Consider the following 107,798-nt stretch of genomic DNA (forward strand, 5'->3'; position numbering starts at 1 on the left):
ACATTGATGAACAGTGTGTATGTGTGTGCGTGCATGTGTGTGTGTATAACACCCTAATTTGTTTATTTCACCTGCTTTCTACCAACCAAGGAACCTGTGTGTTTTGCCTAAGGACAGAGATACTATCTGAGTCTGCAACATCTGGGTTCTATATCCTCAGAAATGAGGAATCAGCCGCTATGTTTCCCCTTCCCAGAAAATGAAAGTTGTGGTTGAGCTGAGGTGTGTACGTTCCAGGCAGCCATTGCACATGCTCAGATGACCGCTTCAGTGAACTGGAGTTTGCAGAGGTAAATGAATCAGATAATGGGCATCAGGCAAAGACATCCCGACCGACTCCATCTCTGGTTTGAATGGCAACATTAAAGAGCAACTTGAAACGCAAAGTGGTGTGTGTGTGTACAAGATCAAAACTTTTAAGTGATTCAAGCTGTAATGTGTTCATTGCCACAGACTCCATCAATGGTTCCAATATCAACCATTTCCCCCTCTCCCTCTCACCTGTCTTTCCCCCTGCACCTAGCTTGATTAAGAGTTCTAGAGTAGAGAACACAGAAGCTTGCATATTAGTTTGTAACAGAACAGAAGGATTTATTGCCACTGAGTTGACCCACAACCTTACACTCAGTGGCTGTGTTCACACGATCAGTTTTTGGCTTAATACGTATGTGCAAGTTTTATTGCATGTTAAGAGTATGTGTGGGTGCTGCACACTGGAGTCCAGCTCCTTTGCTGCTCATGCTTCACTTCTGCCTTGCCACAAGCAGGGAAACTTAACCAGGAAGATGCAGCTAACCATCATTTCCTGTTACATCCATAGACTAGATGACTCTTGGGGTTCCTTCTAACTCTATAATTCTCATTCTATTTTATTGTTCTGTGATCAACTAAGACCCTGCTTGTGCAAAGGGAGGAGTAAAAGAGCTTTGGATGGGTGCAGAAAGCACTTGCATGGCTTACAAAACCAGGCAGACACCGCCAATGTGGATGTTCATGGGATGCCCCCTTGTGGCTCTCCTTCTCTACTGCACCACTGTGCTAGGCATTTGGCAACATTGGGGAGAGAGGGATGGAGCAAGCGCTTTGTGGAAGGATGGGACATAATGGCTCATAGTAGCAAGATCTTTGCAATGAATATACTGTTGCACACCACTCCAATCTCTGAGCAGTGTGAGATTTCAGGGGTTCCAGGAGCTTACCCAGGGTTCCTGTTTCCTTTTAGAATGAGGCACAGTAGTGACTGCGGTGTCTTTATGATATATGTTGTTGTTTAGTCGTTTAGTCGTGTATTCATGACCCCATGGACCAGAGCACGCCAGGCACTCCTGTCTTGCACTGCCTCCCGCAGTTTGGTCAAACTCATGTTCGTAGCTTCGAGAACACTGTCCAACCATCTCGTCCTCTGTCGTCCCCTTCTCCTTGTGCCCTCAATCTTTCCCAACATCAGGGTCTTTCCCAAGGATTCTTCTCTTCTCATGAGGTGGCCAAAGTATTGGAGCCTCAGCTTCACGATCTGTCCTTCCAGGGAGCACTCAGGGCTGATTTCCTTAAGAATGGATAGGTTTGATCTTCTTGCAGTCCATGGGACTCTCAAGAGTCTCCTCCAGCACCATAATTCAAAAGCATCAATTCTTCGGCGATCAGCCTTCTTTATGGTCCAGCTCTCACTTCCATACATCACTACTGGGAAAACCATAGCTTTAACTATACGGACCTTTGTCGGCAAGGTGATGTCTCTGCTTTTTAAGATGCTGTCTAGGTTTGTCATTGCTTTTCCCCCAAGAAGCAGGCGTCTTTTAATTTCGTGACTGCTGTCACCATCTGCAGTGATCAAGGAGCCCAAGAAAGTAAAATCTCTCACTGCCTCCATTTCTTCCCCTTCTATTTGCCAGGAGGTGATGGGACCAGTGGCTATGATCTTGGTTTTTTTGATGTTGAGCTCCAGACCATATTTTGCGCTCTCCTCTTTCACCCTTGTTAAAAGGTTCTTTAATTCCTCCTCGCTTTCTGCCATCAAGGTTGTGTCATCTGCATATCTGAGGTTGTTGATATTTCTTCCGGCAATCTTAATTCCGGCTTGGGATTCATCTAGTCCAGCCTTTTGCATGATGAATTCTGCATATAAGTTAAATATATGCAGAACTCTCTGCCAACTCTCAATTCTAAACTCAGGCTTTGTCCTTCTAACTATCTCTCAGTTGAGGGAGATATTTGCCTTGTCGCTCAGAGCCCCCTTTCCTTTGTTTCTTAATGGCCCAACACCAGTGCTATTTTTCTAGAAAAAGAGGTGCCAGAACTCACCACGAACTCCTCCCTTGTGCTCTTATAATGGTCATGGCACCCACATGAGACATGCCGGAATTGAGTTCCACTGAGTTCTGGCTGGAAAAAGCCCTGCCTGTCACCCAGGTGATCACCTAAACACAGGAAGCTAGCCTGGCTTATATTTTAACCCTTGCTGGACCCAGGGGTTAGAAGGGTTTCACATAAGCCTACTTCCTCCCTGTAAACTCATAACAATACTTGGTTAATTTTTAATTCAGAAAAGTTGCTGGGCTTAGATGTTTTTTTATACCAGAAGGAACAAGTAAAATCTATAGGGAGACCACCCTCCACCAACTCTGAAAGGGTCCATTTGAAATGGCATTACATGCTGGAGATGGGAAATGCCACCCTCTCTGAAATTTGCTGTCTGACGGATTTGCCCGATGTTAATTCAACAGATGTCACACAGGTGCCAGTAGTGCACACCTGTTCAAGTGCTCCTCTGCCGTGCTTCAAACTGCATAGAAGCCACTTGGACAGTTATGCAGTGTAAATTAAATTAGGAACAACAGCAACTTTGTGCTCTCTTACAGGCTTGGCAGAGAGAGAACACTGTCTAGGGAGAAAGACAAGAGGGAGTAAAGGAGACAAGTCGCCAGGGGTGCGTGGAAGGAGGGGCCTGCAACAATCCTTTGAAGGGGAGGAAAGGAGGGAAGACTCTTTGCTCAAGACAAGAGTAGAATAGCACTTGCACATCTAACATCTCCGCTCACAAATCAGAAGGAATGCTTATTAAATAGCCAACATGGTCTGTTCTTCTGAAAACAGGTCAGGATGAATGCTCAGAAAACAGGTTGTCTAGAAGTGCACCCCACTCTTCATGGGATTTTATAACAAACAAACCAAACCCAAACTTTATTTTGAAACAAGCCCCCCCCCCAAATTCTGCAGCTGTTCTGTTCCAAGAGGCACAGGCTGGTAAACATCAAGCTTAAAAATGTAACACTGAATTCTCCCACTTTTTGTCTTGGCCTCAGCGCTTTAGCTGTCAGGAGAGTTGCTGGCTTCCAGGACTTTGAAAAATGGTGTTGCTCACCTGCTTGATCTGCATTTCAAACAGAGTTTGTGGGATGCAATCCTGGCTTGTGGCGCCTTCCCACAACTGGCCAGCAGTGGGCACTGGGAGGCAACGGAAAATGTTGCAATCTCTTGATGCAGGCCACGAAGCCCAGCAGACTTTCAGTGTTTGACTAGCCAAGCCCTTGCTAGCCTACCATTCAAATGCAGCCCTTTCTCCTTTTGAATCTTTCCAGCCCTGAGGGGGCAGAGCACACAGGTGGTCTGATAGCATGCTAGGAAACTTTAGGGGCCAGCAGGAATGAAGTCGGCAGAAAGAGCACAACCATATTTTCTAGAACTCCCAGACTGGGAATCTGATCAAGACTCAGTTTTTCTGGCTCCCTGAGACTCCATGAATGTTGGGGTTAGGGCAGCAAAAAAAGTCATTTAAACACATTGCTGTGGTGTGTGTGTGTGTGTGTGTGTGTGTGTGTGTGTGTGTGTAAGATTAGACCTGTTCACCCACGTGGGAGCCCCTCTAGATTGGTGATTAATTGCAGGTGATATTCTGCACCATGATCTTGACACAATAACAGTGGTTCTGATTTGTTACGCTTTATGAATTGTTCATTGCTGTCTGATGGGGGCCAAAGCACAAGAAAAGTAAGTGTGTGTGTGTGTGTGTGTGTGTGTGTGTGTAAATCTCAGAGTGTTTGTGTTATGAAAAGTTATGGGATTTCAGCATGAAGCTACAGGCTGGGGGCGGGGATGTCCAAGAGAGCCTTTCGCACCCCTCTCCTTGTTCTGCTGCAACACAACAGCCCTGGAGTGTTGCTACTGGGTCTTATTATCGGTTAGTTGCTGCAGCCCAGATGGGAGGGGATCTGGGATGCACCAAAGCAGTTGCTAAAAGAAAGAAAGAAAGAAAGAAAGAAAGAAAGAAAGAAAGGAAGGAAGGAAGGAAGGAAGGCTCTGAGGCAGTGCACCCAGCACTCCTTGGTTCAACCTGCACTCAACTTGCACCCAAGTGTTGCCTTATCCTACCTAGTCCAAGAACAAAGTCGCTTGCTAGTTTACCTGGCAGACCCTACTAAACTTCCTAAAACCCAGGAACTCTGAGACCAAAGCACCCTGCATTTCCCAGACAGCTTCTTTATAAGTTATTCAGAGTGTAAAGGCAGCCCACATCCCCCAAGGTATGAAGGTGCCAAGGTTGCAGGTTTGATCCCCATATGCGACAGCTGCATATTTTTGCACCACAGGAGATTGGACTAGATGATCCTCAGGGTCCCTTCCAACTCTACAATTATATGATTCTATGATTCTTACAACTTTTTGACCCTAAACTGCTACTAGCATGAACTCCAAGCATCTAGGCGTGTGGGGATTATAGGTCTTCATCGCATGAACTTCCCTCCCCCTTTGTGGGCAAGCAGTACGGAAAGTGGAATTGCATATTACCAGCCCAGTAACACCATAAACACAACTCAATCACGAATGTGCAATAAAAAGGGACATCTGGAGGAGCCCCAAACACCCTGAAGGGCGTGGAGGTCCCTCCTCCCTGGTCCTCAGACTGATCAGGTGATGAACCAGACACTATTTCTCAGCTGATCTGCATGGATCAGGGAGGAGAAGGGGCTGTGTGAGTGTCTCTGAGTGTAGGAGAATGCTGTCATAGTTTAAAAAGAGAGAGATTTTTTTTTTGGAAATATTAAGCAGTGTATAAAGGCTTTCAAATAAATAATAAAGAGTTACCATGGCTCTAACCAAAAAGGGCCCTGCTGTGAGGGGCAGACAATCTTGCCCCACTCCCCCGGTAATGGAAGCCAGAGCAAAACTCTCTTGGAAAGCCTGCTGTTTCAGTTTCCGAACAAGGCAGGACTTCTGAACGCCAGACTTCAAAACACTTTTTAGATCTAGCTGTGAAAGAATTCAATTTATTTCATTACTAAATGCTTTATTTATAGTATTTGACCGCACATAAACAGCAGCAGATGTATAATTTGTCAGGGGCAATTTGGTGGCGATGCGGACAAGACGTTTCAAAAATTAATTGTGCTTGGTGGGAATGTAAATATATGGTTTTTTCCCCTCTTCCTCCCAGCCCATGTATATTATAAAAAAGGAAAAGAAAACCTGCTTCAAAATGAAGTGTCATTCTGTACCAAGGGCCGTTCCTGTCTTCAAAGGCAGCCCCACATAGAGTGAATTACAGTAGTCTAACCTAAAAAAAGCCATGCAAGTCTGAATGATAGGGGTCAGGCCTCTCCAGTATCTTGCCTCTATTATCAGTATCAAATCTACCCAGATGGCTTATTTGGGATCTTGGCCCTTCCAAACCGTGTAGCCCGTGGCTCCCTACATTTGGCTTCCCTTTTTGTTATGTATTTATAGTGCTAAAGGTAAAGGGTAAAGGGACTCCTGACCATTAGGTCCAGTCGTGACCGACTCTGGGGTTGCGCGCTCATCTCGCATTATTGGCCGAGGGAGCCGGCGTATAGCTTCCAGGTCATGTGGCCAGCATGACAAAGCTGCTTCTGGCAAACCAGAGCAGCACATGGAAACGCTGTTTACCTTCCCGCTGTAGCGGTTCCTATTTATCTACTTGCATTTTGACGTGCTTTCGAACTGCTAGGTTGGCAGGAGCTGGGACCAAGCAACAGGAACTCACCCCATCACAGGGATTCGAACCGCCGACCTTCTGATCAGCAAGCCCTAGGCTCAGTGGTTTAACCACAGCGCCACCTGGGTCCCCCCCAGCACGTGGCTTTTCAAGCCAGGCCTCTCAAAGCATTTAACATAACACCTGTAGCTTCTCAAAGCAGCTGACAGACACATTTATATATGTATATATATATATATATATATATATATATATATATATATATATATATGTATGTATATATGTATATATATATATATGTATATATATATATATGTATATATATATATATGTATGTATATATATATATATATATATATATATATATATATATATATATATATATATTAAAAGACCACCGCCAAGAATCAATCTGCAAAAGTGCAGCACGAAAAAAGTAGGCTGGCAAAGTATTTATTGAATTTATATATCATCCCCTTCCTCTTGAAGGAGCCCAGGGTACCGAGTAGGAAGGGAGGAACAGCTGATCCTTGGTGGTCAAAGAATCATAGAAAACAGTTCACAGTGTTAGGAGAGAAGTAGGAGCAACTGGGGGGGCACATTGCAAGAATAGCCATTTCCCTTGAAGACATGTCTTTATATGGATGGGGTTGCACTCTCTCTGAAGAAGCAGGTATGTAGGGCAGATCCACACTGCATATTGAAAGCGCATGGCTGTCCCAGGGAACTGTAGTTTCCCCACAGAGCTACAATTCTCAGCACCCTTCAACTACAGTTCCCAGAGTTCCGGGAGGATGGGGGGGGGGACGGGACAGGATGCCATGTGCTTTAAATGTGCGTTGGATGAGCTTTAAAAGTATGGTGCAGTTTTGCCCATCGTTTTGGAGTGCTCCTAGAGCCACCATGCCCATTGCCAGAGTGATCTCTCTGGCTTAGAACATTACCACCAAGTTAATGAATATAAGAAATAGCCTGTTGGATCAGGCCAATGGCCCATCTAGTTCAGTCTCCTGTCTTCTCACAGTAGCCAAGCAGATGGGAACCCCGCAAAGCAAGGCCTGAGCACAACAGCAGCGACTCTCCCCTCCTGTGGTTTCCAATCGCTTGGATTCAGAAGCATTGCTGCCTCTGACTGTGGGGGCAGAGCAGAGCCATCATGGCTAGTAGCCATCGATAGTATTACAATTGCAGACTTTCTGCTTTGACCTTCTGAGAAGTCGGGTTAATGTATGTGTCTCTGTAAGGACACAAATCTTTGCATTGCCAGCAGTGGAAATGCAGTGTCTACACACAGAATTTTGATTGCCTCACTGTATAGCTAATTTCCAGGGCCGTCTTAAGCATATCTGGCACCGTGGTGCAAAGATCCCTCTGGCGCCCCCCTGGCAACTCCAAAACAAGGGAGGGGGGTGGAAAATGTACTCTGTCTCCCCCACCGCCCCGCTCCCCCATGTGATGGTGGCGATCAAGCAGGAAAACGTGCTGGTGGACATGCTCTCTGGCGTTGGGGTGCCCGAGAAGGCAGCCCAGGAAGGCTGTGTGCCGCCTTTTGCCAGGAAGCAGGAGGAGGATAACGGCCGGGAGCAGGGCCATCTTTAGCAGCTGCAGAGGCTTGGGAGGGAAGCTGCACACAGCTTCCTTCCTAAGCCTCTGCAGGGATCGCTCTCCTCCTGCGGAGTCTTGGGAAAGAAGCTGCATGCCCGCCAGCCATATAGTTGGCAGGGCGCAGCTGGCAGGTGTGCAGGGAAAGGGGAGGCTGCTGGCAAAGCCACACAGCTCCCCCACTTGCTAGGGTGCCCCTGAGAGGCCGGCGCCCTGGCACAACGAACCACTAAGACCAATGGGAAAGACGGCTCTGCTACTTTCCCTACTTCCTCTGATCTCCATTTCAAGACCCGCTTCTAAAAAGAGAAGGGAACTTCTTTAATCATGCCTGGGGGTGGGGTGGGGTGGGGTGGGGAGGCACTCTAAGAGCAACCCTTATGGTTGTTGGGTTGGAGGAAATGTCCCTCTGTGCTCAAGAAAAGGTGGTGGGTGATTATCAGATGGCAGGAAGGTGCTGCGGGCTGTTGATTTATTCCAAAACACTGCCTGCCTGCCTCCCCCAACCACCTTCCAAGCCGAGCCATTGCCTGCACCTGTTTAATCTCCTTGTACTGTAAGTCTTATGCCAAATTACAGGTAATTCTTATTCCCAGAAAGGGATGTAAGGTCTGCACTTTTGTCAAAGGTCAGCTCCCTTTGCCCCAATTTGCCTCACTGCGCATTGTGTAAAGGTCTTGCAGGTGCAGGCGGGAGAAGAAAATAACCCACCAGTAGGGCGTGTCATTTAAGGACGAAATCCCCCACCCCGAATTTGCTCAATGAGGGGTTCTAAAAAGATGTTATTGCACATGAAGAATCCAAATCTGCAATTATTTTTATGATTGGTTGATGTTTAGCTTGGTAGATTGAGATCTCTTTGAAATACACTAAAAAAACCCCGAAAACTCGCATTTTGAAGTGAAGTTAAAGTTTTTAATCATTTTATACAAGTGAAAATATAAAGAAATTTTGTTTTCAGCTGTAACAACATATCATTACTTTATCTTATAACGTCCTATTATAGTAAAAAAAGAAAAAAGAAAAATAAATGAACAACTTCAAGGGCTGGTGTCACATGATCATGTATCTGCTAAGGGCCCACATCTGAGCAGGAGAGCCACTGGCAGAAGCCCCCTGGACCATGCTCTTCAAAAGAAGTGTACACTGTTAAAATTTGATTCCTGTAGAATCTAAAGGCCTGCTCTTGATCCTCACAAAGATGGTGTCAGACTTAGAGAAACCATATTCCATGCAGGTCAAGACTTCTGTTCATTTAATGGTTCTGAAGCAGGAGAATATATAGTATTTCCATCCTTCCATCACTGTGATAGAAGGGTTACCATAATGCTTATTATCCATGCTACTATTGAAGAACTAAAATCTTGTCTTTCTTAAAATGTGGCAATCCTTCTCTTAAGATTGGGTGCCTGTCCAACAGCCTGAATCCTACACTATCAGAATGCTGTTTTTGCACCCCCAATTTATCCAATAAGGAAAGACCGTCACTTGACTGAACTTTGGTAGCTCTACTTTACAGTGTATTTTTAACACCTCCAAGTAGTTTATCCAGTCCTCTGCATAGACTTCATTATCGTGTTTATCATCATAGCTATTCTTCAAAGAAAACATGCTTTTCTCCTTCATGGGAATAAAATTCTGTTTGCAAAGGGTGGGAGTGAGCAACAAAGGGACATAATTCTCTGCTGAATATAGTGTGTATGTATGTGTGTGTGTATATATATATATATATATATATATATATATATATATATATATATATATATATATTATATAAAATATAGTATAATAAAATGATGTTGGTGGGTGAGGATCCCAGCTCCTTTGATGAACACACAATTGTTCTGGTACCAGAGATGCTCTGTAACATATTCAAGCAAGACCGCAGCCCCCAGTCTCCAATGCAACACAGAAGACAATTGCTAGGGCTGGTTAGATGTCCTCATGCCACCCCATTCTCTCTATCTCGGACAGACGATAAATCTACTGGTCAGAGCATTTCGGCTTTGAAACCCCAACGACCTCAGTGGGTGGACTGGTGGTAGAAAGCAAAAAAGATATCACATACTGTTGTATAATATTAATATTAATAGTATAGATAACTACAATACATATATAAGAGAACTACAATACAGTGGTACCCCACAAGGCAAATGCCTCATGCAACGCAAAACTCACAAGATGAAAGCATTTTGCGTTGTGCGAGGCGTCTCGCAAGACCAAGTTTCCTATGACCGCGCTTCACAAGATGAATAGGAACGCATTAAGTAAATGGGTAGACCGGGTAAACCAGGAAAATTTTAAACCATGCTTCGCAAGATGAATTTTTTGCTGTACAAAGCAACTCGCAGAACGAATTATTTTCATCTTGCAAGGTACCACTGTATCTTGTAATCAATTTTAGGCACTTATCAACATCTGTTTTCATGAAAATTGGGAAATAACCTAGACATTTAAATGACAGAAAGTTTTTTAAAAATGTTAAAAAGTAGGAACTTTTCACATAGATATTTACCAAGCAAGACCTAAATATTTACAAGTAACCAAAATATATTCCAAATTACCTTATCACACCACAACTTTTTAACACCCCTCAAATCAGGATTTTTAAAGATGGAAAATTCAACACGCCCTAACCCACCAGCCATGTGGCTGCTTCTTAAAAGTACCCCAAAATGGCAGCTCGGACAGCACAGCACAGAACTTCCCTCTCATGTAGTGATGGACACAGCTGTCAATTCCTGCTCCTCTCACTTTCTTATTTGCCTCATTCTTATTTGCCACATTTCTGCATCAGTTTGCAATTTGTTTTAAAAGGTCCGCATGAAAATTCACCTGCATCTTAGTGTGCACTTCTGCTCTTGTATGCAATTTTTGCAAATAATTTCCCTGGACATTCTGCATTTTCCACTAATATATACATTAATAAAGACTCTCCCCAACTTGATAATGTGACAGTGGTGAAACTCTGTACTTGGACTTTGCTGTTTTAATCCACGTGCAACTGCATTCATTTTATGTGCCTGTTTTTCATCCTTTTATTTTCATCTGTTGTTACAATTGTTCTCTCTGTTTTATATAAGTTATAAACTGAAAGTTAACTTCCCCCCACTCATATATGCCTTTTTGTACACATTTTTTGAGTTGAAGAATTCTGATGCAAAATTCAGAAAAGTGTCAATTTCAAAGGATGGTTCCATTTCAGTTCATCTGCTGTTTCAGAAAGTTCAGATTAGGTGGGTTTGCATTAAAATGTGAATTTAACCAAATCTACCCCACACTGCTGTCTCCATTCATTAATATGTGCTCCACTTCCAGAGGCCAACTCCACTCTGAAACTGTCAATCTTGTGGTAGTCTAATGAGAGCTACTGAGCTCCCAGCCACAGGCAAGCAGGAAACCCACCTAGTTTTCATGTCTAGCTGCAGTTAAGCCTAAACATGGGCAATGAAAACAAGTGCATATTCCACACCCAGTGGAGGAGCTTCATGCTGGCGCGCATCCCGGGGGCATGGCGCGCCGCCCACAGGGGCGTGACGGGTGTCCTGGGGGCGCGGCACCCAGTGTGGGCGGGGACGCAGCTGCGATGGCACACCACCGGGATCGCGCTGTCAGGGGCGGTGCTCCCCCCCCTGCACTCCTCTTTTTCCACCACTGTCCCCACCCCCAACCTCTTAGGCTGCCTCAATCCCCTCCCCTCTTTATTTTCTTGTTTATTAGCCCCCTTGAATCAGGAACTTGACCTTTAATCCTTTCTAAAGCATCATCATTGTCATCGTCATCATCATTTTATTTGCATGCCGCTTTTCCATAGTTGAAACTATGCTCAAGGCGGCTTACAACATGACAAGATTTACATAATTGCCAACATAACAAAAGTCATAAACAATAAATAAAGCACATCAAAAGGTACAGAACCAAATGGAAAACAATTTCCACATAAATCATAAAATCTAAAACTAAAAAAATACAACATTAATATCAATATCAATTTAAAATGACATAGATAAAAAATAAAAAACCTTTTTTTTAAAAAAAGGAGCCATCTCTTTGTATGAATGGTGCTAAGTAAATAATGTAAGAAAAAAGCAAGTTTCTAGTCCTCATGGCTACAGGAAATAAGCTTGAAAATTAGCAAGTGAAACCACAGAACCCAGTGATGAGACTGAGCAGGTGTTTCCACTGCTCAGGAGAGGAAAGTTCAAACCTTCTTTCTCACCATGGCTTGCAGAAACAGAATGCAATATGACAGGGGGGTTTTGTTTTTAAAATTGCCTATTTGCTTAATTTACATCTTGTTTTTAGTACACTGGCTTTCGGTTGCCTTGGCACAGAAATGGGGGAGAGTTCTTGTTGTTGCGCATAATGAAGACTTGGCCATGAGCCGGAATAGCAAACTTTCCCTCCTGGCTCTTCCTGTCAATTCAAGTTTCCTAATAGGGCTTTAAAAAGTTATTGACAGATTCGCTCCTGCAGAGCAAAGCACAATGTGACCATCCCTGCTGGAGCATCACTGATGATATGAGAGCTTTCTGAACCTCAAAGATGCTGATCAGATGGAAACAAATATATATTCATTATTTGTGCATTTAATGCAGCGTGCAGTGCATTGATGTCAGGCTGCCGGAGATTGCAGCTCATTAAAATAATTGTCAAAGGAAGAGAGCTCTGGCTGTTTTACCCCATCCCAACCCCTCAACTACCAAACCTAGTGGCTGCAACAACCCTCTTCTTCACCTGTTATGTGACATCCTGCAGTGGAGATTCTGCTGGACAGAGAGCCTGGTGTTTTTTACAGGAGTGGAATGTGTCCTTTTATTTAAAACGCATCTCTGGTTTATTTGTGGGCCAGGAGTCACTTCCTCAGGGGTAGCTGAAATTTGTACTGTTGGCTACATTCCAGCCATGGAAAATCTGGACATTCCTATACACTGGAAGGAGATGTTGTGCCCCTCCACCCATGTGACGGATTCCTTTCTCTCTTTCACATGAAGAATTTCACACCTGGACTGTAGAGGTGTCTTGCTTCCATTACACACTCGAAACACTTTCTCCTCTGTTGTTTTTTCTGGTTGAAAAAGATGAAATGCACCAGTGTCTCTCACTGGGGACAGACATGGTTTTCTATGCTGTTTTTCTGCAGAGCCTCCAGAGGGTCAATCCTGCGTTCCTGAGACTTTTGTTCCTCCCCCACCCCGTTTAGAGCTCACAGCTTCAGTTTGCAGACACTTCACAGAGAGCTCCTGCTCCCCTTGCAGAGGATGCACAAGGAGGTCAAGCTCAGTGGAAAACCACCTGCTTTGCACGTAGAATCATAGAATCATAGAATCATAGAGTTGGAAGAGACCACAAGGGCCATCCAGTCCAACCCCCTGCCAAGCAGGAAACACCATCAAAGCATTCTTGACATATGCCTGTCAAGCCTCTGCTTAAAGACCTCCAAAGAAGGAGACTCCACCACACTCCTTGGTAGCAAATTCCACTGCCGAACAGCTCTTACTGTCAGGAAGTTCTTCATAGTGTTTAGGTGGAATCTTCTTTCTTGAAGTTTGAATCCATTGCTCCGTGTCCGCTTCTCTGGAGCAGCAGAAAACAATCTTTCTCCCTCCTCCATATGACATCCTTTCATATATTTGAACATGGCTATCATATCACCCCTTAACCTTCTCTTCTCCAGGCTAAACATACCCAGCTCCCTAAGCCGTTCCTCATAAGGCATCGTTTCCAGGCCTTTGACCATTTTGGTTGCCCTCCTCTGGACACGTTCCAGTTTGTCAGTATCCTTCTTGAACTGTGGTGCCCAGAACTGGACACAGTACTCCAGGTGAGGTCTGACCAGAGCAGAATACAGTGGTACTATTACTTCCCTAGATCTAGATGCTATACTCCTATTGATGCAGCCCAGCATTGCATTGGCTTTTTTAGCTGCTGCATCACACTGCTGACTCATGTCAAGTTTGTGGTCTACCAAGACTCCTAGATCCTTTTCACATGTACTGCTCTCAAGCCAGGTGTCACCCATCCTGTATTTGTGCCTTTCATTTTTTCTGCCCAAGTGTAGTACCTTACATTTCTCCTTGTTAAAATTCATCTTGTTTGCTTTGGCCCAGTTGTCTAATCTGTTAAGGTCATTTTGAAGTGTGATCCTGTCCTCTGGGGTATTAGCCACTGCTCCCAATTTGGTGTCGTCTGCAAACTTGCTCAGGATGCCTTCAAGCCCATCATCCAAGATGGTTGCAGGTTCAATTCCTGATGGTATCTGCTGGCAGGGCTGTGAAAGAGTCCCTGTCTGAAATCTTGAGAAGCCGCTGCCTGGAAAGGAAGACAAACTTCAGCTACATGGACCAGGAGCCTGGCGGAGAACATAGGAACATCAGAAGCTGCCTTATACCAAGTCAGGCCAATGGTCCACCTAGCTCAGAATTGCCTACATTGACTGGTAGTGGCTCTCCAGGGCTTTAAGGAAGGGGGAGAGACCACAATCTGGAGGAGGACCACCCCCTTTGCATGTAGAAGGCCCTAGGTTTAATCCCCGGCATCTCTAGGTAGGGCTGGGAGAGAGAATAGAATAATAGAATTGTAGAGTTTTGAAGGGACCCAAGGGTCATCTAGTCCAACCCCCTGCTATGTAGGAATCTCAGCAAAGCATCCATGACAGAAGGCCATCTAACCTCTGCTTAAAAACCTCCAAGGTAGGAGAGTCAACAACCTCCTGAGGGAGACCATTCCTCTGTCAAACAGCTCCTAGCGTCAGAAAGTTTTTCCTGATCTCCTTTCTTGTAACTTGAAGCCATTGGTTTGAGTCATACCCTCCAGAGCAGGAGAAAACAAGCTTGTTCCCTCTTCCATGGGACAGCCCTCGAAATATTTGAAGATGGCTATCATATCTCCTTTCAGTCTCCTCTTTTCTAGGCTAAACTTACCCAGCTCCTTCAACCATTCCTCATAAGGCTTGATTTCCAGACCCTTGATCATCTTGGTTGCCCCCCTCTACACATATTCCAGCTTCTCAATATCCTTCTTAAACCAAGGCAGAATAGAATGGTACTACTGTATTAACTTCCCTTGATCTGGACGCTATACTTCTGTTGATGCAGCCTAGAATAGCAGTAGCTTTTTTTGCTGCAGCATCGCACTGTTGACTCATGTTAAGCTTGTGGTCCACTAAGACCCCAGATCTCTGTTGGAAACCCTGCAGAGCCTCTCTGCCATTCACTGTTGACAACACTGAGTGAGATGCACTAAGGGTCTGAACTCAATATAAGTCACCTTCTTCCATTCTTATTTCACAGGTCCTTGACGCTTCAGAGGTAACACCGAAGGGACTTGCAAAAGAAAGAAAGAAAGAAAGAAAGAAAGAAAGAAAGAAAGAAAGAAAGAAAGAAAGAAAGAAAGAAAGAGAGAGTAATTTATTCACTTCTCAGCTAGCTCAGTCCAGGCTTGCCTCAGCTGATCTCAGATTCTTCACCTCTCATTTTTGCTAATCCCATGAATACTTAACACTTACTTAAGCAACGTATGAGCTAACCGAACTGAGTGTGCCTTATAGAACTCAATATCAGCTCTGATATTTTGTTGTTTAGTCGTTTAGTCGTGTCCGACTCTTCGTGACCCCATGGACCATAGCACGCCAGGCACTCCTGTCTTGCGCTGCCTCCCGCAGTTTGGTCAAACTCATGTTCGTAGCTTCGAGAACACTGTCCAACCATCTCATCCTCTGTTGTCCCCTTCTCCTAGTGCCCTCAATCTTTCCCAACATCAGGGTCTTTTCCAAGGATTCTTCTCTTCTCATGAGGTGGCCAAAGTATTGGAGCCTCAGCTTCACGATCTGTCCTTCCAGGGAGCACTCAGGGCTGATTTCCTTAAGAATGGATAGGTTTGATCTTCTTGCAGTCCATGGGACTCTCAAGAGTCTCCTCCAGCACCATAATTCAAAAGCATCAATTCTTCGGCGATCAGCCTTCTTTATGGTCCAGCTCTCACTTCCATACATCACTACTGGGAAAACCATAGCTTTAACTATACGGACCTTTGTCGGCAAGGTGATGTCTCTGCTTTTTAAGATGCTGTCTAGGTTTGTCATTGCTTTTCTCCCAAGAAGCAGGCGTCTTTTAATTTCGTGACTGCTGTCACCATCTGCAGTGATCAAGGAGCCCAAGAAGGTAAAATCTCTCACTGCCTCCATTTCTTCCCCTTCTATTTGCCAGGAGGTGATGGGACCAGTGGCCATGATCTTGGTTTTTTTGATGTTGAGCTTCAGACCATATTTTGCGCTCTCCTCTTTCACCCTCATTAAAAGGTTCTTTAATTCCTCCTTGCTTTCTGCCATCAAGGTTGTGTCATCTGCATATCTGAGGTTGTTGATATTTCTTCCGGCAATCTTAATTCCGGCTTGGGATTCATCTAGTCCAGCCTTTCGCATGATGAATTCTGCATATAAGTTAAATAAGCAGGGAGACAATATACAACCTTGTCGTACTCCTTTCCCAATTTTGAACCACTCAGTTGTTCCATATCCAGTTCTAACTGTAGCTTCTTGTCCCACATAGAGATTTCTCAGGAGACAGATGAGGTGATCAGGCACTCCCATTTCTTTAAGAACTTGCCATAGTTTGCTGTGGTCGACACAGTCAAAGGCTTTTGCATAGTCAATGAAGCAGAAGTAGACGTTTTTCTGGAACTCTCTAGCTTTCTCCATAATCCAGCGCATGTTTGCTATTTGGTCTCTGGTTCCTCTGCCCTTTCGAAATCCAGCTTGCACTTCTGGGAGTTCTTGGTCCACATACTGCCTAAGCCTGCCTTGTAGAATTTTAAGCATAACCTTGCTAGCGTGTGAAATGAGCGCAATTGTGCGGTAGTTGGAGCATTCTTTGGCACTGCCCTTCTTTGGAATTGGGATGTAGACTGATCTTCTCCAATCCTCTGGCCATTGCTGAGTTTTCCAAACTTGCTGGCATATTGGGTGTAGCACCTTAACAGCATCATCTTTTAAAATTTTAAATAGTTCAGCTGGAATATCATCACTTCCACTGGCCTTGTTATTAGCAGTGCTTTCTAAGGCCCATTTGACTTCACTCTCCAAGATGTCTGGCTCAAGGTCAGCAACCACACTACCTGGGGTGTACGAAACCTCCATGTCTTTCTGGTATAATTCCTCTGTGTATTCTTGCCACCTCTTCTTGATGTCTTCTGCTTCTGTTAGGTCCTTACCACTTTTGTCCTTGATTATGGTAATCTTTGTACGAAATGTTCCTTTCATATCTCCAATTTTCTTGAACAGATCTCTGGTTTTCCCCATTCTATTGTTTTCCTCTATTTCTTTGCATTGCTCATTTAAGAAGACCCTCTTGTCTCTCCTTGCTGTTTTTTGGAAATCTGCATTCAGTTTCCTGTATCTTTCCCTATCTCCCTTGCATTTTGCTTGCCTCCTCTCCTCCGCTATTTGTAAGGCCTCGTTGGACAGCCATTTTGCTTTCTTGCATTTCCTTTTCCTTGGGATGGTTTTCGTTGCTGCCTCCTGTATAATGTTACGAGCCTCCATCCATAGTTCTTCAGGCACCCTGTCCACCAAATCTAAATCCTTAAACCTGTTCCTCACTTCCACTGTGTATTCATTCTGTGTAGCTCTGATATTACAACTGCACAAAACTTTGAGGCTGCAACTTTGTCCCACAGTTGTGGGTGGAATCAGGAAGCTGCTGCATCACCCACTGGAGAATTGGACCAGGGTCCTGATGCTGGTGCTTTGGAGCCCAGAAAACCTGAGGCTGGCGGCCTGGGCCCTGCATAGCCCATGTTGGGATCCTTCCTGCGCCTGACTTACCCGAGCAACCGAGTGCTTGCTGCACTACCACACCTGCCCAACAGCTCAGGGGATATGCCAGGTCTTCAGGCTAAGAAGGTGGAGTTTGGGAAAGGTGACCTTGGGGGGGGGGGGAAGAGGCTCCCAAGGCCTCAGTTCACCTCCAGCTTCTGCCAGAGCAACTTGTGAGTCACTTAGAGCTCTCCATTGTGCTGCCTGGATGTCATGGGTGCATGGCATTTTCTGAAAATCTGGCGGCAGATCCACACATTCAACGCACACTTAAAGCACGTGACTCTGCAGATGAATCCTGGGATCTGTAGCGTCGCCCTCAAAGAGCTACCATTCTCAGTGCCTTTTACTACAGTTGCCAAAATTCCTCAGGGGAGGCATTGGGTGTGCTTTTTAATGTATGGTGTAGATCTGCCCTTAACGTTGAGCTTATCCACACAGATTTTCCCCCAATTCCAATCTTGCTCCTTTAGCTCAAGAAGCAGCAGGTATCCCCCCTCCTTCCCACTGATTCCACTTAAAATGTGAACAATGATTGCATATTATATGCATTATGTATTACATTATAATAACATGTGCACGTTATATGCTTATACGGTCCAGGTTTCCTAAGGTAACCAGCACATACACAGATACATACAACAACAATGTATATAACTCTATAAAAATACTTACACATTAATACTTAATACAGAGTTATCAAAGCAGCTGTTGTCCCTAAACCAGGCCAGAAAAATAGATTGATATTTTGCTGGCTTATAGTGCACTACATTTATTTATTTACAATGTTTACATACCACCCTTCTGCCTATAGGATTTTAAGGTGTCTTACAGCAGCATAAAAACCATGGCAGCACAATTGCTTTCAACTATTTGCAAAGCTCAACAGTCTTTGTGCTGGGTTTTGTGTGTGTTAGTTTACGTTGCAAATGGTCAGAAGCATTTACATTTCAGATAGCGGTCACTCTTCAAAACATTTGGCAAGCTTCTGGTGTCAACAGTGTAAATGACTTCGCTCTAAGCAACAAAGAGCTCTGTGGAACTTAATAGCACAAATATTCTTCAGCTGCCACCTTCAGGTAGCCCAGCAGAAAAACCAAAGTCTTTGTCTTCCTTGCTCATTGAGCAGATGTCATCTATTGAACCATTCCTATAAGTTTGATAAAGCACCTCACAGATTCGAACTCTGGTCTCTGTGTTCAGCGTATATGCAGTTTTATTGGCTGAGTTAGGACATAGGAATCTGTGTTAGTTCACAGGGTACCCTCCAAATCCAGTTAGTGCAGGCACCCCCAAACTTCGGCCCTCCAGATGTTTTGGACTACAATTCCCATCATCCCTGACCACTGGTCCTGTTAGCTAGGGATCATGGGAGTTGTAGGCCAAAACATCTGGAGGGCTGCAGTTTGGGGATGCCTGAGTTAATGCAATGCTGTTACTCCCTTTTCAACCTTCAATAAATGATTTAAGGAGCTGGAGCAACTCCTCTATGAAGAAAGGTAGCTGCATCTGGGGCCTTTTAGATTTGAAAAAGGTGAGAAAGAGGCAACCCAATAGAAGTTTATAGAATTATGTACGGCATGGAGGAAGTGAATAAAGTTTTTCTCCCTCTCCCGTAACACTAGAACTTGTGGACATCTGATGAAGATGAATGATGGAATTTCATGACAGATACAAAACAATCCTTTACATTCAGTGGGTTGTTAAACTGTGGGGAACCTCCCCCACCCCCCATGAGGCAGTGATACCCACCAACTCAGATGGCTTTAAAAGAGGATTAGGCAAATTCATGGAAGAGAGGGTCACCCACGGCTACTAGCCAGGATGGCTGGGCTCAGCCGCCACACCTGGAGGGGCAGCCGTGCTTCTGAATACCAGTTGCTGGAAGCCACAGGAGGGGAGAGGGCTCTTGTGCTTGAATCCTGCTTGTGCATTTCCCAAAGGCCACTGTAACAAGAGGATGCTGGACCAGATGGGCCACTGTCCTGATACCACAGGCTCATCTTACGTTCTTCCATTCTTATGACTGTAGTTGTAGTTCCTGATATCTTGAGGGCACCAGGTTGGAGAAGTCTGTTCTAGGGCATGAGGTCAGTCAAGGGGCAAGGAGGCCAGATGGGTGTTTTTGGAGCAATCTCCAAGTGCTGTGTATTGTTTTTTGAAGTGGGGGGGGGGAAGAGAGAAATCCCTTCCTAAAAATACAGCTGAAATGACAAATTAATTTTCCTCTTGATGGGAGCAAGGAGCGACTGCTAAGGGTGGCGAGGACAAAGCCGGTGATTAAACGATAATAAGTGCTTTCGTGTTTATAAGTTATGTGCTCGGTCCTGGTGGAAAGGAATATTTTTAGGTTTCAAAGAACACAGTAGCAGCCGTGGGGCCAATGGAACTTGTGATGCAATGCAGCAAATGCTTAAAGCTGCCGTCGCTCGCCAGAGGCTCAAAACCCCAACCCCTTGTTTTTGCAGCCCACTTTATCAGATGCATTTTTGAGGGCTGCTGTCCATGTCATCAGATGCATGAAGGGAGACCCTGAGCTGATGGATAGAGAAAGGTTTTCCTCCTTTTCCCATAACACTGGAACTCGGGGATATCCAAGGAAGTTGAATGCTGGAAGAGTCAGGCAGATAAAACAAACTCCCTCTTCACGCAGCACATAATTAAACTGTGGAACTCACCTCTCCAGGAAGCTGAATGTGGCCCTCCAGCCCCTCAACCTGCCCCCCATTGTATTCTTTCCAGGCCACACACATCGCAGGCCCTGCTTTGCACCCTTCTTGAGTATTTTTGACTGGATGTCCTTGAGCGTTGATGACGCCTCTTCCTTGATTGGATGGAGCAGAGGTTTTCAACCTTTCTGAGTCCACAGCTTCCTTGACCAACTGCACTCTTTCTGGGGCACCCCTGTGGCCCTGAAGAGCCCAGTTATGTCACCCCTTACTTGCAGAACTGGCAGCCTCTCCCCCTTTCCCACACACCATTCCTTGTGGAGTGCTCCATCAGCCTCTCCTCTCCTTGGGAGTCCTCTGGGCAGCCGCAGCTGCTACCTCTGGTCTCTGAGCTGCCCCCCTCCCTGCCCCAAAGAGAGGTGCCTGCTCATCACTGCCCCATAGGGGACTGAGAAGCATCCCCTGGCCAGCCCCAGAGGCACCATTCACTTGGGGAGCTTGTAGAGACCAGCTTACTAAACATCTGCTTCAACAGCTAGGAAAACAAGGTTGCAAATATTTGGATAAGATTTTTTTACTCACGCCTTCATTGCTCTCAACAGAAACAGGAATTTAGCTACAGTTTCTTTATTTGTATTAGAGAGAAGAAAAAATATATATAGTGGGTGATATCCAACTAAGCCAAACTCAGAATTGGACTAACATTGGATATTGCCCAATATCAAGAAGATCTTCCAGGAATCTTCCAATCCAAGGTGTTTGTTGGATTAATCAACTCTTTCTGGAGTGGATGGTGAATTAATGCTAGAGAATATAAAATGCTCCTTCCCTGTGTTTCAATTTCTTCTGAACATGGACACAACCTTCAAAAGAAGAAGCAAAAAACAGGACAGATGGAGTTCTGAATGAATGCAAATGAAACTGACTGCAGACTGGAAATAGACTAATCCATCCATCTCTAACAATTATGGAATTGCAGAGTTGGCTGTTGAGATGGTACTAGATAGCTCAGTGGTCTACAGGCCAGTGTAGTGAAGGGCTGTAGTAGCTCAGTGGTAGAGCATCTGCTTTGCTTGCAAAAGGTCCCAGTTTCAATCACTAAGGGCATCTTTAGGATGGGCTGGGACCATCCCGTGGCCGGATACCCTGGAGCACCACTGCCAGTCAGTGTGGACATTACTGAGATAGGTGGACCCCAATGAGGCAGTTTCCTGTGTTCCTATTCTATCAGCTCTTTCTTCACAACCATGAGGACTAGAATCTTACTTGTTATCTTTAGGGGGAAGGGCCATACTGTAGCAGGTTCAATCCACAGTATCTCTGCGTAGGGCTGGGGAAAGTCTTCCCTGCCTAAAACCCTGGAGAGCCACTGTTAGTCAGTATGGACAGTTCTGACCTAGATAGACCAGTGGCCTGTATATGGCAGCTTCCTACAGTCCAATGCATTAAAGGTACATATATCCACTTCTTCATTTTTAGCACTATTGTGGGACAGCACCATGGGTGCACCATGAGAGGCTGTTAATGTGTGCCTATTAAATTTGTGATGGGTGAAGTGGCACCTAAAATTGCAAACAAGAACACATGGCAATTTGCCTTTCAAAACATCCTCCTGAACACTCAGAACAGCCGATTTTCTTTTTCTTTTATTCTTTTAAAAAATGGAGATCAGTTTGGTAAACTTCTGGCTTTTTAACTTGCATTTTTTATTGCTCTTAAAATCCTTCTTTTGAAACAGAAACTTCCTGTCATTGAAATGGACAATCAGTCCCTGCGAAGCAGCTGCAGCATGAAGTGAGGTATCTTTTGGCAGCCACATCAAAAATTAAGAGACTCTCTCTTTGAGACAAAATTGTGCATTCATCTCCCTGCTTTTGTGCAGGGGAGGAAAAAAAATGATTTGCAATTTAACTTTTCTGTAATGAGCTGCTGCTATTATACGGATTCCATAATGGCTGGTTTGGCTGGAACAGATTGTTGGTGCAACTGGTTTGCAAAACATTTTTCAATGCGAGCCCTGCTTTTTTTTTTGCTTGTTTTAAATAGCAACAGCTGCTAAGCCTGATAATTATTGTATTTCATCAAAATAAACTTACCAACTTGCTCTTCTTCATGCCTTTCCCCATTGCAGTCTCCCAATGGATCGGGCTGGCTTTTATTTTATTTTATTTTTTTGGGGAAACAACAACTTTAATTGTGCCCTGGAGGAAAAGACACCCTAAGAGAGGTGGGCTGGAGGGAGAGACTTAACAGGCCTCTGTTCACCCCTAGTCCTTGTCCAAGCCAGTTGCCCATTTTAAGTGCTTTGTGGTGCTACAGCACTGACTTGCTTTGCTACCTTGGAACTGTCCATGGTGCTGCCTTGGAGCAAGTGGATCCCTCTGAGCTCTCCATGGTGCTGAGACATCCAACCTGCTTTGCTACTTGCACTTATGGGCTCACCCACGGAACCGGGACAGAGTAAATATAAATAGACCACAAAAATACCCTTGCTCTGTGTCATTCAAAAGGAAACTAGGCCCAACACCTCCACCTCATGAAATATCCCTTCACTTGGAGACTTGGGAAACCGCGGAGGAGGTGCACATTTTATTTGTAGCTATGCTCCTCTCTGACACACATGGACACTAAAATGCTCATGAACAAATGAATGAATATTCCTCTCTAGACAATGAGGGAAGGTGTGTGTGATTTAACTATCTACATTTAAAATGGACTGAAAATAAGAGCCAAGAGATTCCGATATAGGGTTTAAGATCAGAGGGGCTGGTCTGCCATCTCCAAAACATTTGGGTTCCATCTGTGTTTTATCAATACAATCAAACCTCGGTTTATGACCACCTCGGTGAGCGACTGCTTCGGCGAGCAACCGCCGCGGACCTGGAAGTGTTTACATCCGGGTTCCGCGGCATCGGATGCGCAGACATTATCTGTACAGTGTGTGCGTGCACAGAAACACTCTATCGGCACTGCGCGTGCCTGAATAAGCGTGCCTTCAGCGAGTGACCGCTTCGGCGAGCAACCGCCTCCGCGGAATGGATTGCGGTCGCAAACCGAGGTACCACTGTAGTTGAAAGGGTTGGACTGAAACCAGGCTCAGATCACACCATACTCTAATCTATTAATAAAAGCTCCAATGCTGAGTATTACCATTAAGCAATTAATCTATCTCAAAAACCAGTCAGTTACTGAAAGGAAGGAGGGGAATCAAATACAGTAACCACACTGACCTTCACTGTTGAAACTAAGTATTATTGTGGAAACTGGGGAGGCAAGCCAGAAGTGTGTCACTGGCTGGATGCTTAGGGGATGCTTTAACCCCAAGCTGATTGATCAGCTGCAGGCCATACAACCGTTGAGTTCATCTGCCCAGCTGTTTGGCCACAGCTGGAGCTCAGCTCCTAGCGCTGGATGCTTTTGATGCAATGAGATGCACACCAATGGGGTGTAATGAAGGCAACAGCAGTCCTCCCTCACCCAGTTGATGAGGAGAAATCTGATGCCAAGGGGAAGAGCGAGTGTGTGAGAGAGAGGATTTCAGCCAGCACTGCCTGAAATTCAAAGCATCATGTCTAGGAAGAGCAGTAAAAATGAATACTTTATATTAAAGGCTGCTCAGGAAATAAGTGATGCTCACTATGCAATGGCCTCCTTCTCTTCTGCATGGATTCAACTTATTTCTGGTAATGCTCTTCACATAATAACCACGTCCTGTGGCACCTCAAAAAGACATAAATTTCCATGACCAACAGTCCACTTCACCAAATGCATGGGAGTGAGATCTTTGGCCGCCAGGTATACATTCACATGTGGGGTTTTTTTTTTTTTGGAGGGGAGGGATTGTCAACTGTGAGGTCGGTGGGAAATGAAATGCATAAAAATACAGGGATAATTATGTAAGCAGTGGACAATCACTCAAACAGTTCTTGATGAGACAAACACCTTGGCATTGGTGAGTCAATTAATATGTATAATGTGCTAAACATCATTTGTCTCCAGTCAACCTGCAAACCATGGCACTGAAATGCTTTACATAAGGAAACAACCGTTTTATGCTTGTCCAATATTTGTGTGTCTGTGACATGTGCATATTGCTGCAACCTAGAAGTGGCTGAAAAACGGGGTGGAGGCAGAACAGGGGTGTGGGGCATAACAGGGTGGGGCCAATCAGGCTTATGTGCACTCTGTCAATGTGCATGTGGGGTGGGGGTGGTCGGTAACGTAACCCCCATGCAAAATGGTCATTGCCTGTATTGTAATCCACCAATTTCATAGGGCAGGTCTCCCTTCGACATGTCCTTGCAACTGTGAAACAGAGACTGTGCACACACCTGGGAATCTGCAGAAACATGTTATTGCAGGTCCTGCCACCTTGTCAACACCCAAGACTGGTTTTGCCTCGCCATTCTCAATGGACAGCAGCCACTGCTGCCAAGAACCTTTCAAGGCAGTTGACTTTGAATGCCATGTATTGCATTTTCATTCCCAGGGAGAATGGCCAGTTAGATTTCCTCTCTCAAGTGCTAAAATAACTTGACCAGCCTTGGGCACTTTTACATGGGCTGTTTTGCTTCAGGCTGCAAAATGTCTTTGTCCAGCCCTGGCAATGCCCGCATGGAGCCTGAATCAAAGCTGACCCCGCCTTGCGACTGGGCAAGGTTACCTGCTGAGAAACCACCTGTGTGTGTTTGGGAGAGATGAAGGCAGGAACTGGAGCCTCAGTGGTGGAACAACACTTTTCAAATGTGTTCTCCCTCCACCCCAGCAGAAATTTGAGCCCCACATCAGACAGCAAACCTCTGTAGCCATGGTACAAGAGACCAAACCCTATGCAATGAAGTCCATGTAGACCAGTGAAAGAATGTACCTCTCTTGGATTTTGAAACGGGGAACCTTGCTGAGAATGAGACTTGACTGAAGAAACTGATAGAGCTCAGTTTTGCATGAACAGGATCAGGGAGGAACATACCAGATCAGATCATTGGTCTGCCTAGTTCACTCTTGTCCACACACTGAATGTCAGCAGTGGCTCTCGTCTCGAGGGTTTCAGGCAGGGGGCATTCCCAGTCCTACCTGGATATGCCAGGGGGACTCAACCCAGACCTTCTGCATGCAAAGCAGATGCTCTGCCACTGAGCTGTGACCCTTCACCACTGAGCCAAAAGGAAGTAGTCTTGCAGCTAAGGATGGATGGAATGGTCTTAATTCAGTCCATGTCTATTTCATATGTGACCGACTGAAGATCCATTTTCAGGTGCAGGAGCTGATTTTTAAAACCCCACACAAATCTCTCTCTCTCTCTCTCTCTCTCTCTCTTCAAAAACTACTTACAATTTTACAATGCAGTCCAAGGGCTGCCTTTTATTTTTCCTTTTTTGTAAAAGCACCTATACTATAGCCACTTGGAGCAGCTACAGCTCACCACACCAGTGTGAAAAGCATCTGAAAAGGTCCCTGGATTCTGTGGCACATGAAGACACACTGTTCCCATGTATTGATGGGGGCTGTCATCATTTCTCATCTTCATCCTTACAGTACCCACTGGGAGGGACAGCATATCATGAAGCATCACCACATCTTCAAATATCTGAAGGGCTGTCACACAGAAGATGGAGCAAGTTTGTTTTCTGTTGCTCCAGAGCGGAGGACCCGAAGCAATGAATACATATGGCAAGAAATGAGATTTTGCATAAACATTAGGAAGAGCTTTCTGATGGTAAGAGCTGTTCAACAATGGAATGGACCCCCTTGGAAGGTGGTGGACTCCCTTTCCTTGAAGGTTTTTAAACAGAGGTTGGATGACCATCTGTCAGGGGTTCTTCAGCTGTGGTTTTTTGCATTGCAGGAGGTTGGACTAGATGACCCTTGGGGTACCCTCCAACTTTCATTTCTGTGATTCTAATGCAATTTTCAGACCATCTTCTTCCAGTCTGGCAAGATTGGTGATTCTGGAGTATGCCATGTTCTGACAAGCACAATACTTCCAGAGTTGTAGAATGACAAGTTCATTATGCAGTGTGGACCCCAAATTGCTTCCCTGCTGTTCTTCTCTGCAGTCTTCAACTCTTCAAAGAGAGGGATTTAAAAAAAAAACACATTTTTGGGGGTGAAGTGTGGGTCTCTGGTGAAAATATTATAGGAGCAGGCAGGACTGATTGCATTATTTGGGTCTGCCTACAGCTTTCATACGGAGAAAACTTTTCTAGGGAATAGACCGAGGCCCTGCCTGCAGAGTCAGTTGATGAGTCAATAAACCAGCTGTGATTCTTAATCCAGGATTGTGCTTTTGCAGGTAGGGCTGATGAGATCTGCTAATGGCAGTGGGAGCAGAACCATCAACAGCAAAGTATTGCCCTTTCCCTCTTCTTGCAAAGGAGATTGCATTCCAGCAGAATGAGATGTCTGGACTGCACGTGTGTGCTAAGAAACCTGCCTGGAATCTTTATATAACTCAATTAAATGCAGCTGTTTAGTTTCCAGAACCTGTGTCGAGCTCAATGAATAGGATGATTTAGGTTCAAGCAGGCAACCTGCTGGTCACAGTTAAAGAGACAGTGAGTTTATGCACTGATCTTGGTCACACAACCTGGTCCTATCTTGGCCAATACCCTAATCTTGGGCAAGAACTATGGCAGAAAAAGAGGCACAGAGGTTTGCCTTTCAGCCCCCCTTTCCCCCATTGCTCTCTCAATTGAGCTCTAGTTGCTCAGTCCTTATGAGGTTTGACTCCACTTCTGTCGAGAGGTGAATATGCTGGAGAGGCGCTGCCAGTCAGAGCAGACAATACTAAGCTAGAGGGACTGATGTTCCAACTTGGTATAGGGCAGGCATAGGCAACCTTGGCTCTCCAGATGTTTTGGAACTACAACTCCCATGATCCCTGACCACTGGGCCCTGTTAGCTAGGGATCATGGGAGTTGTAGTTCCAAAGCAGCTGGAGAGCCAAGGTTGCCTATGCCTGGTATAGGGCATCTTCCTATGCTCTCCAATCAACTGTATTTACAGCACAAGGCCTGGCCAATCCAGAGGCTTCAACGTGCCTGCCAATCAGAGGGCACAATGCTGCACAGTCACCTGCTGTCAGGGACTGGGCAGAGGAGGAATGGTAGAGACCGCCTCCCCATCCCGACCCTTCCAGGGAGAAGGAAGAGGAAGACAGTGTAGATTTACAACAGTGTTTTGAGGGAGGTTACTGCTCAGGGACACATGTTGGGAAAAAGTTGGGAGAGGAGGAGCCAGAGCAGCAGCTGGCTGACACGTCATTAGAAAGCATTCCAGACCCTCCATCTCCCAGAACCCACTGAACCTTAAAAGTAGGAGAGCAAAGAACTCAAAGACAGGGGGTATGTAGCAGCACCCATAGAAGTGACGAATGAGGAAATGGAAGAGATGTGTGTGTGTGTGTGTGTGTGTGTGTGTGTGTGTGTGTGTAGATTCACTTGGGACAACACCATTATCCAAGAGGTTGGGTTCTATAGCCTCTCTCTATAACGATTGAAATAAAAAAGGATGGTGAGAAACTTTCCCTTGTCTTTATACTTTCCTGGGCAACCAGCTGGGAGCCGCTGACAGCATCCTGACACCTGCATGGCTTGGGGAACTTCATACAGACAGACTCATAAGAACATAGTTTAAGAAGAGCCTGCTGGATCAGGCCAGTGGCTCATCTAGTCCAGCAGCCTGTCATTACAGTGGCCAAACAGATGCCCAAGTGGAAAAACTTCCAGCAGGATTAGAGGACAAGAGACCGTTCCCCTCCTGGGGTTTCCAGCAACTGGGATTCAGAAGCACTGCTGCTTCTAGCTGTGGAGGTAGAGCTTAGCCACTGTGGCTAATAACCATCGCTAGCCCTCTCCTCTATGAATTTGCACCAGCCTAAGGATCCAGGTTGGTGGCCATCACTGCAGGAGGGAGTTCCATAGTTGAACCGTGAGCTGCATGGTTCTTCTTCCCACACTTTGCTTTCCAACAGAAGCACTAGAGCAGGCATCCCCAAACTCGGCCCTCCAGATGTTTTGGGACTACAATTCCCATCATCCCTGACCACTGGTCCTGTTAGCTAAGGATGATGGGAGTTGTAGTCCCAAAACATCTGGAGGGCTGAGTTTGGGGATGCTTGCACTAGAGCTTTCCAGGAGAGTCTCTGTAATGGATGGTATAACTCTTGCTTTAAAAAGGATGAGATTTTTTTCCAAGCAAACCTGAGTTAAAAGAATCTGCTTGGGCCCCCCCCCCCACCAATGATGTATTTCATGGATCACCAGCTTGCGTACCTCCACTGCCGGTGGGCTTGAAGGCCACCTTCTTGCTGTTGGCATTTTGTACCTTCCTTTCAGAGCGGCCCCCTCCCACTCAGCACGGCGAATGCCCCACTCGGCTCCATGTGTTACGCTCAGGAGAGAAATACCTCCAGAGGGTTCCGCTATGAGCTGGCACCAGGATCCACCCCCTCTGCTGATCCACAGCCACATCTCTCCTCCACAAAGCAGCTGGTCCGCGCTTGGCACTGCGAGTCAGCATCCTACAGTTGGCCACGTCACCCATCGCTGCCACAAATATCTCATTCTTGGATCTAACTCAATGGAATCGAGTTCTTTCTCAAAATATCTTCTTCCAGGGGTAGGACGAGACTCTCTCTCTCTCTCTCTCTCTCTCTCTCTCTCTCTCTCTCTCTCTCTCTCTCTCTCTCTCTCTCAACCCCCCACCCCTCAACAACTTTGATTCTCCTCTTTACAGTTGCAGGTTTAAGCTGCAATTTCCAAAATGCGGACTGGGGCTGGTGCGAGTTGTAGGTTGAAACATTTGGAAGTCACCATGTATTTAAGATGGTGCTCAAGCGACATATTGGAACACATTGTATACGGAGTCAGACCAATGCTGCATCTAGCTCAGTACTGTCTACACTGACTGCTAGCTGCTCTCCAGGGTTTCAGACAGAAATGCCGAGGATTGATCCTGGGACTTTCTGCATGCAAACCAGATGCTCCACCACTGAGGATGTGTGTCTCAAAGTCTCCCACTGCAAGGAGCCCCCCTCCCATTACACCCCAGCCTAGCAAAAGTCTTCTCCACCTCCACCCACAACCCTTCCTACAGACCATACAGGAAGTCTATGCCTGTTTTATGGTTCACCGTCAGGAGCACTGCCTCTAGCAAAAAAGCTGCATTTAATATTGATAAGTTTTGCATTTTAAATATTTCTCAAGGACACAGAGGTCCTAGGATGGGTGCTCTCGAAATATGTTTGCAAGCAGAAGGAATATGCTTGCAGTTTTCTCTCCTTCAGAGAGGTTAAAAAAGAAGATACAGCCATTTGTGTATTTCCAATTTTTTTGTCCCCCTCACCTCAACATCATGCTTCCTCTAAGCCCACCAAAGATCTACAGATGAAGGGTTGCTTACTATTTTTAATAATAATAATAATAATAGTCGTAGTGGGAACTTGGGGATAAAAGAAAACATTTGGATGCTGCTTAGCTTTGCTCTCCTGCTATGTTGCTCTTTATTTTAAATACTGCTTAGCAGTTTTTCTTCCAAAAGAGATTGGCCACAGTGAGTTTCAGGACACCAAGGCAAACATAATAGGTGTTCTTGCCATTATACAAATCTATGGTGTCACCACATTTGGAATACTGTGTACAGTTCTGGTTGCCTCACCTCAAAAAGGATATTGTAGAGTTGGAAAAGGTTCAGAAAAGGAGAACCAGAATGATCAAGGGGAGGAAGCGACTTCCCTATGATGAAAACTTACATTGTTTGGGACTTTTTAGTTTAGAAAAAAGGCAAGTAAGACGGCACATGATAGACGTTTATAAAATAATGTGTGACGCGGAGAAAGTGGAAATGGAAAAGTTTTTCTCCTTCTCTCATGACACTAGAATTCGTGGACATCCGATGAAACTGAATGTTGGAAGATTTGGGAAGGATAAAAAGAAAGTTCTTCTTCATGCAGCACAGAATTAATCTATGGAACTCACTCCCATGGTAGGTAGGGATGACCACCAGCTTGGATGGCTTCCAAAGAGGATTGGACAGATTCAAGGAGGGTATCAATGACTGCTAGCCACAACCAGAGGAGGAGAGAGAGGGCTCTTGTGTTCAATTCTTGCTTGTGGGTTTCACACAGGCATCTCTTTGGCCTCTGTGAGAAAAGAATGCTGGACTGACCCAGCTCTTAAAATGTTCTTATATTTCAGACACCTTTGCTGAACAGTTTCCAATGCTTAAGGCTTGTTTGTACAGACCAGTCTACCCAGATACAAAATTCTGATAGGTGTATTTGTTTAAAAACTGTTGTTTCCCCCCTGTTTTTTTAATTTAATTTTGTACATCTACAAAAGGTGTATTTGTTTAAAAACTGTTGTTTCCCCCCTGTTTTTTAATTTAATTTTGTACATCTACTTGTCTTTAAAGTTTGATTTTACCAGTGTTTTCCTTTTGACTATTTTTTACTGTTTTTACCTAAACCGCTTGGAGATTTTTTTTTTTTTTGCTGATTAAGCACTATGTAAAGCTTTCCAGATAAGGGGGGGGGGGAGAGAAACACAGCCTGTATTCAGGGAAAAGAGCTCTCCCTGAGAGGCCACTTCCCACCAAAATTTACCTGATTCAGCACTCCCCCCACCCCATACAAAGACTCTTGCATTAAAGGGCACTTAGCTGGTACCTTTTGGAGAAGCCATTGGGTGGGCATAGAGAGAAATGCCAACCAGCTTAAACAAACAGAGACAGAATGCCTCAGGCATTCTGGAATCACAAGTAGGATGAAAATTGGGGTGGGCTCAACATCAGCCAGTTAGGTCACCATTTAAAGGTAAAGGTAAAGGTAAAGGTAAAGGTAAAGGACCCCTAGATGGTTAAGCCCAGTCGAAGACAACTATGGGGTTGTGGCGCTCATCTCGCTTTCAGGCTGAAGGAACCAGTGTTTGTCCACAGACAGCTTTCCGGGTCATGTGGCCAGCATGACTTAACCACTTCTGGTGCAACGGAACACTGTGACAGAACCCAGAGCACATGGAAATGCCATTTACCTTCCTGCCACAGCAGTACCTATTGATCTACTTGCACTGGCATGCTTTCGAACTGCTAGGTTGGCAGGAGCTGGGACAGAGCAACGGGAGCTCACCCCGTCACGGAGATTTGTAACGCTGACTTTCTGATTGGCAAGCCCAAGAGCCACAGCGCCACCCGCATTCCTACATCACCATGTGCAAGAGGAAGGCTAAGGAAAACCAACAGACTGCTTGCCCCTTTTCTTCCCCAGGTCTTCAAAGCTGACTGCCTTTCCATGCTCCACCTGCGTGGAGAGATATATTTGGGGCAGAACACAGCAGATGCTCTTGGCAGCTCCAGGAAAATATATTGCATGTAAATTGCAATTCACAGGCGGGGCCTCCTTGAAGTTGACAGTGGTAGCATTTGTGCTGATTCCTCAAGAAAGCTGCTGATTGATCTTCACTATTTTGCAATATGGACAAAAAAACCCTGCCATGTTCACCCTCCATATATTGCTCCCTGCCCAATGCCTTCCTGTACCAACAAAAGGCCTCTGAACCACAAATGCTGATCCGAATGTGTTTTATTGGTATATATTTGCTTTCCTTGGACCTTTCAAACATTCCAGATATCGACTGCCCATCTGTACAGGACATAGACTGGTGCTGCAGCTGGAAAAGCAGATTGCAAACTCAACCACACATAATCTTCATGGTGCCCAGAGATCTACCTCTGGGCATGAGAGAGTGAGCTCATCCTACCTGCAATGTCAAAAGCTGACCCACAGATGGCAGATGAAGACCAGCACCTTGGGAGAGATGGAGGAGGGGGAGCATTTGCCTCACCCCACCTGACCCGGAGTCCTTGATGTGAGCGTTGAAGATGCGAGAAAAACACAGAGCCCTCCCTAAACCCACAGAAATGGCTCCGGGCCATCTCTTCCAACCACATGGCAGGAAATGGGATCCCAAGCTATTTAATGCATGCACACAAAAACAGACAGCCCCCACCCCAACCCTCCCCAGCATCACTCAATACAATCTGGATGGAAGAAGGGACGATGGTCACAGTCTTCTCAAACACACTCAGGTTCGCCATTTCGTGCTTGGAGATTTCCCACAGAGGTGATTTCGGGATGACCACAGCGCACAAGTGGGATTTCCGTGGGGGGACCAATAGCCATGGGGTACTCCCTACATTCCTGACGGGGCCTCCTGGCAGTCCACTGGGAACCCCTTTTGCTGTGCATGTGGCAAAGCTACAATGTCTGTTCTTGCTCAAAGAATGAGAGGTTTGGGATTTGGGGAGGCTCAGCGGCAGTCAAACCAAAGCCACAACCGCTCGGGCTTAGCAAGTGGAGATTCGAGGATTTCAAAAACGAAACGGAAAAAAACGAAGTCCTCAACCCAGGTTGCCCATGAGGGGCAGGACCCCCGCCGAGGGTTTCTTCTGAAAAACAAAGTTTCACTGGTTACACCATCACAGGGGGCGGGTCATGTCATGCAGTCTCAACGATACACCTCTATACATGGCAGCCAGCAGGGCAGCTCTGACTGCCAGGACTCTCAGCCAACCAGGGGCGCGGCTGGCCTCAGACCGGCGTGGTTCGTCTGTTGCCTGGATTGTTGTGTAAGGACTCCTTGAACTCTTTGGGGAGGGAGTTGTGAATCTGTAAAAACCCGTGATCTCTCTCTGAGTTGAGCAGTGTCCCAATAGTCAGCTTGGAAGGATCCCTGGAGAGGGTGAACATGGAGATGTCGGTGGATGGGATGGTGTTGAAGCCTTTGCCGATGGGGGACAGGTCCCTGGACCTGGGCTCTGTGGAGCGGGAGCTGGATCTCCTCCGGAACCGGTACCGGTAGGTAGGCAAGCGGGCAAAGGTGGACTTCTTCAGCAGCGCCACGGAATGGGTCTTGGCTCGGATCTGGCGGTGCTTCTCGATGTACATATGGACGGCAATCACCCCCACCATCTCAGCAATGATGAAGGATAAGGCCCCGAAGTAGAAGGACCAGCCGTAGGAGTAACTCTTCTTGGAGTCGCTCTGCCCAGGGTCCCCGGCGTTGGCAGAGATGTAAACTATAATCCCGATGATGTTGCTTAGCCCTGAAGGGAAGAATCAGAGGAGGACTAAAGTGACTTTGTGTCCGGGAGCCAACAGGGAGAACAGGTCATTTGCAGAACAGAGAAAGACAGTGGCACGCTGGTTAACATACAGTTAGTTTCATTATTAAGGAAGCAGAGCAGAGAACACACAGGGGCTTCTAAGGGTTGTTCCTGTCTAGATGAAGCAGTTGCCTGGACTGAATTGTAACTCCCCACCTTCACTCTTTAACCAAAAGAACTCTCTCTGTTTCTGCCTGGCTCTCTGCTCTGTGACATGCAGTAGATTCCTTGTTCTAGGAGGGTGGGGGGAGGAAGAGGCTTGCAAACTGTCAGCAGAGAAGTTGTCAGGATGGCTCTGGTGGAGCTGTTAAATCTGATTCCTGTGAACCAGGGCACCTGCCTGTTTCCTCCTCTTCATCCTCCTTCAAGCTCCCAGCCTCCAGCACTTCCCAGCTTTCCCCCCTCCTCTGGGGTGTTGCCGGTTTCCCACCACCAGGAGCCAGGATCCAAACCCTCTCCCTCTGCGCTTTCCCTGGGGGGCTCTTGGTCAGGTGGCTTCCGCCACTCTTCCTCATCCAGCCAGTTCTTGACACTCATCCGGTCAGGGGAGATGAATGGGACTCTGCAGTATGCAAGGGATGAGCCGGTGGTACACAAACACCAACATATTTTGGCAAGTCATGCTATTTTCAATTCAGCTCCCATAAGGAAACACTTTTGCTCCCACCCTTCTGGCTCCATTTGGTCTCTTCCAACTTTGCATGCCTATGAATGGAATATCTGGGTAAAGGTAAAAGGTACCGTAAAGGGACGCCTGACCATTAGGTCCAGTCGCGGATGACTCTGGGGTTGTGGCGCTCATCTCACTTTACTGGCCAAGGGAGCCAGCGTACAGCTTCCGGGTCATGTGGCCAGCATGACTAAGCCACTTCTGGTGAACCAGAGCAGTGCACGGAAATGCCGTTTACCTTTCTGCTGGAGTGGTACCTATTTACCTACTTGCACTTTGATGTGCTTTCGAACTGCTAGGTTGGCAGCAGCAGGGACCAAACAATGGGAAGTCACCCCGTCATGGGGATTCGAACCGCCGACCTTCTGATCGGCAAGCCCTAGGCTCTGTGGTTTAACCCACAGTGCCACCTGCATCCCGATGTATCTGGGTATCTGTCCCAAAAGGGCCATAGAGCAGAAGATCTGCCCTGAAAGCAGAGGGTTCCAGGTTCATCCCCCGACATCTCCAGGTAGGACTGGGAGTGTCCACTGCTTGACAGCTATCAAAGAGCTTCCAGCATTCCTGCCTGACACCAGCACCAGTCAACACCCCAGGGGCTGGTCTCTGTGTGAAACCGGAGGGGGGGCACCCTTTCAGCTAACATGCATGAGGCAGGCCCCCCCTTGCCTCCTTGCCACAGAGGAGCTTTGTGTTGCATTAAAGAGCCAAGAGCATTTTGTTTGCTGTTTTGCTACTCTACTCCTCTCAGCCGAAGAAGTGAGAACAATGCTCTCTGTCTTTTTTTTTTTAGGGTGGAACATTTGCGGAGCAAGCCCAAGACAAAAGATTTCCTGGAGACAAAGATACTGTCACGAAATAGCCCATGACAGCAGTCAGGAAGGAAGCCATTTGCCACTCGCTCACATTCCTCTCCAGATGGCTGCTCCTCTCCAGATGTTGAATTGGCCAGGGCAGTGCAAAGGCACAGCAACCTCCTGGGAATGGGAGAGGCCTGGTTTCAGCAGGTTCTTCCAAACCAGTGTTTCTTTCCAAACCAGTGGGTGGTACTGCCCCCTGGGGGGTCACTAGGATTCTTGGGGAGGGGTTGCTAAGAGTCGGGGGTGGGGCAGGGGGCACCAGAAGTGTAAATGAATATCAGCCTTCGAAAAGCTGGTATCACTGGATCATGTTAATCAGAGTCATTGAATTAATTAAACCACATAGTTTTAATTGGATTTTGAATAAACGTGCAATTAATTGTTACTGTTTCAAATTTTATTGTGTGACTATCTTTCTTAGTGGGTCGTGGAAACCACTCTTCTGAATAATGCTTTTTATAGGGCAGGCCTGTGCAGGGGGTGGGGCAGCTGGGTACACTTGCCCTGGGCCTCAGAGGGCTAAGCTGGCTGGGCTACCTTGCCAGAGGCTGCCTGGTTTGTGTGTGTGTGTGTTTATAACTTCATTCTAACAAGACTCCCACCTTGGACCTCAGATAAGCTCTGTACAGCCTGTTATAGGGCAGGGCAGGGCAGGGCAGGGCAGGGCAGGGCAGGGCAGGGCAGGGCAGGGCAGGGCAGGGCAGGGCAGGGCAGGGCAGGGCAGGGTTTACCCAAGTATCCCGGAAACATGGGCCACCCCATTTTCTTGTGTGAGAGCACAGTGGCCATTTGGGGTGCTGTGATCTCAAGTGATAACATACCAAGACCTCACCCAGAAAAAAGCACCCCCCCCAGTTTTTCCCCAGGGCTGCAATCTCATGGTGCATTTTTTGTGTGTTTTGTGTCGCCCTGAAAAAAGCATGCTTTTTGCGCTAAGTTATCTCACACTGGTCACATGACTTTTAGAAGACATCTGAAGGCAGCCCTGTTTAGGGAAGCTTTTAATGTTTAATAGATTATTGCATTTTAATGTTCTGTTCTGTTAGAAGCCGCTCAGAGTGGCTGGGGAGGCTCAGCCAGATGGGCGGGGTATAAATAATAAATTATTATTATTATTATTATTATTATTATTATTATTATTATTATTGACGGGAGCATGGGAGGGAACACATGGACCCTGGTTCGGGGACTCAAGGTGTTGGAGGGTATAGTAGGTTAGGGGGCACTAGAATGAGTCTATGGAATCAAGGGGGCTGTGGCCTCCCAAAGCTGACTGCTTTGATTGGTGGAATTTGCAGTACTACAGGTACCACAACATACCTATTCTGCATTTGCAAGAACTTGATCATTTAACGTGGCACAGAAAGGCAGCAGAATGAGACTGTCGAGAAAAGGCAGCCTGGAACAGGTGCATTTTGAAAGCTTGCTTGCAAGCCTGAGCAGAATCCGTCCTGCTGGGAGTTCTAGAACTGTGGAGCCACCAGAGAGGAAGTGCTTGTACTACCAACTTCATTTATTTTCCTGGTGGCCATACAAGGGGGATCTCAGAACCTGGCCTTAAATATCTGGGCAGGATTGTATGGCTGGAGGGAGTCCTTCAGCTACCTTGGTCCCAAGACATTTCTGTTTTCCAGTGGTTACCCTTTTACAGTACTGTGCTGCCCTGAATTATCTTATTTACTCCTCTGGTGGTTTCCCTAAAGGCAATTGCATCCTGCCAAGAAACAAAGGTTGACTTAGCTTTCCAGAAAATGCAGAGCATCCTCAGAAAAGCACAGCATTTTCCAACACACACACACACACACACACACAGAGAGAGAGAGAGAGAGAGAGAGAGAGAGAGAGAGAGAGAGAGAGAGAGAGAGAGAGAGACAGCTTAGCTAAGACATCACACAGGGCTTATCAGCTCAACCTTTAACTTCAGAATTAAGATGCTGCTGTTGAGCGCCAATTCTGAGTTTTGTAAAATACATCAAAGTACACAGAAACTGCTCTGAGAGGGATTCTGGGGCTTCAAATCCCTTTGAAGCTGCTGTTCCTGCAGCAGCAGCTCAGAGACATAAGAAGTTGCCTTATACTGAGTCAGACCTTTGACACTTCCAGCTCAGCATTGCCGACATTGATGGGCAGCAGCTCTCCGGGGTGTCAGGTAGGGAACATTCCAGACCTACCTGGAGACGCAGAGAATTGGACCTGGGACCTTCTGCATGCCAAGCAGGGGCTGTGCCTACTAAGCTTTGGCCCTTCGTGACCTAAGCAGTAGTTCTTGGCAAGGGTTAATGGGCAAGGAGGAGGAGGAGGGCTCAACCTACACACAGAATCACTGCATCCCATATCCAAATTGGGAGATGTTGGGGGACGAACCTGGAACCCTCTGCTTTCAGGGCAGATGTTCTGCTCTATGGCCCTTTTGGGACAGGTACCCAGATATCCCATTCAAAGGCATGCAAAGTTGTAAGAGACCATATGGAGCCAGAAGGGTGGAAAGCAAAAGTGTTTCCTTCCGGGAGTACGGTATCCAAATCTGTTTGGCCCCCCATTGCTGGGAATCAGCCTTGGCAGCAAAGGCCAGAGCTTTAATCTTATGCCAGGCGGCATATACAGTGGAGAAGTGACTTGGGACTCACCTGCCGATACAAAAAAAATCCCTGCACTCAAGATGACGTTGAGTTGGCTCTTGTAGAACTCACTGGCTGCCACACAGAGACCTCCGAAGAACAGCAGACCCACACTCAAGATGGGGAAGATACTGGATGCTCTCACTGCACCTGGACGAGGAGGAGCAAGCAGAAGGGGAAGAGGCAAATCCTGCTCAGTCTACACTCACAGAATCATGGAATCATAGAACTGTAGAGTTGGAAGCCACCACAAGGACCATCTAGTCCAACCTCCTGCAATGAAGGAATCTTTTGCCCAACACGGGGCTCAAACCCACGACCCTGAGATTAAGAGCCTCATACTCTATCGACTAAGCTATCCCTCACATCATTACCGTAGCATGTTAGTTAAAGCACTAGTGGAGGCTGGTCCATTCAGGCGACTGGTAATATGACATATTTATTACATTAGTACCCCACCTTTTCCTCCAAGGGGCTCAAGGTGGCGTGTGTGGTTCTCCTCCTGCTCATTCTATCCTCATAACAACCATGAGAGGTTGAGGCCGAGAGGGACAGTGATTGGGTCAAGGGAGCTTCATGGCCGAGCGGGGAGTCTCAGTCTATGTTAGTGCTGGTTTAGTTGCAGGTCAGCACGGAGACTCAGAGACGAGCGGTAAAGTTTTAAAAGAAACAGAATACAAACAGAGAAACCTATGGACAAGACTGGCCCCAGTAAAGCAGTCTTAAACTCTGTAGGGGAGGGCCCTCCCCCTCCCCTTGTGCTCTCTCTGCTTTTTGCTCTGCAAAGCTCTTGGAGACAAGACAGGAGGGGAGCTGAATACAGTAGAACTGGCTGGCTCCAGTTATAATCTCCATTATAACTGCTTTTAATTAACTTGTGCATGGATTACCCTGAGAGGGTGGTTTAGAAGGCAATGAAAACGGGAGGACCCTCCCCCCACTTACAAAGGGTTATGTTCTGGGACCCCGCATGCAGAAGTGAAATAGTGGGAAGCACCCTCTAAGCACCCTTAAATTTCCCTCTCTGCCACGCTCTCTCCAATCCAGACCAAATATACCGTATCCAAAAATATCCACAACTTGAACTGAAGCTCTGGGGTTGGCTGCAGGCTGCAGGATGAGCTGAAAAGTGGCTGCTTCTGCTACTGTACCACACACATCAGCTGTTAGTCAGGGAGGCTGAGCAGCCTAAATAAAGTCCTGCTGCGCCTCCAGTCTCTTCAGGGCTTCCTCCGCCCTCACTGATGTCCATTTCAGGCTCTGGGGAGGACTCTCCAGCTCTCGCCAGCCACTTCCAGGTTTGGATTGAATTAGTTATTTATTTCCTGGCGCCATGCGTATATGTGGTCGTGTGCAAGTCGTTCGCATGGAAGTGGAGGGATGCCTGCACATTCATGATGATGAGGATGAAGGAGGAGGAGGAGCAGGAGGAGACAAAACGAGAGTTACCGTAGTTGGCTCTGCCTGTCACTGGCTCTGGCGCCACCTACTGTTGGACTCCCTTCCTTCTGCCCCACCAGTCACTACTGCTCTATGGAGACACATTGTGATAGTGAGTCTGCGAAGGGCGCTGTTCCCACATCGGTTCCGCTGCACACAAGCCAAATAATACCGTATCTCAACGTGGGAATCGGTTCTCCAGACCGACAGAATAATTTCTTGCATTTTTGCTATTTCCTACATCTTGCCAGCCCGGGCAGCTGCCTAGATTTCTCCTCCTGAAGATCAGGTAAGCCCTGGAGCTTTCAATTTACTGAGAACATTTTTTTTTTATAGAAAGGACTATATCCTCCGCTATGTGATAAGGGATGAATTTGTTTGGTCTGCTTGTCACCGAGGACTGACTCGAATTGACGTTTCCAAATTCTATTGTGGATCAGAATGCAACTATCAGCTGGGCTATGCACAGAGGCACCAGCTTCCAAGGGTGATATGGGAGACAGGCAATGTCACGTGTGTGACATTGTGTGCGATGTCAGGGCATCAGAACAAGCCGGGGGCAGAACCGAATGTGGCGGCAGTATGGCTTCAATGACTGGTGGCTCCTCCTCCTCCTGCCATCACTACTGGCGGGGGGCTGATTCAACCGTCTTTCTCCTCCATGGCAAGAGGAGAAGGAGAAAGACCCAGTCACTGAAGCCATGCCATGCTTGGCTTCATGTTCAGCCTCCTCTGCCCTCTGATTTTTTGTGACATTAGGGGGTATAATATTGGAGGGTGCTCACAAGGGCTCAGCCCCCGTGAGTTGGCGCCCGTGACTATGCAGTTTGGTCCAAAAATGTCTGCATTAAGATATGCATCTTTACAATACAAATGCAAACAAAATACATATTTTGGGAAGGAAATGCACTGGAAAATGCGTATTTTCCAGGAAACATTGGGTACAAAACACACATCATTTACATGTGGATTTTTCATGGGTTCTTTAGGAAAGTCTGCAAAAATAGGGGGCAGAACAGAGCTATGACTGAGGGAAGCGGATAAGGGTGGGGCTTAAGCCGATCTGTCCATCCCTTCACTCATCTCATTCTGTCCAGGTGACTGGATTTTGAAAGTAGTATAAAAACTTGTGATGAGGGACGGGTAGAAATTCAACTTTGTTTGCATTTGGATGAGAAACTGCCTAACTCACCCTTGAAGAACTGAAACACAGGGATCCGTTGAAATTTGGACTTAATTAGCAACGCAGCTCTCTAGCCAAAAATAAAATGTAGAGAAATGCATATACTTGGGGAAAACATGCTTAAAATTGATGAGAATGACATTCAGCGATGCATTGTATTAGGAAAACACAAGATGAGCCTGCTGGATCAGACCAAGGGCCCATCTAGTCCAGCATCCTGTTCTTACAACGGCCTGTCAGATGCCCCAAGAGGAAACCCTCAAGTAAGACCTGAGCACAAAAACAGCTCTCCCTGCTTGTGATTCCCAGCACCTGGCATTCAGAGGCATGATTTCCCAGTGCAAAAAATATGAAATATGCCTGCCATAGAGAAATGTGTTTATCTGGAGAAATTCACACAGAAAGGTGACCAAGTTTCATGAGGATTAAAAAAAGCAAAAGCAAAAGAACCCTCAAACTGCTGCAGAAATATGAATTGTATTCAATATTGGGAGAACGAGAGAATCAAAATGGACAGATTTGCCTATCCCTTTCAGAGATACGATCTTTCGATGATGTCAGCCCAAGGGAGAAAAGGACATTGCCATAAATGAATGAAATAAGGAAAGTGATTAGTTAATGCACTGCATTGAGAAACCCACCCTTGATGCTCAGGGGAAATTCAAAAAGCTCCATCAGAAGTGGGATTCACACATACTATGACAAGGAAATCTCCAGCTGGATTTTGCTGGCTACTTAGTTCTCTACAGAGCCCCACCCCTTCTGTGTGTAGGCACGCCCACCCCACCCCCCAGCACAGAATTGTAGTTTCCCGGGAGGTTTAAAACCTTACGCAGGAGGTATTCAGCCGCATCCTGGTCATAGTCAGCATCTTCTGGGAAATGATTGATTTGCTTACAGATTCCTCTGAACGTCCCTAAGGAATAAAGAAGAGAAAATATGCTTAAGAACAACATAAGAGCTCTACTGGATCAGACCCCTGGCCCATTCAGTTCAGCACCTTTGTCTCCCCCAGCACACTCTCTCATTCCAGCACACTCACACAGGCATCCTAGAAACAAAGAATTGTAGATTCGGAAAGGATCTCAAGGGTCGACTAGTCCAGCGTTTCTCAACCGCTGTTCCGCGGCACACTAGTGTGCTGTGAGACGCTGGCTGGTGTGCCGCGACGTGCGGCGACGAGAAGGGCGATTTGCATTGTCACGTGCCTGACGGCCGCCAATACGCAGCACTGACCCGCCAGAAAGCAATATTTCTCCTCCTCTTTCCCAAAGCTCAGTGCAAATGAGCCTGGTGGCCGCCAATACACAGCGCTGACCCGCCGGAAAGCAATATTTGGCAAGTGTTTCTTACAGTCATAATTATAATATAGGGCGGCACAGAGTTTAATTTTTTAACTTTTTTAATGGTGGTGTGCCTCGTGATTTTTTTCACGGAACAAGTGTGCCGTGGCCCAAAAAAGGTTGAGAAACACTGGACTAGTCTAACCCTTTGCAATGCTGACAAAAAAAAACAACCCACCCACTTGCCCTCTGTTAAATTCTCACAGTCCGTCTTAAAACTGTCCAACATGGTGGCCAGCACCAGATCCCAAGTGGATTTCATAGTTTTACTATGATAGGGTTGGAAGGCAGCCTCAAAGGTTTACCCACCCCCATTGATGCAGAAAATACCCACAGCATCCCCGATAGGTTGCCACCTGGAATCTAAAAACCTCTAGTGAACAACAGCCCACCATTCTCCAAGCCGTTCAGTTTCCCTGCCAGACAATTTTGATTGTTCAGGTTCATAAGTTTGCTGTTCTAGCCAACGACGGCCATGGCAAATGTGTATTGGTCAACAGTATTGATAATATAGCACAGGATATACATCCATAAAATAAAAATTCATATTATAAAAAAGATTTTTCCAAGTTCCTGAGCATTGTGTACCTCTGACAGCTCCAATTCTAATATTATTTTGCCTTTTTAAAATCAAATTTGCCAGCATCCACGCTGTAAGAGACAGAATTTACCAGAGACACCAACACAATCAAATCAAATCAAGCCAAAACAATTTATAGCGATTTTATCTAACTCCTTTCCCTTGATTTATTTATTTTTTGGCAGCCAGTGCATAGAGGGCCACTCTCTGTGTTACGCAGCTATTATTGCCACTCCAAAGAAACCGAACCATTTCTGCCAGGGTGTTGCTACTTGCTTATGTAAAGAAAGGTTTCTGAAAGTGATCTCTTGTATCTCTATAATAAGGGGCAGGCTAGCAGAGAATGAGAGGTGTCTTCCACCTGAGATGGACCATAAAGACCAAGTCTGCCTGTGTATAGGAGCTTGTTTTAACAACATTCAAGATGGGCGGTAGGTTTCACATGGAGATGCTGCTCAATAAAGGCATTTCTTAAGGAAACTGGTGAGAGTTTGGTCAGAGAACCAGCTCTAAAATGCCCTGTCCTCAAGAGTGGGTATCAAGGGGGAAATCTGGTGTTTCTAATTAGCTGTAGGTCCCTTCTGGATTCTATCCAGAAGAGCCAATCCCTTAGTTGACACGTATTCAAGGTCAAAGCAGAGCTCAGATCTGGAAAATAATGATAGTCTAGAACATCTGGACAAGCTGCTTCCCAGAATTGGTTATCACCCAGTTCCATATAGCACAGGAAAATGCTCAATAGGCATATGGTAGTAGCAATTTAAAATAAATATACTTTAACTGAGCACAGTCTGCTCTTGCCGTAATTGTTGGCCAGTCGGATTCTGTATGAAGAAGAGCTGCAGATATTCCTGATGGTAGAGAGTATAGCTTCTGAAAAAAATATTATTCTGCAGTTTCCAAAATTTTAATGGAGTTCAAATCAGAGCAAGCGCTTTGCTACAAAATATCTTTAGGTTCAATCAGCTGCCCTTCCTTATTGCAATAGAACAGTGTTTCTCAACCTTTTTTGGGCCACGGCACACTTGTTCCGTGAAAAAAATCACGAGGCACACCACCATTAAAAAAGTTAAAAAAATTAACTCTGTGCCGCCCTATATTATAATTATGACTGTAAGAAACACTTGCCAAATATTGCTTTCCGGTGGGTTAGTGTTGTGTATTGGCAGCCGCCAGGCTTGTTTACACTGAGCTTTGGGAAAAAGAGGAGGAGAAATATTGCTTTCCGGCGGGTCAGCTTTATGTATTGGCGGCCGCCAGGCTCGTTTGCATTGAGCTTTGGGAAAGAGGAGGAGAAATATTGCTTTCCGGCGGGCCAGTGGTGTTTATTGGCGGCCGCCAGGCACGTGACAATGCAAATCGCCCTTCTCGTCACCGCACGTCGCGGCACACCAGCCAGCGTCTCGCGGCACACTAGTGTGCCGCGGAACAGTGGTTGAGAAACGCAGCAATAGAAGTCCATCAATGTCCTTATGGATTTCTGTGCTTTCACTTTCACTGTCTTCATATGACACTTCTAGGAGAGGGGTTCACTAAAGGGTACACCCAAGTATCTAAATGAGTGAATTTGTTCTATAACGTGCTGATCTAAGCACCATTTATAACTAGGACTGTGCCAAAAATCTTGGTCTTAATTTTTCTGTTAACAGTATGTGCTGAACGCTTTCAATAGATTTTTTTGGGGGGGGCAATTGGGAAAGAGAGAGGAGCACTAAATCATCTGCATACATCAACATTAAGATATTTCTGTGCCTAATTACTGGAGAGGGGGAGTTTGAATTGGCTAAATATGGCACCAAATCGTTAATATAAACGTTAAAAAGAGCGGGAGCCAGAGTGCAACCTTGTTTCACTCCTTATGACATTTTAAAAGCATCAGTCATACCACCATTTAAACCTACTCTGACCCTCTTTTCTGTATTACTGTATAGTTCTTGGATCAATAGCAGAAGTCTGCAGTCAATGTTAGCAATTTGAAATTTCTCCCACAGTTTGTTTTGATTAATAGAGCTGGATGCAGCAGCAAGATCAATAAAGGCCACATAAAGACTATCCTTAATGTTCTTAGTATATTTCCTTACAATACGGTTCAGAGTAAAACTTTAATCAATGGTTCTGTATCCTGTTCTGAATCCTGTTTGTTCTTCATGAAAAATGTTATCTTGCAAACCGGTCTGATGATTTTTGAAGGATGCATATAGCTCTGAGATGTCTAACAAGCTAATCGGCTGATAGTTTTGTGGATCCTTCCTATCACCTGTCTTATAAATCAGGAAAATGATACTCATTTTCCATCCAGAGGGCATTTGGCTAATATTGTTGATGGTGGTAAATACCGTAAGCCAGATGAGATAGACATCTGCCATTCTAAATATCCCTTAGAGAGCTCAGGTAGAAGAATATCTTCTCCAGGAGCTTTATTTGATTTCAGGCAGGAAATGAGGGCCTTTATCTCAGTAAGTAGAGCACAAAACTCTTAATCTCAGGGTCGTGGGTTTGAGACCCACGTTGCATGAAAGATTCCTGCATTGCAGGGGGTTGGACTAAATGACCCTCATGGTCTCTTCCAACTCTACAAGAGCCAGTGTGGTGTAGTGGTTAAGAGCGGTAGACTCGTAATCTGGGGAACCGGGTTCGCGTCTCCGCTCCTCCACATGCAGCTGCTGGGTGACCTTGGGCTAGTCACACTTCTCTGAAGTCTCTCAGTCCCACCCACCTCACAGGGTGTCTGTTGTGGGGGAGGAGGGGAAAGGAGATTGTTAGCCACTTTGAGACTCCTTCGGGTAGTGGTAAAGCGGGATATCAAATCCAAACCCCTCCTCCTCCTCCTCCTCCTCCTCCTCCTCCTCCTCCTCCTCCTCCTCCTCCTCCTCCTCCTCCTCCTCCTCCTCCTCCTCCTCTTCTTCTTCTTCTTCTTCTTCTTCTTCTTCTTCTTCTTCTTCTTCTTCTTCTTCTTCTTCTTCTTCTTCTTCTTCTTCTTCTTCTTCTTCTACAATTCTATGATTATAGGAGACTGACTGCCATTCAGGAAGGTTTGAGAAATTCTTATACACTGCTGGTACATGTGATTGCCCAGACTGACCACCAAATATGTTGGAGAAATATGTCACCCAGTCAGAGGCAGGAATTGAAATTTCCTGTGATGATCTTACTTCATTTAAACCCTGGGCCACCAGTTCCTAGAAATTGTCTTCCCTCTGTTCCATCACTGCTAGTCCCAATCCCTGCCACTGGGTTTTCGTATATTCAACTTTCTTGCTTTTGAGCAGATTCGTGTATTCCAATCTATGTTTGACCAAATTTTTCATGGATTCTCACGCAAATCCTTAATTGCCTTAGCCAAAACTTTCCTAGCCATTTTGCGTCGACCATCAAACCAGCCAAAGTGTGTTGATTGTGTGTAGTTATTAATTGTAGAAGTTATCTAATAGGGCCTGAGTTCTGTGAAAATTTGCTTGAAGGCACACTGGTGGAGGAACGGGCAGCGGGGGCAGGGGGGCGGGGCAGTGCATTGACCCTGGCACCATCGGGGAGGGGGGTACCATCGCGGCCGCCCCTGGACACATGATGCGCACCCCCACTACACCGGGCACCACGCCCCCATGGGGGGGTGCACCATGCCCCCAGGATGCATGCCACGCCCCCGTGGGCGATGTGCCATGCCCCCAGGACGCGCGCCACACCCTGCAGGGTGATGTGCCATGTCCCCGGGACGTGTGCCATGCCCCCAGGATGCATGCCAGCCATCCCCCCACCTGCTCTCTGCCCCCGGTGCCGGAGCAGGCATCAACATGATTTGGAGATTTGCTCATAAAAAGTTGGTGCAAACTCACCAGATAGTTGCTATATAGCAGGGGTTCCCAAACTACGGCCCGGGGGCCGGATGCGGCCCAATCGCCTTCTCAATCCAACCCGTGGATGGTCTGGGAATCAGCATGTTTTTACATGAGTAGAATGTGTCCTTTTATTTAAAATGCATCTCTGGGTTATTTGTGGGGCATTGGAATTCGTTCATATTTTTTTTCAAAATATAGTCCAGCCCCCCCACAAGGTCTGAGGGACAGTGGACTGACCCCTGCTATATAGTGCCTCTTGAATATCTCTGTTCAATCTGTGAGAGCATTTCAGTCTTTTCACACCCTGTATTTCCCCACACACCCCTGCAGATTTGGTGGTTGGTATGTGTTCTATGAAAGGACACGGGGTCACTGATATTTGAAAGCGATTGCTTTCTGTTTGTTCTATAATACTTCAAAGGTGTTCTTGGCAGTGAGTAATGAGGCAGAGACTATAATTTGATCGATAGCACTTCCACCATGTCTGCTCAGATAAATATATTGACCCTTAGATATGTTTACGGGACTCCCGTGAGGAATATAGGAATTATGTTGGAATACAAATTCCAATATTTTCAGGCCTGTGTATTATATTTCTTCTACAAATAACAATATTAGGTTAGGAAGATATCTCCCAAGCCTAAAGGTAGCAAAAGATCCCCTGTAGTTGCTCCAATTTGAACATTAACATCTCCACAAAAATGTATAAATGCTGAGGGGAATTTATGACTGATCTGTTCTGGTTCGGGATCTTACATCTGCCCAAATTTTTTTTTTCATGATAAATTTTTATTGATTTTCCAACAAAATTGATATATCAAAACAGAAAACAATATATACATCAAGATCAGCAGCGCGACTTCCTTCCTTCCAGCAAATGGTAAGTTATTTCAATCTCACATCTGCCCAAATTTTGGTGGTCAGTGCCAGACAATTAGTAGGGAGATATTTATACAGAAAAGAAAGATTCCTAATTCAGTTCTGCTTTGTATTGACAACAGATAATTATTTTGAATTCCAAAATCTGCTACCAAAACTTTCCCCTGCCAATGATATTGTGGCACGCCACCCCAAACTCTGAGCGGTGTGAGATTCCAAGGGTTTCTGGCACTTTCCCAAGGTTCATTTTTCCTTTGGAATGAGGTGCAGTGGTAGGGCTTCCATATTTCAAAAAGTAAAAACCAGGACACCATGAAAGTTGTTGAGCTATTTTTTAGGAAGACCTCAAAATTGTTGAGTTGAGCTTTCTTTCTTTATTTGGAGACTGTAGTGTCTTTAGGATAACTGGTTTATTTACATATATACAGTGGAACCTCGGTTTATGAACACCTCAGTTTATGAATTTTCGGTTTACGAACGCCACAGACCCATCTGGAATGGATTAATTCACTTTCCATTAGTTTCAATGGGAAAGTTCGCTTCAGTTTATGAACGCTTCAGTTTATGAACAGACTTCTGGAACCAATTACACCCATGCTTTGTGTTAAGTACACTTCAGGTTGAGTACTCCGCGGTCCCGTCTGGAACGAATTAATCCACTTTCCATTACTTTTAATGGGAAAGTTCGCTTCAGTTTATGAACGCTTCAGTTTAAGTACTCCGCGGACCGTCTGGAACAGATTAATCCACTTTCCATTACTTTCAATGGGAAAGTTCGCTTCAGTTTATGAATGCTTCAGTTTATGAACAGACTTCCGGAACCAATTGTGTTCATAAACCGAGGTACCACTGTATATACAACCTGAGCCTATGCTCGGAAGCAGCACCCGCCCTGTGGAATGCCCTTCCATCAGATGTCAAGGAAATAAACAGCTATCCTAATTTTAAAAGACATCTGAAGGCAGCCCTGTTAAGGGAAGCTTTTAATATTTAATGCTGTATTGTTTTAATATTCAACTGGGATCCGCCCAGAGTGGCTGGGGAGACTCAGCCAGATTGGCGCGGTATAAATAATAAATAAATAAATAAATAAATAAATAAATAATAATAATAATAATAATCTCTCTCTCTTTGCCTTCCTAGCCTGCAACCTTTGCAACCAACGTAGCTCACATAAACCAAATCTCCACTCTGGCCTTTTGTCTTTCTAACAAGCAGTTAAGGGAGTGAGGCGCAAGCATTTGCCCTCTGGCACAGAGCCACTTTCTTTGTTACCTTAAGGACACCTACTTAGCGGACCATTACCAGGGTGGCCTGGCTAGTCCAGCAATTGAATCTGTGCTGGATCCAGGACTTAGAAAAAGGACTGAAGCATACAGCCTATTCCTCCCAAATCATAATAATATAAAGGTAGTCAGCTCCCCACTTCCTTGGCCCCTTTTAAATTTCTCAACAGCTGACTGGTTAAAAGAGTTATGACCCTGTAAGTGGGGAGGAGGGTTGAATTCGTGTGACCAAATCTCTTGCAAACATATTATATCAAATTGCTGGAGCATACAAATAAAATCCTTATCCGCCTTCTTATTATCCCAACCCATCAGGTTCCATGAAAGAATATTAAGACATTTCTGGATGTTTTCTAATCAGTTATGGTATCTTAGAGGAGAGCTGAAGGTATCATAATATGTTTTTCTGTAATTACCCCTAGGCCTGGACTTATCACGAGCATTTGTTAATGGATAATCCCTTTGAGGTTCCGGTTTCCGCCTGCAGGAATGGCGGACCTGTTTTCCATCTCTCTGACCTTTGTAAGGAATTTGGCGGTTGCTAGGGGAGTAAATGGCAACCCCCTACCCTCTCCGGGGGTTACGGAGAGGGGCCGCTGGCCCGCGATGCCCCCAGACCCACTCCGACTGTTTTTGGAGTGGGGGGAGCTTGGGCTGAGCACTTACAAGGGCCAGGACTCCCGGACGCTAATCTGCATGGCGGGGATTTCCATGGTTAAAGAAGATAATTAGGCTTAAATCTATGGACATACTTCAGAAGGAGGGAAAGAAGCGCTGTTTACTGCTGAGAAATTTATGCTGCCGAGTGAGAGGAGTCAAAGATTGTACTGCATCTGGAAGAAGGATTGATGGGGACGGAGCGATAAGGGGAGTGAGTTTTTATTTTATTTTTTTTCTTCATATTGTTGCCTCGTACCTTCCCGGACGCGATGTCCTGGCTTGTTTGGAGTGAAAGAGAAGCAAAAGACTGTGTGAGTTGAACCTTATAACTGTTGTTACTGAGCATATTTTTTTAAAGATGTGGAGTTGCCGATGAGAAAAGCCCCCCCCTAGTCGGACGGAAGGAGTTCTGAATGCGTTCGGAGGATTTATGAGCTGTGACGCACTTTAAATTGGAGCAGCGACCTGAAGCTAAGTTCAGCTATAGGGCAAGGAGATCCATTAATTTACCAAGAGTCTATGGTTTGATGTTTGGGTCTCCTGCCTGGAAAAGCTGTAAATTCTATAATGATCGTAAATTTTCATGGCCATGAGAGGAAAGCGAAAGTGATTTGAGCTTTTTAAGATGGCGCTACTTCGAATTGCTTCAACGCAACAGGAGCTCCATTAAGAAGATTTATGGGGAGGCTGGACTGATTAACTCACACAGGAGAAAGAACATCTGTGAGACTTTGTTTGATATTTATATCAGCAGCTGGGAAACAATCGTGAAAGTGGAAAACATCTATGTGACTGTAAGGGGAAGATCTGGATTATTATGAACTTGAAGGACGATTTGAACTTTAGAAAAAAGACGGCAGTGGACAGTTGCGAGGAATTCCCAATTTCTTGAAGCATGGGAACCCAAATAAAAAATTCTTTAGATGATTTGGCATAACATTCGGTCTGATTGATATATATATGTGTATAATTTGAAATATTGAATGTGATATAATTGGTTTTAATTGGAAAATTAATAAAAATATTTTTTTTTTAAAAAAAAAAAACCTCCAAGGAAGGAGAGTCCATAACCTTAAAAAAAAAAAAAAAAAAGGATAATCCCTTTGATATCTGGAAAATGGATTGCTAGCAGGGTAGTTTGGAGGCATATTTCTATCTTGGGCATATTTCCCCCCCAAAACCTGCTTTTGGGCCAATATAATGAATCTTCTCTTCTTGTCTATTGGAGCATATCTGGATATTATTAGGCTAGGTGACAAGTGCAGGGCACTTGTGACTTAAGAACTTCTTGTTCCTTCCTTCAAATGGCCTTTTGCAGACTGGGGTGCGGGGACTTATTTGGACAACCTTTTAATTTGAATAACAGCTCTCTGTCAGCAAACATATAGAGACCAAAATTTATCCCATAAACCACTTCCCAAATCCAGGGAAGTCCCTACAATGGCTTGAATTCCGTCTTGCGGTTCAGAATATGTTTTCATTATTCTACTGGGTTTCTTCACTGGCCAGTTATGAACGACCATCTGTAGAAGATGTGGGGACCTCTTTCTTTTCACTGGAAACTGGACTTCCCTCCTCATTCGCTATCTTTCCAAGTACAGTGATACCTTGGTTTAAGAACAGCTTAGTTTATGAACAACTTGGATAAAGAACGCTGCAAACCTGGAAGTAGGTGTTTTGGTTTGTGAACTTTGGCTTGGAATAAGAACATGTTTCGCTTCCTGTTGAGTGTGTTCCAGGGCCGTCTTAAGCATATATGGCGCCCTGGCGTCGTGGTGCGACGGATCCCTGCGGCACCCCCCGCCCTGTTTTCCAGCGCAGTGGGCGGGCGGACGCAGCGTGGCTGCCGTGGCGTGCAGCTGCACGGTGCCCCCTGGCAGCCTGGCGCCCTGGCACCCTGCGCCACCCAGCCTGGCCGTAGGGGTGGCCCTGGTGTGTTCCATTTGTAAATTGAGTTCCCCGCTGCTATGGGAAAGCATGTCTTGGTTTAAGAACACTTTGGTTTAAGAACGGACTTCCGGAATGGATTAAGTTTGTAAACCAAGGTACCACTGTATGTTTATTAATCCAGTGTTCACTGCCTCTTCCTCCCGTCTTAAGCTGTAGAACAGGAAACGTGGAGTGCTGACCTGAAGCCTTCAGACTTCCTCTGAAAGATCCCAGATTGGGTTTTGAACAAATTAGATTGGGTGATGGACCAAGATCATTTCCATGGATGGTAGCAAGTGGGTTATCAGCATCAGTAGCCTTGGATCTGAAGGAATTAAGAATGGGAAACCGCTCTTCCAAGTCCATCTGGAGCACTCATATTGGTGTAAAAGCGGATTTCTGAGCTCAAGCTCCAACCTTGATCAATGCCATTTAATTGTTTGGTTACTGAATCTGATAGGGACTTAGAGAACTCACACCTATCCCCATATTGGTCTGCCTTCAAACCATCACTAACTTCAGTTTCTTTGCTGGTAGGTCTTACCTGCAGGGCTACATTCAGAATTCCTGACCAGTGTACCAATTATGGCGTTCAGGCCCAAAACTTCATTTTTCCAACGCATCAGGAGACGTAGGTCACATAAAAGTTCCCCCAATGAAGGAGATTCATTCTCTGTTGTGCCAAGATTGTTATTATGCCTAGCAGAGGTGTCATTATATGGATGAAGCTGAGGTTGCCTGGGAGCATATAAACCAACTTCTAACAAGTCCGGATCAATAGACCAGCTTGCTAAGCTTTCGTTAGAGGAATATGCAGCAAACCCCCTGACTTCGGCCTCTCCAGGCCCATGACTTGCACACTCAAAATGTAAAAGACCAGGCTTGTCCGTGTAAGACATATCAATTTCATCTTGCCACAATCACTTAACTTTGATTGTAAGGAAATTCTTCCCAACATTTCACCTAAATTGCAGCCTACAAAATTACAGTAAGAGAAATTAAAATATTAATAGGAACACCAGTAAATGTGCTGTATCGCTTGTAACTCCTGCAGCTGGGCTGGTTCTCGCATCCTGCCTTTCAGTGTTGCTTCTTGGGGGGGAGGAAGGGTGGGGGGGGCAAGTAAGACGGTTCTGGAAGTCACAAGAGGTGCATAAATAGGAGATGATGCTTTTTAGGAGCAAACCTTAGTGGATTAGCTTGTGCTTTTGGGTGTGTGGCCATATATCGGCTGCCTCGCTCAGCACCACTGATGGAAGCGGCCTCTCCTCTGCACATAGCATCTCCCTTTCCCCCAAGGGCCAGGCTGGCTCAGCATCCTGCGGTTTGAATCCAGCTCAGTTCCCTCGAATTCACATTGCTCACTCATTTCCAGAAACGGTCTCCTGGCCTGGATTCCTCGGCAGCTGCTTTAACTCTTTCTCGCCCTGCCCTACCAACCTCAGGAAGCAAGCCAGTCCTATGGAACACCCCCCAGATGGCCCTTCCCCACCCAAGACAATTTCCCTAAACTAGATCCAGAGCCTGGAATCAGAATAGACAGTGCAGCTCATCAACTAAAGCACGCCCTGGAGATTAACACCAACCCCCCCCCTACAAGCCCAGCTCTTTCAGACCCTCAGTCTGCTTCCACAGCAGTCCCCAGTTGAAGGTTGAGGATCTCCCATTCCTAGCTGGGAGTAGGGAAGGAGAGGGAGATTCAACCCAGTTCGTATTTAAAGGCGGACATGACTTAATTCACACTTTTTGAAACTATACACAAACCAAAACCCACACAGCCTTCAAAATCACAACGCAATTCTCTAATATGCATAAAAATGTACATATAAGGTAGAATGTGCATAGGAATGACATATTTTAGTAAACACAACATTTTAAAATGCATTCAGGGAAATTGCTTCGCAAAAATGTGAATATAACACAAAACTCCATTCGGATGTAAATGTTATTTGGAAAAAAGTCATACTAAAATGCTGGTGAATTTTCGTGGGGACTTTAACAACAACAGCAGCAGCAGCAGCAGCAGCTAACTGATGTGAAAATGTGGAGATCTGGACTTAAGAATGGAGAAATGAAAAAGTGAGACAAACTGAAATGGGCATATTTGGCTCTTCCTAGCTGGGACTTCCTTCAGATATCCCCTTTCATCGCACCCCTCCCACTGCTGCAACACTAATTTCTTTATTTGGATTTATATCTTTTTGTTCCAGAATGGCAGCAGCAGATCAGTCATTTCTAACGTGTCGCCTCCCAGATGCTTTGGAATGCAGCGCCCCTCAGGTCGCATTTGTTGCTTGAAAAGTGTTTGCTGCCATCCAGCTAAACAGATACACTTCCTCTGTAGAGAAACCTTTTGCCTGGTCCCTAAGCAGGGCCAGTTCTGCCATAAGGCAAAGAGAAAGGTGAGGTGCAGGCAGATGTTGGAGGTTAGGGCTGCGTCTCATTTGGCTGCACTTGCTACTTCTCAGAAGGAAGAACCACCTTGTGGGAAGAATTAATGTTTAGTCAGCTTCTGTGTATGAATGGGGAAGGACTGAGGCGCCCTCTTCTTAAGGGGGTTGAGGGGGCCTGTGTGTGATGCCGCATGTCATGATGTCATGATGCGTGTGACACTGCTCAACACCAAGGGGTGGAGCCAAATGCCCCCTGAATATTAAGGGAGCCGGCCCTCTCAAAAATACTTTTTTTTGGGGGGGGAGGACTGCTTCTGCCCCTAGGAGTTGGCATGCCTTTGGAAAGGGCACCATCATGTTTCTGAGCCAGTACGTTTCCGAGCACAATTCAAAATGTTGGTGCTGACCTTTAAAGTCCTAAACGGCCTCGGTCCTATATACCTGAAGGAGCGTCTCCACCCCCATTGTTCAGCCCGGACACTGAGATCCAGCGCCGAGGGCCTTCTGGCGGTTCCCTCACTGCGAGAAGCAAAGCTACAGGGAACCAGGCAGAAGGCCTTCTCGGTAGTGGCACCCGCCCTGTGGAACACCCTCCCATCGGAGGTCAAGGAGATAAACAACTACCTGACATTTAGAAAACACCTAAAGGCAGCCTTGTTTAGGGAAGTTTTTAATCTGTGATATTTTAATGTATTTTGGTATTTTTTGGAAGCCGCCCAGAGTGGCCGGGGAAGCCCAGCCAGATGGGCGGGGTATAAATAATAAATAAATAAATAAATAAATAATAAAAATAATAATAATAATAATAATGTCAGGTAGCAAAATGCATTGAGTCTGCCCCTGCCTAAGCAGCTTCGTAGGAAGACTTTGAACAGGAGTCCTCCCTTCTTGGCTCTGGAAGTGGATCCAGATCAGACCACACCTTCAGAGTCCTCGCTAGACATGGCCCGTAGTTTCTTGCATTCTTTGTCCCCAGTCCAGCTTCACTTCCACAATAGAGGTGTCCCCACCCCCAGTCTGGATGGTGTCTCCATCCCCATCCAAAGCCCTGCTATTTGAACGGGTCCCAAATGAATGACTACAGCACAGATGATCCCTTCTCGTCTGATGTGCTCTTCTCCTTGGTTTTGGGTGTGTGAGTCTGTGGCTGATCCTGATCCACCAATGACTCTTGCAGGGGTGTACCCAGGATCAAAACTGGGGGGGGGGAGCCATGGTCATTCAGGTTGTGACATTTCAGCACGGAAAAGGCGAATGAAACCAAAATTTTAAGAAAATTATATATAATTATAGCAGTGCTTTATTATGGTAGTTATTACAATTTTTTGCTTGAATTTTTAAATTTTTTTATTCTATTTACATGTCTTATACTGATATCATTTTTCTTGGGTTTGAAGAAAACTTGTTCAAAACTTTTGTTTCAATCCAGTCCTGATTTCCCTTGAAGAATTTCCGATGGACGCTCATCAAATACACCCAGTCAGCCTGTCCTCTCCCATTGTACTTCTAAATACTCTAAATACTTCTCGGTTTTTACACCATTTCAGTGTGGTAAACAACTGATTCTTCACCATGGCCCTACCTAATTTTGTTTCGTTTCATCACTTTATAACCATTTAATTTTTTTATGCTTTTGGGTTGGCAGCTGCCCCCCCTGCCCCTCACTGGGTACACCCATGGACTCTTGCGAAAACCACATTTCAGGAGGATTGAAATTAACTGGAATGGAGCCTTGTTGGAATACTGATACACTGACCACCTTACAGAGTTTGTCCCTAGTGGTTCCATGGCGTTGTTGGGTGGGACTTGCATCAAGGCCTCCTTGAACTGAGCTGAGCTCTCTGGTCATCGCGCTTGGTGTGCTTCTTCTCCTCGCAAGACTGATGTGGCGAGAGCAAGCGGATCAGGCAGCACGATGATGCACTCTGACACGCACCCCTGGCAAACGGGATGAGGCCTTCCATTTGTGGGCTCCCTGCTGGGGTGCTTTGCAAGCAAAGACTGCTGCCAGCTGTCAGAGGATGGCATGTTGCAAGAGCAGGGCATTGTCTAAGCAGAGGAGGATCATTGCAATAATGAACAGACATTGTTGCCTTCCTTGGAGATTGATGGCAGCCAGCAAAGAACCAAGAGCAGGAAAGGGGAGGGGGGAATAAGATTCAGTTCACATTTAAAGGCTAACTCATCTGATTCACACTTTTTGGAACAAGATGCAAACTGAAACACAGTGCTGTCCTTTGAAATTCACACTTCTCCGAATTTTGCAATGCAGTTCTCCAGCCAAGCAACGTTTACAAGACTGCATACAGTGGGTTTAAATGCGCATAAAAAGGCACTTATTAAAGTGGAAAAAAGCATTATATGAGAGGAAATGGCTTTCTATAAAAATGTATATAGGTATGCAAAATTGTGACCATTAGGATAAATTCATACTGAAATTTTCACGAGAAAATAATAATAATAATAATAATAATAATAATAATAATAATAATAATAATATCAATAGCCACAAACTGAGGTGGAGTTGTGAAGAACTGAATTCAAGATTGGAAAAATGAGAGAAGCTGGCGTGGAGAGCTCTGGCTAACTGCAGCGTGCCTCCTTCCTAGGGAGGGAGGAGCAATCAAAGAAGCCAGCAAATTCCGTCCACCAAAGCAACCCAGATTCACTGCCAGACGCCAGGAAAAATGGAATTCAGCCCATGGAATAAGTCATGCGAGCTAAGCAAATTAGCTGCTGGTTGCTTAGCTGTTGCATGGTTTGGCCTGATTTCTGCTTGCCACTGGGAAGGGAAACAAAGTCCTGCTCAGCCCTCCCGCCTGCCTCCCTACCCTAAGTTGCCAGTCTGGTTATGTTGCAAGGCTGGTTGTGTTTTTAGAGTTTGCCCCTTCTCAAGGTCCCATCACCCTCACAATCCACACCCTCATTTGTTTGATTCTGCATTGTAAACTGGAATGGAACCCGAACCTTCCACCATGATAAATACGGTCAGGTCTGTGCTGGAAAAGCACAAGGAGGCATGGCTCAATTGCTGGGCTATTCAGATGCCAGGGATCAGGAATTTGGAAGGGTTGTAGTGGCAGATGCAGACGAGTTGACGCCCCTGGAAAAAGGTATTTTACCAGGACACTGGGTGGTAATTCCTGGTGTTTCCTTGTAACTGTTTTATACTGAGCTGAAATGTATCCTTTGCATGTATCCTCCACTTAATAACTGGGCCTGCACTGTGCTTTCAACTGAGAATTTCCTTCTCTCAACAAATAAGGCTTGTGCCAAGGAGTTGTAAACTTGAAAGGGAGCCAAAGGGTCCAACAACCCCTGCAATGCAAGAATCACAGCTAAACTATATACTATAAACTATATAAATATCCTGTATGCTTTAAATTTATTTATTCGCACAGCTATTTCTGGACCATTAAAATTGTATTGGCAAGCACTACCTTTTACAGTGAATATTGTACTACAGAAGAAGAAGAAGAAGAAGAAGAAGAAGAAGAAGAAGAAGAAGAAGAAGAAGAAGAAGAAGAAGAAGAAGAAGAAGAATTTGGACTTGATATCCCGCCTTTCACTCCCCTTAAGGAGTCTCAAAGCGGCTAACAAACTCCTTTTCCCCTTCCTCCCCCACAACAAACACTCTGTGAGGTGAGTGAGGCTGAGAGACTTCAGAGAAGTGTGACTAGCCCAAGGTCACCCAGCAGCTGCATGTGAAGGAGCGGGGAAGCGAACCCGGTTCACCAGATTACGAATCCACCGCTCTTTACCACTACACCACGCTGGGATATATTGTGTTGTTATGGATTTCTGTGTTAGTGTTTTAGGCTGTTTTAACTGCTTCACGGTATATTTTTAATTGTCCCTGCCCACCACTATGGATTTTTTTTAAAAAAAGATAAAAGAAAATGGGTGTGTATGAAGACCTTGCGCTCAGAGTGTTTCCAGAAAAATTCTCTTACTGGGGCCCACAAAACATTGTCATTCATGTACTTGTATCCTACATTGGTACAGAACACCTGTGTGTTTCTCTTTTGTGGGCAGATGCTTTGTTGCTGAGAGTCACATTTAGAAACCCACACAGGGTGGTAAAAACCATTAGGACTTGGAAGAAGATGGGCCCAAGGCAGAGGAGTATTTGATTCAAGCTCCACACTTGTTCACGATCAACGTGAAGGTCAGATTTTGCATTCCACTTTTTGGGGGATGAAAGAATACCTCTTCCCTTAGTAACTTGTAAGGTGTTGCTCCCTCTCCTCCTTGCTGACTTCTGCTTATCTTCTTCCCATGCCCACATTGTTGTAGTGGGAAATTTGGATGAGCAATGCATATAAAATCTCCCTCCCCCCACCCTCTCTGTCTTCCAGTGATTAAAACCACACAAACAGAGAAAAGGTGTCTTTGGTCTTCCTCCTTTAAATATATTCTGCAAGGGTAGCAAGAAAACCTGGCACTGGAACCGGAGTGTCTCGTGATCCCATACAGTCGTGGCTGGTGCTCATTGGATCTGATGGTGTGGAAGGCAGGAAATCCATCAGTAGGTGGTGCTAGAGCCAATGGGAGGCAGAGCCAGCTAATTCTGGCTTTGCCCCCCGTCCTTCTCCAGGGTTTCCCTGGACTGATTATAAGTAAGAAGGCAGGCAGACATGGGATGGGAGGTGAGGGTAGGCTGGGGTGGGTGGGGCCTTAGCTGCCAAGTATCCCGTTTTTCATGGGAAACCCCCGGATTTTAATCCGATTCCTGCTGTTCTCCCGAATGGAAAAAAATCCTGGAAATCCCCCGGATTTCCTACCTGCCACGGAGCCTCCATTTTGGATGCTGCTCTGACCCTGTGTGGGCACCGGAAATAGGGCAGAGTGGCACCGGAAGTCACTTCTACGTATGCCTGGTGGCCATCTTGGTGGTGGCTGCGGCGGCCATCTTGGTGGTGGCCGCCACCATGCGGCCACCACCAAGATGGCCACCGGGCATGCGTAGAAGCAACTTCCGGTGCTGCTCTGCCCTATTTCTGGTGCCCACACAGGTCAGAGCGGCCCGGAAGTTGCTTCTACGCAACTTCCGGTGCCGCGCCGCTGGTTTGGGGTGGGGCAGTGCCCCACTAGCCCCTGTGGACCAGCCTCCGCCGCCATTGCGGCTTTGGACTGTGCAGCAAAATGGGTTTTGTACTACTCCAGTGATCTATGAAGCACACTGTGTGAGCACAAAGTAATTGCATTCAAAAGAGAGTAATCACAGGCACCATGTCAGGGTCAGGCATTACAAGACCCCAGTGCTCTAGGAAAATGACTAGGCAGTGGCAAAAAAAACCCACCTTCCAACACCATCAGAACCAAGCCCAAAAGCGGCCTGTGTAGCTGGCATAACAAATAATTGTCAAGAATAATTAGAAGTTGAAAAAATAAGATGACTGCAGAAGAGTCCAGCAATCCCAAAGAACAATCACAGTTTTTGTGTGTGCCCTCCTGCTGCTCCAGCCTGAGCCTTTGTCCCCCTTTCACCAGCCTAACCGGGCCAGTTCAGGATGCATGTTCATGTGTGTGTGTGTGTGTGTGTGTGTGTGTGTGTGTGTGTGTATCAGCCACTATTAGGAAGTGGCCCCCAGCAGGTTTCCACTGGGGTGATGTGGCCTCCACTCCTGATATTGGGCCTTGGGACAGAAGGGTCCTGCAGAGGTGCCCGAGGCTGACAAGTCCTTGGGACAGTGAACCCCCAAAGGCAGGAAGTTTGTGGAGGTGGTTCTTTCCAATTAATCAGAGCTGGGAAGCCTGATCTTTAGTGGCAGGTTTTCTGTGGAGTTGGAAATGACAATGTGAGCTCCTTAGCACAGCCTCTCAGCTCACACTCTCCCACAAGGGCATTAAATTAGAAAGAAACATTTCTTCTTTTTTGCTAATTTGAAATGCTTTCTTAAAGGGTAGCGCTGGCTGCTGTACCAAGTAAGAGAGGACTCTTTGTTAGAGCTTTTCCTTTCTCACAGACAGGATTCTTCATATTGTCTCCTGAAACTCAGACTTTAGGAACCCAACCCAGACTTTAGTCCTGCCCAGTGCCCAGTGGAATAGGACATCCTGGGGATGGTTTGAGAGTGTCTCTGAGGGGTGGGGCTTGCCTCTTTTTCAATGCAAACCCCCTTCCTCCCACTTTGCCCTCCTACACTCAGAAGAGAAGACAGTGAAATTAGGCAAGTCACTCCCACCCACAGCAGAGTTGCTTAGAAACCTGGGTGGTGGGTGCTCTTTAAGATGAGAAAGTAGCAGGAGGGAGAGAGGGAAATTTAGAGATTCCCTGCAAAATGAGACCTTGTGCCTAACTTATAATTTATAACGGCATCTGTTCCATTTTCACAGAGTTTGCATTTGAAAAGTCGGCAGAGAACTCCTGCAGTTTCTTCACCAGGACTCGAGTCCTCCTCCCCCAGCAGAGAATTCCTTACTCCAAGGAGCAGGCAGCAATGGTTCCAGGTCCCAGGACAAAGCCTCCTCCAGCCTTGCAACCCAAGAGACCTGGAGCAGGAGATGCAACTGATCACAAGAACCTAAGAATCTAGAACAGGCTGCTGGAGCCAGCCAATGACCCATCTTGTCCAACATCCTGTTCTCACAGGTGTCAACCAGGTACCTGTGGAAGCCAGCGAGGAGGACCCAAGCATAAGAGCATTCTCTCCTCCTGTGGCTTCCAGTAACTGGCATTTAGAAGCATTGCTGGTTCCAACTGCAAGTAGCCATTGGTAGCTCTCTCTTCTACAAATTTGCCCAATTCTCTTTTAAAGCCATCCAGGTTGGTGGCCCTCACTGCCACCTGTGGGAGCAGTAGATCAGAAGAGAGAGATTCTGCATGCCCAGCCAATGCTCTTCCTCTGGGCTATGGTCTCTGAGCCGGGTGGAGAAACTGCAAGCCTAGAGGGAGCCCAAGACATTCATTGACCATGGACATGCCACCTCCCAGGACAATGCTATTGCAAGTGTCCAACCCAGAGCTCCTTACGGTGAACTGCTACTGAGTATTGGGCGAGAGTGGGTCTTAGGATTCGCAGGAACATAGGAAATGGCCTTATGTCAAGTCAGACTTAGGCCAGTATTGTCTACCACTGACTGGCAGCAGTGCTCTAGGGATTTAGACAAAGGAGGAATGACTGCTGGAAGGAGCGCTGAGAAAAGAAACGCCATGGTGCACCTGCCCCAGCTGCAACTAAACATGTCTCTCCCATATCAGTCTCTACAGCCACAGCAGACGCTGTAACTCTGCAATGGTTTGACTTTAGCACTGATGGCTCACTTTTCCGTTGTCTGAGACAGTCGGATGTCAATATGAATATAAATAAATGACTCTCCCAGCCTACTTGGAGATGCTGTTGGGGGATTGAACTTGGAAGCTTCTGCAGGCACAGCAGATGCTCTTCCAGGCATCCAGCTGCTTTTCTAGGGCTGGGCTTTTAATCCATGTTCAGATGACATTATCCAAAATACAGATGTATCCCTGTAGTTTGTTATAAGAGCCGGTGTGGTGTAGTGGTTAGACTGTCGGACTAGGACCTGGGAGACCTTAGTTCAAATCCGCACTCGGCCGTGAAGCTCACTGGGTGACTTTGGGCCAGTCGCTGCCTCTCAGCCTAACCTACCTCACAGGGTTGTTGTGAGGATAAAACGAGGCAGGGGAAAACTACTTTGAGCTCCTTGGAGAAAAAGGAGGGATAGAAATGCAAAAAATGAATAAAACAGTTCAAATTCAAACAGTGGAAGAAGAAAGGTAAAAGCAGGGGGGCTGTCACTGAACTTGTAGTGTTGCAGGATGTGGGGGCTGAACCATAGCTGCCAAGTTTTCGCTTTTCTCGCGAGGAAGCCTATTCAGCATAAGGGAAAATCCCTGTAAAAAAGGGATAACTTGGCAGCTATGGGCTGAACTCAACTGATCTCCTGCGACTCCTTCCATTCTTGTGATTGTAAATGTGGGTCAAGGAAGGTTGGCCAAGTTTAGCCAGGCAGATCCCCTTTGTTAGGGAAATTATAGGCTGGTGGCTCAGACTAGCTGGCTTTGACAATGGCAGAGGAAATGGCCAGAGAGAAGCAGGTAACAAAAGGACAGACTTGGCAGGTGTTTTTCTTTTTTGGAGGCAGACACAGAAGGGAGTCTGAAAAAAAGTTACAGGTACTTTTGGGTGGGTGCAGCTGCCTGTTCCTCGGCAAGACCCGATATGGGTGCAATGAACTTAGTCTGCCTGCTGGAGGGGTTGAACGGCTGCAACGTGTATATTTGCAAATGAACACAAATGTTACAAAAAATGCCAAAAGCCTCCCGTGGCCTCATTCCAAAAAGAGACCAAACCTGGTGCACATAATAATACTTTGGAAAGAGAAGCTATGTTGTTGCAAGGAGTCTTTCATTTTGGGGAAGGGGGAACAAAGCGCCGATTCTCCCTTGGATACCTGATCCTCAAAGGCGAGAGAGGGGATGGAGGAAGGGGTGTGTGATTGTGGGCAGAAGGGATGTGGGGAGAAAGTTTCACAAGCTCCTGCGTGGTGCTGGAATCTAATCCTCTACATGTGGGCATGGGGCTCCTAGCCGTGCCCATCGCTGGGTTCCGTGCCAGCACCAGTCTATTTTATCCTCTGACATTTATCTTGGATTTTTTTTAAAAAAATACAAAACCTCCCCTCTATTCATTAAAACCCTAAGATAGTTCCCATGGCAACCACCTAGTCATGTGGCATCCAGAAATATTCTCAGACGTCGGAGGAAACACCGTAAAAAATAATATTTAAGCAAAGAGAAAAGGATCCTGGATTGCTTGGAAAGTGGCGCCCACACTCTGCCACCCTCCCACGGGGCTCTGCCAGTGGAGAACGGGGCCTTTTCTGGGCATCGTGGAGGAAAAATGGGCTTGCCTGCTTCTGGCTGACCTGTGAGGTGGAAGCTGAGACGCTTTTGGGGCAGGTAGGTTGGAAGGCAGGGAGATCAAGAGCAGGTGGAGTCAGAACCAACGACAGGCAAAGCCAGCCCTGATTGGTTGTTAGGGAGAAGACAGCACCCCATTCATAAGAACGTCAGAAGAGCCTGCTGGATCAGGCCAATGACCCACCTAGTCCAGCATCCTGTTCTCACAGCTGCCAAGTAGATCTGCATGCAGGACCTGAGCACCAGAGCACTCTCTCCCCTCTTATGGTTTCCAGCAACCGGCATTCAGAAGCATTACTCTGGCTAGTAGGCTTTGATAGCCTTTTCCTCCACGACCGAAGTGGTGGAGGACTGAAGATGGATTACTAACTCCTGAGTCCCACTGGTTTGTCCCAACAGAAAGTACACCGGACAGTTTGAATGCAGAAACCCAGCCACTTAAGAACATAGGAAGAGATGCACACTGCTGGATCAGGCCAAAAGTGCCCCACCAAGTCCAGCACCCTGTTATCACAGTAGCCAACAAGATGCCTGCCTCTTCTGGGAAATCTGCAAGAAGGACCTGCAAGCCCAGGAACAATCTCCCGTCCCACAGTTTCAAGCAACAGGTGGTGTTCGGAAGCATTGCTGCCTCTGACGGTGGAGACAGAGCATAGCCATTGTGGCTAGTAGCCATTGATGTCCTTGCTCATGCCATGGATTTGTCTAATCCTCTTTTAAAGCCATTTAGGTTGGTGGACATCAATGCCGCCTGTGGAAGCGAGTTCCACAGTTCCTTTAGGGAGGGGAATGTGTTTGAACTATGTGGTGTGTGCACATCCACAGGCAAATGTTTTCTTGGCAGGACAAAACAGCGAGAGGAAAAACTTCCCAAGGGTCTTTTCTGTCTGGCGTCTGCTCTTAAAGGCTCAGTAAAGTGAGTGTTGTAACTCCAAGGGATGCTCAGTGGCGACCTCTAATTTGGGGGAGAGAATCTTATTTCTGGGGAGAGGGTTGAGCCCAAGGAGCAAGGGTCCCCAGTCTCTCTAATGAACATAAAGGTAAAGGTAAAGGGACCCCTGACCATTAGGTCCAGTCGTGACTAACTCTGGGGTTGCGGCGCTTATCTTGGTTTATTGGCCAAGGGAGCCGGCGTACAGCTTCCAGGTCATGTGGCCAGCATAACAAAGCCGTTTCTGGCGAACCAGAGCAGCACACGGAAATGCCATTTACCTTCCCACCAGAGCAGTACCTATTTATCTACTTGCACTTTGATGTGATTTCGAACTGCTAGGTTGGCAGGAGCTGGGAGCGACCAACGGGAGCTCACCCCATCGCGGGGATTCGAACCGCCGACCTTCTGATTGGCAGGGCCTAGGCTCTGTGGTTTAACCCACAGCGTCACCCGCATGAGAGGGACAAATTGGCCACTTTTTATTACTCTGCTCAGCTTTTTATTTTAACAACCTTAAGTTCAGTTCCCACCCCCCTTTCTGACCAGTTTGCAATTTTTCACCATCATGATTTTAGTTTGCTTTCCTTATAATATGCACATTTCAATGGGTAATGCTGCCTAATAGACAATATAATGTTATTTTCACAAATATATGCATTTTTATGCACCCCCCCTCATTTACACATAGGTTCTTGGTATGCATTTTTCGGGGTTGGAAAATTGCCCCACAAAATTCGAGAGAGCGAGGATCACAAAACAGAGCTCAACTTGGCTTCATGTATTGCTTCAAGACCTGTGAATTGGATAGCCAAGCCAGATTCCTCCCTCTCCCACATTTGCACTGGTCTCTGCATTACCACACTAAAAGTGGGTGGAGTTCCCCCCCTCTCTGCTAGGAGTTGGCTTGAGCAATAATGCTGGGAGTTTCTGCAAAGCTCTCGCTTGTTCCTGGATCCCTGACAGTCTCCTGTTAAGGGGCCCTGAGCTGCCTCTCATCTCCCTCCACCCTTTGACAGCTTCCTTCCACTCCAGCCTTTACCATCCACTTCCTTTGCGCGCAGGCAGACTTAATAAGCAGTTTGAAAGGTGACTGAGCTCCGCCGGAATGCGAGAAGCAGGGAAACAGGAAGGCCTGTTGAATTCTGACACAGATATTGTCATTCCTCTGGTGCATGCAATTATCCCAAATCTTCCTTATGTCCGATCCAATTTTCATAGTGGGCGGGTGGGGGGGGGAGGGCTGTGCATGAAGAACTGGTAGTTGCACATAGCAGCACAGACTCTTGAGCGAGCTGCGGAGGGAAACAGAGGCTGAATAGACACTCGAGTGCAGCTCTCAGTCAACGCTGCATGGCGCCCAAGGGGACAAGCATTTTGATGTGCATTCACACACTTCATGCCCTAACTGGAAGGCCCCACAGCAAAGTCTTGCATGACGCAAGGTGCCAAAGGGTTCCAGTCCCACTAGGAAACCTCGATCCAATAGAGAGAGGTCATTTCTAGCTAATTAAAGGTAAGAACTTAAGTATATCAGTGTCCAATAGGAAGCCCACAAGCATGACCTGAACACAAAAGCAGGGCTCTCTGCACATGTGATTTCCAGCAACTGGCATTCCGAGCTAGACTGCCCCTGGTCATGGAGGTTCTTCTCTCACAGTAGACCTCCATATGGAGAGCCCTGCTGCATTGGATCAAAGGCCCATCTAGGCCAGCATCCTGTAAGCCCATAAGCAGGACCTCAGCATAAGACCAGAACCCATAAGCAAAGACATTCGTTCACACCTTTCTTAGCATCCCGCCCAGAAAGGTTGATAGGCAGGAGGCAAGAAAATTAGGTTCGGTTCAGATTTTAATGCACATTCACCTAATTTGCACTTTCTGAAGTTGCACGTGAACTGAAACACACAGCAGTCTCTTGAAATGGACGCTTCCCTGAATTTTGCAATGCAGTTCACCCCCCCCCCCACGAGCATGGACATGCAATGCATAAAATACATACATTAAGGGAATTTCCTTGCAAAAGTGTTGCTGTTAGGCAAAACTGCAAACGAAAATGTGTACATTGGGACACTAAAATGCTGATGAATTTTCTTAGGCACTTGGGGGGGGGGAGAAATTTGGGATGCAGGAGTGCAGCAAGCAGAACCCAAGAAAATGAGAAGCTGAGCAAAATGGAAATGGACTACTAATCTGTCTCACCCTAGCCTTGAACACCTGGTGGTGGTAGTGATGGGGCTGTTCAGAGCCAATCCTCTAGGGCAGGCACCCTCAAACTTGGCCCTCCAGATGTTTTGGGACTACAACTCCCATCATCCCTAACTAACAGGACCAGTGGTCAGGGATGATGGGAGTTGTAGTCCCAAAACATCTGGAGGGCCAAGTTTGAGGGTGCCTGCTCTAGGGCGCGGCTAAGGGGGCATTAACCCTTTGCCCCTATTGTGGTCCTAAACCAGATTGGGGACTCTGGGCTTGCAAAAGAAAAGGAAAAAAATCCCAATTTGCCTCTCATCCTTGCAGCTGACTTGTGAACTTTGTCCCACTTCAAGGTCCTACTTCAGGGACCCACCTCCTTGCCTCCTTGCTTCTCGCACCAGAGAGAGGATGTTTTTGGTTGTGGTGCCCAGAATTTGGATTTGCCCCCCCCCCCCAAAGTCAGCCCTGGCCCCACTCGCTCCTCTCTTTCAGGCAGGCAGCAAATTGCTGTTATTTTGTTGGGCCTTCTCCAGCTCTTGCTGCATTTCCTGCATTTGCTGCTTTTCACTGTTGCTATCGTGTGGTTTTGCTTTTAGGTTTTTCTTACTGGATATATTGCTTTATTACCGGTTTCAGCTGCTTCATTTGCATTTTTAGAAAGGCTGGAAAGGAATCCCACTAACAAATCACTAAATGCATAAATAGTGAGCAACATGAACCTGAAGTATAGAGGAAGGTTCCCAAGATAAGCCAGCCTGGATGCCCTCCAAATCTTTTGGACTACAATCCCTATCACCCCCAGTCACTGGAGACTCCCGTCAGCTGTAGCTGGCTGGCTGGGGATGATGGGAGTTGTAGTCTGGAGGCCACCATGTTGGGGAAGGCTGCATTAAAGCAGGCACCCCCAAACTGCGGCCCGCCAGATGTTTTGGCCTACAACTCCCATGATCCCTAGCTAACAGGACCAGTGGTTGGGGAAGATGGGAATTGTAGTCCAAAACATCTGGATGTTTGGGGATGCCTGCATTAAAGGATGAGTGTCCATACTGGAATATATATATTTTTTAATGCATCCTTTTAAACATCCCCCAAATGACAAACTACATACAACGCTTTCTCAAAAACCAGGGCTGTTGAAACATATGGGCTCATTTGCTGGTTTCTGAGTATTGGCCTTATCACCTCCATGCAGGTGGTTTCTATGGATCATTTCCTCTAAATTACAGGTGATCATCTAGCACAGGGCAAACTGTGTGACACTGCTTTCGGCTTATCTGTTTAATTTTATTTAACAAAAGGTGTAAGAACATTAGAACATCCTGCTGGATCAGGTCAAAGGGGGCCCATCTACCGTGTTTCCCCGAAAATAAGACATACCCATAAAATAAACCGTAGCTTATTTCGCCCAATTGCTCCAATTGCCTTAAGGTCAACCCTGATCAGACTGTGCAGGGGTTGGACTGACAACTGGTATTCAGAAGCATTCTGAAGACAGAGCATGGTCAACACAGCTAGTAGCCACTGATACCCTTATTCTCTCACATGAATTTTAATCCTCTTTTAAAGCCATCCAAGTTGGTAGCCAAAAACACCTCTGCTTGATTGCAATAAAACCTCTAAGCAGTTTAACACAAAAATATTAAAATTACGAATAAAAACAGTTAAAAACAAGTAATCAAAGGATAATTAAAATTGACTGAAGTCTAAAGACAAATTAAAACATACTAACATCTATGCATCTGGATAGCCTTGCCAAGCAAAAGTTTTTTAAGCAGGTACGGAAAAGCGTCCACTGAAGGCATCTCCCTGGTGGCAATTGTCAAGGCGTTCTAGAGTGTATGCTTTGCTACCCTAAAAGGCAGATTTCTTAAAAGTGGGGTTGTAGCCAATGCTAAGCCTATTCAGGGTAGACCCACTGAAATAAAAGATTTAGGTCCATTTATTAGGGACCCAGGTGGCACTGTGGTTAAACCACTGAGCCTAGGGCTTGCTGATCAGAAGGTCGGCGGTTCGAATCCCTGTGACGGGGTGAGCTCCCGTTGCTCGCTCCCAGCTCCTGCCAACCTAGCAGTTCGAAAGCACGTCAAAATGCAAGTAGATAAATAAGAACCGCTACAGCGGGAAGGTAAACAGCGTTTCCATGTGCTGCTCTGGTTTGCCAGAAGTGGCTTTGTCATGCTGGCCACATGACCTGGAAGCTATACGCCGGCTCCCTCGGCCAATAATGCGAGATGAGCGCGCAACCCCAGAGTCGGTCACGACTGGACCTAATGGTCAGGGGTCCCTTTACCTTTTTATTTCAGTGGGTCTGTGCTGCTGGCATCCGTCTGTCTCGAGAGACAATGGAGTGCTCCTCCGGGGGGCAAAGGCAAACCGCTGTGTTAGCAACACTGAAGTGACCTCTCTGAGGTGCAAAGCCTGGGCAGTGTGGCTGGGCTGCTCAGGGACATCTTCAGAAACATAAAACTGGGTGGCACAACCAGACCACTAAGAGGGTCAACCAGATGGGCGGGTGGGCCTGGGGTGCTCATGCCCCCTCCACACGAGACAGGCACATCCATGGCCACTTGCCTCTCCCTGGTTCTCCCTCTCCTCCCCTGCCATGATGAAGGGGACCACTGCCATCCATGGAACACCCCACATTTTGCTGCCCTCTGCCATGTCTCTTCTTGGCCCCCAAGGCTCTGGGGAATTGCACCCCAGAAGGCAGCCGTGCTTTTTTTGGAGCAATTTTGTAAAGAGAGAGGGAAAAAAAACCCCAATGAAAAATGAGCATGCATGGAAAAAAAACCCAATGAAAAAACCCCAATGAAAAATGAGCATGCATGGAAGGGATGCTGTAATCACTGCAGAGCGACTGACAGGCAGATCCAAGGGAAATGTGCTCTTTTTTTTTTACACAGATGTAAATTTAGAAAAATGACAAGGAAGGGAAGAGAGAGGGTTTTGATTTACGCCAATACCAAGAGCACTGGAGTGTGAGCAGTGTGCGTGTGCTTAGAGAGAGTAGCCTGAGCAATTATATTTAAGGGTGGGGGTTCATAAACATAAAGGGTTGTAGCCAACTGAATTTTTACTCATGTTAGACCCACTGATGGGTGTATGGGCTGTTGGGGGAGGGTGGGGAACACGTCATGCTCCTTCTGAGGTAGTTTGTCCACCTTGGGTCTCCACCCTGCACTTGGCTCTCACCTGAGAGACAAATAAATGGTCACCACTACTGTCACCTCCCCAGCTTCCCTGTCCTTGCTGGGAAGACCTTTCCCCACCACCATCACTGCCACCACCCCGTCCTGACAGGAACCATGGGGTTAGGGAGCGCAATACTTGCCACTGCCCAAACCTTCATCCTTGCCAGACTGCTCTCTTCTCTCTCCATGCTGCCCTTGGGTAACTTCATCAACAACATGGGTCCATAGCTGCCAAGTCTCCCGTATTCCCCGGGAAACCCCTGTTTTTCCGGCTGTCCCCAGCCGAAAAAACGGATTTTTTTTTGTTTTCCCCGGGTTATTCTGGTGCGGCAGCCATTTTGGAACAGGGCAGAGCAGCATCAAAAGTAGCTTCTGAGCATGCTCCACCCAGTTCCAAAATGGCAGCAGCGCTACTTCCGGTCTGCTACTTCCGGTCCAGTCCCTTATTTCTCAGGCCGGAACTTGGCAGCTATGCATAGGTGCAACCCTGGAATCTGAATCAATGCATTCAGCCTGGACCATGTGGTGCCAGCAGGTTTTGATATAGCCAAAGAAAGACTTGCAGGAGGTGGAGTCTGGAATGGAAGAAAAAGGTGGCTACTCCTGGCTTTGCCTGGGCAAGTGCTCCCTTCATTTAGCTAACCTGTTGGCTAACCTGTGACCCTCCAGATAACAGTCTTGGCCTCCAAGTTCCCTCAAGCCCTGGTCAGCCCTGGTCAGCAGAAACAATGGTCAGGGATGATGTAGACTAGCAACAGCTAGAGCAGGGGTGTCAAACTCAAATTCATCGGGGGCCGCATCAGCAGTTTGGTCACCCTCAAAGGGCCGGTTGTGTCTGTAGGACTATGTGTCCACTCTATATTATCATAAATTATTGTCACTGCATTCAATTATTACTGTTTTTTTGTAATAATGTAAGCTCATTCCCACCCCCATGCGGATCACATTCCTGCGTCATGGCGCGTGTGTGGGAGGGGATGTAAACGAGGGAAATTTGAACAAAGGTGGGGATCGGCGGCTTCGGGGGGGGGGGGCTCAACTAAACCTTCGGCAGGAAGGAGAAAGCCACTGCTGGGATTAAAAACCTGCAGATGGAAAGAGGGCTTCCCTCTCCCGCCCTGCGCACACCCAAACCCCGCTAGGCAGGATGCCACACGCTGCAACCCACCCCATGCTTTGGAGAGGGGCAGGAACATGCGGTGCAGCGCCAACTCCCTGCTTTGCTTTTGCATCCTCCCTCCTCAGCGCCAGAGTCCCTTCCCCTCGCGCTGAGGGAGGGCAGCGGATTTCCCGAGGAGGAAGGCGGCGGCAGCCCCAGCATCTTCGCCTCAGAGCTGCTCTTCCCCCCCACCCGCGCTGTTGTCGTCTTCGCCACCGCCTCTCCCTACCGGGACTGCAGGCAGAGGAGGCTTGAAAACCTCCCCCCCCCAAAATCCCCCTCCCACCTACTCAAACCGCGAGGCGACTCCATCTGGAGCCCTACATCACAAGGGGCTGAGAGGAGGCGGCGGCAGAGGGGGAAGAGCAGGAACCCGTGCCGTCGCCGCCGCCTCCCTACCGGCCGCCCCCCAGGGAGCAGCTCCGCCGGAACTGAGAAGCCAAAGGGCGGCTCGGGGGTGGGGGGCAGAGCAAAAGCCAGGCACCCTCCCGAGTGTCTATGAGGAGAAAACGGGGGAAGAGGGAAGAAAAACTCGGCTCCATCAAGAGAGCGACTGTTGCGCTTCGCCTACTTCCCCCTCAGGCTCACTCCGCGTCCCTTTCGTCCGCTCACTCGCCCACCTCCCGGATGCAGCCGAGGAGAGGAAGGGAAGCGGCGGGCGGCGGCTCCCCAGTGCCGCCTCACTCGCTCTCGGAGACAACAGCAAAGCCCGCCAAAAAAAATCCAGCGCTGCTCCGTCCCGGCACCAACTTTGCCGGCGGCGCCTGTAGGGCTTTCATACCTCCTTGGCGGGCTTCCTCCTCCTCCTCCTGCATCTCACTTCCCCGTATGGCCGCTGTGCCACCGCCTCCTTCAGCCTCATTCAAAATTGAAATTCCCTGGCCAAGGCCGTCAGCGCGGCTCCAGCGCCCCGGCCTCCGCCTGCAGCCCCGCCCCCGGTTTTGACCCTCGGCCAATCACAGGCTCCAGAACTACTGTCAGCGGCTATTGTCGGCGGCAGCTAGGCGGGCCACATGACGAGGTCTGGCGGGCCGGATTAGGCCCCCGGGCCTTGTGTTTGACACCCGTGAGCTAGAGTGTCACAGGTTAGCCACCCCTCCTTTTGGACTGCCTAGGCTGCCCTGCATCTTATTTCCAAATCTATTTGAGCTCTGGGATTGCTGCAGAATGTTGCCTCTTTCCTAGCCTGGAAAGCCCTTGTTGTTGTCAAAGTCGAGTGGGTTTTCTCCAGCATCTGCATTCCCTGAATTCCCATCCAATGGCATAAGACTATGTACTAGCATGCCCGGGGGAAACATTGGGCGGGGGGAGGGAAGACATGCTCCTTTCCATATGTTCATTTGCTTCTGAGGGGCGCAGCATGCGCTTTCCCTGAAAGGAGGGCTGGTTCTCTCTCTCTCTCTCTCTTGATATAATGTTTTACTTAATTTTATTTCAGTGTCCAATTCTACAATACTGATGACTTCCTGCTCACTCACCATCAATGTTTATAATCAAGCTTACAGACAACTGCGTTTTTAAATTCCCTCATGTCCAATTGCACCCTCTTTAACCTATTTCTTATTGTATTCTGCTTCCCCCCCTTAAACGTCAAACCCTGCAGTGGACTTCACATAGGGGAAAAAACCTTTTAAATAGACTACAAAAGGTTTCTAGTCCTCCTTGAAAAATTCTAAGAATCCGTGCTTTCAGTTTTGCCATCTCTGCATATTCCAGGATTATCACCAGCCAGTCTCCCTTTGAGGGTATTTTCTTATCCTTCCACTTCTGTGCATAAAGATTCCTTGCTGCTGTGGTTACATACATAAATACAATTGAATTGTTCTTTGGGATTTCACTGCCCAGTGTCCCCATCAGGAAGGCTTCTGGCCTCTTGGGAAAGGTCAGCTTATTTTTTAAAATTCTTTATTATTACCATCATATCTCATGTACCCAAAGGCCTTGGTCTGAAAGTAGAGCTGATTCTCAAAGTTCTGACCAACCAGCAGCCAATGTTACAGCAGCAGGGTCTTCTCTTTCGAGCCTTGATTGGCTACATGTTTTGTCTGGGTCATCACGATGGCCCCCATTCTTTGATTCTTCCCCAGGAAGGAGCAGTCTACTGCATGAGTTGGACTCCTGGCATAAGAGGCAGAGGTTCTGGGTTCCAGTCCAGGCCACAGTGCCACAGCTGGGCCTGCACCAGAGCTAAGGATGGGGGCAAGATTCAATCCACCTCACGTTTACAGGAGAAGCTATCAAACCCACACATTCTGATACAATATGCAAACTGGAACATATTCACACTTCTCTGAATTTTGCAAGGCAGTTCTCCAACCATATGTGTACTCCAGCATATGTGTACAAAAATGCATATGTTTGTGGAAATAACATACCTATGTTTGGGAAAGCTGCTTTGCAAAAATGTATATTGTTGTGAGTTTGGGGTGGGGTGGGGGTGTCAGGCTGTAGGCCTGAACCCCCTTTCTAATTCCTGGATCCAGCAGGGATTCCATTGCTGGACTAGCCAGGCCAGCATGGTAATGTTCTGCTAAGTATGGGTCATTAAGGTGACAAAGGAAGTGGCTCTGTGCCAGAAAACAAATGAGTGTCCCCACTCCCTCATGTGGCTGGTAGTTAGAAGAACAAAAGCCAGAGCCAAAGTTGTGTGAGAGAGAAGGAGGCTGCAGGGAGAAGCATGAGAGTGAGAGCTATGCCTGATGTCTGCTGGAATCCAAGACTGTGGCTATGGGAGAAGCAGGGCATTATTGGGGTGCTAATGCTGTGAGCCCCTCCATCGTAGGCTCAGGTTGTATATATGTGTAAATAAACCATATATCCTAAAGACACTTCAGTCTCTGCTGGTGTTCATTCCAAGGAAACCAAACCCTGGGTAAATGCCTGGAACCCCTGCAGTCTCTCACTGCTCTGATATTGGGGTGGCGTGCAACAGTGTATTAGGGAAGGTTGCATTCAAACATGTGTCTGTCAGGAGAAATGTGCACTAAAATGCTGGTGAATTTTCATGAGGGCTTTTTAAGAAAAATTGAAAACAGATGTGGAAATGTGGAGATTTGAAACAACTGGAAGACTGGAAAAAAACCAGACACTTGAAGAAACCACAGGAGCTGAAAATATGAAACTTTGCTCATCCCTCCAAGAATGCAGTCAGGTTAGCTGACTTCCCCATTTTCCTTCCTCACTTCTGCCTTTTATTATTTCCCCCCACTAGATTTCATCAGGATTTCTGGGTGATGCAGAGCCTCATGCCCCCTTCCAAACCTCTACTTTATAATAATACACAATGTTAAAGGCACTTGTCTGTGAGTTGGATGACTGGAGTATGCTGCTGGTGTGTGCAAAAGGATGGAGGGGTGTGTGTGTGTGTGTGAGTGAGAGAGAACGCACTTGAGGGTGTGATTGTGTGTGTGTGTGTGTGTGTGTGTGTGTGTGTGCATAAGTGAAGGAGAAAAGGTGCAGGTGATAGAAGCTGGCCAGTTAAAGCAGTCCTTGGAAACTCAGAGGGAACTCCTCCTACCATGATCTTTTAAAAAATGAATAAGTGTGTGTGTGTGCATGCATGTGCGTGCGTACATGGAGAAGTCTACATTGCAACAATGATTCATGCTCCTATCCTGGAATCTGTGGGATAATTACAACCTACACAAGGTAGTTTAGAAAAGCCAAAAACAATATAGAAGAAGAAAGAGCCAAGGAGCTGACGGAAGATGATGGGTAAGCTCCATCATTTGTTGCTTAGTTCCTCTCACTTAAAAGGAACTGGATTAGACAAATGCAAAGAGGATTAGACAAATCCATGGCTATTGATGGCTACCAGTCATGAGGGTTATTCTCTGTCTCCACAGCTGGAAGCAGCTGTTACATGTCACCCCAATCTCTGAGCAGTGCGAGATTCCAGTGGTACCAGGTGTGCTTAGCAGAGTCTGTGTTTCCGTTTTGCGCAAGGAGGCAGAGCAGAGACTGTGGAGTCTTTTATGATACAGTGCTACCTCGGGTTGCGGACCCGATCCGTTCCGGGGTGCCATTCGCACTCCGAAAAGTTCGCAAGCCAAGCGGTGCTTTTGCGCATGCGCAAAAGCGTGATAGAGCACTTCTGCACATGCGCGAACCAAGCAGAATGCTTCTGCGCATGCGCACATGGGAAACCCAGAATTAAACACTTCCAGGTCCGGCGCGTTCGCAACCTGGAAGAATGCAACCCGCAGCAGACGCAACATGAGGTATGACTGTACATATATGGTTTATTTACACATATATACAACCTGTATCTGGGATGCGGGTGGCGCTGTGGGTTAAACCACTGAGCCTAGGGCTTTGCCGATCAGAAGGTCGGCGGTTTGAATCCCCGCGACGGGGTGAGCTCCCGTTGCTCGGTCCCAGCTCCTGCCAACCTAGCAGTTCAAAAGCATGTCAAGTGCAAATAGATAAATAAGTACCGCTCTGGCGGGAAGGTAAACGGCATTTCCGTGTGCTGCTCTGGTTCGCCAGAAGCGGCTTTGTCATGCTGGCCACATGACCTGGAAGTTGTACGCCGGCTCCCTCGGCCAATTATGCGAGATGAGCGCCGCAACCCCAGAGTCGGTCACGACTGGACCTAATGGTCAGGGGTCCCTTTAACCTTTTACCTTAACAACCTGTATCTAGATAGAGAGAGTGCAGAGCATTCACATCCCAAGAGGGTCCTATTCTTTCCATTGCTGCAGCCTTTGAGTCCAAGAGACTCCAAACATTGTGTCTCTTTACTCTTTGCAGAATAAAACAAGCCTTCCCTCTTTCTGCTCTGGCACGCACTCCCAAGCTTGCAAAAATGGCACTTTTTCTGTTCTGTGCTTGGCCCCTATAGAGCCTTATGTTACATGCAAACAGCAGCTTCTTTTTTTATTGTTAAAGAAACAGGAAATGTATAATTTTGCCCTGAGAAGGTGGTGAGTCTTCTAGGAAAGTCTCCACTGAACATTTGGGCAAGGGGACCCTCTGGAGAACTGGCTTCCAATCTGCTCCACATTTATTGTTAGGACCTCCCCTAAACCATAGAAATTGATAAAAGGTAGGATTTTAATTATTGGGGACGTGTAAGCTGCAGAGCTTGTGTAAGACGATACAAGTGTAAGACGATACAAGCTGCAGAGGAATTCCTGAGCTAGCCTACGTAAAATAGGGCCATTAAGAATCAACACAGGGACATTGAGAGCCATTGGCAATTCAAGAGAACTGTCCTCCCCCCTTGCCCTGAGATGTGAACAGAGATTGGGGGTTTGGAAGGTTGCCAGGGTAACTGGGTGTTATGTACTGAGCTGAATCCTAGAACAATAGGATTCAGAATCAGCGGGAGCTACCCAATCCAACTCCAGGTGGAAGTGAATCCGCAACCTGATTGGCCTGCTGGAGCAGCCAATCAGGCGGCTGGCAGAAGTGAATCTGCTACCTGATTGGCCTGTAGGAGCAGCCAATCAGGCTGCAGGCAGAAGTCAATCCACAATATAATTGGCCCACAGGTGTAGCCCTGAAGTAGCCAATCACGCAAGGCCCATTGTGTAAATAATGTATATAAGCAGATGGTTTGGGGAAAAGAGCCATTCGTCTTCTCTTCTCCTCCTTGATGACTATGAGCTGAATAAAGAGCATGAAATTCACTCTTGACTCCGAGTATATTTCACTGGCGACGAAGGTGGGATCCTGCTGAGCTGACCGCCACCACGCACTGCACCGCAGCACCGCCACCTGCTGCACCGCTGCATCGCACCGTGCATCCAGGCTTCAGCTCCAGGACCCAAGGAACCCAGAATGGCAACCGACAGCAGCTTCTCGCCATTCAAACCAGCATCAGGAGACTGGGAAGGGTACGCCGCCCGTTTCAACTTCCTCCTGCAAGCGAAAGAAGTCACCAACGATGCCATGAAGAGGGCAACATTATTCAGCGTCTGTGGAGAGGAGACGTTTGAAATCGCCCGGGCTCTCCTTGCACCTAGAGATGTTGCTACCGTCTCTTACAAAACAATAATGGAACGGCTGAAGGAGCACTTCTCACCACAGCCCTCGGTGGTAGCTTGCCGAAATGCCTTCTACGCAAAGTGGCAAGCCCCGGGGGAAACCATAACTGGGTTTGTGACCTCCCTCCGCCAAGCCGCCCGGTTATGCAACTTCTCAGAATTGGAGAACATGCTTCGTGACCGCCTCGTCGGTGGCCTGAGGGACGAGATGTTGCAACGACGCCTCTACGCCAAAAAAGACCTCACGTTCCAGATTGCTCTGGAGGAAGCCCTGGCAACCGAAGCCGCCGAGAGGTCAACGCAAGAGGCACGACCGGCCCCGCCATCCCAACCGAGGGTCTACCACGAAGACCTCACCGACGAATCCGAATCTGACAGGGAGGAAGTACACCGAGTACAGCGGCGCACTCAAGCAGCACACACACCACAGCAGCCTCGACGAGAAGGAGGGAACTGTGCAAGCTGCGGGGAGAACCACGAGAGGAGGACCTGTCGTTTCCGCAACGCAGAGTGCAGGCAGTGCAGAAAATTGGGACACATCGCCCGGGTGTGTCGGGCTCGACTCACCCGTCGACAAGCATCAGATGACCGACCCAGGAGCCCCAGGTCACACGGCACCATGCACCAAGGCAACTCGACGGAGATCACGGACTACCAGGTATTCCAGTTGCCCCATCCCAGCACAGAGAAAATTTATATAGAGGTACAGATAGAGGGAGCCCCATGCCGCATGGAGCTGGACACGGGTTCAACTCTATCCATAATCTCGGCCCGAACATTAAGGGAACTGTGCCCTAATGGGGGTCCCAAACTAAGGCCGGCCCCATTCACCCTCCGGGACTTCCAGAAACGTAAGGTCCCTACTATGGGGGTGTGGACCTTCAGGGTGCAATATCGAGGGCGAAAGCAACAATTGGACTTGCTGGTAGTTAAGGGCCCCTACGTTAGCTTACTGGGACTGGCATGGTTTGGACCTCTGGGGCTAGCCGTTACCGGGGTGAACCGCACTAGCTTACAAGTGGACGTGGACGCCATATGCAAAGAGTTTCCAGGGGTTTTCGATGGGGCATTGGGACGATATACAGGACCCCCCATTGCCCTACAGCTAGACCCCGCTGTACGACCCATCAGGCACAAGGCCCGCCGGGTCCCGTTCGCCCTGAAACCCCGCATAGACGAGGAATTGGACCGGCTCGTGGAGCAAGGAGTGCTGGAGCCGGTGCCCAACGCCCCCTGGGAAACTCCAATTGTCACACCCGTCAAGCCTAACGGTTCGGTCCGCATCTGTGCAGACTACAAATGCACCATAAACAAGGCTCTCACGGCCCATGCATACCCAGTGCCAGTGGTCAGCCATGTCCTCGCCACCCTGGCTGGGTCAAAAATCTTTGGCAAACTGGACTTGGCCCAAGCGTATCAACAGTTGCCTGTGGACGAAGCCACAGAGGCTGGAGGTCGCACTGGTACCATCCACTTCTACGGCGGCAGCCATCCGGGTACTACGTAAGCTGTTTGCGACCCACGGGCTCCCTGACACCCTCGTCTCGGACAATGGAACCGCATTCACGTCAGAGGAGTTCCAGACTTTCACAGCGCAGAACGCCATCCGCCACATCCGCTCAGCACCATTCCACCCTGCCACCAATGGCCAAGCGGAGCGCATGGTGCGGACCACCAAGGACAGCCTCCGCCGCATGACACAAGGGGACTGGGAATACCGCCTTGCCGCATTTCTTCTAGCACAGCACAGCACCCCAAGCACAACGACGGGCCGGAGCCCAGCTGAATTACTAATGGGCCGGCGCCTTGCAACTAGACTGGACCGACTTCACCCCGACAGAGCTCAGGATGAGGTAGTGGTGGGGAAAGGCAGGAACCCCCGGACATTTGTGGCCCAGGACCCAGTGTATGCAAAGAATTTTGGGGCAGGCCCAGCATGGGTACCCGCCACAGTCACCAAGGTGACCGGTCCCGTGTCGTACGAGGTACTAACGGAAGGGGGGCAATGTTGGCGCCGCCACTGCGACCAGCTATGGCGACGATTCCCAGGAGGAACCCGGGAGGAGAGCGGGACAGAGGGGTCCCAAGGGGACAGCAGGGCAGTGAGGCCTGTAGAGCGAGAGGGGTGGGCAGGGGAATCAGAAGCAGTAGGCACAGAGGGGCGCCCCGAGGCTGGAAGGACACCGGAACCAGAGCTACAACCTAGTGGTTCAGTGGCACCAGACCAGACAGCCCTGGCACAGCCAGCAGCCTCGGAACACGAGCCAGAACCAGAACCCCTGACCAAGGAACACCCCAGGCCACAACGCACACGGAGGCGGCCAGCAGACCTTGGGGACTACGAATGCAACTTCCCGGGCAGGACTGTAACTTAGAGGGGAGGGGTGTTATGTACTGAGCTGAATCCTAGAACAATAGGATTCAGAATCAGCGGGAGCTACCCAATCCAACTCCAGGTGGAAGTGAATCCGCAACCTGATTGGCCTGCTGGAGCAGCCAATCAGGCGGCTGGCAGAAGTGAATCTGCTACCTGATTGGCCTGTAGGAGCAGCCAATCAGGCTGCAGGCAGAAGTCAATCCACAATATAATTGGCCCACAGGTGTAGCCCTGAAGTAGCCAATCACGCAAGGCCCATTGTGTAAATAATGTATATAAGCAGATGGTTTGGGGAAAAGAGCCATTCGTCTTCTCTTCTCCTCCTTGATGACTATGAGCTGAATAAAGAGCATGAAATTCACTCTTGACTCCGAGTATATTTCACTGGGTATGGGGTGACAGGAAAAGAGAGGGTTTCTTTAAAGCAAGGTGATCTGGCAAGAAGAAGGAAGAAGAAAGAGTGGCATCCATCTTGGGGAGGCTGGCTGAAGGTTGGCTGGGAAAGATGCCTTGGACCATGGCTACCCTGCTGTCAGGGACAATCCCCTCTTGAAATGACCATGCTGTTAGATCTGTACTCCCTTCATGCAGACTGAAAGTTTAAATAGGCGACGAAACTAAAATTACCAGATTTTTTTCAATGAATCCGGGGACACTTTTCAACTTCCTACTAAATAGATGGATTTTGTCAGGGGACTGATTTGTAAATCCGGGGACTGTCCCTGGGAAATGGGGACGTTTGGTAACCTTAGACTAAACCATGTTTCTGAAAGCTACAACAGGCTCCATCGTGTCTCCAAAGGAACACAGACCCTGGGTTAGTGCCTGGAACCCCTATGGACTCTTGCTATTGCTTGACAGAGAGGAGGGGAGGCACCCAACTTTGGGAACAATATGATAATAGCCATGTTTGATTCCAAGCTTTTGTTTTTCTATAGTGATTTGAAGCAGAAATGCACAATCGAAGAAAAAAAAAAAACCACCCAAGCCGGGCCACAGCAAATGCCATTTTGGGCACAGAAGCATCAACCAGAAGACCCACTGACTCAACCATTGCTCTCAAGTGCCATGTCTTGCTACTGCCTCACAAACAGCACCATCTCACAGTGAGTGTTCATAGCTCGGGCGTGCTTCGAGGACCTTGACAAATGTGAGGGAATATAATCGTGCAATTGGCAGCCCTGCCCCCCCCATCTCTGCCCTCCACTCCCCGCTCGCAGGACTGGAACAATGTGCCACTTCCCATCCACCTCCAAGCTGTTCCCATTAAATAAGAATAAACTTGGCAACAGTTTCCCATCCCTGGAATCTAGGACAGTGGGTTACGCGAGATAGTTGCTCTTGAATGAGCAGGGAAGAGAAAGAAGCCTTTGCCAGAGATGGAAGTCTGAATTCCACATGAGAGGTTTTGACCAGAGATATGCCGGCGGCAACGGGGGTGATGTTGGAAAGATGCCTTTGTGGCCAGGGCTTGCGATGACCTTGGAAAGGGTCAGACCTGCAGGATCAGAAAAAAACAGCGCTTGGAATTTATTTCAGAATGAAGATGGTTCTGCCTAGGGAGCTCTGCTTTCTGTCCTGGAAGCCCTAGGTGAGAAATGTGGAAGAGAACCATGTAACTTTCTTCTCATTGACCTAACTGATCACAGAATGCCATTGACCAGAGAATCACAGAACTGTAGAGCTGGAAAGGAACCCAAGGGTCATCTAGTCCAACCCCCTTCAATGCAGGAATCATAGCTCAAGAATCCCTGGTTTTTAAAACGTCTGTTTTAAAACGTCCAGTGAAAGAGAGACCATATTATGAGGGTGCAGTGGTGGTGGTGGGAGAAATTCAGACTGGTTCATGTTCTAATATGAGACTCCCTGACTCCCTGACTCCCAGCAGTGAGCCACTCTTCAAAATGTGCACTGGATTGTGCAATGCAGCACTTCAACCCGAAAATGTTTGCAAAATGCACGTATAAAGGGAAAGCGATCTATTAGCGAAAAGGACATTAAAAGGCAGGGCACTCAGGGAAAGTGCTTGCAAAAATTGTGTCCGTTAGGCAAAATTGCACATACAAAATGCACAGTGAGTTGCTTATGATTTTTTTTCTGAGGACTTAATAAAATATGAACTGATGTGAAATGTGGCAGACTCAATTTCAGAATGAGCCCAGAGGACAACCATGAGGGCAGATGCTGCAGCCTCATTGCTAATCTCTTCTCTGCTTGCTTTTTTATTTTAGCCATCTCTGCCTGGCATGGTTAACTTACGGGGTGACTGGCTGTGGGCAGCAGTGAGCACTGGTGCTCAGCAGAGAAGGACCAGGTTGGGTGGCTGCAGCTGCTGCTCTCTTCATTTCCTTGTGTGGGTGCTTGTGGGTGCGGGGATCAAAGAGACAGAGTGGTGAATTTTATCAGTTCCAGTTTCTCTCCATTTTTCATTTGTCCAGTCTTAAATTCAGTTCTCCACATTTCCACTTCAGTTTGTTATTAAAAAGAAAAAAAATCTCAATGAAGATTCATAAACTTTTCATGCAAATTTTGTCTAAGGTATATATTTTTGCAAATCCATTTCCTCCTAGTAGAATGCATTTCTGTGTGTCTTTTTACTAATGCATGCATTTTTCTACATACTGTATTGCTTGAACGGGAGAATGGCACTGAAAAATTTGGCAAAGTGTGAATTTTGAAGGGTGTTCTGTGTTTCGGTTCATGTATTGTTTCAAAAAGTGTGAATTGGGCATCTTTAAATGCAAACCGACTTGAATTTCTCTCTCTGCCGCTAACCAGGGGTCAGTTTGACCTGCTTCTCCCCCAAACCTGGCACCAGCCCTGTGTAGGGTGCCTTTGCTGGGAGGGCTGTGTGTCTCCATCTGTTTCCCCCAAGAGAAAATAGCACTCAGTACAGTGTCTAAGCACAAAATAAATATCAATTCAAGAGAGAGCATAACAGGACAGTATTGCCTGTAAACAATATTGACACTAAATAATGCAAGGAAAACTCTCGAGTAACAAACAAACAAACAAACAAACAAACAAACACACTATAAACACAGAGAATATGAATGATGCTTAATGCACAAACACAAAGAGAACTGAAATAGCTCAGTTGGCTAGAGCATGGTGTTGATAATGCCTAGGTTGCAGGTTCGATCCCTGTATATGGGACAGCTGTATATTCTTGCATTGCAGGGGGTTGGTCTAGAACAGGCATGTCCAGCTTCCAAGAGACTGTGATCTATTCCCACTGTAAAAAACCTGGCAGTGATCTACTGATTGGATTGACCAGAGTTATTGAGCTTTTTTGGGGAGGATGAGCCAAACTTGTTGAGCTTTTTTTGCGGAAGACACAGTCGAAGTCATTGAGCATTTTCTCTCTCCCTTTTATTGGGGGGGGGGGGTAACAGGGTCCCATGATGGACTGGTAGATCGCGATCAATCTGTTGGATTCCCCTGGTCTACAATAATGACCCTCAGGGTCCCTTCCAACTCTACAATTCTATGATCCTGTGACAAATGGCAGATTGGTATTGCCTTGCTCAACTGGGAATGAGGTCCAGTGCACTCAGGTCACACCCTGACCATACATTTTAAGCGCATTCAACATTCCTTCCTTCCAAAGAATCATGGGAGCTGTAGTTTGTTCAGGGTGTTGCGAACTGAAGCCCGTGTGTGTGTGTGTGTGTGTGTGTGTGTGTGTGTGTGTGTAAAACAACAGTCTCCCCAGGATTCTTTGAGGGAAGCCATGTGCCTTAAACATGCATTAAATGTGCTTTCCGTGTATGGTGTGGATGTGACCCAAGTGTCATGCAACCACAAATGTTCAGCTCTCATGAACTGAAAAAAGAAGAAGCACCTAGCAAGGAGAACAACCCCTCTGGAAAGACAAGCCCATCACAGCAAAGCTCAGACGTGGCCACCCCCAACCTGGTGCCTGCCTGCCAGAGGTTTTCAGATGACAACTGCCATCTGCCCCAGCATGCAGTTCCTCCTGCTGTGTGGACTTTTATGGCATTTTTCTTTTTGTGCACCACAGAAGTTGCCAATATCCCAACTCATCACTCAAGCAATTTGAATGTATTTTGAACATTCCATGGCATCACGGCAGCTCAGCAAACAGCAGAGGAGGGTGGCTTAAAGGGCACAAGGAAACAACAGCTGACTTAGGCAGGAACAACCAGCTGCACCAGATGGGAGACACCTGGTTTGCCAGTAGTACATGTGAAAAGGATCTAGAGGAACTCCCTCAGAAGGTGATGGACTCTCCTTCATTGGGCATTTTTAAAGCAGACGTTGGATGATCATCTGTCAGGGGTCCTTTAGCTTTGATTCCTGCATTGCAGGGGTCGGACTAGATGACTCTTGGGTACCCTCCCAGTTCTAGGATTCTATTGTTTCTGCACACTATTCAATATAAAGCCCTATATGGCTTGGGTCCCGGCTATCTGGAGGACCGTATAGGAGCATATTTGAGCCTGCCTGGGCTTTGAGATCTTCTGGGGAGACCTCTCTCTTGGTCCCAGCCACTTCACAGGCACACTTGGTGAGTATACTGGACAGGGCCTTCTCAGTGGCTGCTCCCAGATTGTGGAATTCCCTTCCACAGGAGACTAGGCTGCCCTCTCTTTGCTTTCCTTTTGCAGGCAGGGAAAGGTCACTCCCCCTGCCATTCAGTCAGGCCTTTGGCTCCTAACTGGCTGTTCTGGCAGAACCACCGCTGATTGTTGGTTTTTTTGTATGCGTCCAATGCCCATCTGTCAGGGATTCTTTAGCTGTGATTCCTGCATTGCGGGGAGGGGCGGGGGAGGTTTGCACTAGATGTCATTTTGGATCCCTTCCAACACTGCAATTCTAGGATTCTTTGGTGGTGGGGAGAACATATGGATTCTTCAGCTTCTTGTTCTTGTATTTCAACACCCCTGCTCCTCTCTCCATTGTAGTTTAAGGCAGCCGCCAGGTTACTGCATTTCCTATACACCCTCAATGCAAATACAAGGCGATCTCTTACATCGTTAAGTTTCTAAAGGGGCTTTGATATATGTGAGGTGAGAGGTGGAACAAGCACAGTGGCATCCAGCTGGTGATGTCACAGCCACCTCATTTTGCATGTGTATCTACGACCTTCCTGGAATTCTGATCCTCCAAGCTGGCTGAGGCTAATCCATAAGCAAAATTCCAGCTTTCAGAATTTGGGCTTCAAGAGGACTTCTGCTCTGGGTGATGGGGAAGGATCGCCTCTGTTGCTGCTAAACACACCCATAGATAATTTTTTTAAAATTTTTTATTTTATTCTAAACAGTAATGCAATTTGTGATGTATGGAAGTGAGAGCTGGACCATGAAGGTGGCTGATCACCAAAGAATTGATGCTTTTGAATTATGGTGCTGGAGGAGACTCTTGAGAGTCCCATGGACTGCAAGAAGATCAAACCTATCAATTCTGAAGGAAATCAGCCCTGAGCGCTCCCTGGAAGGAGCTCCGATACTTTGGCCACCTCATGAGAAGAGAAGACTCCCTGGAAAAGACCCTGATGCTGGGAAAGATTGAGGGCACAAGGAGAAGGGGACGACAGAGGATGAGATGGTTGGACAGTGTTCTTGAAGCTACCAACATGAGTCTGACCAAACTGCGGGAGGCAGTGGAAGACAGGAGTGCCTGGTGTGCTCTGGTCCATGGGGTCACGAAGAGTCGGACACGACTAAACGACTAAACAACAACAATGCAATTTTAGTATTACTTACAGCCTGAGCCTATGATCTTTTCACCTCGGGGGTCAGCCAGGCATCCAGGCTGCTGGTGGAGAAGGCTGATGGCAAAGCTCATGCATCAAAAGAGACAGTGTGGTATAGTGGTTAGTGTTCAGACTAGGATTCAGGAGATGAGGGATCAAATCCCCACTCAGGCATGGAGCTCACTAACCTACCTTGCAGGGCTGTTGTGAGGATTAAATGAAGAGGGGGAACCATGTATGCCACCTTGAGCTCCTTGGAGAAAAAGGTAGGATATAAAATGCAATAGAATAAATAGATAGCAAGTCAAACTGAGGCAGCACCCGTTTCTATTCTGTACAGGTGATGCCCCCCACTCCCCGCCTCCAGTTTGGACATGCAGCTGCCATAGGGTTGGTTTCCTTGCGAGGAGAGAGCAAAGCTTTGCATCCAGTGCTAGTTCTACCCAAAGTGGACCCATTGAAGTGATGTGGCTAAAAATTATTCATTAATTTCAGGGGGTCCCCTTTGAGTGGGGGCATTCCCAGCTTTCTCAGGATAGCTGTCAATCCGAAAAAATAAAAGCTAAGAGTGTTGGGTTGGGGGGGATCCCAGACAAGCAGCCAGCTTAACAGTGCTAGGGAAGTGACATCAGTTTCATAGACACACACACACACACACACACACACACACCTCTGCCAAAGCTAGTAGATCTACTTGGAGATACCTACCCCCGTTCTTCAGCTTCTATTCAAATACATGTGGGGGTGTTCTCAGTAGCCACCAACTGTCACCGTTCACTGAAGAAACTTCTAACTATCAGAAATGATTGAGCCAGCTTGTCTTCTGTTGCTGCTCCGAAGGGCAGGACCCGAACCAATGGATTCAAATACCAAGAAAGGCAATTCTGAGTAAGCCTTGGGAATCACTTTCTGACAGCAAGAGCTGTCCAACAGTGTAACAGACTCTCTCAGTGTTGGTGGACTAGTCTGGAGGGTTTTTTTTAACAGAGGTTGGATGGCCCATCTGTCAGGGATTCTTGAGCTGCGATTCCTGCATTGCAGGGGGCTGGACCAGATGACCTTGGGGGATCCCTTCCAACTTGACCTCTCCATGCTTCTATGAAACATTTTTAGCATGCTATAAGACAGCACTCTGGCTGGGGCTGATGGGAGTTTGATTTGGTTATTTAAAAATATATCTAAGAACTGAAGCAACAACAACAGACAACTTAAACAAAATATTACAAAAATACACAGTTACATATAAAAAATGTTACATTAATACAAAGTTATTAATTGATATCTCCCTTCTGACACACCTTCCCTTTCAGACTCCGGGTTCTCAACCAGGGGCCAAACAAACTCTTAACTTGCCCACAAAATTCTCACAACGAAAAGGGATCCTGGAAACAGCAGGCATCACCCTAGTTTTTCACTCTAGACTTTCTTTTTATGGGCAGGCCCAAGGTGGATGGTGCTACTACAGGCTGCCCACAGCTTTGTCACATTCAGCTGCACTTACCAAACCCAGTTCCAGGTACAGCAGGTTTGTCGAGTTGTGGTCCAAACCACCTGGAGGGCACCAGGTTGGGGAATGCTGTTCTAGAATCCCCAAGTGATCATCCGTGCTCTGCAGCAATCCGTCAAGTCACGCAAAGGCCACGTTCACACTATGCATTTAATGTATGCTTCTATGAGTATCATACATCTTTAAACAGCCATGGCTTCCCCCAAAGCATATTGGGATCTGCTATTTATTTATTTATTTAAATAGCCCTGTTTAGGGAAGTTTTTAATGACTGATGTTTTAATATATTTTTAATCTTTTGTTGGAAGCCGCCCAGAGTGGCTGGGGAAACCCAGCCAGATGGGCGGGGTATAAATGATAAATAATAATAATAATAATAATAATAATAATAATAATAATAAGTTATTATGGGTGCTGAGAATTGTTAGACGATCCCCCCATTCCCCTCACAGAGCTACAATTCCCAAAATTCCTTGTGAAGAGGGATTGATTGTTAAACCACTCTGGGAACTGCAGCTTTGGGAGGGGAATGCAGGGGTCTCTAAGCACTCTTAACAAACTACAGTTCCCAGAGTCCTTTGGGGGGGTAGCACGGCTGTTTAAAGTGGTATCCTGGGGCTTGAAATGTATTACGTGAATGTGGACAAAATGTGGTCATAAGATCATAAGAAAACCCTGGTGGATCAGGCCAATGACCAATCTAGTCCAGCATTCTGTTCCCACAGTGGACAAGCAGATACCTATAACAACAACAACAACAACAACAACAACAACAACAACAACAACAACAACAACAACAACAACAATATATTATTTATACCCTGCCCATCTGGCTGGGTTTCCCCAGCCACTCTGGGCGGCTTCCAACAGAATATTAAAATACAATAATCTATTAAACATTATAAGTTTCCCTAAACAGGGCTGCCTTCAGGTGTCTTCTAAAAGTCTGGTAGTTGTCTGGAAGTCAGACAAAAGTCTGGAAGCCCATGAGCAGAACCCATGCCCAAGTGATCACTCCCCACCAGTGATCCCCAGTGACTGGTACTCCAACAGTTGCTGCCTCCAACTGTGGAGGCAGAGCATACCCATCATGGCCAGTAGCCTTCAACAGCCCTCTTCTCCAAGGTCCTCTTTTGAGTTGACACAACAGGATGGAACATCTGCTCCAAGAACTCTGCACTTGCAAATGTAATCTCAAAACACTTGTTTGCAAAAAAGAAAAGAAAAGAAAAACAGGCGCTGAGATGGGATTTGAACTCTCCTTGTACTCTCCTTGTACAAGGGGCACCTTGTACTCTCAGACTCTTTGCCACTGCTCTGCACTGGCTTGCTTTATTTGGAAGAAAGCCCCCCCCCCTCTTCTATTCTGATGGAGCTTGATTCCTAAGCATTTCCCGTGGCTCCAGCTTGCCTGTGGCTGCCACACCAGCGCTAACGGCTGGCATGCTGTAGTTGCAAACCTACATGGCTCCTGAGAGCAAAGTAAGAAGGGCAAAAATAGCTGTAGAGACACGACTGACAGACACTCCCACAGTGTACCTGGCAACCCACCAATCATGAGATTGCGCACCAGCGCTGCCCCCACATTAACCATGCATGGAACACTCCAGCCGAAATGTGCAAGTCCGGAAGAAAGAGAAAGTGGAGGCTAAGGATGGGCAGCCAGTGAGAGCCCAGAAGTTGCTTATCAACAGTTATCAGTCGGGCAGGCACCCTGAGCAGGCGTAGACCACAGTTGTTCCTATGATGGTGGAATTCATTTAAATAATTTCTATTTAAATGATAACACTTATTCCTAAACTTGCAGCTATACATCTAGATGAGCACATGCAAATTTTATGCAAATAGGTGCCCTCCTTTTTCAGCGACACATTTCCTCTATTGGAGCAATGTGTAAGGATAGCAAGGATGCAGGGAATCAAAGGGAGTAGACCTGAGTACCAGCCTTAAACGAGTTTCACTTATTGCATTTATATCCCACCTTTCTTTCCTACAAGGAGCTCAAGGTGGCAGACAAGATTCTCCCCCACTCCTCATTTAATCCCCCACAATGACCGTGTGAGGTAGGTTGGGGTTGAGAGGCAGTGACTGGCCCCAGGTCACCTGCTGAGCTTCATAGCTGAGTAGGTACTTGAACCCTCGTCTCCCAGCTCCTAGTCCAAACACTCTCACCACGGCATCACTGGTTCCCTTTTAATGTCTTGCATACAATGATTTTGGGTGAAAAATAATGAGAGTGAAATAATAATAATAATTTATTATTTATACCCCAGTCATCTGGCTGGGATTCCAACGCCACTCTGGGCGGCTTCCAACAAAATATTAAAATACAATGGTCTGTTATACATTAAAAGCTTCACTAAACAGGGCTGCCTTCAGATGTCTTCTAAAAGCCTGGTAGATGTTTTTCTCTTTGACATCTGGTGGGAGGGCGTTCCACAGGGCAGGTGCCACTACCGAGAAGGCCCTCTGCCTGGTTCCCTGTAACTTGGCTTCTCGCAGCGAGGGAATTGCCAGAAGGCCCTTGGCGCTGGACCTCAGTGTCTGGGCAGAACGATGGGGGTTCTCATTGAATGAGAAGGTATTTTCCATGGTGGCTCCCAGGTGTAGGAACAAAACAGGAAGCTGCCTTATCCTGTGTCAGCCACCTACAGCAATATTGTTCACACTAACTGGCAGTGGCTTTCCAGGGTTTCAGTCTTTCCCAGCCCTACTGAGAGATTCCAGGGATTGATGCTTGGGGCATCTGCACGCAAAGGAAGATTTTCTGCTGCTGAGCTGTGGCCTTCTTCTGAATCATCTAGCGATCATCTAGTGTTTCCTGCTTGGCAGGGGGTTGGACTGGATGGCCCTTGTGGTCTCTTCCAACTCTCCTGATTCTATGATTCTAGCCATACAGCTCAGTACTGAAGGACCTCAGCTGGAACATCACATCTTCAGCCCACAAAAGCCCACAAAAGGTGTTCAGTTTGCTCCTGCAAGAGAGTGCAATATGACACAGGCAATCCAAGTGAGCGATGCAATGGCCAATGACCTCCCACTGTCAAGTGCCAATCCTGGGATGCCCAATATTTTAGATGCACCTCCTTTGCATTTCAGGATAACTTCAGTTTATTGCCAGCATTTGTAGGGCATCCTCTCCAGAAGCCCTTCTAGAGAGGGTGACTGATACAGCTCTGCTGCCTGGCTTATCACACTGATAACATGAGGAGAAAGGAAGATTTAGAGTCTGTCCCATTTTTTATTTTTTTTAAAAATGAATGCTTTTAAGAAGAACCTGCTAGATCAGGCCAATGGCCCGTCTAGTCCAGCATCCTGTTCTCACAGTGGCCAACCAGATGCCTCAAAGGGAACCCCCAAGCAGGACCCCAAAACAAGAGCGCTGTTCCTTCCTTAAGTTTCCAGTAACTTGTACAGTCATACCTTGGTTTAAGTACGCTTCGGTTTGAGTACTTTCAGTTTAAGTACTCCGCGGACCCATCTGGAACGGATTAATCCACTTTCCGTTACTTTCAATGGGAAAGTTTGCTTCAGGTTAAGTACGCTTCAGGTTAAGTGCGGACTTCCAGAACCAATTACACTCATACTTCGGGTTAAGTACGCTTCAGGTTGAGTACTCTGCTGACCCGTCTGGAACGGATTAATCCACTTTCCATTACTTTCAATGGGAAAGTTCACTTCAGGTTAAGTACGCTTCAGGTTAAGTACAGACTTCCGGAACCAATTGTGTTTGTAAACCGAGGTACCACTGTATTCAGAATGTAGCCCTCTCGGCCATTGTTTTTGACAATGCTCCAGCAGCAAGACCCACAGCCAGCATGCAGACCTCCAGTTCTGCTGTGGTGGCACACCTCCTGGTCCCCCTCTCATGTCCCATAGGGAAGACCAATGAGGTGACTAAGAAGGGGGCAGTGCTGGAGGCACCAGGTCATTCTCTTAAGAACAAAGGCAACACTGAAATCATCAAGTCTTTTATTGAACAACATCCATGGCAGAGTGAGCTCTGACAGTGTCATAGAGTACAGCTGGTCTCTGGTTGCAACCCTGTCTCTTACGCATTCCAGAAAGGGACAGGACTCATGCGAGAGCAGGGAAAGTAACGACCGCGCCACAGAGGAACATCTGGCATCTCATGAGTCACCTGCTGCTGCTTTAGGCCTCTCTTGTGGCCTCTACGGCACTGGGGAGTGGAGAACACCTTTTCTTCCGTGAGTGCAAAGGGCTGCTTGGTTGCCTGTAGAGAGACATGGGGATAGTTAGTGGTAGTAATGAGCAATGAGAAGAGGCTGCAGCAGACAACTCCTGGGGAAGTGGCAGAGATGGGGGGTCCTGCCCCCCAAGTGCTTCTAGTCAACAGAGGTTGGATGCCAGGTTCCATCCATTTAGCCTCGGTTCCTGCATTACAGCAGGTTGGACTAGATGATCCTTGGAAGTCCCTCCCTACTCTACAGTTCTATGATTTCTTTCTGTTGGCAGCTGACCTGGGGTCTGCATCCAAAGAGCCACTTCTTGAGGGAGATGCTGTCACCAATGAATCAGCCCTCACCCAGAAGCGCCAGGGTGTGGCCCTGGAGCTCAGCCTTCACGTGCCCTGGCTCTGATCCTGCTAGGAAAAACAGGACCCAACAGATGGTTCGCCTACAATGGTACAGTACCAGGCTCCCCTTTGTTTGTGCCAGTGCATAGTGAAAGAACTGGGGCTTGGCAGTCAACAGATTCCCTGTTTTTGTGCACTGGACATACTTATCCCCTTGTAGGAGATGCTGCTGCACCTTGCTGAGCCAGGGTGCGGGGTTGGTAAGCTGGAATGCCTTGGTCTGCATTGCATGGGAGGGCTGGGGAAGACATGCTGAGGTCAGGGGGGAGGAGGAGAGATGGGAGGAATGCAAAAAGACTCTGCTTTTTACCTGTGGTGGTACTCTTGTCCTTGGAGTCCCTGTTGCCGATTCTTGAGAGTATTTATACTGGAATCGCAGCACCTGTAAAAGCTCTGAGAACACAACTGTTATCTATCTACACTTTCTCCCTTTTTTGGGGGGGGGGGGGAAATTCCCTTGGCTCCTGGGTATTTTTGTTTCCTGTGCAAAGTCTCCCCTATCACCAAATGCCCCATCACTAAAGTACCCACTCACTTAATCCTAGTTCTCCAGACATGGGGCAGAAGAGCACCCCTCCATACCATGTTCTGGTCAACTGTTTCCTCGCCAGGGCTGATAAATACTTCTGTGTAGGGACTGGGTGAAGAACTGGATTCTTCTGTATTGTGGCTTTGCGGTTAGAAAGGTTTGAAGTAGGCCAGGCATCCCCAAACCGCGGCCCTCCAGATGTTTTGGCCTACAGCTCCCATGATCCCTAGCTAACAGGACCAGTGGTCAGGGAAGATGGGAACTGTAGTCCAAAACATCTGGAGGGCCAAAGTTTGGGGGTGCCTGAAGTAGACTGTCCTGATGCAACATAGTGCAGGGCTCCTATGCCTTTAATACCGGTAGTTGTGTAAAAGAAGCAATTAAAGGGTCAGCAGCCCTCTTCTCTCATGTGCCTGGCCAGTCTAGTTTCAGGCAGGGGGCAGCCATTCAAGTGGGGGTTTCCCCAGCGGCGTAGCTAGCTGCTCAGGTGCCTGGTGTGGGGACGTTTCCTGCCGCTGTAGGCGGGGCGATCCGCCCATGGGGACAGGGTGATCCGTGCCTGTGTGGTCAGGGCAAGCTGCCCATGGGGCCGGAGCGATCCACCCAGGGGGTCGGGTGAGTCTCTCCAATGCTTGGAGCCTCTCTGCCTCCTCTCCCTCAGCTGTAGGGCAGCTGAAGGAGAGACAGTAGGCAGATGCAAGTCCCACGCTGCCGTGGGACCTAAGCCACTGCATCACCTAAGCCACTACATCACTCCTAAAAAGTTTCGTGAGCCCTTTTAAAAAAACAAAAAACCTCATTTTGTCACCCCCCTTGGTGATGACACCCGGGGCAGACTGCACCCCTTGCACCCCCTTCCTCTGCTACTGGCTCGTCCTTCATTGACTTCGAGGGATATTCTTTACTTATTCTACCCCTTTTGCAGACACATTATGCCATCCCAAGCTCTGCCCCTCTCATCTCCTTAAGAACATAAGAAGAGCCTGCTGGATCAGGCCAGCAGCCCCTCTAATCCAACATCCTGTTCTCACAGTGGCCAACCAGATACATTTCTGTGACGCCTGCAAGCAGGACAGCAGCACAAGAACACTCTCTGCACTGGTATTCCGAAGCATTTCTGCTTCCAACTGTGGAGGCAGAGCATAGCCATCATGGATAGCAGGCTTCGATAGCCCTTTCTCCTCCACGAATTTGTCCAGTCCTCCCCCACCAGTTCTGCCATCGTATGGGTGGGGGAGAGGGTCATCATCCACAAGCAGTGGCGGACTTTGGGATTGCAAATTTCAGTAGCACCCTGTGCAACACCAATTCTCTTCCCCCTCCCTTCCATTCTAAGTCAGTGCCAAGAGTGTGAAAACCAATTGCACTCGCTTAAATCTGCCTCTAGCACAAGTGGGTCTCATAGGTTGATATGGTGTCCAGCTTAACTGTTACAGAGAGGCTTAGGAGTGATCCCATCTGAAATGTACTCGGAGTCGAGAGTGAATTTCATGCTCTTTATTCAGCTCATAGTCATCAAGGAGAAGAGGAGAAGAAGAATGGCTCTTTTCCAAAACCATCTGCTTATATACATTATTTACACAATGGGCCTTGCGTGATTGGCTACTTCAGGGCTACACCTGTGGGCCAATTATATTGTGGATTGACTTCTGCCTGCAGCCTGATTGGCTGCTCCTACAGGCCAATCAGGTAGCAGATTCGCTTCTGCCAGCCGCCTGATTGGCTGCTCCAGCAGGCCAATCAGGTTGCGGATTCACTTCCACCTGGAGTTGGATTGGGTAGCTCCCGCTGATTCTGAATCCTATTGTTCTAGGATTCAGCTCAGTACATAACACCCCTCCCCTCTAAGTTCCAGTCCTGCCCGGGAAGTTGCATTCGTAGTCCCCAAGGTCTGCTGGCCGCCTCCGTGTGCGTTGTGGCCTGGGGTGTTCCTTGGTCAGGGGTTCTGGTTCTGGCTCGTGTTCCGAGGCTGCTGGCTGTGCCGGGGCTGTCTGGTCTGGCGCCACTGAACCACTAGGTTGTGGCTCTGGTTCCGGTGTCCTTCCAGCCTCGGGGCGCCCCTCTGTGCCTACTGCTTCTGCTTCCCCTGCCCACCCCTCTCGCTCTACAGGCCTCACTGCCCTGCTGTCCCCTTGGGACCCCTCTGTCCCGCTCTCCTCCCGGGTTCCTCCTGGGAATCGTCGCCGTAGCTGGTCGCAGTGGCGGCGCCAACATTGCCCCCCTTCCGTTAGTACCTCGTACGACACGGGACCGGTCACCTTGGTGACTGTGGCGGGTACCCATGCTGGGCCTGCCCCAAAATTCTTTGCGTACACTGCGTCCTGGGCCACAAATGTCCGGGGGTTCCTGCCTTTCCCCACCACTACCTCATCCTGAGCTCTGTCGGGGTGAAGTCGGTCCAGTCTAGTTGCAAGGCGCCGGCCCATTAGTAGTTCAGCTGGGCTCCGGCCCGTCGTTGTGCTTGGGGTGCTGTGCTGTGCTAGAAGAAATGCGGCAAGGCGGTATTCCCAGTCCCCTTGTGTCATGCGGCGGAGGCTGTCCTTGGTGGTCCGCACCATGCGCTCCGCTTGGCCATTGGTGGCAGGGTGGAATGGTGCTGAGCGGATGTGGCGGATGGCGTTCTGCGCTGTGAAGGTCTGGAACTCCTCTGACGTGAATGCGGTTCCATTGTCCGAGACGAGGGTGTCAGGGAGCCCGTGGGTTGCAAAAAGCTTACGTAGTACCCGGATGGCTGCCGCCGTAGAAGTGGACGGTACCAGTGCGACCTCCAGCCATTTGGTGAAGGAATCCACCACTATGAAGAATGTTTTTCCCTGGAAGGGGCCAGCAAAGTCCACGTGCAAGCGTGACCATGGATGTCGGGCGGACTCCCAGGGCTGGACTGGGGCCCTTGGGGGATCCGGGCGGGATTCTTGGCAGGTCTGGCAGTGTTGGACCCAGGCCTCTATCTCTCTGTCAATCCCCGGCCACCACACATAACTCCTGGCAAGGGCCTTCATCCTCACTACCCCTGGGTGTGTCTCGTGTAGGGCTGTGAGGACCCTTTTGCGGAGGGGCTGGGGAACAACAACCCTGCTTCCCCATAACAGGCACCCCTTGTGGGCCGACAGTTCATGTTTGCGGTTTGTGTAGCCAGCGAATTCTGGCCCGGGGCTGCTGCTGGGCCATCCTCGCCACACCCAGTCCAAGACCCGGGAGATGACCCTATCTTTTGTGGAATGGTGCGCAACTTCTTGTGCCTGAATGGGTCGGTCGGGAAGCAGCTCCAGGGTCATAACCTCTTGCGCAGGCGCTGGGTCGGGGCCTGTTTCTGGTAGTGGTAGCCTGCTGAGGACGTCTGCGTGGCCCATCGCCTTCCCAGGGCGGTGGATTAGTGCATACTGGTAGCCGGCAAGGAAAATTGACCACCTGAGGACACGTGGAGACAACACTTGGGGGGTCTGCTTCTCGGGGGCAAACAGGCCAAGCAACGGCTTGTGGTCAGTCACTATGGTAAAGGGCCGCCCGTACAAGAAATCATGGAATTTTTTTACGCCCTTCACGATTGCCAGACCCTCCTTGTCAATCTGTGAGTAGTTTCGTTCGGCTGCAGCAAGCGTCTGGGAGAAGTATGCCACCGGCACCTCTCTTCCATCCGGGAGTTGGTGTCCCAGGACAGCGCCGATGCCATAGGGAGAGGCGTCGCATGCCAGCACCACTGGCAGCCTCTCGTCGAAGTGTGCCAAGACCGAGTTCGAGACGAGCAAGTCCTTGACTGCCTGGAATGCGGCCCTTTGTCGCTGGCCCCACACCCAAGGGGCCCTTTTATCTAGGAGTCTGTGTAGGGGCTCCGCTACCGCTGCCTTATGGGGAAGGAAGGCATGGTAAAAGTTCAATAGTCCCAAGAATGACTGAAGTTCGGGCTTGCTCTTGGGCGCTGGGGCCTCACAAATGGCCCGTACCTTGTCACCGGTTGGATGGACCCCTTCTGCGTCCACCTTAAATCCCAGAAAGTCCACCTGCGGCACTCCCAGTAAACACTTTTCCCGCTTCACCTTGAGGCCCGCCGTCTGGAAACGGTGCAGGACGGAGCGGAGGCGGTCCTCAAATTCCTCTGGTGTGGGCCCGGCGATCAGTACATCATCGAAGAAAGGGGTGACGCCAGGAATCCCTTTAAGGAGAGAGTCCATTAGATTCTGGAATATGCCTGGTGCCACGCTAACGCCAAATTGCAGCCGCTTTACTCTGAATGCCCCTCTGTGCGTCACAATCGTCTGAGCCTCTGCTGTGGCTTCGTCCACAGGCAACTGTTGATACGCTTGGGCCAAGTCCAGTTTGCCAAAGATTTTTGACCCAGCCAGGGTGGCGAGGACATGGCTGACCACTGGCACTGGGTATGCATGGGCCGTGAGAGCCTTGTTTATGGTGCATTTGTAGTCTGCACAGATGCGGACCGAACCGTTAGGCTTGACGGGTGTGACAATTGGAGTTTCCCAGGGGGCGTTGGGCACCGGCTCCAGTACTCCTTGCTCCACGAGCCGGTCCAATTCCTCGTCTATGCGGGGTTTCAGGGCGAACGGGACCCGGCAGGCCTTGTGCCTGATGGGTCGTACAGCGGGGTCTAGCTGTAGGGCAATGGGGGGTCCTGTATATCGTCCCAATGCCCCATCGAAAACCCCTGGAAACTCTTTGCATATGGCGTCCACGTCCACTTGTAAGCTAGTGCGGTTCACCCCGGTAACGGCTAGCCCCAGAGGTCCAAACCATGCCAGTCCCAGTAAGCTAACGTAGGGGCCCTTAACTACCAGCAAGTCCAATTGTTGCTTTCGCCCTCGATATTGCACCCTGAAGGTCCCCACCCCCATTGTAGGGACCTTACGTTTCTGGAAGTCCCGGAGGGTGAATGGGGCCGGCCTTAGTTTGGGACCCCCATTAGGGCACAGTTCCCTTAATGTTCGGGCCGAGATTATGGATAGAGTTGAACCCGTGTCCAGCTCCATGCGGCATGGGGCTCCCTCTATCTGTACCTCTATATAAATTTTCTCTGTGCTGGGATGGGGCAACTGGAATACCTGGTAGTCCGTGATCTCCGTCGAGTTGCCTTGGTGCATGGTGCCGTGTGACCTGGGGCTCCTGGGTCGGTCATCTGATGCTTGTCGACGGGTGAGTCGAGCCCGACACACCCGGGCGATGTGTCCCAATTTTCTGCACTGCCTGCACTCTGCGTTGCGGAAACGACAGGTCCTCCTCTCGTGGTTCTCCCCGCAGCTTGCACAGTTCCCTCCTTCTCGTCGAGGCTGCTGTGGTGTGTGTGCTGCTTGAGTGCGCCGCTGTACTCGGTGTACTTCCTCCCTGTCAGATTCGGATTCGTCGGTGAGGTCTTCGTGGTAGACCCTCGGTTGGGATGGCGGGGCCGGTCGTGCCTCTTGCGTTGACCTCTCGGCGGCTTCGGTTGCCAGGGCTTCCTCCAGAGCAATCTGGAACGTGAGGTCTTTTTTGGCGTAGAGGCGTCGTTGCAACATCTCGTCCCTCAGGCCACCGACGAGGCGGTCACGAAGCATGTTCTCCAACTCTGAGAAGTTGCATAGCCGGGCGGCTTGGCGGAGGGAGGTCACAAACCCAGTTATGGTTTCCCCCGGGGCTTGCCGCTTTGCGTAGAAGGCATTTCGGCAAGCTACCACCGAGGGCTGTGGTGAGAAGTGCTCCTTCAGCCGTTCCATTATTGTTTTGTAAGAGACGGTAGCGACATCTCTAGGTGCAAGGAGAGCCCGGGCGATTTCAAACGTCTCCTCTCCACAGACGCTGAAGAATGTTGCCCTCTTCATGGCATCGTTGGTGACTTCTTTCGCTTGCAGGAGGAAGTTGAAACGGGCGGCGTACCCTTCCCAGTCTCCTGATGCTGGTTTGGATGGCGAGAAGCTGCTGTCGGTTGCCATTCTGGGTTCCTTGGGTCCTGGAGCTGAAGCCTGGATGCACAGTGCGATGCAGCGGTGCAGCAGGTGGCGGTGCTGCGGTGCAGTGCGTGGTGGCGGTCAGCTCAGCAGGATCCCACCTTCGTCGCCAGTGAAATGTACTCGGAGTCGAGAGTGAATTTCATGCTCTTTATTCAGCTCATAGTCATCAAGGAGAAGAGGAGAAGAAGAATGGCTCTTTTCCAAAACCATCTGCTTATATACATTATTTACACAATGGGCCTTGCGTGATTGGCTACTTCAGGGCTACACCTGTGGGCCAATTATATTGTGGATTGACTTCTGCCTGCAGCCTGATTGGCTGCTCCTACAGGCCAATCAGGTAGCAGATTCGCTTCTGCCAGCCGCCTGATTGGCTGCTCCAGCAGGCCAATCAGGTTGCGGATTCACTTCCACCTGGAGTTGGATTGGGTAGCTCCCGCTGATTCTGAATCCTATTGTTCTAGGATTCAGCTCAGTACATAACACCATCCCTGCCCATTAGGCAAAACTTGGAGTATATACCTCTGGCTATCATTTGAATTTTATAGGGAAGAAAGAAAAAGGAAGAGAGAGAGAGAGAGAGAGAGAGAGAGAGAAAGAAAGAAAGAAAGAAAGAAAGAAAGAAAGAAAGAAAGGGAGAAAGAGGATTTAAAACAAGAAGACTCTAAACATTTGAGAAAATGAAATGTTGTCATGTATGCCCACCTGCTAAAAGTCTGCCTGGAACAGGAGCCCTGTGGTGCCCTCCTGTTTTTGGGTGGTGGGCCCGTTTTGTTCCCAAACTCTTTGACACTCATTAGAGGAAGCAGCGGTGATGGAGTGTCATCAGAAATGTTCCAGGAGTTGTCAGCCTGCCTGAAAAGGCCAGAGCAATCTGGCAGGCTGCTGTGTCTTCCGCTGCTCCTCCATCTTTCAAAATGCTATGGAGAAATCTCAGATCGTGTGTCTTCAAGCAGACGCCGAACTGGCAGCCTGTTATTGACCCATTGCTGAGTTCTGTCAATATACATGAGCAAAGGGATAAGGCGCTAGTTATCGGGCAGGAGCTGTTCTTCAGCCCAGCGGGAGGCTGCCTTAATCAAAGGAGTGAGTCTGGATTCCCGCTGGCACCTTCCATGCCCCCCCAAAGCCTGGATCCGTGTCAAGTTCTGGTTCATTATAGCCCAAACAGTGGATAATATTGGGCCTCTGCTAGGGCTTTTCCTGGGGTGCTTGAGGCTGGTTAACTGCTTCGCTAGTGGCAGGTGATCTTTCCTGCTGTTTTCAAGATTTGGCTTTACTGTACAACATTTTGAGCGTGTGATTAGAACGGCATTGTGCAAATCAATCAAAAATAAAAGCGATAATAATTTCATGGCGGAAGCCCAAAGCAAAAGGGTTCTCCCCCCTGGAACTTTAGCTTGGGGCTGGGGAGATGCCAGAGGAAAATTCAGCGACGGAAGGGCTGGTATATATGGCAAGGACCTCTGACAACCACATTCCTATAGACCCACACCACTCCAACCAGAGAACTGAATGTGCACCAGTGGTATCCTCCAGGGACAGGGATCCCTCTTCAGGCCAAGGGCCACATTGCCTTCTGAGCAACTTTCCAAGGGCCAGATGCCTGTGGTAGGTGGAGCAAGAAGGGAAAGGGTGCAGAACAATGAATGAGCATTTTACCTTTGTACAATGGGCTAGTTTCTACACACACTGACCCACCACACTCTATCTTCTATCCAGACAAGGAAGAGGTGTTATTAGAGTTCAAGGACACATCAGAGCCAGGCAAAGCCACTCGTGGCCGGCAAGGGTTGTGCCTTGGGGAGAGTTCTGATGGCCAGATAGAGAGGCGCGGGGGGCTGCATTTGCACCTCAAGTCTTGAGGTAAAACGAAATGCAAAAACATGGAATGACATGGCAGGGAATGGGGAATGGGGAAATGTGTGTAATGTAGTCATATCCCATAGAAAGGGGATCTCAACACCATAACCAGATGCTGGAAAAACCTGTCAGGAGTAAGCATGGCCCAATGGTACCAGATAGTACCGTATGGGAAACAACCTTGCTAGAAAAATTAACCCATAAGCTAAAACTGACACAGGGACAAATAGAAGAAGATGGCTTCACCCCGGTATGGCTCCCCTTTATCACATACACAACCCAACAAGACAATGACAAAAATCCACCAACAGCATACAAATCAATATGGCTAACCTGATCCAAAACACCCACCCACCCCACTCACACATGAAACAAAGACCACCACAGCCAACCACAAATGAACAACCATATCCTAGGCCAACCCCAACATCTCTCACCACCAAAGGGACACAAGCAAACAGCAGAGAACCTGCACAAGCGACGCTAACAACCCCCCCCCACATATTAAGTAAAATAGAAACATCGTCACCCGACCCCACCCCCACCCATCTTCCCCCAACTACCTCTTTCCCCCTCTTCTTCCCAATGTCTCAACAAATGAAACTGATTTGTAAAATGTTACGAGAGACATTGCACATATTTTTGTAAACCAAGAAAATCTTTAATAATCATAATCATAATAAAGGGGGGGGGGCTCCTGCAAGACAATTAAGTCTAGAATTATGTAGCCACAACTCTGGATGTTTGAAAGCTCCTTGTCCCATTAGGGGGGGGGAATCAACTTGAAATAAGTTTATTTCAATATATCTTATATTCAGAATATTGTAATGCTGGTATCTGACTATATGTCTTTTGGGGGAAATAGTAAATATTTCTTAATGCCAAGAACACAGGTTGGAAGTGTGGGCAATGCCTGCATGCTACATCTGTGAAAAATTACTAGACTCTTTTTTTGGGGGGGGGGTTGTAATCCATATAAATACTATAGCTGGATACACTTTGCAGTTAGATCCTCTATAAATTCTATTACATTTTAAAATAAAATGAACACCAATGGCTAGGAAGAAATGCGAGACCAGCACTTAATAACTACTAAATCCATGGTGCTCACCTAGTATATCTGCAAAGCAAGAGGGGTTTTATTAAGATGAGGCTGATAGCTAAAAGAGAACTAGTGTGGTGGTGTGGCTAGAGTGCTGGACTAAGAGCTTGGAGAGTCCAGGGTTCAATCCCCCCCTTCATCCACGGAGCTCACTGGGTGATCTTGGGGGCCAAACAATGCCTCTCAGCCTAACCTGCCTCATAGCATTGTTGTGCAAATTAAATGAGGTGGGGGGGGAGAACTAAGTATGCCACCTTAAAGTCAGTGGAGGACGAAAAGGTGGGATACAAATGCATCTATCAATCAATCAATCAATCAATGCATAAACCAATCTCCCATCAGCCACAGCCAGAGAGCAATGTTCCCATCAGACCCAGTATTCTACAGACCAACCTGACTATGCCAGATGGGAGTTGTAGTCCAAAATATCTGGAGGATACCAATTTGAGGAAGGCTGCTGACTCCATTGCATACAAATAGCTTCCCAAAAACCACATATTGGAAAATTCTATTCCTTTTGATGTTGCCACATTCCCCCCCCCATTTGCTTTCATATAAATCCCTCCCTACTCTCTCACTCAGTCATTTAGACAAAAGAATGAATCAAAAGCGATCTGAAGGGGTGCATCTGAAGCAGGCTTCCTCAATCTTGGCCCTCCAGATGTTTTGAGACTACAATTCCCATCATCCCTGACCACTGGTCCTGCTAGCTAGGGATCATGGGAGTTGTAGGCCAAAAATATCTGGAGGGCCGAGGTTGAGGAAGCCTGATCTGAAGCTTCAAACTGATATATAACACTAAATCTGCAAACAATTCAAAAAGTACTATTGGCCAAAATATGTGGTGATCCCCCCCCAAAAAAATTAAAAATCACTAATATTTTTCCATGAAGAGATTTTAGACAGCATGTTTCAATAAAACTAACAGCATCTACTTTCCCCCCTACAATGGTACCTCGGGTTACAAACACCTCAGGTTACAAACACTTTGGGTTACAGACTCCGCTAACCCAGAAGTAGTACCTGGGGTTAAGAACTTTACCTCAGGATGAGAACAGAAATTGTGTGGCAGCAGCACGGTGGCAGCATAGCTGCCAAGTCTCCCGTTTTGCCCGGGAAACACCCGTTTTTAAAGCCATTTCCCACTGTCATCCCGAATGGCGAAATATCCCGTAATTCCCCCGGATTTCTTCCAGTGCCACTCTGCCCATGTCTGGGCACTGGAAATTGGGCAGCGCCGGCACCGGAAGTTGCTTATACGCATGTCTGGACTTGCAAGTCCTGGATTTCTAACCAGGACTTGGCAGCTATGGGTGAGAGCGAGGCCGCATTAGCTAAAGTAGTACCTCAGGTTAAAAACGGTTTCAGGTTAAGAATGGACCTCTGGAACGAATTACGCACGTAACCAGAGGTACCACTGTGTATATTTTGGACAGAATCCGAACTATATTGTTTTTTCAGAGAATGCCAAGGATAATTCTTGCATCTAGATGCATTTCCATGAGGCGGCTATATAAATTCATAATGAATAATATCACAAATACATACGGAGGCTTCTTTGAGTTTAGTTCAATGTTTCATTGAAATAATCGGAATAACTGAACTATTTGACCCAATGAACGCAAAAGTGCAGTGCTTCATAATAGAGATAGAAAAGCTGAATGAACTGTTGTAATATTTCAATTATTTTAAAAAATACTAAAAAAATGTCTTTCTGCAATGATATAAAAACTGGTTCAGTTTTTTTTTATATAAAAAAACACCCTTGCTACACAACAATAGACGTCTATATCCCTGCAACAGAGTACAAGAGCACAGTGCTGATCTAGTCAGGGTTAAGCTCTTTGAAACCCTGCAGTGGAAGAATTAAGCCTTTTTCTGAGCCAGATAAGGATCCTATCGGTGGTGGCCCCTGGCTTGTAGAATGCCCTCCATGGACTCTTTCTTTTTATTCCAGCTCCAGGCAAAACCCCATTTCTTTGCTGAGGCATTTGGGGACACTCATTTTAATCCATATTATTGTTGGAGTTCTGAAAGAGAATCTGTTGTTCTTAAGGATCTGTAGCTGCAAGAACTTGGGGTCATAGGAAGCTGCCTTCCTATGGCCCATCTAGCTCAGTACTGTTGGCAGTGATGGGCAGCAGCACTTTGGGGTTTCAGGCAAGTTCCCCAACCCTAGAGATGCCGTTGGGATCTTCTGCATGTAAGGTAGGTGGGTCAGGGATCCAGGTGGCTTTACGTGCCTTCGTTGTTAAATAGATTTGTCCTGTACATTGAGGGAATTTTCACCCACCTTGAGATCAGTTGTGATGGAGACTGGGTGAAAAATCATTACGGGAATAAGTACAACAAAATAGCTACCAGTCTATTGGTACTGAATTTTCCAAGCATTAGGAACATTGGAAGTTGCCTTATCCTGAGTCAGACCATTTGGTCCATTGAGCTCAGTATTGTCTACACTGACCGGCAGTGTCTCTCTAGGCAGGGTGCTGCTCTCTTTCCTTCAGGGCGTCTCTTTCAGATCCAACTGGAGATATCAGGGATTGAACGCTGGACACACTGCATGTAAATCAGATACTCTGCCACTGAACGACATTCCTTTCCACTGGAGGTACTTTAAAAGGTAAAGGGTAAAGGGCCCCCTGACCATCAGGTCCAGTCGTGTCCGACTCTGGGGTTGCGGCGCTCATCTCACTCTATAGGCCAAGGGAGCCGGCGTTTGTCCGCAGACAGCTTCCGGGTCATGTGGCCAGCATGACAAAGCTGCTTCTGGCGAACCAGAGCAGCGCACGGAAACACCGTTTACCTTCCCACCGGAGTGGTCCCTATTTATCTACTTGCACTTTGATGTGCTTTCGAACTGCTAGGTAGGCAGGAGCTGGGACCGAGCAACGGGAGCTCACCCCGTTGCAGGGATTTGAACCACCGACCTTCTGATCAGCAAGCCCTAGACTCTGTAGTTTAACCCACAGTGCCACCTGGGTCCCTGAGGTACTGCAATTTCCCCCTCCCCCGTGTGTGTAATACTAGCTTAACCACAGGCTTGACAGCAGTAGCACCACCATGGTGTGTGTGGTAACAACATTTTCACATGCATCTTATTCCTATTATTATTATTATTCAGTCCTCCACCTCAATCCCTTAATTAAACTGCATCAGGTCCTGCAATGACAGGGTTCCTCTATACTGGGATGGTTTTTTGGGGGGTTCATATGCTCCCCAATTGCCTCATTTGCTCCTCATGATGTAATTTCTCCTGGTCATTCTGGCTGGCTTCCAAGTGCAGGTGAATTTTCTGCCGGACATGCAAATAGTTTGTGATGTTCATCTGAACGGTTGATGGGAGTAGAGGAGCAACATGGAGCTTTTATTTTATTTTATTTCGCGTCCAGCAGCCGGGGAGCTTGTGAAAGAATCAGTGACCTTGGGCAGGTACAGAGTGCTCTTCTTTCAATGCAAAAGCATAACTATGCCCCTCTCATGCGAATGGTTACTAGATCTGTGGGTGCTGACTCTTTGAGCGCCAACATTTAGAGCACTAGGAGTCAGACACTGGATGTAACACATTTTAAAATTCAGAAATGTGGATACTGCAGACACAGGCATCTTCAACAAAGGAAGTCTCTCTCTCTGTGTGTGTGTGTTCCTTTCTCCCTCTCTCAGTGTTATTAATGCTCATGGTACCCAGAGAAATCACGATGATAAGAGTTCCTGACATGGGAGTAATATTGAACGAAAAAGACCAAAGTTCAATCTAGTCCTGCATTCATCCAATCAGAAGCTTCTGAGAAACCTGCACGTAACACATGGATACAATGTTTGTTTCCAGAACCTGAGGTTCACAGGTAGACTCCTTCTGTTCATCGAAGCTCCATTTAGCCATTGTACTGTAACTCATTACTGCCTGCAGCACGGGCAAGGGCTACAAATCCCATTCTCTCTGAAAAACTGGCCACACTAGCTGGTGCTGATGAGAGTTCAGCAACACCTGGAGGGCCGTAGGGTTCACCATCCCTGTTCTCTGCACCTCTTTTGAATCACTATTAAAGGCTATCTGGAACAGTGAGCTAGCTAGCACTGGGATTTTATACCTGAGAATACACCCAGATGATTTCTTAGAGAAGCCCCTGATTGCCATGTGCTTCTCGTCTTCAGCAGGAGCATCTCTGTACTTCAGGTATCCTTGGCTTCAAGAACCAGATCCAATGGACTCTCCCACCAGCTACGTACTTGACCCTTTCATGGGAAGCTCAGTTGGGAAAGGAGGGGGCAAATTGTCCCCACCTCTCCCTTTGTACAGTTTTGCTGCTCTGCTGCTCAAATTTTGCTGGAGGAAACTGCGGCTCTTCGAGCGCCACACCAGCCAGCAGATCACAAAGCAAACTCCCAGGCAAAGGGCAAGTGGGTGCCTGCGAGCTAGCCTTCTTCAACATTGCTGGGTTGTCAACAACTGGCCATTGATTGTAGTGTAAGGGCAAGGGAGAAAAGGAGGCCTGGCTTGCTCCTGTGCCTTTAACAGGCACTGGATCTGCAGGAATCGGCAGATTAGGCTGCTCACATCCATTAAAGGCAGAGCTACAGAGACGGCTTCAAAAGTTGGCAACTCTATTGCATTGTTTGAAGCCTCAATGCTTTTGTAGTGGGGGATGAAGGGAGGATAATTTTGAATCCACTCTGTTTAAATATTGGAAGAAGTATTAATCCACACTCTCTAGCTTAAGCCTCAAAGTGTCTCCCATTTTAGGTAGGAATTACACATGGAAGAGCAGCTAGCTCTTTCAGGAACATAGCTGCCAAGTTTTCCCTTTTCTCGTGAGGAAGCCTATTCAGCATAATGGAATTTCCCTTAAAAAAAGGGATAACTTGGCAGCTATGTTCAGGAATGACCTTGAGCTTCCCGACACCTGTTTGAGTTTGGATATCTTTTGCTTGCTCCCATGGAGATAAAATAAAATCATCATCATAATATTTACTGTTAATTTACATAAACATTGAAGGTGTTCACAGCACTCCACATACAGCAGCTCAGCAGTCCTTTACAACTACCCTGAAAAGTAGTCTGATATTATCATCATCCCTATATTGCACCAAGAATGGGCAGGTTGCCTAAGGCAGCCACTCTCAGCTTTGTTTCCCACCCACCTCTGTGTTTTGGATAATTCCTACCAATCTCATGCAGCACAGCCCATAGTCAGGGCTGATGAGCGTTGTCGCTCAAACCATTTCATTACTTTTAAATTTATTTACTGCATTTCTATCCCACCTTTTCCAGTTCAATGTGGCTTGCATAGTTTTCCTCCTCCACATTTTATGCCCACAACAGCCCTATGAGGTTGGTGGGTCTGAGAAACAGTGAATGGCCCAAGGTCACCCAGTGAGCTTCATGGCTTAGCAGGGTTTCGAACACTGGTCTCTCTCTCCCAGGCCCTAGTCCAACACTCTAATCTGCCTTTCGACATCTGACTTAATGACACCTAGCAAGCTCTTGCCTGAGTTGAGATTTGAAATAAAGCCCCCTACACACACATAGTACCATTTGCAACATAGGGATGGCGTCTGTATCCCATTCTTGTAAATCAAATATATTCCAAACTACATAAGCATGAGAGGAAAGGGGAAAGAGAAATCGCCTCTCAGTCTTTCTACTCAGGTCTCTGAGCATCACATTCGAAGCAGGCAGATCCTTCCATTGATCAACGGAGCCAGATAATTTCCCAGTCCAGAGATGCATAACAAGGAGGCTAATGAAGCACTGGGCAGCCAGAAAGCCATTCACAGCCAGGTGTTAAATCGACACAGCATTTGATGGCAACAGAAGCAACCGCTGCAATCAGAAGAAAGTTACTGCCCAACATGCCTGTTGGAGCCACTCTTAAGCTCCAAGGCACCCACGTTGTGACGCAGGCCCAAGTGATGCCTCCCCATAATTTTCTGTCTCTAGAAAAATGGGACATCATCAACACTATCCTCCCTTTACCCTAAAGTCACTGAGATGGTTGCAACAGTTTAAACAGTTTAAAACAACTCGCAACAACAGAAATAAGGCGCATCCTGAAAATATCTATCTCCTAGAGACGTACTACTGCTAAAACCAAATCTTGGAGCATCAGTTACCACCAAGAACAATAGAATTAGCCTTGGTGGTGAGTACTGTGGATGCCAAAGACTCAGGTATTTGGGACTCTTGAGGTGATGATCATGAGAGCTTGTCTCAATTTCTCTCCCCTGAGAGCAATTTGGATGCTGTGTGAATGTGCTCAGCTTGGTCCAGTGTAAGGAACTGAGACTGAGATTATATAGTCACCTTGTGTGCCTTTTTGAGACAAAAAGTGGGGTTTTTTGGGGGGTGGGCCAAATTGTCTAAATAAATAAATAAATATTGGACCAACTAATGTTTGTGACTCCCTCCTTTCCATTTTTATTCCCCTCCCCCCTTTGGACATTTTGGGTTGCAGAAGAATTCTGTCTCTCTTAAGTCCTTGGCTTACAGAATGACCATCAGTTGCTCCAGGCAAAAGGAGTGTGCCTTGTTTCATGTTCTGGCATAGGGGTGAGAAGGATGGTTGAACTCCCACCAGCCCCACCACCCCTCCACCCTTCACTCTCATGACCTTCCTTAGCCTGACTACCCATTGACCTTGGACTGAGCTGCCTGCCTCTTTCTCATAGACACCAGACAGTCTGTCCCTTCAATGGACCTCTTCACATGGCCCATCTGGAGCAATGATCATCTGCAAAAGGTGAACTGAAGCTTCTACAGAAAGATATGAGGAAGGCTGAGCCAAGACTATATATAAGTTAGAGTAGGTTTTCTGGATGGGGGATACACACAGGGAGGAGGCATTGACAGGGGACTGTGGGCAGTGAGAACACCCTCTCCCCACATCGCTTCATGCAGCAGTTGCCAAAGAGTGGGATCTTTGCATTTATCCACCTACACAAGTTGGGGGGGGGGGGAGAGCGGTTAAAGACTAGTGGGCAGAGACATGGAACACTTCCCTGATGACTCACTGAAGCTCCTGATAACAGGCAGCTTGAGAGATAAATTTGGCTTCCTTTTTGGCCCAGCTCTCTGGAAGTTTGAGGACCACCAGGCTAATGGACCACATCAGCATTCTCTTGCAACAGTGCGTAAAGACAGAGAAAGACTCCAAACCTCTGTGGCTTGAAACAGAGAGAAGGGTGGGGTGGGGGTGGGGATTAGCTCATTTTAAAAAACCTGCAGCTGTGCTAGTCTACTTAGTCTTGCTTGTGGGGAATGGTGGTGGTGGGGAACACAATGTAGCTCCTGGGATTATTCACGTATGTGGCTTAAATCACTTTCTCTCGTAACATACAGATAACTATTGTGACAACAGGATAAACTGAGTGTGAGGGAGACCAAGGAAGGAAGGAAGGAAGGAAGGAAGGAAGGAAGGAAGGAAGGAAAAACAGTGTAAAGTGTTCCTGCCATATTGTAGAAGTCCTACTGTAGCCTCCCAGTTTCACACCATGATCTTAATGAAGGTGACATTCAATAACACAAAGGGAGAAATCCAGAATCCAAGTGCTCCTTTGGATGCTGGTATTTGTCATTGCCTAATAACACTCCTTGAATGCCCACACCATCTCCACAGCCAAGGAGGGTTAACTAAAACACCACAACACTAAAAACAAAACAAAACAAAACCTCGACTTGCTCAACGGTCATTTGGTTCATGATCAGTTTCCCAAGGAACCTTTTGTTAAATGCGCACACACACACCTCTGCAACAAGTGAGCCCTGGTCAGAGAAAACAGTCACTCAGCCTACCCTGCGGCACAAATTCTAGTCCCATCTTTGCAGGAGTCAAAGCATGCATGAAAATATATTCTCCCTACTATCTCAACCCTTCCTACTCTCTCAATGGGCAGGGCTTGGCTTTGCTATTACCACTCTCCTGACCATCTAATGCTTGCCTGTCTGCCTGGCATAGATTGTAACATACAGACATGTAATAATGGAGCAGGACACTGAAAGAGCATCAGAAGATCCCTGCAGCTGGATCCACCTATTCTAACATCTTGTTCTCACACAGTAGCCAACCAAATGTCCCAGTCTGAAGCCCACAAGTGTGCAACAGCCCTTTCCCATCTCTGGGTTGTGTCCTGAGACCCACACTCCAATGTTTAGCCAAAAAGAAGTCAGAGCAGAGTCCAAAGCTAGAAACAGACCCAGGCAAAGGCTTGAGACTCTAAGGGCCCAAAGGGAAGTTTCTAGGGCTGTGGGTTTTCTCTGCATCTCTCAGGCAAAGCCAAACTTTCCCCATGGAAGCAACACCACTTCCCCTGACAGTGCTACAACATTAGTCCTAGCAGTCCAGTCCTCCCTTCACCCCATCCCAGCTCACTTCCGAAAGAGGAGGAGAGCCCAGAGCTGGCAACAAAGAGTTGGGTTTCAATACCTTCCAAGCAGCAGGTCCTCCACAAGCCCGAGTGGGTCATGACTTCTTCGTTTTTCCTGCTGGTGTCATTGTCGTTTGTGGACTTAGTCCTGCACACACCCCTGGAATACAGCCAATAGTCTGTGCCCACCGCGATGGTCATGAGGCTGAACGCTGCAAAGGCTCCCAGGGTGGTGATCAGCATCTGGATACCTCTGTCACACATCCTCATAATGATGCATGGTATCGTGGACAGCCAACCGGAGGGGAAGGCAAGGCAGAGGGAGAAAGAAGGCAAAGGTGTCGCTCACACTCCCTTGGAGCTAGGGGGCCGGAGGCATGCAGGGGAAGGGCTGCCCCTTCTCTACACAAACCGGGCTCTCCACACCAGAGGAGGGGGACCCCGCGGGCTCCTCAGGTGCTGGTCTTCTTCGTTTCGAGGGATCTCCTCCCTTCCCCTCTTGGATGGAGCATGAGGCTGAGATCCAGCCAGGCGCCTGCTGCTCATCCCCGATCTAGACCCCGCACGCCGGGCTCAGAGGCGT

The 107,798-nt window shown here is 47.5% G+C and overlaps 2 protein-coding genes across 2 annotated transcripts; both read right to left on the reverse strand.

The window, feature by feature from the left end:
- Window positions 1–32,606: 32,606 nt before the first annotated feature.
- On the reverse strand, window positions 32,607–107,520 carry CACNG3 (calcium voltage-gated channel auxiliary subunit gamma 3). Its single transcript, XM_035131593.2, has 4 exons — window positions 107,275–107,520; window positions 40,800–40,883; window positions 37,354–37,494; window positions 32,607–33,136 (listed from the first exon to the last, which is right to left on the reverse strand). The coding sequence occupies exons 1-4, from the start codon at window positions 107,483–107,485 to the stop codon at window positions 32,622–32,624; spliced, it is 951 nt and encodes a 316-aa protein (XP_034987484.1). The 5' UTR covers window positions 107,486–107,520; the 3' UTR covers window positions 32,607–32,621.
- LOC132593175 (uncharacterized protein K02A2.6-like) lies at window positions 91,713–96,239 on the reverse strand. The gene has a single exon (XM_060282559.1). It carries the CDS (start codon window positions 95,866–95,868, stop codon window positions 91,798–91,800), a length of 4,071 nt encoding a protein of 1,356 aa, XP_060138542.1. The 5' UTR covers window positions 95,869–96,239; the 3' UTR covers window positions 91,713–91,797.
- Window positions 107,521–107,798: the final 278 nt, after the last annotated feature.

This window comes from Zootoca vivipara, chromosome 14, assembly GCF_963506605.1.
Source record: "Zootoca vivipara chromosome 14, rZooViv1.1, whole genome shotgun sequence".
Classification (NCBI taxonomy): Eukaryota; Metazoa; Chordata; class Lepidosauria; order Squamata; family Lacertidae; genus Zootoca; species Zootoca vivipara.

Coding starts and splice junctions, on each gene's coding strand:
- LOC132593175 (XM_060282559.1), bottom strand. CDS start 95,868: ATGGCAACCGACAGCAGCTTCTCGCCATCCAAACCAGCATCAGGAGAC.
- CACNG3 (XM_035131593.2), bottom strand. CDS start 107,485: ATGAGGATGTGTGACAGAGGTATCCAGATGCTGATCACCACCCTGGGA. Junction 40,884..107,274: donor GAGGACCTGCTGCTTGGAAG/GTATTGAAACCC, acceptor TTTATTCCTTAG/GGACGTTCAGAGGAATCTGT. Junction 37,495..40,799: donor TGCGGCTGAATACCTCCTGC/GTAAGGTTTTAA, acceptor CTCCTCGTCCAG/GTGCAGTGAGAGCATCCAGT.